This window comes from Acanthopagrus latus, chromosome 16 (genome assembly GCF_904848185.1).
Source record: "Acanthopagrus latus isolate v.2019 chromosome 16, fAcaLat1.1, whole genome shotgun sequence".
NCBI classification, from domain to species: domain Eukaryota; kingdom Metazoa; phylum Chordata; class Actinopteri; order Spariformes; family Sparidae; genus Acanthopagrus; species Acanthopagrus latus.
The window spans coordinates 20,115,190-20,258,492 of record NC_051054.1 but is presented as its reverse complement, the minus strand read 5'-3'; the positions used below and the strand labels follow the sequence as shown (position 1 = coordinate 20,258,492).

Here is a 143,303-nt window from a genome sequence, read left to right as displayed (position 1 = left end):
CTGTTGCTTCTACTCTGCTGGGCAGAATTGAGACCAGTTTAACAGTGATGGAAAAGACTGCAGGGTAGGAGCATTTATGAATGAACGAGCACAGGAACTGTGTTAAAAAGAGAGAGCAGCAGAATGGAAGAACGAAGAGCACGACAGGATTCTGTTGCACTGATGCAATTAGTGCTGTGGACAACAGGTAGACACGGAGCAAGTGTTGAGTTTGGACAGAATGAAAAGGAGCACATCAGGAAGCGTGTGACAAAATATTTTGGTTTAATTACTTTATTTCCAATGTTTAGAAGAGAAACATTAATTCAAAAGATAAATATTCCTGCGCGTGAAAGGAAGGCAGCGAAAAAGCCACCGCTCTAAAAGCACTCAACACTCGCTTCGTGCATGTGATTGCATTAACACTAATGGAATGCATCATCAGTTGTTAGAAGCAGGACTTAAAAATGATGCATGCATAAGAGAGTGGATCAAGAGGGGGGGGGAAAAAGAGGAGAGAGAGAGAAGAGCAGAGGAGAGAGAAGGAGAGGAGATGTCAGGAGGTATAACAAAGACAAAGCAAAGCAGATGAGTGGCTGTGGCCGCAGAAATGTCTCTGAATGTCTTCTTAACTCCTGAGTGCTACACAATCCACAAGTGTGTTCAAGTAGAGGGCACTAAAGAGGAATCGGCCTGTGTGTGTGTGTGTGTGTGTGTGTGTGTGTGTGTGTGTGTGTGTGTGTGTGTGTGTGTGTGTGTGTGTGTGTGTTAAACAGGGAATATAAATGACACAGACAGAACGGAGGGAGTGCTTTCATCTCGGCTAAAGTGGGAGACAGAAGAAGGAGGAAGAGCAGGCACGCTCACACACACACACACACATGCACACACACACACGCACACACACACACACACACACACGTCTAACAGGCTGTAGAATGCATGAAAATGTTTCCTAATAATGTGCAAAGACATTTTTAATCATCTGTAGTGCGTATCGATCGTCTGATCATGCAAACAATGCTAATAATCACATACAGTCACAGCAAAATTTGATTTCAACACCTCAGTGGGTTATGGTTGGTCAAAAATCTCCTCTGCTTTATGTTTCGGTCAACATTTAAAGAAAAGAAAGTAGATTTTGAAAGAGAATAAGTTAGCTGGCGGTGAGGTGGTGAAGAGTTTCCAGAGTCGTCAGAATCCTGCCACCATGAAAAGTCCAGTTCAAGTGACTAATCCATTTCATTAACATGATGGCAGTGTCACTCCTCAGAGAAAACTAATTGTCATCTTGAGTTTTCCTTTTAATTTCCACTTTGGTGGTAACAATGTAGTTTCAAAGAATAGAATATAACCCTTAACCGGTCAATCAAAATCAGACGTTGATTAACAATTACGATACATTTTTCAAGAACAAATCCAATATCCATTTTCCTTCTACAGTTAACTGGTTGAATGTTTCATCCATTCCTACCATGCCCAGTCTTCAATATAAGTGCAGTTTACTCATTTTACTGTGAGAGGAGAGTAAATGACTTTAAGAGATTTATCATAGCGGACTGAAACTGGCAAGTAGTCATGAATGTCCTGATCATGTTCCTGCTCCCGTTTGATTTTAATTTCAGTGACTCCATGGCATGTCCTCTATTTGTGTTTGCAACTTCGGTTTATGGTTCATGGGGATATCGTTGGATTGTGACCCGGGCCCGGATGCATTCAACAGGAGATTATCATTAACATCTTTTTCTTGGCATGTCCGTCTGTCAACTTTGTTTAATGATTCCCTAAAAACAGACACCTCACACCTCATTTACTGTATAAAAAGACACAACATATTGATGTGTTAGTCCCTGCTAAATTCCATCTCGTATTGCCCGCCATGTGTGAGGGGGTGGCACACTGTAGCAGACTGTTGTGTAGTACTTTTGCCAGCTTCAAAATGTTGCATAAGGGAGGTATAAATAAACTCTCTCTCGAGCACAGATGGCTCTGTGGAACCCCTGTGGGTAATGGGACACTTACAAATGCACACTGTCCGGTCTTACACTGGTTATAAACAATAGCATCTTATAGAAAAAACAAATAACTGCATGAGAGCATTTTGCCATAAGAGCATTAGAGAGGTCCAACACTTATGCTGGGAGATACAATTGGCTTGACGTTGTGTAGTTTGTAGACCAGAGCGGAGGATCAGCCACTGATGTTTCAGACTATTGGTGTGAATCAGCAGTACAGCTGCCCGAGCCAGCGAGCTCTGGAGGAATAAACACCAAGAGTAGAGGAGAGCACAGAGTTTGTTTTTTAAACTTTTCTGATGCAAAAGTGGATTTGCTGTATGTTCACTCTCGCTTGTCAGCCTGTCTGCAGAAACAAGTTCTAGAGACACTGAAATCCACTGTGACGTACTGTAATTCTGTCTCACTGGCGGGCTGAATGAAGGAGCTAGCTTTATTTCATGAATGTGCAGAGACATAAATGGAAAAAAAAAAAAAAAAGAAACTGCAGGATAACCTAAAGAATCGTTTCTGGTGAGTGCTGACTTTGGTCAATACTGAACACACACAGTGTTGTTGCTAGCTAGCTTGCAGATAATGCACAGCATGGCATTTTAGCCTAAATCAGCCTGAGCCTGTATTTGAATTCAAAATGCATTGTGCTGTATCTAGCCATGCAGAGTTTCAGCTGCACTCACAGAGTCATATCCAGCTCTAACACCCTGTCTACGGCGGATGCATCTCAGCTGTGTGCTTCAGTCGTCATCTCATGCGTGTCTGATGGAGCTGATACACTTCAGTTTGAATCCATACAGCTGTCACTAACGGCGGCTCACACTTCACTTGGGCTTTGCAAGTGTAACTGCAATCCAAACTCTACCTCTACTCTACAATTGTGTTTTCTTCCATCTCATGCACATACAGTAACTTTGCTCACTGTGTTCATTGCGGCACTGCTGAAGAGAAAACCTTGACTGTTGTTCTTCAAACCCATCCAAGACGTTCATGCTGTGGGGGGGGGGGACATTATAGCCTCATAACATGAAGTTTACCACTTGAATAGCGTGTGGGTGGGTTTATACCTCAGCGTGTGTGACAGGCACAGAACTGATGCCAGCATTGACGGCGGTCCAGGAGCGAGCAGTGAGCACGCAGGCAAACAGCGGATACAGATCTCCAGCACCTAGTCTGCGGCTGTAACGCTCCATCCCGGGCATGTCACCTTTAATTAGAGCCTGCCACAGCCGACAGTAGTCCAACCTGAAGTCTGGCTGCAGGACCTGGAGGGGAAAGAAAACCCATGATTAAAAGTCTTCTTGTTAGGATTTTATCTACTTTAATGTGTGAATGCATGTCACAACCTCCTTGTGAAGATCATTTTATAATTCAGAGATTTAGCAGCACAAAGATAAAGCATAGTTTAAGGTACAGTGGCTCTAAGTGCTGTATGGTAGCCAGCTGGACGTGTTTCAGTTTCTTGAAGACAAGAAGACTCAGCCAAGACACTTCTTCACTTCTAACTAACGTGAGGAGAGTTGCAGGCGTTTAAACTGTTAAACTGTCTTTAGAGCCACTTGTGGATCGTTGACCCAACCGGCCTTCATGTGGATTGCTAAGGCTAGGTGGGTGCAGGTGTGGCTGGTTGTTAAGCTGTCTTAGAGAACAGCAATTTAGAAACATTTGCAATATGTAGTAGCCAACTGGTGTGTGTGTGTGTGTGTGTGTGTGTGTGTGTGTTTGTCCATATGGGGAGTGGATTAATATACGTCTACAAAATGACAGCTGAAATCAGTCATTAAGAATAAACTGGTGCCATTGTGGTCTGTATGTGTGTGTGTCTGTGTGTGTCTTCTTCATGAACACAGGAACACGCATTAAACAAACTCATGTCAGGTCCGTGGATGTCTGCGTCAGCCTGCAAGTGTTTGTTGGGTCAACTGTGTTAACAATCAAAGAGGGTGTGTGTCTGTGTGCGTGTGTGATTGTGTGTGTGTGTAAAACATGAGAGTGCACATATGAACCCATGTGATTTAGGCTGGGATGCACTAATCTAAACCCAGTACTCTGCACTCTGCATCAAATGAGTTGTTTATCAAAAAGCTTTTATCGTGCTGGAGCTCGACTGAAAGAGAGAGAGTGTGTGTGTGTGTGTGTGTGTGTGTGTGTGTGTGTGTGTGTGTGTGTGTGTGTGTGCGCGCGTGCCTGTGGAAGCTTGTGCGTCGTCCATGTTTTGTTTCTATGTGCATCTTGACTGTGTGTTTGCCGCTCTACCTATTTACTCAGGCCTCAGCCAGCAGCATGAAAAATGGACTGCAATATTAGAACAAATGGTATTTTCTTTATGTGTGGGCAGCCTTGAGATCTCCCACCTGATAAAGGCCATGATCGAGGAGGACAATCTCAGTCTTCTTGCTCTGGGGACACTTTGCGACCAGCACGTTGCCTGGATGCGGGTCGCAGTGAACGAAGCCATGGACGAAGATCATTTCGCTGTACATCTTCCCCAGGTTCTCTGAGATCTGTTGAGAACAGGACGAAGAAGGGTTAGTTACATTTACATTTAGGGCATTTAGCACACACTTTTGTCCATAGCGACTACAAATAAGTATATTTTGTCACAAGGAAGAAACCACGACATATCCCCATCGAGAGTAAAAGAGGAAAAACATTTTCAAGTCTTCATCTGAGCATCGTAGCGGCTATTTATCAAGGATACCTGAAGTGCATAAGTGCTATCATATAAGTGCTGAGGGCAAGAGTGCATAAACGTTTTTTTTTTTTTTTTTTTTTTTTTTTTCCTTCTTCTTTTGTTAAATCTCAATAGAATTCATAGAAATTAGGGGAAAAAAAGATGAGAAATACAGAAATTGACAGTAAAAATTTGAGTTAAAGATCTGGGAAGCATAACATAACATATTTTCAGTACTGTATTTCTTTATGAAAAACAGCTCTTTGAGGGATGAATGTTGCTTATGTAGGTCATAGGTCAGACATCAGTATTTAACTGCACACATGGGTGCAACTGAAGAAAAACTCCAGGTATCCAGATCTATTATTGCCTGAATATTACAAGACATAATCCAAATATGATGAGATCCATAATAATACTCTCCAATATCACTACACCGTAAATTCTAAAAGCTGACTGAACAAACAAGAAAGGAAAAATCAGTAAACCGATTACCTCTGACTAACCCAGTAGCATTTACGTTGTACGAGCTGAAAAGTTTCAAACAACTTAAATTGTCAGTCTGCTGTACTTGGTGATTTTGAGGTAACCATTTTTTTTCCAATTTAATGAAATAATGGTAAATAAAGTTCCTGTCAGTTTTTTGTTTTCAGAGCACTAGATAAGAAAACTAATACACGAAATATATGGACACCAAAATTAAGCCCATAACCTATAAACTGTTCTATGAAGTGGTCGTGAGGAAATTGGTCCTCAGAGATAACAATACACACACACACACACACACACACCTATTTGGCAAGAAAGCAGATAGGCAACAAATTATCTCAGGGAAGAATGGGCACACACTAATTGCCATTAATTAGAGCTCCTTAGATTGTCACTGAAGGGAAAGTGAAGTTGACACACACACACACACACACACACACGCACGCACACAAAGAGGGGATGATGATTTTACTGCTGGATTGCAAACAAAGGAATGAGTGAGACGCACTGCTATTAATTTTCCCATTTGGTCGGTAATATCCTGTTTTTGTCTGCTTCACTAAAATGTCTCAGTTTGTCCAAAGCTCACCTTCACTCACACCCTGTGCTGCTGTTTTTCTTTTTATCCAGAACTCAAAATTCATTTTAGCACAGGCTATGCTACACAAACTGACGTAATGCAGTCTGAAAAGCTGTCCTCTACATGTGGGTACAAGGGCAACCTCATTAGCATGTGCGTGTTCATTTACAGCTTACAACAAAAACAAAGGGACTGGGACGTGGTTGCGTTAAACATCACTGAGAATCATTTCACCCAGCTTAACAGAATGTATGACAAATTTGAGTTCATGAATGCAGTCCATTCGGTGCATGCATTCATATCTGAAATCTTACCGATATGGGGGAGAATGCAAAAAAAAAAAAAAATGTGAGCAAAGCATCGGCCCATTCTGGTCACGTTAAGGAGCCGAGCTCAGAAGAAAGTCTATCTGGGCCCCCATCCATCTTGTGATTCCACACGGAGACAGGGTCCAGCATGCACTATTGCCACCTAATAATTCTATCTATCCTGTCGTCCTGTGTTGTGAGTGTGTATGTTTTAATATGTCCTCTATCTCATCAGCTGCTGACTGACTCATCATTACCTCCTAATGCTCATATGGTATGCCCCTGCCCATGTGTGTGTGTGTGTGCGTATGGGTTTATATGAGCATGTGCACATAAAAAGGGCAATAAATTATGTGTTGTGTGTTGTGAATTAGTCATTGTCATCAAATCTGTTCTCCTGTTGTTTGTGTGTGTGTAATAAAATAATAGGAATAACAATAATAATATAATGATAAGAATAAGAACAATAGTTATAACACTTATAATAGCAGTAGTAATAGTTATAATGGTAATAAGAATAATGATAATATTAATAACAACAACAACAACAACAACAATAATAATAATAATAATAATAATAATAATAATAATAATAATAATAATAATAATAATAATAATAATAATAATGTTAAAGTGATAATTACAATAATCATACTAGTAATAACAAATATAATAGTAATAATAATAACAAAGGAATGTCCTTGGACACAGTGATGAGCAGGCTGATACAGTCTGATATATTATAAGATATGAATAAATATGTGTAATTGTTGGCTCAGTCATATGAAACACAACAGACTTATAGCTTCTATAATGTAGTCTATAATGACATGACAAGACAAACATCTCTTCTTTTTATTTTAGTCCACAGAACAAGGACTGCATGGACATCTGTGTGCTCAGAGGATCAGGCTTCATCATCAGGCTCATTTCAATCTCAACACAGAACTTCTAGGCTTGGATACATTAAACACACAGAGCCTGGATTAATATGTTCATGTTGGTGTGATGGGCTCTGAAAGAAACAACAGCTCACTGTGGTCAGTAACATGGATTGTAACATGTTAAATCAGTCTGTTACTGCTAAAAGAAATGTATTACTGTAAGGCGTTGTTTTTGAAACCCATTACCCCCAAACTGCTGTTAATGCACTGTAATATAGACTGTTGACTGGAGCTGGAGGGGAAATGGAGGACAGGGGAAAAGATAACAGACAATTGTAGTCTAGGCTACTGAATTGTCCTCAATTTAAGCGTGCACAGAAGCACACACACAAGCACACACACACGTTAACTTAAGGCTAGTGTACAATGAAGTAAAGTGGCTGTAAGGGCAAATAAACACTGCATGAGTAATTCAAATAAACACAAATGATCCTGCCTTTAAAATAGTTTTACTGTCGATGTATAAACCATTGAACAGCCACCTCCTGCTGATGATGTGATGTGAGTCAGGCACAAATGTTCACAGATGAGTTAATAGTCCAATGTTTTAATCATCTTAAATGTAGTCTCGTTCTCCAACTTTCCTGTCCTGGGAGTAGTGGCAGTGACCTTATGAAAAGCATCGCTAGCTTGGGTCCTCTCATCATCCCTCTAAGTTTGAACATTGTTGAAAACATTTGGGATAATGTAAGTACACAACTGTGGGAATTAAACATTTATTTGAAATTACATTAAAATAGGAAATGTAGAAATCACTGTATAGATTCGGTGGTGACTGTCAGATTATCTGTGACAAAGCTGTGAGGAAGTCAAATGAGAGTCAGCTGACAGTCACCCTCTTAGGCCCTTAAAGGGCCAGTGTTCTGAGGAAGACACGATCAATAGCGGAATATCTGAGTGATTGAGTCAACCTCTTCATCAGGAATGTAACCACTGTTGTGTCACCCAGCAGTATTTAAGTCAGGACAATCTGGAAGACTGCAGAGAACACTATCGGGCTTCTGTCCACGCTACATTTATCAAAGAGTTCTAGTTCATGTCGGTGACTCACGTCTACAACAAACACTCAATTGGACTGAACTGGACGGACTTGTACAGTCTTGGAAAATGGGAGCGGTGCGAGTTCTGCTTCTGTATGAAGCAGCAAAGAGTTGCAGCATGATGTGTTTGAGATGATCGGCCTTGTGTGTCACTGCACAGCCTGTTATGTGGTTAATAGGCAAATGCGTGTCACAGTGTCGCTGCTGAAATGATATATTTCTATGCTTTTAATGTAATCTAAGAGCATGACGCTGTTCGATTCACCAATCATGCACTGTATAGCACAATTTGTGGTTGTTTGGACATCTCGGTTCTTGCAAATTGTGACAGGCTTTGTTTTTTATTTTTCTCATTGTAGAATAAGTAATTTATTAACTGAAGTCATTTGTGGAATGATGATGAGACAAACAGTAGTTCCAGACAAACCAGACAGATACAGCTTTGTCAGGCTAGCTGCAGGCTGTATATCTGCATTTTGCTAATAATACTTTAATAAAATACATTGTTTAGGAAGAGAGCTGCTGGCTCGCCTCAGTGACATTTTGAGGTTCAGAAAGCTACACAGTCTTCATGGATCGTATCAAACCAGCGACCTTCCGATAAGAAGACGCTGGCTCTACCCCTGAGCCACAGCCGCACTTACACATCACACTATGACCCTGACTGATTGCTAATCGATCGATTGGCATTCAGTGGTGTGGTTTGAACTGTTCAATATGTAACTACTACAATCTTGAAATTAATTCATAATCGTAATGTCAGTGATATTTCTCAGCCAAAAGATTAAAAATTACTCAGTTCGTCAATGTAGGTATTTCTCTCCCACCCTCACACTCTGTCTCTCTATACACAAACAAACAAACACGCACACACACATACACACACACCCACACACACATACAGTCACCTGTCTCACGTGGATGTGAATCTCTGCCATTTTAAGCAATACAGCTCCACAGACTGTGACACCATGTGTTTCTATTGGATGTCTGTGTAAATTAGCTATGGATTAAGCTGACTGTGTATTGTGCTCTGAGCACTATCAAACCATGTTTGACCTGCACTCATTACTGTCCCCGAACGCATCCTCTGTAGACAAAGGACTGAAGCTACTGCTGCAGCTAACATACCGTTTTCAGTGTGCAAGCTGTGTTGTCAAGCTGTTAGTGTCTGTGTGTGCACACGTGTGTGTGATAGCACCCACATCATCAGTCAATAAACTATTATCTTGTGTAACCTACACACAGCCGCACAGAGCAGGCCAAGCAGCATGCAGTACCTCGTTGACATTGATGCCGTGTTTCTCCATGTAGTCCCTGTCGTTGACCTGACCCCCCTCCGCAAACTCCATGGTGAGGATCCTCTTTGTGCACAGGTTCCAGTGGATGATGGGAACCTGTGGAAAGAAGAGAGTTTTGTTTGTTTTTTTTTCCACATATAATTTTTATTACAGATTGTGAGTCAACCACTTTTTCACTAGATTGCATTGCTGTGCAGCTGTCCTACAGCTGTGCATTTGATTATAGGTTGGGGTTCAGACAGACAGCTCAATTTAGGATCCACTTCCAGGATTAATCAAAGCTTTTATCTTCTCCCTCTTCTTTAAAAGGTGTAATTTGTGAGAAATGGCCAGAATTCATGGGGCAAAACTATAGAGGGCAGTTTAACTGTTTCCCACTACTCAATATACTGCTGCAGCTATCTTTGGCTGTGGTGAAAAGGTGCTCCTAGCAAGTGTACATAGAAATGGTACAGGTACCCTGTCCAATTGTTTCATTTAGGTGGACTTAAATGATTTGATAGGATTTTTGGAGCCCTTTAGCAGCCACAGTTACATGGTTTTTCCTTTAACATGTTATTTATAAAACATGTTATAATAGCAATTGTATCTATTAGTTGCTGCCAAAAACTATCTATCAGACTTTCAACTTTCGAGGTGCAAAATGTTATCATAAACATGACGGGCTGGGGTTAGCTAGCTAGCATGCTAACTTCAGTGGACATCTTTGCAGCACAATGCATAAACATCTCTGACATAACGTCAACACTGCTGATTAGTCATTTTTAAAATTAAACTAAACTAAAACTTTTTTTTTGTTAAAATACAAGTTTTACATTTTAAAGTAACATTTTGGCCGCATATTTTCTATTTCCACTTTAACAGCAAAGAATGATTAAGAAAACCTTCAGGTAGCCTTTTAGTAGATAGATATATAGCACATATACAGATAGATAGCAGATATGAAATAAACCTTAATATGTTAACATGTATTAAGTATGTGACCATACATTGATTTTACTAGAATGGCACTCAGAGCTCATACCTCCAAAGTCCAACAGCCCCATTTTATTAAATCAAGACTAATCTAATATCAAACTCTGTAGCCCTTTATCACTCTAAATTTTAAAACCACCCACAACTGCTCGATCTGAAAAATGCCTTAATCTCACAATGTTAAAGAAAGTGAGAACAAATTCCTGGATGAGTCCCTTAATGCAGATCCGTACCAAGAGTCTGGGCCGAGACACTTCCTCTGTCCAAGTTTGATTGAAATATGTTCAGTAGTTGTTGCGTGATCCTGCTGACAATCCAACCAACCCACTGACAAACAGACACAGGTGACACGACCTGCTAAGAGGTAAAAAGGGATTGAAAAGGAACTGAATTTGATTAACGGATTGAGTACTAGGTACAGTATTACTTTAGTATAGTTGTACTGAACCCCAACTTAATTTAAAGAAGGAAAGTTACCAAATATACTGAACACATCCAGTTCTTTGAAGTTATATCAATTTAAGAAAAAAAAAAAAAAACATTCACACACAACTACACTGGCTCCATGATAACTTATTGACTGACTATCATTCACCCAGACGTTCTGGCAGTGATTTCTGTGAATAAAGTTGAAATGTCGTGAAGTGCTTTGAATTGATGCGTCTGCAGCCTGTCAGATAACCTGAGTGCTGCCCCTCAGCTCACCTCTGTGGGCTTCAAACAGTCCTCCTCCTCTCTGGGACTCAGATTAGTCTTATCCAAAACTCTCAGATAAGTGTGTATGTATGCATGTGTGTGCGTCTGTGTCTGTGTGTGTGTTAGCACCCGATTATCAAGCATTCAAGATTTTCTTTTGGTATCAAACAAAGGCTTCCATAGTCCAATTTTAGCTCCGTCTTTGTCTTCTTTTATGGTTTGACTGTCACCATTGTTCATTGTGTCTACGTCAGTACAGACATACAGACACAAGCACGACATCTGAATTATTATACACACTGGTTATATCTCCATTAATCACAGCAGCTGTGTAAGTTGGTAGAAGACAGTTGATCTGATTTTTACAAAGCCTGGCAGGCAAACATGATCCTTCAAGATGAACCGGGCCTTTGCAGAATCCATCACTAGAGTTCATCATGCGATGAATACCAGTTGGACAATTGTGTCCAACTAGCTTATGACTTCAAATGAAAGTGTGCTGAAATGTTCTTTTTTGGTTACCTGATCATGGTATCCCAAGCATGTCTGCTGTTTTGGATGGTTAGGTAAGGCATCAGTGTCGTAGCATAGCATTTTTACATTTGTTTTCAATGAATTTTTATTCTACATGAAAAACACAATATGTTATGCTAAATGGATTTGTTTTTTAAAAGTGGTTTTGCCGTACCCAGCTGTTTGAGATGGTGCACACGCTCACTTACGTGCTACTTACACTACCGGGCAAGCACTCAGATTGGTTAGTAACACTGTTAACTGTAACATTTAATACCTAGTTAGCTAGTTAGCCATATTGTTAGTGGTCTTATTAGCTGACTCTCCCCAGGGGCATAGTGTTTATTGGCATTTAGTGAGGTCCCTGAATAAAGATATAAAGCTGGAAATTAGCATAATAGGTCCCTTAAAAAAGAATAAATACCAACAACATCAACAACAGCTAAATATCAAAATAATACTTTGGATTATATTTTGGTCCTTTCAAGTATCCTAAGACATCTGTTTTACAACTTATCTATGATGTCTGATAGCATATTATTATCATCAGGAAAAAGGTTTCTACTCAGTACATCAGCGAGAACTGTGCCACTGTTTTCCGGTACGCATATTTGTCCTTGTGGTCGACTGTTCCTGACAGCCTACGTCACAAGTGAACCAAATGACCTTGCTCCGCATTTGTACAAGATTTTAAAATATTGGATGTCAAATTGTGGGCAATTTTGTATTAGGCCTCCTCTTTTGTCCTCATTGTTCAATGGTCGTACTGTTCACTGTTAACCTTTGCTGATTACCTTCATATATCAAGGGTACCTGAGCGAAAGGTTAAACCCCAAAAGGAGAATGGTAAAAAAAAACAACAACATGTATATGTTCAGGTACAGAGAAGTTATGAGTCTGTCAACATTTTTGAAATGTGACTTTTCAATTATGTTAATTTTAGACTCCACTCTGGCCAACTGGAGTTTTACAGGATGTAATGGAACGCATTAGCACACAATTATCTTTCAGTCTGCCAAGTATTATGTCACTGTCTGTATTACATGCCAACTTATACAATTAAAAAATGCAGAATAAAAAGAAGCATATGACAGAGAAGAATACCAAAGTTTTAGCTCTCTAGGTTGAACATCGAACAAAGAAGGCAGCTTGGAGAATTCTAATTCACATTCACCAGAGCTAATAAAAGTTCTCAAACAGACGAATTAAGAAAAAGGACACCAGGAAATTAAATGATAATGGACATGAAGTCTAACTCTGTCTAGCAAAGGAAATATGATTTGTTCTGCTAATCCTGCTCTGTTGGAATTTAGGAAGAGCCGACAGGCAGCACAGAGGAAGGCTGTCACACACACAGTGGAAACGTCTGACCTCTATTAACTGCACTGAGTACAATTGCAAATGCTTCGGCCTTGAATTGAAGGCGCCCATCTCAAATTTTAGCCAGCTGTTTATTAGTATGAGTACACATATGGAACCAACAGGATCAAAAATAAATCCCATGGTTAGCTCTATAGTCATTTCAAAAGAAAGCCAAGGAGAAAAAAGTAAGATTTTACCTTCAGAAAAGGGAAGTGGGCCAACATTTTGGCCACCTTCTCAGCATTGCGTCCCTCATTGATGAAGTCCAACTCCAGCGGCATGTTCTTCTTTGCCTCCTCCACCAACCACATGAAGGCAAAGTCCGGGAAAAGCAAGTGGACCATCTTCAACAACACCTTCAAATTACAAATTAAAATCAGCCTCAGCATCAAACACAATAAAACAGGCATGCGCATACACAGAGTGGCTGACACGTGTCAGTATGTATTAGGACAAGGACGGCTGATGAGATGTTAAGGTCATTATCGGGTAAGTCACGTCTGAGGCTGTTAAACAGCTCTATATACAGGTGATTAAAACCAGTTATCAGTCATGTTGCATTACTGGTATGTTGCTATCAGTAACATCAAGATGGATGTACTTCATCACATTAGGGGTGCCATGAATCTACTGAACCGTACGATCCATCCATGGTTCAGTGCACACTTGTGGGTCATGAATTTTCAATTTTGCAGTTAAATTTTCTTTTACTACTTTCCCATACATGTATCTCAAATGTGTCCTCGACAAAGAAAGACTGACATTCATCAGTGGTCCTCGGACCTCAAAGTCACCAGGAGCCCAAACAAACTCAGTTGGTTGAAATTTGTCTTTGGAAACAGAAGCTGGCCTGTTGCAGCATGGACAGCCCCATCACTAACATCTCTCCCATTAATTGCCTGTCTCAAGTTCCTATGTTCCTATACAGCATGACTGTAAATAAAGTAAAAAAAAATCCCCTAGGGGATAAATAAAGTAGTTCTTCTTCACTTATTTCAAAACAGTTTACTAGACTCACCTCCATCACCACTATATCCTTGGAGCTCTGTCTCTGGACTTTGGGGTGCTGGACTTTGACAGCCACCGTCCTCCCATCATGCAACACTGCCTTGTGGACCTGGGCTAAGGAGGCTGCACCCTGAGGCTTCTCCTCAAAGGAGACAAATAACTCTGACAGCTGCAGGAGAGAGATACAGATAGAGAGAGAGAGCAGAGGGTAAACGATGGTAAACGAGGGATAGAGAATGATAAAGAAGACGGGAGGGAAAGGGGTGTGGAGTTGAGAGTGGAAGAGAAGTGCAACCATCAATCTGATCCTCTCCATTCAACTGGCTATTATTAGATACTGTACAAATGAAGGAAGCTAAACAAATTACAGACACAGGGGTACATGTAGGTAAAGATGTGATTCATTCTTTCAATTTTTGCTGTTGGAAGTAGATTTATTACATCACGGCAACATCACATGAAACAAGGTTAACTGACAATGATGATGAACCCAGACCAACTGAAACAACCCCAGATCATAACACTGCCCCCACAGGCTTGTACAGTAGGCAATAGGCATGATGGGCACATCACTTCATGCCTCTCTTCTTACCCTGATGTACCCATCACTGTGGAACAGGGTAAATCTGGACTCATCCGACCACAGGACCTTTTCCCATTGCACCAGAGTCCAATCTTTCCGCTCCCTAGCAAATTGAAGCCTTTGTTTTCGACTAGCCTCACTGGTGTTTTTCTTAAGGTTGTGCTGTTGATTCTTTACAATTTGATTTCAAGTGGTTAAGTGATCTCCAATCACAATCGTTCAGGACTTATTCCAACCGCATTTCTTCCTCAGAGATGATAGTTCACCACTATCCTTCCAGGTTTCAATAATAATAATAATAATAATAATAATAATAATAATAATAATAATAATAATAATAATAATAATAATAATAACAATAATAATAATGATAATAATAATAATAGATTGGACAGTTCTAACCCAATTTTAGTAGTTTGAGGAATTTCCTTAGTTGTTTTCATTGCTTGATGGAGGCCATTACTTTGACCCTCCTGAAACAGAGTAACATTTTTTTCACAACCACAGGATGTTGCCAGCTGAAACATATTAATTACTACGTCCATGAGAACAAGAAGACAGGAGGTTGCAGAGGAGAGAGCTGGACATTAGCAACAGACAAAAACAGCATGGAAAGATGATTGTATTCAAGTTTCTCTCTTTTACTGAACAAAATCAGAGGTTCAATATTTCTGTTTAGTAAGAAAACACGCGTAAAAAAAAATATTTTTTGACATTTTGTGAGTTTATTTTGTTACACTATTAAACTATGTAGCAATTAGTTCATTTTTTGAATGTTTTAAAGGGAATTTCTGGCTATATCTTACACACGGTCCCTTTAAGATAATATATTCAAGTTATAATGGAATATTAATTCATGAATAATTTCACCTCCAAATCATGGTAGCTCTTTGAAAGAGGGACAAAGCTTTTACAACGTCTGAAGAAGAATGCACTTTTAAAAACATGGGACCATGTTACGTTCTTACCTACAAGGCCCATCAGGCCATGGGATCATAAGGATGTTGTCATGCACCTAGAAAACCTAAAAGTAGTAGTACTGAGCTGAGGACTGCTCAGAATAACTAACTGCCACAAGACGTGCTCTGAGTGTCTGTCATGGGACATCTTCCTCCACTGGTGCAAAGCTGTAGACTGCAAAGACTGCATTCAGTTTTAGGAGGACAATCAAAAGGGGAAATAATGGGAAATGTTATAACTGGTAGGGGATAGACTAACGTCTCTTAAAAAAGAAAAACTGCCAGTGGGGAGAGATGTTACTTGTTTAGCATATACATCACCCCTTGTTTCTGCTGTTTAGTAGATAACTTAGTAGTAAGTTGTAGAACCACAGGCTCAGGGGTTGGCCGTACTCTCACCGCCTAGAAACATGGTCTTTTCAAACAGGTTGTTTGAGGCTACATTTTCCCCCGTGCTCAGGTGAATTTCCTCTTTGTAATACAATTTCCGGTATTGTGAAAATGACACTTGAAACACGTTGGTTTGTGCTGCCAGCAGGAGAAGGAGAAAGAGCCTGTTTGTTATAAAGAGGTATGATTGGAAGACATAATAATAGTCAAAATAGTGAATGTAATGGGGTTTTTTTGCAGTGTGACGTCTCTGTTGAAGAGTCTGGTTAGGCTGCAGTCAGATACTGCTAAACCAATTTTTGTAACAACGGAGGAGACACGCAAGACAATCTAACAGATCCTTATGCTGAGTTTGAAAAAAAAATTCCTGTGTCCTGTGTTGATGTGTCATTAGCTAAACAACCATCCACCCAAACACTGCTGCAGACATCCCCCCATGGCAACAACACTCTCCAATAGCAGTGGTCCCTCAGCAGGACAATGCACACTGCAACGCTTCTCAGGGTTAGCCCAAGAAGCATTTATGTTGTTGAACTGGCATCCAAATTTCCCAGATATCTTCCTGATCAAGAGCCAGAGGCCTTGCTGCAACAAATCGGATCAATGGATTTCTCACTGTAGATAAGACATGGTTCTGACCCATTTAGGGATAAAAACAGGACCTCTGGGGATGCCCTGTGGTGTCTGACACCAGGGCATGGGTGTGGTGTCCTTGGATCTGATTTCTTCCGGCATGTCCCATTGATGCTTGATTGGATTTGGATATAGGGAATTAGTGAATTAGTCAATGCCTTGATGTCTTTTTCACAGTGTGGCAGAGTCTCCATCGTTGGGGGGGTGTACTTGGTATAAAACAGTGTTGGACAGCAGAATATTGCATTGTACCAAGATGAACAATGGTATTCATTTCACCAGTTAGTCCTTTCAGTGATGTGGCTCATTATGTATACTTGTGTTTGCAGAGTTCAGTCTTCAATAGGAACCATTGTTGGTTTGAGTCAAATCCTTGCCATGCTGGGCTGAAGTGCTGAGTCAAACCAAGCAGAGCCTCACCCGACATATGTAAAGGAGGACATGCAGAGAACTGACGTCTGTGTACTGAATTCATGTATCATGTTACCTGCCAGGAACACTTTAACTGTATTCACTTGCATCAGACTGCATCATATTAAAAGTATCAAGATGATAACAAAGTGGATAATTCTTCCTATAATTTTCTCTCCCACTATTAACTGCACGGATCAGAATACAATCTGCTGATAAGTAACAGTGTGCTTAAGACGGAAGTAATTACAGAAATGATATGCCTTTCCTTTTGTGCTGTATGGGTAATTTCCTTGGACAAAATATCTAAAAAAACAAACAAACAAAAAAAAAAATTAAATTGTATTTAATTGGGGAGTTGGGCAAAAGCAACCCATGTCAGTGTGTATAGGGAGAAGGAAACCCAGTACAGATAAAGGGTTATGTCTGTCTTGGAGCTGCCTGTACAGTCAGAGGCATATCTCTCATAATCTAAACATATGGATACTGACACAGCTCCTGTAAAGATTCCCCCCCACCAACCCCCCACCACAACTCTCTTATCACAGTGCTGAGCGTTTAGCACCCAGTGTGCCCTTTGAGCAGAGGTAGTCCCTCATTAGCTTCCACTCATCTCTGTGGACACACAGAGCACACGCACACATAAATTAGTGTGTGGGTTTGAAGGTTAAATAGGCTTCCCAAGGGACCTGGAGTCATTAGAACAGACGTATTGTATGCTTTGGAACCTCCACGCTGCCCCGAGGCTTCGCTGGCTCACAGATACAAACCTGTTCGTGGAACAAGAAAAAGGCAACATGCTGCGAAAGAACACAGCTTCTATCCCCCCCCCACACACTGCATCACCTTAATGTACTTGAAGTATTTGGTGTCATTTTCAGAACTAATGATGCTGTGATAGGGCTTTCATCAGAGAGACCTTCACAGGGGGGTTGTGTCTTGCTAATTATTAACCACTAATGCACTAGACCTCCAGAGATGCCAGGAGAACATAGGGGGGAATGGAAACAAACCTGCAGTATGTTGTAAGTGTATCAATCTGGAAAATCCACCTTTAAGCACTGCAATAAACCTAAAATTGCCTCTGAAGAGAGGAGCACTCGTGTGCACAACACAACGCCAGAAAGACTCTTAATTACAAAGACAGAAAGTTGTATAGTGTGGCTAAGACACTAATTGACTAACTTCCTGTGCAAACTGTCACTCTGTCCACCATGCTCAAATTATGATAATATCGTCAATAGTAATTCTAATTTCTTGTTCACTACAAACATCTGGCAGTTCAAATCGAAGATTCAGATTCAAAGACCTCAGGGGTAGGATTTTAATTACTAAATCAAAATAAAACTGGGGATCATACTATTCTATACTGCATCAATGTTGCAACCCGGCACAAGGAAGCGCAGAAGAGGAAGACCCCACATGACTTCGTTTAACCCAACAATAATACATTAGATATCAGTGGTGGGTCCTGGACTGTGTCCTCACAAGAAACTGACATGGCACAAGAAGAGCAGAAGGGGAAGGTGAACTCATATGAACTGTGGTTCATATGAGTTGTACTTGTGAAGGTCATCAGCTTCATTTAGTGAAGCACTCTCAAACTAACCATTTCATCATTGGAGGACTTTTTATGTTCCTGTCTGCCACACTGGAAAGGATTTTGTTTTTACTCAGTTGGCAATAAATGGCTTTCAAACATTTGCTCCCATGAAATGACGCAGTTTCAATCTATTCTTCATAATTCAGGCCCCTGTGGAATTGCAATATTCGCATTATTCAAAAGCTTGCTGTTTATGTTAAATATTTTTAATATTTATGCAAAAATAGATATTTTCACTGGTCAATGCTTATATTGCTTAGTCCAGTTATGAGCGTTTTGGACCCAATGACCGCTTTCACTAAAACAACATGACTGAGATGGTGAACATACAATGGCTGCCACAAAAACAAGGCATTGTACTGGTACTGTACTTGTGCATTGACATGTCTGGGTGAAATGACCTTACAAAAACACAGTAATAGTTTGAAGACATATCACAGTACACAATATATAGACAATACATACAACTTGATATTTTGTCATTTCCTAAAAAGCACATCATAAATGCTAGGATTGGACAACAAAATGATATATCACAATAACTTTTGACAAACGACCTCAATACTGATATTACAACAATGTAGGGATTACTATTGGTTCTTCCACAAAATATGAACACAATGATACAATGAGATGTTTGATAAATAATCATCAGTAATGTGGATATAATGGCCAGTTGGGTGAAGGAACATGTTAGAACGAGAGGACCAGTCTGGTGAGTTCAGAAAATGACATCACTTTACTGTAAGACTCACTTACTGTAATGCAGCCTTTAAACCCAGGCAAAGACAACATGTATGCAATATCTTTACATAACAACATCAAAACCTAAGACCATATATAGTCCCATATCAAAACACCTAACGGTATGAAACTGCTATTTTGCCCAGCTGTACTTCACTCTTCTTATTTAGCATGTGCTGCCTGTGTTGGTTTTGGTTTGGAGAGAGACTGGACGTCTCCATTCATATTCATACTTCAAACTGTACCAAGGGGGGAATTCCCCTGTTGTGTGTACCTAGTGAAACATAAAGAGGCTAATTTGAACATGATGTTGGCCCATCAGGTAGAGGCTGAACATGAGCCCTGTAGAAGATGCCATCGGATGATGAATTATGCAAGCAGCACGGGATCCTGTGTGGGAACAGCTGAGCTATTCATTATGCAAATATGCTAAATGGAATGAAATTGTCCGCACCCACTAGTGTCTAGCCAGTACGACGATGAGTATCCACTGGGAACTGACATCCAGAGGGCCTACATGGGTTAAAGGAAACGTGTGATTTCTCAGGTGGGCCTGTCACTTTAAGCAGCACTGAGACATCTGAGAAATTAGATTATTACATTTAGGGCATTCAGCAGGCACTTTTTTCATTTACTTTTATTCATTGTTAGATCATTTTTAGATGGTGTTGGAAAAAAAAGAGGGTCGGGGCTAACAGTCCAACCTCTTCCTCATATTTACAGTGTCCACAGATGTAGCTGAATCATCAGCACTGTAGAATCTGCTTCAACAGTCGTAGCACCCAAACACCGCTAATGTTAATCTCAGCTGTGGAGTTAATAAACATGGTAATGTATGCGCGTGGGCCCCGCTCCCAGAGGGCATACCCGCAGTGACATACGTTCCCTGAAATGAGTTATGGCACAAATAAAATGGCCCCCGAGGCCTCGCAGTTGGATGGCAGCACATCGGCGTCTGTGTCAGCGTGGCAAGGTGGCCATCTTGGCTGCTGGCGGACAGCCACAGCCCCAGCTGGATGGAGACACATAAATCATTACAGCAGAGAGGAGGAAAAAATTAGAGAGATTTCTATAGTGAGAGTCTCCTCCGTGAAAGCTGTGACATCCCTGTCTTAATGTAGGAGGTCCAGGCTCTGGTAATCTGTGCTGCACACTCTCAAACAGTTTCATGTGTTTCTGATTCTTTCTTCCTCACTCCTCACTTGTTTAAAACACAAATGCGGTATTCAGCAGCTAATCATTTCCAATCCCTTCCATTTTGCCATTTTGCAAAATGCTTTTAAACTACCGTCAACAGAACTCGGCACTCTCTGCACAGATGTTACAGATGACGGAATGACAGAATTGTTGCTGTGGAGATGTACATTAAACAGAATACCTTTCCATCACGTTTTTGCACGCTAATGGTTTGTTTGCTTGCTTTTGCCCGGCCTTGATTTGTCAGTGAAGGAACCCTCTCCGCTAACACCTCTGTGACGACACCAGTCCAGCCACTCTACTCTCAGCTCACCTCATGAGACTCATTGCGTATTATGGTGCTGAGTGTGATTGTAGTAGCCGCAGCAGATGCAGAAGAAGTAGTACTAGCAGCAGTACAAGTGTTGATAAGAGTAGTAATAGTTATAGTAACTGTAATAGTAGTAGTGGCAGTAGTAGTGTGCCTCTCCACCCTAGTTTAAAAGCACAGTAAAGGCTGTACTTGCTCTGTGTCACAGTGTGTTTATGGCATATGAATCTGTCTAGATTAATATACAGAAGTGGAGGCCGTGCTGGTTTGAGACTCTTCACTTCAGACGCAGCCACTTAAAACATGCCCCAGAAAAGTGTGTTTAGGGCAAAACAGTTGTTGTCCAACTGGGCGATTAAATGTAATTAATGGAAAAGGCGCAGCGCCTTTATTACATTTCAACTTCTAAAAACTGAGTTAATTCATCTATCCCAAAAATACAAATAAAACCAGACTGGTAATTTAAACAGGATAATACAGTCTAAACCGCGTGTTACAAAACACAACACCATCAGCTGAGCGGTTCCAAGTCATTTTTTTTATGTTTTGGCGAGACAAGTGTGGGTTTGAGAATGTACTGCGTCTTCCTGAATGTTCACAGATGTCCCCTCGATCATGCTCACCCGGCCTTGACAAGACCCCGAGTACCCATGATGCACTTATGTTTCCTTTTGTTATGCCTCAGCACCAACTAAATGCAATATTCGGCCTGGAAACAGATTCTGTTTGGTAAAACGACATATTGCACAAGCTGTCCTTTCAGCAGTTTCACTGTGGAGGGGAAATGACAGCCAGGGCAAAGGCACGGCTCTCCAAATCCATGCACAGTGGGAATGCATATGTCACTACAAATGGTGCTGAAAACAGAACGGCACCACACACTCCTCTCTACTCACTACTTGTGTATGAGATCTGTTCACACACACACACACACACGAGAATGCATACACGTGTTAAAAATAAAGCATGTGTAGTTGAACGGAAATGATGCTGTAGCTGCTCCCCTGACTCCAGAGCAGCCTGGCACTGCTCATCAGTGTCACTTCTTCTCCTGCCACTCCAAAAGGGATGTGGGCTGATTCATTCTGGTGCCGTCTTTGTAGGCAGAGACGCTATATTACCATCTTTTCAGGGATAATGATGTGCCACACACATACAGGAAGAAATCAAACTGAATGCGCACCTTAATTTTTAAAACATGAGTAAGAAAGAAGGGAAAATTCTTTAGTAGTGGCTTTGAATTACAGGGGAGCGACTGGAGTTGACTGTGATTGCAGCTCATATTCATCTTATTAGTGCATCCCACTCATTTATGCTTTCCATCACTTTTCTCTAATAACTTTTGAAGTGTGTCACATTTCTGTATGTTTTTTTTTCTTCTATCCTAACAATGCTCCCCATCAGTTACATTGTTGACAAAGCTTATGTTGACAATACTGTATGCTGCATGTTAGCAAAAGATGTTGCTGTTTTTTTTTTCCCTTCTAAACAAAATAATCTAACCACCCTCTTTTAAAATCACAGCTTAAAAATCACAGCAGATGAAAAAAAAGTTAAAAATAACATTTACAAAAATGTATCAATATTCCAGAGCCCACTTATGAGAGCTTTCAATGTAACTGTTTATGAGTGTCAATCATATCCTTTTTTTTTTTTTTTTTTTACTTCAGTACAGTTGTCCTGTCCTGTAGACCAGTAAATGATGTACTGCACCACATTACTGAGCGCAAAGTCACATCAAATTCTGTTCTGATCTGGAGCCGTTTACTGACGGGAGGAGAGCTCAGAAGGAGAGCTTCTGGGACTTCTGGGATTTTAAAAAGGTGATTTATCTTCACCCCTGTTGATCAGCCTGTATGCAGCAGTGATCCAGAGGTGACCTATAGTGACGGGGATTTCTGTTCTATACTGTTGACTACTGACTGGAGCTGGAGGGGAAATGCACTGTGAGTGCTGAGTCGGGTGAGAGTTTGATCTGAACATGCCTGAGCCAGATAACTTTACTGTACAGTAGCTGTAAGCTGGCAAGCAGTTTGGGAGGAAATGATTGTGCAGTCGAACTCGCTTTGCTGGACACGCCATGAAACAACCACTATAGCTGATGTAAATCTGTCAGATGTGACTGAGGCACAAATATATACAGTAATATTTCAAAGTTTAATTCAGTTACGTTTAGTCTTGTTTACTAACCCTCCTCCTCCTCCTTATCCTCCCAGTCACACTGCTCTTTCAAGGTGGGCCTCTGATCTGCTGGTGGAGGTAGTATCAGAGCCTCAGCAGAGGCGAGACAGTGTCTATGTGTATGGAAAACCAGCAGTGCAGTGCAGGAGTGTGTCAATAGCTAAACAGATCCTTCAATCATCACATACATACAAGATAAATGTCCCACAAAGCAACGTTACATGACCAAACAGTAACGTAGTAACTTAACTGGTGGTGTCTTTGGGAACTTATATGAGGAAAAAAATACTGCAGTTATGTGGAGAAGTGTCTGTCAACATGTCTGTAATCCTGTCTGTCCTTGCATCTGTCCTCCCGTCTGTCATCCTGTCTGTCCTCTTGTCCATCCAATTCAGAACGTATAACTAACTTATGACTCATAACTCTAATTCATCGGTGTCTTGACCAACTTCCACTATTGTGTTGTTGTCCTCACTGTCTTGAAAATAATCATTGCGACTGTCAGCCCTCCCGACCGAGACTTTCCCCCAGAAAACAGCCCCCTTTTCCCGCAAGTGAGTCAGACAGTATACATTTTACTGATGGCGATTATGTTATTATGTCATTTAGAACGAAAAGCGTAACTTTGTCAATGTCCAGGATGTATGGTGGGTCAGGATCACAATCACAACACATTATAACAGCGTGTTTAGATCAAAAGGTGGAAACCTGGTGAAACACGTTTAAAAAAGAAAAAAAAAAGAAAGAACACCCATGTCAACGTCATGACATGTACCATCACACCACACAGGGATCTGCAGTGCCAGTGTGCTGTATGACAAACTGGAGCAGCTTTAAACGACGTTACCTGGTTCAGTGTGAACAAACAAAGGCGCCGTAAAGGTGAGCCTTCACTGCAGCTATAATGCACAGTCTCTGCGTGAAAAGGGCTACAGACACCAAGCCACCAATGGAACGCACCTGACTTGCATAAATGAATACACTTCTCCTGGTTTACACTGAGGGATAATGTATGTCCACATCTCGACATCTTGACATTTTAATGTAGAACTCCTCCATAACATTCTGCATTCTGCATTCTGCGCTCTCATTTACATATTAGTCTTTAAATCATTTTAATGTTCATCATACTATCGCCTGTACGTTGAGAGCAAACTTAACCACAGTCAAATTCCTTGTTTTAGCACACATACTTGGCCAGTTAAGCTGATTCTGATTCTGATGTTTTATGTGTAATTAATTTAGAGCTCAGAAGTACCTCTCCTGCAATTAAAGACAGATGACGCACCTTCTTGTGTTGTCATATAAACATCTAACACTGCTACAGAAGCATATGAGAACATCAAAATCAGTGATTTACAACGCAACCCATGATGGCTAATACACGCAGATATTAAACAAACCGCTACCTTGGTGTAAACTGCATGGAAGAATTGTTGACAGATGCATTTTGCCTCATGGTGTTTATCAGCACAACCACTCGAACACAGTTACATAACAGATTTTGGCACATTTTGACAAATTCAAACATTTATGGATTGGCCGAGGCCGTGTTAGAGTGAAGAGGGCAACGTGTTCACTGCTCCTGCGTTTCCTGATGTAATGTACTCATCTAATTACACCTAAGTCATTTCTTTAACACACACTCAGACACAAGCGCGCACACACACGTGTGTCTTCGAATCCAAAAATATAAATCAATCAATCACATACACACACACACATACGCAGCACTGTGGAGTATGCGGTAGACGTAAAAGACCAATGTTCTGTTTCTGATAATAACGGAACAATTGCCTTGCCTCCAGCAGGCTCTAAAAGGCTGTCATAACAACTAGTTTGAGAGCAAACCCTGCGCTCTGCACTAACAGCAGCATTAACAGCTGCATCAGGAGTATGGCTTGTTTATGAAATTAAATAAGGACAGAATGTCAGGCATATCCACTTCTGCTTCAGTTGCCCTTTTTTCTGCTCTCTGCAGAACACACACAGGAACAAGCAAGTGCTCTTACCTTGAGAGAGCGAGGCAGCAAACTGTGAGCCTGCCATAAAGCACACTCCCCGTTTAACAATCTATCTATAAACCCAAAGAAATGCAGGAAATAATTAATTAAATATGTACAAAATAAAAAAAGAATGAATGTCACTTTACAGGATCTTAGCTATGCATGAACCATCCAGGAGTGCACGGACACTTTTATGTGATCGTTCAACGGATGATTTTCATCTTTCTTTTCAGACCTCCATGAGCGCCTGCAGTGTTCTAGAAAATAAATTTAAGATCATCAACAGTATTTGGTGATGGAGCAGATGTTCCCTGTTTTTTTTTTGTTTTTTTGTTTTTAAATATGAGACTCTTCTAAAGTACGAGATTAATGCCACTGTATCCACTGAGTAAAATGCAATTCAGGCTTAAGCTGTGTCAGATGAGGGCCAGACGTCATTTCAATATTTTATTGTTCTCACTTGGATAATACCAAAATCCAACCTATTTAAATTGAAATGTCTGTTCTGACTCACCTCCTTGCCGAGGTCTTCTCTGATGACCTGCTTGATCTCCTCCATGCTGCTCTGAGGAGCTTGGCTGTGGAGCACCTTCAGCGTGGATGTGTACTCCTCAGGCAGCAGGTAGTCCAGAGCACCGAGGTGCTGACCCACCTTGATGAAAGTACCCCGGTTGGCACAGCACAAGTCTCGAAGACGCTCCGCTGACCGCTGATGCACCTGCAGGTGATGGAACAGAGAAAAAAGAAACAAGGACAGAAAAAGTCAGAAACAGGAAACAGAGTGTAAAGAATTGCTGAGAAAAGCTGAGAGCTCGATCATTGTGGTTTATTATCTTGAAAGCACGGTGTGATGATGATATATGGCAATGATGGTTTTTTTAAACCAGGATTTACATTTTCACTTGCAATGTCTCCGGTGGTCACTGAGGTGGAGGGTACGTCAGAGTCTTTTGCTCTATAAGTATCTGTACACTGGAATAATAATACACATAATAATGCAACCCTCTATGATGGACCCCAGTTGGAGACCCAGGCCTTAAGTGATTTTATCATTTTATGTTGTTTGTGTTTCAGATAAATCAAAAGTATGGTATCTCACTAAATCTATGTTGTCCAGTAGAGCACAGGGGAAGTTGACACAAAATTTTAAAAAAGGTTCGATTTCACCTAAAATATGTTTTTTTGCTAGAGCCTTTTGCAAGGAGCCGGTAAATTATTCAAAAACAAAATAAAATATCCCAGTTAAAATAAACACTAAGTTCAAAATCATTGCTAAGTTAAACAAAGATCAACTACGAAATTTTCTCAAAACAAGGAAATCATGAAAATGAAAATGAGCAATAAGAACAGAGGTACAAAATATAATGACAAAGTGTGTGTGTGTGTGTGTGTGTGTGTGTGTGTGTGTGTGTGTGTGTGTGTGTGTGTGTGTGGGAGGGGTGAAGGGGGGTGGTCCCGTCCCGTCTGTCCCATTTGAACCAGCTGGAAGTGATAATGCTTATAGAGAGCTCCTCTCCTGAGACCAGTGCAAATAAAAAGCCGTGAAATTAGCTCCCCTTAACCTCTGTAACCCCCACCACACACACTATGAATACACACTAGCACGCACACACACACACACACACACACACACACACACACACACACACACACACACACACACACACACACGGCATGCTCCCACAGGACTATTTGACATGAGTGTCATCTGGGCTATAATGACAAAGCAATGACAGAAACAAGTCGAGAGATTACCAGATGAGCTTCTCTGCTTGGAAATGCATTTGGAACAATTGTATATTAAAACTGTCACGACACCATCAGAACCTCCTCCTCAGTTCTGATTTTATGAACAAATCATTTTTTCGGGTTCCTTATTTTTGAATTCTTTATTAAAATATGAAGTGTCAATTTTACAGCCTTAAACAAAAAACAACAAATTACTCTATTTTAAGTCAATCGTGTTATTTGAGGGATGATTAAGAAAAAAATAATGCTGTTTTTGTATTAACGTTAAATGGGGAAAACAATCACAGTAACTGTGATCGTTTCAAATTAGATTGAAGAAATAAATCAGTTAAATCATTGTCATTCATTCCATTTTGACTGGTTTGAGCACTGATGGTCATTTTTTACAAAATCTGTTCATCTATTCATTAAGAAATTCTAGAATAAATACCTAAATGAAAAGAAAAGGCTAAATAATATAACCAATTTCTCATACTGTTTGACTTTGTCTTTTAAATAATTTTTGCGACTCTGTAAGGACATTCCCACACAGAGTTAAGAGCCTGCATCTCCCATCTAGTGAGTTAGAACTGAAGAAACCTCTTGGATGAAAGGTGAAACGTCTTCAACAAAATAAAACAAGTCAAGTTACCTATGACACAGCACTTTGATTCATGTGGGCTGTGCTGAAGAAACCAGTCTGTCAGGAAGCCAACAAATAGTTGAATTTCATCGATTCTGTCAAGAGGAGCAGTTAGAAATGAATCTAGAGGATGACCAGAAGCTTGTGGATGGATATCAGAAGCACCTAACTAAGGTTAAAATGGCCAAGAGACACTGAACCGAATATCAAATTGACGACAGGTAAATTTTTGATCCAGCATATTTGGTCACATTTTCTGAATACTTTTGATAAATTAATTACTGAACCAAACTTCATGAATGTTTTTGCAACAAAGTAGTTTGTATTGCACTCGTTCATCACAGAAACATGAGAGCTGTAGAAATCATTGATCTGAAGACTGACGTGACGAACACGCTCTTTACACGTGGATGGAGACTTTTGACCACGACTGTTAGTCTTTATCATTAACATTACTACAGAAGACCCTACAAACTTAATCAAAGCACTTGTTACAGGCCATGTTGTCAAGTACTTATCAAAATCACAGTATTCATTTTAAAAACATATTGTCAAAGTACTCAGTACAGGAGAGCTAGTAGCCAACAACCAACTCAATCTCTGACCAGTGACAACGTTTGACATTTGATCTGAAACGCCCTTCAGCTAAATGCCTTCACTGAGTAATGGTCGGTGTTGCCGTCACAGCGCGTGATCGGATCATGATGCAATAGTTTGTTGAGCAAATAAATAATTCTGAATTGTACCTTAAACCAACGAAATCAGCTACAGTTATTGTTGTTTATTTAAATAATGTAAAATGCCAATATAACAGTTGATTGCATTGAACATCACGGGGTTTTATACGACTTTGTGTACATTTGCCATCTCAGTCACAAGGAGGTCCAAATAGATGATGCAACAGTGTTATTATATCAGGCAATCCAGACTAAATATGCAAACTCAGATTTTAGAAAACATGTCAAATTCTACCAATGAACAGATGTTTAAAATAAAAAGTGAGGGATTACATGAGATATGTGTGGTAATAATCTAATTAATAGTGGGTAATTATAGGCACAACATGCCAGTGTGAGGGCTGTCAATCAATAGGCAATGATACATCTTTAAATCAATATGTGAAACTCTAATTAGAAAAATGATCATTATTATTACTATTATTATTAACCACTTTTTCTTATCTTTCAGTTTGAAATGGCAGCAATGCTCAGCCTGTTGACTGCTTGTGTTCAGCTGCAGGTGTTGCTGTAGTCTCAGGCCTTGTCCACAGTGTTTCTCTGTCATCATTCCCAAAAAATCTGTTTCTGCCCGTCAAGACAAAAGCTGACAACAAAGTCTCTGAATGTGTTCAGGGAGCATTCTTTTTATGTGTGAACAAAGGAAAAGGGAAGGTGAACATGGGGACAGGCCCTCGGACTCAAGGCTGTTATACTCCTCTGTCATGCAGATGAAAGCTGTGTTAGAGCACTGATTCGTCATGCACACGTTTTCACAATGTATCGCTGAAAAAAGAAAAGCCTTATTAATTAATTGTCTGATCAGTAAATTGTGATCTCAGTGCAGAACAACAGCCTGTGCTTTAAAACAACCAGCTCACCTGAAGTCACGTCAGAGCTATTTCTGTATGAGTGCGTTCGGAAGCCGATTTTGGGAACAGATCAGAATGAAATTCTGGCACCGGTTTGCCCACGGCTCGAAGCCTAATCATCAGATTCATCATCACTCCTCTCTGCGCTCTCTTCCAGTAATCAGCATGGTTTGTCCGACGGAGGCGGGCTCGCAGCTAGAGCATGACATCACCATGGCAATGCTGCTCGCTGACAGCCTGAGGGCTACGCTGCTCTGGGATAGGCTGACGCTGGCCTCCGCCCCCCCATCTCCACACATGCGGCATCCAATCAAATGGACCGTTAGTGAATTAGACACACGGGTTAATTTGTGGGACAACACAGAGACACAGGAGCTCGGTGCAGAAGGCCTCCGGGTATCTCCACACTCATCCTCCTCACACAGTTGGCAAGGACAGTAAATAAAAAGCTGGAGGGGTATGTGTGTGTGTGGGTGTCTGTGTGTGTGTGTGTGTCCGTCTGTATGTCTGTGCATGTCTGTGTGAGTCTGTGCGTGTGTGCACGCGTGTGTGTCTGTGTGTACGCTCTGATGGGTGGTGTGTAATGGATGGCAGAGGGTGAAAGAAGAAGGGAGTGAAGGCTCGTAAGAGAGGAGAAAGTCAAAGACAGAAGAAGGTGGACGTAACTGGATTAACTTTTGACCTGCAGCAGTTCCCCCCAGTTCCCCCAGTGGCACCATTTGATTTAGAATCAATTATGGATATAAAACCCATCTGTGATTAAAAGAATAGAAAAGGAGTGCTCTTTTCTTTAGACTAGTTATGTCTTGTTGTGGATATTGACTGGCAGCAGGTAGGACCACTAACACTGGTTGTTTTAGCAGCACAGCTACCAGTATCTGTCCATAATGAATTGCACCTCTATCAATCACCCTGGTGCTGCAACTAGCCTGCGTTGTTCTCCGAGGCTGCACACAGTGAGAGGACGCCACCGGAACTAGCTACTGCTAACCAGAGGTTGTTGGTTAGCAGTAGCTTGGTCCGGTGGCGTCCTTTTCAAACATCCTTGGCTGCATCATAAAAATTATTATGGCATTTATTGGAACAAAGAATGTGTATCCACCCCACAGTGCACGATGATTCATCTACTTTTTTTGTTTTATAATTTTCCAGCAAATTACAAACTCTACAACTTGAAGAATACCAACAAAATGACATTTTTGCAGTTGTTGGGCCCGACACTGGCATATAGGCGAGATGTAAGGCAAAAAATATGTGATGAAAACGCTTACATATCGATTTTGACTTCATGGGAACTTTTAGCTGTGTTCATATTACTGGACAAATGCTGCAGACATCCTGCGCAGTAACAAAGATGAAAATTTATGAGCGCAGCCACTGGCTGAAGGATAATGGCTTCGCTGCAATTAAAGGTGGAGGACAAATGAGTAAAGTTGGTCTTTGAGCGCATCCATACAGTAGCAAATCATCATCATTGAGACAAGACAAACAAAAAGTTCAGCCGTCTCTTTCAGTTGACAGCCTTTTCTCTTTTTTTCCATTTATGTGCCCATCGTCATAATTAAGGCACAGCAGATAATTTGCCTCATTGGGGTGGCTGTGGTTCAGGGGTCGAGCCAGCATCTTGTTTTTGGAAGGTCGCTGGTTCGATTCCCCTGGTCTGCATTACGAAGTGTCCTTGGGTAAGATGCTGAGCCCCAAACTAACCCCAAACTAATGTGCTGGTCGGCTCCATGTATGGCAGCCGCCACCATCAGTGTATGAATGTATGAATTACTGTAAGTCGGACTTTGGACAAAAGTGTCTGATAAATGCCCTAAACGTAACTGTAAATGTAAATTTGCATCTTACTCCCCCTGAACCCTGGAATGTGCTCTCTACAACCAACTGTCCTATCTTTCCCAAGATGACCTCCTTGACCCTAATCAGTCAGGCTTCAGGACTCAGCTCACTCCACTGAGACGGCCCTTTTCGCAGTGACTCGGTGCTGCCAGAGCCTCGTCCCTCTCATCTGTCCTCATTCTCCTCGACACAGTCAAACCAAATCCTGCTCTCCACTCTGGCTGAACTTTGAATCGCTGACTCTGCTCTAACTTGGTTCACATCATACCTGACAAACCGCACTTTTCAGGTCACATGGAATGACCCCTTGTCCAAACCCTGCTTTCTGGAAACTGGTGTCCCTCAAGACTCAGTATTAGGACTACTTCCGTTTTCACTATACACTAGTTCTCTAGGCTCTGCAATCACATCGCATGGATTCTCTTATCACTGTTATGCAGATGACACTAGATCTGATAATGCTGCCAGTTATTGGCTGTAACGTTACATGTGATTACGGCATGCAGGAAAAATACATATGTGGTTACCAGAGATGTTTTGTGGTTACATCCACAGATGGGGTTCATGTGTATCTGTGCTTTGAAATGTAGTTGTATGATTCGTCAAACCGGTTAAGAAATGCCACCAAAAAAAGCATGGCTTCATTTTAGCATGATTGATGCCAATCGTGTGCGATGCAATATATGCAAAAAGTCATCGTTGCTAAGGCCAACAACGCGACTAATTTGATGAAGCACCTGAACATGCACGGAATCAATTCAAGAGCAGAAAGTTGCTCCATGTTTGAGGGTTAGGGTTAGCAAGAAGAGCAGACTGCAGCCATCCTCCTCTCAGCATTTAAATCCACCTGTGGACGTTAGAGAGCCCGAGTGTCTGATTCAAAATCTCCACCACCAGACTCCAGACCAGATGTGTAACGCTAACTAAATATATTAGTGTGTAGCTTTATTTCATGGCTATGTGGCTAGCTAAATCAAAAGCTAACTAAAGATTGACAGTAACAGATAAAGCTTAGCTTGTAAAGATGTGCTCATCAATCGGTTAAACAGCTCTCCTAACGTTCACTGCTATGTTTATCTTCTCCTCACAGTAGACACCATCAGCCAGAAGCTGGCTTGTCTGTGTCCTGACAAAGCAGATATGTTGATTTTTCTGAATTAAAACTGCTAAGTGAAAAGGTCCTCAGTATGTAGCAGTGAGTATTAGACATTGACTTGTCACTTGTTTGCAAGTGTTCTTTTGAACTGGGAGTTGTTTTTTTGTTTATTTTTTTTCTGTAAGAAAAGTGCTTGGAGTGGAAAAATACCAAAGCTGAAAAGTAAAACTCAAGATTTGTACTGTAATGTGTAAATTGTTCAGGAACCAGTATCGAAGTGAATGTATCAGTATTGGTACCAGTATCGAACATTTGTGATTGACACCAAGCCCTAGACGACACCCAACTGAATCCATCTCGACCCTGCATAGCATAACACCCAAATATCTCAAATATCTAAATTAATATTTGCCTTGACACCAGACTGTGGTGTATTATTTGGCATTGTTTGATACAAACCTCTACTTACCTGTGAGAAGCTTAATCTTGTAAGGAAGCGTACTGTGAATATTTATAAATGTTTTCCTGTATTTACCTTTTGGTTTTGATTTACAGAATCATGACGAAAGAATCTCTTGACCTACCTACCTACCTACCTACCTATGGTGGTAGATAGAGATGGTAATGGTAGGTATCATCCTGTGGGTGGGTTGAGAGATAACATTAACTAGACCAACAAAAACCTGCATCCTCTCAGTTGACACTGATTCGTCAGTGCAGGTCGTCTTTACTTAGATTGTGCTTTAATGCAGCCGATTCAAAATCTGGCCTCTCTCACTTACATTTAGTTTTTTTTTGTTTTTGTTGTCAAAACGGAATGACGAAAAGATAGCCAAGTGATTTAATCACAGCTCAAATGTCATCCAAGCTGCTGTGCTGCAGTGGTAATCAAATCATTATTTTATAATCACAAAGAAATACAGGCTAATGACAACAGCTTCTTGATCTGTTACACTGACATTTAAAATGAGTTATTGCTGATGAAGTTAAAGATGACGGAGGGTGTCTTCACTTCTCTGCCACACAGCACTCGACCTGCTCAGTCTTCTCCTGCTCTCTGTCATCACTGACTCTGTGTTCATACAGCCAGTTTCCTGTACTGTCCATTTATACATTCTTCCGTTTTTTATCAGATGATGGAGGGAATAAATACATTAGTACAATACAAGCTTGGTTTTTCTACATAAGTTTCTATGAAAGCTGTCTAGGCAATGTCTTAGAGATCATATATTTAATGTGCTGTCAGTTTATTTTTTTTTATTTGCCATATTTTCCAAGTAACATTTTGTCTGCTGATATTTTCATCTTCTGGACAGCTACAGGAGATGACATTAACAAGCCGATGTACGCTGCAATCATAACTCATGTGATCAACATCATCTATCCAGAGCCGGCCTCCATGGATCAGAACTCATTCATGCCTCCAACAACATGGTCCCAACCGCTTCTCTAGGGCGAGTGGAGAGTTGTGTGATGATGATTACGTAAATTCAGAATCAATTATTGATTCAAAAATCACCTGCCGCTTTAACTGTTTCAGGACTTCTATTGCCAAGGCTCAGATCTGAATGAAAATCAAGTTTTTTTTTTTCAAAACATTTTGGTCCATTATCAGCAGGTACGATCCAAAAACATCCTACTCCTGTTTTTGAAAAGCCCTGCAGTTTAGATGAGGGCTGTTTCAAAGTGGTGCTTGGCTTCTTGTTCTTTTGGTTTCTTTTTAACTTGGTCTCTCTTTATGTATGTAATTAAAGCTCTGGCCCTCGGGTCAGTTCCCTGCAGTGCAGGTCGCTGGACAGCCTTTCGATGCCATTAGGCACAGATGGCAAATTGTTTTTTCTAGGAATCACTCCACCCTCTTAATTCTCTGATTCTAAGAAAAACAGACAGCTCTACTAAACTGCTACTGAAATACTTTTAAAGTAGACAACTTAATTACAATCTTTTTTTATTTCATTGAAATGTTGTTTAATAATTCTATACAAATCTAATCAATCTACATCATCTACATAGAATCCCAGGGTTGTGCAACAGTTACTTGACAAGATTTAATTCTCAATAAAGCATGATGTCAGCAAATGAAGGACGACAGCAGCCCTAACGTGAAAAAAATGTGTAAAATGTGTTCTTAAACCTTTGATTTATATTCAACAAACACTTATATAAGTGTGATGTAAGTGCAAACACTGTTTTGTAAAAGGCAGCGTTGAGATGATAAAGGAGAGAAGGAAATTGAGATAAAGATCAGTCATAACTTAATAGAATTTAAAAGGTGTAGAGAAATGATGCAGTAAATCAATTCCATCAGATTAAGAGACTCACAAGAGATGGATTACAAAAAGACAGGTCCAACCCTGAGCAGAAAAGGCCCACATATACAAGTGGGTGCTCCTGTATGGCTCAAGTCACAAAAACATCGGAGCCAACAGTTCCCATAATTCAGCAGGAATGGATCTTTCACTGTGTCGCTTTCACTTCATACGGGGTGGATGGTAGGAGCGTGAGAGGTGTTCATGTTAACGACTGTAGTGCTGCAGTAGGAAGAGTCTGAGTCAGGGCGCTGGGTGGAGTCATGCACTGGACTTGAGGCTCACTTCCTGTTTGCCGCCAAGAATCAAGAATGATTTATGTGCAAGTTATGTTATGTAGTTTGTAATGTTATGCAAGTTAGTTTGTGTGCGTAAACAACACAACTAATGTTAACGCAAGTGAAGTGCTTCTGTTGCAGAGGTTACGTGACATGAGTCAGGTCAGTTACACAACTAGGTGACCTAACACAGATATTCATCTGCAGTCTGAATAAAATAAGAGCACAATCATTTGAGCCGGCGTGTTTTTGATTCTCAGATTTCTTCAGTCGGTTGATATTGATACGGAGTTGAAGGTGTGGGTGTGTTTGGGTGCAGCTGGACAGCAGACAGCAGGTCCTATACTGGGAGCTCAGCTGCAGTAATTGATTTCTGCTGCCACACCAGGGCTAAATGACTGGGATTAGTGGACTATGAACAAGGCCTATTTATTATTGGGATGCTCATGATTAGGTCGTTACTCAGCTCACTGAGGCACATCTCGCCGCCTGTCACAGGGGAGAGGGGGAACAGTGTGTTGATGTGTGTGTTTGTGTACAGACTTAGGCCCGCGCACTCAATAGGCCTCGTCTACAATGTATTATAGCAGCGACGCCTGAGGAGTTAGCAAAGCCATTCACGAGAAATCCTCCAGCATTTAATACAACGATACAGAATGTATAGTATCTAAATAGACTGAGGCTCAGCACCGGTCCCTCTGCTGCTCTACGTATTAAAAATGTCATTTATTTTAACACAGCCCAACAGCAATACAACAAGGTGGGAAAAATACAAGCCGTTTGTTATCTTTTTACAGCCAAGAGTAGACGTAAGCCCTCACTGGGCCTTTTCTCTCTCACTGTGATATGAGAGGAATGGAAAAAAAAAATAAATAAATATGGGAGTCAATGTCAAATGAGGGGAAAAAAAGAAAAAAAGCAGAAAGCAGGATGAGAGAAAGAGGTGGTGGTGTTGTGGGGGGGAGCCACAGTTAATTTCATGCTCTGCATTTTATTGTCATGCTTCAGTAATTGTGCCTCAGTGCCACATGAATAGCCGAGACACCATGCCACAAGCCAGTGGATACTCAGGATCAGTCAGGATCAGCAGAGCTACTGTTCACACACACACACACACACACACTCTGTAGTGTAGAGTGTGATTTCTTAACATGCAAATTATTAGAGATGCACACACACCTTTTTTCTCAAAATACAAATTCACATGTCTTAAAGGTGTAATCTGTGAAATTTGGACAGAATCCATATATTGCTGCTGTGTGCTAGCTGTGCTGTCATCATAGCCCATGGCTGGCTGGCTAGGTTAGCTGCAGAGTAGGTGGCAGAGTAGATAGAACGTCAGGAGAGACGTGGAGCGAGAGAGGGGCTGGACTGTGGAGCTAACTTCTTGTGAAACACAATGTGATTACTGAACAGGCCAGGCCAGGGCTAGCTGGCTAGCATGCTAACTTCAGTAGATATCTCTGCAACACAATATGCAGAAGTCGTAGACATGATATCAACATCGTTGTTTCTTTGCACTCTGCGATGATGTTAGTTCATTCATTAAACTCAAGCTCTGACAATGTCTCACAAATCCCCCCTTTAACCTCAGTGCATCTATAGAAGCAGAGTGCTTCTGTGTCCTTTGTGTCTTTCTCACAAATGTATATAAATATAATGCTTCCTCACTGTATGGAAGTCATCACGGGGATCCATATGTTGGATATGCTTCCTCTGTCTAGCTAATGGCGACTTCAGTTAGCAGCAAAAACTGGTGACATTAGCAACAAGTAAACCTCCCTGTTCATCTCAATAGAATATGATCCAGTTTCACTGGGACAGGTGGTGGCATATGACGGAGTGTTGTAAAGGTTGTTCTTCTTCTCTGCGGCACCTCGACTCTCCCAGTTTCACTTGTTGCTTTAAACTTAGATGTTCTCATGTGCCTGGGTATTCTGTAACTGATTACTATTAAAGAAATATATTGATCAGAACACATTACCACCAAATATAAGTACTGGCCCCACAGCTGGAGACGGTCAGGCTTTATTCAGACAAACACTCTTTGCACTTTTCACACAGAGAAACTCTAATGGCAGAGACTTGACACCTGCTGCAGTTTATAATCCATCATATTGGACAGTCCACAGACGGAGCCCATTACAACACGTCAAATCAATTCTGGACTCTACGGCTATCCTCCAGCGCACACCGACTCTTTTGTAATGATTCGGTTTGCACAACTTACACATACCGCACAGTCAAAGGTTCCCAGAGAAACTAAACAAGAAGTGCTTTCTCAATCCAGCCAGTTTCTGTAAAGGTTCTGCAGCAAGGAGGCAGCGCCGGTCCACAACCCAAAGATATATAGCTCACAATGATGTGAGACAGAACAAACGCAAACAGGAAACTGAAAATGTGTGGTAATAAAGTGACTCATACCATTCATCATTAGGTGAACAGTGAGCTATGTTTAGTTACTCAAATTACTATTTCAATTCTTTCTGCACTGCAACAAGTAAGTACTGTATTGGAAACTGCTAAAGAGGTCTCAGACCATCAACACAGTCGGGACTCTTCCTGCTCTTTATTTCACCCTCCCGTAGCAGATAAGTTGGCCTACTTTTTTATTATGGGAGCCTTAACAAATGTGAATCTGGTGATTCCACTAACCTTTGAAATTGAAAAAGCCACCCAGAGGCCTGTTTTGTCACACATTTGGAATGATTATCTTCAAACATTATAATTCTCCACCCAAACACCAGGCCGAGGCTAACTCTTCACTGCCGGCTCGTTTTCTCTCCAATAATATGTGACGTTCGGCCGGCTGCTGCACGCTGTCGGTCTGAGAGGCTGCAGACCGACGCCTGAGCTCCCGTGAGCACGTTAAAGATTTTGTGCAGAGGTGTGCAGTGTTTGCCCGCTGCAGCAGTAACATTCATGTTGGAGCGGACACAGTGTTGGCTTGTTGCTGACGCTGTGAAAAGATTAAAAGGCCATAGTGATTACTGGGCTTAACTTTCAAATGAGTTGTTTAGTTGCACTTGCACTGGAAACCAAAAACTGCCATACTCCATTTCTACAGTTTGGTCTAGCATACATGGAAACTGAAGATCAATGTGTTATTAAAAGTAAGTCTACAAGACTTCAATGTGTGTGTGCACTAACTTACATTTCTGTGTCATTAGTTTTGCATTTAAACTTTAACTTTTTAATTCCAAATCTAAATCCGTTTTAATTTATTGTAAACTAAATGTACACTCTGTAACAGATACTCAACAAATGTTTCTCAATTCATCAGTACATTATCGTGATGTCACTGTGAACACGGAGAACACACAGCTGCCCATATGGATTCATCATAAAACTACAGGAATGTCAAGATGGGGCTCATTCAGTCCAGTGAGGATTGCTCGTCTGGTGCATAAGCCAAAGACGTTTTCTGACTTCCGACCATTGACTTCACAGATTTTGTCTCTTTGGGCTCGAGGAAAATTCAATGGTGGACATGTGTGGGAGTTTGTCAGTGTAGTTCTGCACCGGGAGCAAGACTGAGTGTCGCCCCCCCGTATCGAGATCTAAATGACCATTACCTTCAGAGTACCACAGTGACACTGGAGGCCTGCGTCACCACTCCTACAGAGGAGCACTGCGTAACTTAAAGGGATAGCCGGGGTCTTTTGATGTGGGGTTGTATGAGGCACTTATCCCCAGTCAGTGTATTACCGTCAGCTCTCCCCCCGTGTAGAGAAGCAGCATGCAGCACCGACAGGGAAGCAGAGCATTTCACTGCTAACAGGCACCGGCAGGAGGATGTATTTCAGCCACCTTTAAGATGGCCCTTTGTGGCGCTTTACACTGACGTCAGTCGGCCCTTTGGTTTGGCACTACATTCCCTACAACCATACAAGCACCGCTGTACCTGCTGCGCGCTTCAGCATGCTGACGATCAGCTTTCAGGTCAGACTTTCAGTGGCTGTCTGAGGCAAAGCACCACAAATGTATAATGGCTATCACAATTATCTCTCACAGCGACTGATTTTTTTTAGATTACATCTGGTCTATTCAGCTTCAGCAACACTTCCAGCGTTTTCAGTTGCCAGCTGTTGAGATTTAGGCCAGACTTTGTGTTTGGTCTAAAAAAAAAATTAAAGTATTTTATGTTGAGGCTGAAAATACAAGCAGCTCTGTTTATTTGTATCTATGACACATCGTGTTGGAGTGGCCTCTCTCTGACAAACATAAAACATTCAAATCTAAGGCTTGAAGGCTCGTGCCAGCTGCCGTTTGACTCCTCCGCCCCGGGTGGCACAGAGAGCAGCGGCGATGGGGAATCTGAGTATCCGCGCTGCTGCTGGAGATCAGCTTGTCAGCGATGATCTAACCACAGCAGGCAGCTGGGCAGCAAATGTTAAACGCTGCCTCCTCTCCATATCCCTCAAGGATTTTCCCACCTCAGACTTGTTTGGCTGATAAGCCGCTGTCACGAGCTCGCCAAGGTCAGCAGTTATCTAGCCCCACCCCAGTATTTACATAGTGAGTCCCTCAGAAGAGCCGAGCTGGAGGGGTGGTGGTGGGCACTTATCTATGTTCAGTACCCTCCCTTTCTCCAGTGGGAAAACAGCAGTGCTGCCACACTGAAGGACGCGGTCAGTGCTGACATCTGCTGGTGGGAAACTGAAGTGCACCCAGTCTAATATTTAATCTGTGGAGGGGTGCACATGCGTGTGAAAGCTCATTTCAACACAAATTACGGATTCAATATTGTATCTTAAATTTCAGTTGTAATGTTTCCTCAGGTACACAATGGACATTCACTTACACTTCCTTGTCTTCTTCCATGTTAAACTTATTGATTAAAGCTTAAGTGTATCTTGTGTCCAGACACCCAAGAGACAGAAAACTGAAGAAGGCATGTGGTTGATAAATGTTCAGTGTCCACCGTGTGGGGTTGTTTTGCACTGTAGTATAATGTAGCCTCACCAAAGAGATGATTTTTACCTAAAAGTGTGCAGTTACCAAACTTGTCTAAACTTAAACCACAATTATCTCTTGTGAATCACATGTCCAAATCAAGCTTAACAGTGTTGTGCATTGTTTGAATCTAGCTTGGTACCAGCCCTGGTCTGCCTCTCCACTTAATACCATCAGATGAAGGCTAAAATGCACAATATATATATAACACACAAGTCAATTATGCACGAGGAATAGTTCAAGCATTTAATTATTTTGGGGGACAGTAAAGTGTCAATCAATGTGCCATATAAGTTCATATTGTGGTGTGTGATGAACAGTGCAGCCTCTGAAGCCCATGCTGGTCAATTACTTTCACAGTACTTTCTCTGTACTGCACAGACTGTACTGTACATGCACAGTCTACTCTGAAAGACTTGTACCCACAGAGCATCCATCTTTAGACTCAATCATTTACAGTTTCAGTGAGTTAATATTAAACTGTTCTTTAATTGATCAGTTCATGAAAAACCTCAACTCATACTGTGATAAGTTTCCTCTCCAAGCTTCTGTTTCTCTTGACAAAGCCATCTTAAATGAGGTCTGGGGGAGGAGGAACCACAGGAACTACAGTATAATGTTCAGAAATGTAATAGCTGCCTTCGTGTTGATGTCCAAACTGATGCATCACCAACCCAAACACTGCTGCAGAACCAACCCTCACAGCAAAGTGCCCGCCAGCAGGAAGACACGCCTTGCCACCTGGCAAGACCTGCTCAGGAAAGACCCAAGGAACATGACATAGCACTGAAGGTACCTCCAAATTCTCCACTGGATCAGATTAAGAATCTGTGGGACAACTTGACACTTCATAGAGGCATGGACACCGGACCTCTGCTGGGTTCCTGTGTTGTCTGGCACCAGGGTATTGGTGGCAGATCCTTTGAACCCTGTGAGGTAGGGCCTCCACGGAGGGTGTGGCAATTACTACAATTAAGATTTGATTATCAAAAAGGGGCAGGGAAGCATATTAGAGGCCTTTTTAGGTCCAGGATTTTGGACACGATCTGTAGCAGACCTGTGGAAATTAGCCAAACCAAAATACAGTGCATCCCAAGAGACCCAACAGAGGTAGAAAGCCAACAGTGGCAGATGCTCCACCAATAATTTCTGCAAGTAACTGGCATATTGAACGAAAATGCCTGAGACAAAGCAGAAGAACAGGACATTATCCAGCAACATTGTCATCTATCCATTTTCTGGAAACTACAGTGCCTGAAGCTAGGTGACAGCTGACTAGGCGAGGTAGTCCAGATGTCCCTCTCCCTGGTGGCAGATTTCAGTTCCCTCTAGGGAATCTTGAGGGTTTCCTACAAAAGGGGACTTGCCCAGAAAACCTCCAAAGGGAAGCTCCCTGGAGCCATCCCGATCTGATGCACAAGCAACAAGACGCTCGACTCAACTCCCAACAACAGCCACACTACTACTGACGCTGCAGCCATCCACCTGGCAATCCCATGGCTCCATTTGACCCACACCTGAAGTAACTTGCTCCCAAATATAAAGAAGCTGTACCAAAGTGATCATAAGATCTGATAACTCACTGGACTGCACGTGTTTTTTCCAGTTCTTTATCTGGATGTACTGAAGTTTGATCAAAGTGTTTCTGGACTGTCTCAGAGACGGCACTGAACTCTCCAACCACACACTCCGTGGGTAAGTGAGTCAGCGAAACGATGGATATGCAAGACAGAAGAAGTCATTGTCACAGCAGCTGATGGTGAGAAGCCACGAATCACCATAAGCAGAGCCTTTGATTTCCCTCCCCACGGTGCCTTCACTTCACTCTGACAACCTCAGACACATTCACTGTAACAGGGGTAAGAGACAACGCTTTAACTGTAACCTTGGGGCGGTGCCGAGAGAGAATTTGCGTGATACCATGCAGATGTGTTGAGTGAATCAGTGTTTTGTTCTCCGTTTCATCTTAGCCATGAAAAGCCACCTTCAAAATGGCTGCTTCCCCAAATCAGCTTTATGCTCCCGCCTCTTCCTCATGCAGCTGAGGAGGCAAAAGGGATCGTTAGACATCAGTATCTGTTTGTCCTCGCTGTCACCATTTCATCTTCTCCCCCTCCCTCTCCACCTCATTCTCCTCTTTTCACTCCTTCCCCTAAAATAACCTTGCGACTGGTGGTGTACTCTGAACTCCTCATCAGGCTGCTTTCAACGTCCCTCACAATCGAAGACTAAATCTCTTTTGTCCGCTATCACAGCATCTGCCCAAAACACTGAGGTCACACTGAAGTTAATCAGGGCATCATTTAACAAACAGCGCTGAACTGGGTCTTGTGAACAACTGGGAGGAGGCTGCACAGCATGTAAATGCATGATGGGAACGTTGGCGTGGAGAGGCAACCCACCTCAGGAAAAATGACACATGCCTGATGAAGAGAAGTAGTTATCATAAAATTAATAATTTATGTTTCATATCTGACAATTTACTGAAAGAAAACAACAAACGGCCAAAAAAGTGGAACCCTATAAAATGCTACACTCGCAATCCTCTCTGGTGCAGAGCCCTAACTTCAGGCTATGATTAATAAAGGCGGAAACCAAGACCAAGGTGCAGTCGCAGTGTCTCGACATGTCACCATCCACATATGGATCTGTTCCCTCTGTGCCTCACTTTCACTTTGCTATTTGCTCTGCCACTAGGCTGGAAGCATGTCTGCCATAACCAGGAGAGGCAGTGAGCATGCTGACCATAATAATCCATATAACAAAACTCAGGTTTTGCTAAGAATCTGACACGATGTGTTTACATGCAGTTTAGTAATGCGATAGAGGGGGGGGGGGACTGGTTTGCACGATCCAGTCAATTAGTTGGATTTCTTTTCACGTGCATAACCTATAACTGTTTGACATCCTGTCAGCATGGTGTCACATGTCATGGCGTCTCCACCAGTCAGGGCTGTCTTTATGTGGGATTTGTTAGGTTTGCAAAATAATGCTCCCCTTACTCACGTTATGCATATGAGCTAAAAATTTCTCTGCCCTCAGCCTGGGCCAGCATGCATCATTCATGCGAGTTAAGTTAAGTTAACTACATTAAATTGTTGGTATGACTTGTAATGAGATGCTGATAGTGTAGAAACCTGAAATCCCCGTAGGGAGAGAGAAGGAGGGAGAAAAAAGTCTGAAAGCCAGGAGAGGAGACACGTTTAGGATTCAGCTCAGAGATAAAGACCTATCTCCATAACCCAGCACTCTCTCGTGTTTTTGGTCTCATTTGGGTTGTATTGATGTGCATTTTAATTTCTCTCATTCTTCTGTCTTTTAATCTGGGCCATCAACAGAGGACCAGAAAGGCTGTCTGAGAATACAAAAGCTGAGGAAAACTGAGAGTCTGCCAGAGATGGAAGTGAGCTATGTGGAGAACCAGGCTGCATCATAGTCATGAGTTAGTAGATCCATCTAATAGCAAGTAATACAGGGTAATTATTAGTCCCACAATGAAACTGAATGTCCATTTCACCCTCTGCACCTCTGACTGACTGCTTCACCTGGAGAACGTACCGGCTGCTGCAGTTTTCAACTGAACCCTCCATTGTTGGCTGCATTGTTGACAGTAAGGTAATATTTCATTCACCACACCACTGACACATAATACTAAAGTTCAGTGAAAGAATTATACAAACGCCACTGTTAAAGCAGATAAACCAGGTAGTGGACAGGGCTTGCAGCATCTGGGCATAACATACCCCCCAATACACTCCACCATTCACATTATTCATCCACCCAGCTGTGCGCAGTCATTTCAAAAGGACACGGGCTATTGTGTTTACTTCCAGGCAGAGCTGAGTGACACGGCACATGTAGCGCGCACAGCAACCCCGTCCTTACTTGTTACCTAGTGTCTGCTACACATGTTACACAGGAGTTTAATGTAGTGTGGAGCCACAGCGTCACAGCACAACTTTAACTAGCTTCACAGGACAAAAAGCAGTCCATCTGTTCTCTCATTGCAGGGCATGTTCCTCTCCTCATTTGGCAGACTTGAGAGTGCTCCCGTGCTTGTTCTGTGATACACTCTAATTGGCTGTGAATGGCCCCTCAGTTCACTCAGGGCAGCCTTTGATGAGCCTGGAAGACTGGCTGCTTAAGTGGCTTTTGAGCGAAGCTTTTCATGAGAGGCTGAAAGCTGCTTGGCTGCTCTGCCGAGAGACGAACACGAGATGTTCGCGGAGAGGACGACGGGGAAGATGAGACGCGGAAACAAGAGCTCATTAGCTGCAGTCAAACGTCGCCCCTGTGCAAAGAACACAAAACACACAGATCGAGGTCAGAGGGCGCCAACATGGTGACTCCATCTGACACAAAAGGATGTGAGTATTATGTCATTTTAAAAAGGTGCAACATGTGACATCCATGTGAGAATTTTAGGTTAAAACATTCAAAACGCAACAAAAATGATCAACAGAATGTGAAGAAATACACGTTTTGATGTTGTCAGAGATGTCTACGTATTGTTTTGCAGACAAATCCGCTGAAGCAAGCGCGCCGACCGGCTCGCCCCGACACATCCCGTCAGGTCAGACAACTTCGTAGCGCAAATGGAAGCTCAGTCCTCCTCCCTGCAGTTACAGCTGGGACATATGTGTAACCTGCAACCTCGCAACGTACCACAAGCTCTCTTAACTTCATTAGTCTAATAAATAAACAAAAAGGAAAACATTCTGAACCAATTTTCCTTATTTAACACAAATTGAAGCTAAGATGAGCCGTGCTCACTTGTCTCATTCATGACTTCACATTGAGATAAACCCTGACTTCACTGCTGGTGATGACCACTCCCTCTCTCGCGCTCCTCTGGGTGCTTCACACCCTTCCCAGTCCCCGCCTCCACATCACCTCCTGACTCGTATTACCTGTTGTCAGACTGGCCTCCTCAGAGTCTGTGTGCTTCCCCGATCCAGATTGTGTTGCGCTGCAGGGCCAAGTTCTGTTACCCAGGGCGGTACACCAACAGTCCGCCATTGCCCCAAGCCTGAGGAGAGGGTGGGGCCACTACCTGCACAGCTAACTGCGCTAACTAGCAAAACTAGCAAACAGCAGCTAGCATGTACAGCCATAGATAGCTACAGCAGAGTACAGAGAGCAGTGAGTGGTTATTCTGGTGATATGCTGGCCCCTATTTGTTTGGAGTGACCTTTGACAGGTGGCCAGTTCTTACATAGTGCACCTTTAAAATCTCTTCTTGGTCCTGCTGTGTGAGTCAGTCAGCAGCTAACAGCATCCTGCTGATTCAGTATAATGTAATCCAACCCGACAGTCCTGCAATAAATCCCACCGTCACGAAGATTATCATGTTCAGTTTTGACTCTTATTCAGTAATCATGCCAAATACTCAATTTCAGATTCTATTCCCCATCACACCTCTGCATCACATTACTCAGTGATGTGTTTCTGCTCAACAGGTTCGGCTGACAAGGCTAGCCTGGAAAAACATGCAGTGGTGAGGGAGAGAAAGTACAAATAATATCATAGTCTTATCGTATCATAGCACATTTGGGGTATTGGCAAAGACCGTATCCAAACAACTGATGTAATACCACATCATGATGAAACTGGTGATTTTACACCCTGAGCAAATACAGAACCACACATCAGTACAACAGTTACCATTAACTACTAAGGCCTTGGTTACACATGTAAATTGAATGGCGCAACACATAACTGGTCATTACAGTATCCATCACATGTTTAAAACTGGAAACACTTTCCCGTCAGTGGCAGAAAAATTAAAAACTACAGGAAAAATCAGCAGCATAAAGACACAAGACTATAGAGCCGCGGCGCTGCCGCCGCCGCCGCCTCACCTCTATGACTTCATAATAATTAGGAGACGAGCCTCCTCTCTGTATTAAATCAGCACCATGCATTAATTCTAATCAGCACGTGTAGCCAAGCTTGACCAGCTGGGCCCTAGGGGCTGTACCGACTGTCTGTGTGTGTGTGTGTGTGTGTGTGTGTGTGTGTGTGTGTGTGTGTGTGTGTGTGTGTGTGTGTGTTCATCACATACACAAGGCCAGCCATGCTGAACCGTGCTCTTCAAGGTTCACAGCAGCTCTCTTGCCGCAGCAGAACTCTCTGTGCACCTCTTGTCAGAGCAGGTGGTCTCTGACCTTTCCAACAGCAGCCTCCTGAACGCACCTGGCTGAGCGGCTCCTGGCGAGATCACTCAGTGCATATCAGCTGACATTTACTGTTATTACCTTTATCATGCTAGAGGGATTTCCCCTACAAATATGATCCTGTTTGACTGTGAACATTGGTTCAAACGATGTCCAGGACGTGACCATTCCCTGCTGTCAGACACACAACTTATTTTACTGTTCGCTCACCACTCTTACTTCATACCAGAGCTGCATTTCAGCTGTATTAATCATTTAATTAGAGTATTGCTGCTGCTTCACATTATAAATTAAAGAGTGCTGTACTCAACATATCCAACACTATTTGATAAACAGGAAAGATTGAAACAAGAAGAAATGTCAGCGGTGAGCTGTCAGAATTGCTTTTCTTTAACTCATCATCGACATGAACAACTCTTCAGTCATCCCTGTGGAAAACAAAGTGAATATGTACCTTGGACTTGAGGGCCCAGTACTCCTCTGTGCCGTACTCCACATGTTTGAAAGCAGTCAGATAGTCGCAACTGATGACGGCCGTCTGGAGACAAACAGAGCAGTGATGTTAGAGTTGTTCCAATTCCTTTAAGTTTTTTTTTTTTTTTTTTTAATTTATCTTTTGAAAAATAAATGACTTCCATTTACTGTATTCATTCATGTTTTACAAAGGGTTTAACCTGAGCCAGGCCTTACTACAATGATAATCATATCACAGTCATGCGGGCGTAGTATGATTTTTATTTTTTTTTTATTTTCTATAATACACTGGTATTGGTATCGGTACTCCGTATCGGCCGATACCCACAGCACAACTATCAGAATCGGTATCGGTAGGGAAAAAATGGTTTTGGAACATCTCTAAGCAAAATTAAAAAGAACTGAGGAGTCAGCAGGTAGACTTTTCTTTAGAACTAGAGGACAAACAAGCATAACATGAGAATAAGCAAATATTTAAAAAACTGACATGTGGTTGGTCAGTTCCTGTGGTCAACTCTCTGTGTTTGTTAGAACCACTATCTAAACCCAAAATGAACATCAGCCCACTTTATCTTTAACAATTAAAATGAAATAATACAATTTGATAATACATACAATAAATGATAATTAAATATATATAGATTAATATAAAAATATCAAATTTTGTTCCAGTGAAGACTGATGTCACTGATCAGTAGTTAGCTGTTGACAGGTTTTGATCTGAGGTCATGTTGAGCCTAAAGCCAGAGTTCTTGTGAGCCAAACGAAGCTGCCTAACCCACAAGATCTTCTTTCTAGATACAGGCCCCACAGAGCAAAAAGTTTAAACGTCATACAAAAGCTTCGAAATAAACACAAAGATCCTCTAAAATATCCAGTTGCATCAAATCCACAATCCCCACATCAAGACTGTCAGGGCAGAAGTGTGCAGTAACTCACAGTGAGCGCAGCTCGTCCGAAGCGTATGACGCTCAGGTCATTGAGGTCCAGCTGTCTGTTGTAGAGGTAAAACCCAGAGGAGGCGAACACCGCTGTGGCCAGGGAGGAGACCTTGAGGAGTCGACCAGCCATCAGAGGCACTGTGGGAGGAGGAGGACATGCATGAGCAATACATTCTGGCAGACCATCGGCTCACAAAGTGACAGAGGTCGCGAAGAAGGTGTGATGTGCGGAAATCATCTGTAAGCAAGCAGAGCTCCAACAATTAGTGTAGCGAGATAACTATATTTTATGAGAGATTTATAGTTTTCCATCAATGTTCAAGCAAAACTGTGTTGCTATGTTAATGCCACATGTTATTATTACAGTTTGTACCGACTATTACTCGTCAAGCACCACTTACATTTAACTTTATATTATATGTCTTTCCTGTATTTTAGCTGCTGCACTACAGCATGTCTTCTGTTAGAGTCAGAGGGACTATGAGACTGAAACATTTCCTTGCCACTGACTGCGCCACTTTAATTGTTGTGTGCATGACAATACAAGGACTGCAGCTTAGTGAAATGTGTGGGTGATAAAAACGTAAACTCAAACTGTGCCAGCAGAGGGAGCTCTCTAAGAGCAACAGTTCACTAGTCAAACTGCTGAGAAATGAGGAGCATTCACATAGTCAGCTAGTTGTGTCCTGCTGCCTATCATGAGAAGTCAGACAGACAGACAGACAGACAGACTTACAGAGAGAAGTCCACCCCAGTTTATTGTCTAGCACCACACTCAGGTATTCAGCAGGCCTGTGTGTTGGTGTGGTTCTGGACAATAAACTGTTTTTATCAGTCTGTCGCTGAGAGCACCATCTTCTTGCCTGCGGTGTCCTGGGGTGCGGGCATCAAAGCAAAGGATGCCAACAGACTGATCAAACTAATAATGCAGAGTCTGTTGTTGGCTCTGTGTTTGTCACCCTGGAGGAGGTGATGGAGGACAGGATGCTGGGAACAGCTGGCGATGCTGGACAATGTCCCTCCACAAAACTGTGGACGAGCTTGAGAGCAGCTTCAGCAACAGACTCAGTCAACCTGCTGCCTTAAGGAACGGCACAGAAAAACATTCAGACTTTACAACGCTCACTCAACAACACACATATAATGCTCTCCATCCATCCACTCCAACCGCTTCATCCCTTTTATGGGGTCGTGGGGGGTTTTGCTGGGGCCAATCCCAGCTGTGTCTGGGTGAGAGCAGGGTGCTCCCTGCACAAGTTGCCAGCTCATCACAGTGGCCTCTCACTGATGTCAGAGGCCACCATGCAAGGTGCCAGCCGCACATCAAGAGCAACTTGGGGTCCAGTATCTTTATCAAGGACACTTCGACATGCAGCTCAGCTCAGCTAGGAGCTGGGATTTGAACCAGCGACTTTCCGATCACTAGACTATGACTTTTTCATTATTGTATATTACGTTTTTGTTGTTATTCATTCCTACTTTGTGCCAGTGAAGAAACAAAGAAAAATGTACACCAGCTCCCCTGCTCAGTGAGAACAATGTTTCAGCATTTACACAGTGTTTTAAAATCTGATGGCAGGGCTGTCACACGCCAGCAGCTCAGGAATGTGCCAGCAGACAGTGTATGTAGCACAACAGATAAACGCCGGTGAACAGCACCTTGTGTGCCGACAGGCTGACAACAGTCAACAAGGTCCAGTATCTGCTGATCAGATGTTGGGCCAATTAATCGGCGGACCCTGAGCTACAACTCACTGTGTTCCTGCACCAACAGTGCATCTGCAGCATAAAGTCCCAAGCTCAATACTCTTTCAGCAAAAAGGGAAGACAACTTACTTTTGTTGGACAGCCCTGTGTTGAAAAATGACAAGTAAATGCACCGTGATTAACCTGGAAATATCTCAATGTTTTTCTCAATTTTGGGAACTGAAAGAACTGGGAGACACACGTGACACAGAATAAAAACTGAAACCAAAACAGCACACATCTAAACATGAATGTCTTCAGTCCTGCCTGGTAAGGGCCACTGTGCTCACACTCCACACCTCTCCTGTGATCACACCCGAGCTGGGCTCGTCCTGATCACGTCATCGAAGTTAGTTTGATTCATGACTGCTACGCTGAACTTCATCTGGGGAACTCAGCGTCACCGTGATGCAGTCATAAATCTAGTAAATAAACGCCCACTTGTTTAAACACACGCGCGTGTGTGTGTGTTCTTAAATCACAGACGATACATGTTGGACATCTGGAGAAGCCTCTCTTCAATTCGGCTTTCACCCAAAACAGCCAGTGACAGTTTCTCATGTAAATCTAAAAACCTAAAAGCAAATCCTCCTGTCACAGCACAGAGCCGGATGTGTATTGAAGGATGATGAGTGCTGCCTGGTGCTTTATGGCTGTGTTATAGCTGTGTGTCAGGAGCAGTCACCGCTCCGTACAGCAGCGTGTATGGCGCATGTTACCTAAAGCTCCCTGAAGCGTGTGTGTGCGTGTGTGTGTGTGTGTGTGTGTGTGAGGAGCTGCGGTGTGTAGCAGCAGCGGTCACCACCCTCCTCTGTCACAAACGGCCGTCACACATGAAAACACTCGTTCAATTAGCTTACCAGTGTGTCCACGCGCGTTCTCCCTGTCAATTACCAGTTTTTTGTTTTGACCTCTTCGGCTTCACTTCTACATGTGAGCGCGGTGGATTATGGTTGACGTAGTTCTCGACAGAAAGGCGGCTACAGTTTAACGTGCTCTCCGATCCGAACAGTTCGCTCACACGGAGACATATCCGGTTCTGTGTGTGGCCCGTCCCTCGGGTCCAGGTGTGGGCGTCGGTCCAGCAGGATGTGAGTCCGTTTGTCGCTCCGTGTGATACATTAAAACTACAGCTCCGGCGAACGCGATGACGTGTTTCACACGCGTCACATATGATGCCCAGCTGTTCCTTTCACGTTACACAGGATTGGCCCCGCCCACAACCATGACGTCAAATGTGCTTCATTCAAGACAACTGTGAGCTTCTGGCCAGGTTCCAGTGTACAGAGCCTGTAACTGATGTAGCATGTTGCACAATTGCACAATACTGATGTACAATTTTACACCGAGGAAGGAAAAATTATTTCACTTTCATTTATTTTTAACGATTTGATGCATTTCAAACACCAGGATGACCAATGCTGTTAAGCATTTAACAGGATAAAGTAATATTGTCTCACATTTTAGATCAAGAATGTTCTTTTAAACAAAATAGATAAAAGTCTGGAATTATATCAGACACAGCCTGTTTAAGAGAAATTGACTGTCACACTGTACTGCAACAGAAGGGAATCTGAATTTACGATTAGAGACTTTAAATTGTGTAAACTGTTGCCTGGTGCAGATTATAGTTTAACATATTCTGTAACCAGCTTCTTCATCCTACCACTGACCGGTAAAATGACACGCAGCTCGTGCTTCTGAGCAATTCTTGTTTTGGTAACAGAGTAGCCATCAACTGCCATCAGCTGAACTTAGATCTTGGATCCGAATGACCTCAAAATGTCCTCACATGACTGGTTAGCAGGAAGGAAAGTTTAGCATGGAAAAGAGAGGAGGCACATGGTCCAACTTGAAAATAATAAAACATGTGGAACTTAATCAACAATGCCGCAGTGCATCATTGAAGACAGGGTCGAGGCTGACATTAACTTAAAATGACCTCTGAATTGAAACCAAATCCTAAAGGCAGATAGGAGCACAGGGATGTTGGTAGGAGAAGGTGATGGAACATGACTAAACCTCTGACCTACACCTTATCTAACCAGCTCACTGACGTAAATGGGTGAATTAGAGCAGAAAATTAGATGAGGCACATCTGCCACAAATGACTTGTTCGCTGTTATTTTTTCCTCAGACTTAAACAGGTCAACAGACTTGAAAATGTTTGGGTCTGGTTCAAAATGTTAATGTTTACACTGAGGGGAGCATGATCCAAAATGTCAGTAAAGGCCGTTGCCAGACAAAAGATTAGTGTCAATTACAACCATAAACAGCAAAAATTGCCTGGTTGACCTTGGATTTCTGTGCCTGCTTGGCCCTTTTATGCAAAGGGTAAAGTGCAGAAGTGTATTGCCCCCTGGTGCCCAACACTTTACCTTGCTACTGCAGCTTCATTCTTCTCTTTGGCATGTCCACAGACAACAGTGGAGGATGTAATCAGATTTAGTCCTTCAACATTTACTTATCACTTACATTTACTAAGGCAAGATTAAATACCACATTACAAGTAAAATACTTTATCCAACAACATAACACACAGTGAAATTAAACACTTTATTATTGCCATACACCAGGAATAAGCAAGTGTTTCATGAGCCTTGAATTAGCCTGTTTACTGTTGATGGTGTGTGACACGATGGTTACAGGAAGTAAAACACTATGACAATAAATAGACAATACTACAGATTGTATTACTATAGACAATGACAGTAATGCTCTGGCCCAAATTCACTGATGGTGTGCAAAAGGAGGAATCATCTCCGGTCGTAGGGACTTAAATTTAGACACCAACACTTGTGTGCTGCAGTTTTCTTATGACCCTGAACATAATGGCAGAAATCTCAAATATGAAGTAGCCGAGGCAACAAAAACAGAGTCATAGTGGATCTGGGCCTGAGAAGAAGAATATCACATGTTGGTCTGCCTCATTCACAAAGCGGTACCACAGAACTTCAGTCAATTTCACTGTCTTTGTTCAACTTTTGCACTTCAAATGGGCGTCTGTTCCTCTGAACCTGGAGCTGAAAACACACAACAGGCAAAGCAGGATTAGCATGTGATACATACAGAATATCAACATTTCCAGGTTCTGCCTCATGTCATTTTGAATGTTTGCTACAAATTCCAAATACAATTTCCGTGTACAAAAATCTGGATGGCTATTACAGATGAGAAGTGCAGCCATTAGGCCTGCAGAGTCAGTAGTAATAGCTAATTTCGATGCTCTAAACATTGTTCCGATATTCATTTGGCTTAGATGCTGCACCTAAACCTTATGATGGTAGGGAAAACCCTGTATGTTAACATTCAAATTGAAGAAACTGCATTAATAATAATTATCATCATCATCATCATCATCATCCTGTTTTCACTGTTATGAAAAAGAGTAAAAACGTAAATACAACACATGAAAATAGAATATGGGGACAACTGACTTCATTATGGAAGGAATACAAACATGTTGAGGGCAACAATAGACACCAAACTATATAAATGTGTAAAAGCTCTGTTCCATAAACTTCTCAATTATTCACTCATGAACTGCTGATCTGTGGCTTGAAACTGACATCTGTAAAATGTCAGGTCAGACCTCAGTTATCTGTGCATGGTGTTTAAAAGAAACTCCAGTAACGCAAGCTTTGGTCGTTCCATTAAGAAAGACCTCTATACTCACAAGACCTTGACCAGTGATAGAGACAAGTGTCTTTTTACCTTGGCTCCGTCGATCATGTGCACGTCTTTCTGAAGTGCGTTGTTCAGTCCTTCTTCTGATGAGTATCCAACCCAGCAGAACCCTCTGTGGAAGCCCGTTTCTTTATCCTGGCACAGCACAAAGCACGCCGTCAAACACACAAAACCACGCACAAGCACCTCATGCAAGATCTTCAAGGCTTTGCAAGAATAACAGTCAAACAAGATTTTCACTGAGATGGATTATTCAAGAAGTTTTGAGCATCTGTATACCAGACTGAAAAAAAAGTCAACGTAAAGCTGCCTGACAGATGAACAAACTGAAAAATCTAAAACACTACAGTATGATCTGAATAGAATAGAATGCCCTTAGTAATGAAAAGTACTCTTCATTTGTAGTGTTATTAGGAGCAGGGATAGTACAGAGCTGCTAAAAGACAATTATAATATATCAACCTTTATTCTCACTGCACACAAGAAATATCAGAACTAGAGAGCAGTTTCACATCCAACCTGTGCAAACAGCTGCACACTATATCAATGACTTTGTGTACAGAATTATCAATGTATCATTGGGCTAGTACAGTAAGAAGAGGTGTTATTATGATACATGATTTGAATTACACAGAATGGACAGATCCAACATGCAGTGCACATGGGAATCAGTGGGTCTGATGCTGTGACAACTTACAAACGGGAGGAGACACTTCTTCACAGCGCCAAACTGTCCAAAGTACTCCTTCAGCTCCTCTGAAAGACAGCAGGTACATGTCAGCTTGTCAGTGCATGGTGATGGCTTCATGTCTGAGCTACCACAGGACTGTTCACACATATGATAAGTTTACACGCGTGGCTTCTGCTAATGTAGTTGAACCTCGTCTCACCGAGCAGTCCATGCCTGAACCTCACCCTCACACAGCCACAGTGTTAAAGTGTTGGGTGTTTGAACCTCACAGTGTCTGACTGATCACCTCCTCCTCACATGAGGAGGCTCCGTGTTAGCTAACAGTTGATGGCGAAGCTGCGTTCTTCATGCAGCGACGTGTAAACCGAGGAGAGAGTCTCCAGACACAGAGCTGTCTGTCACCGTGTAACAACAACGACCATTCAAACAGTTTCATTGACTTACTGCCGGCCGCAGTCCAGGGTATTTTAGACACGAACAGCTCGAAAGCCTTCTTCGACGGCGCCGCCATGTTTCGTCCTTGGTATGTCACTCTGACCTATGACGTAGCGTCATGTGACGTACACCGGCGCACACATTAATAACAGTAATTCAAAAATGTACTTTAGGTCATTTCATCTTTCTTACATTATTTACACAATGGACATGTAAAATCCAAGTATGTTGTTTAAACTAAATAAATCGAGACCGAGACAGATCCTGGACAGGCTTGAGGTCACAGGTCAGTGACGTCATGGCCAAGATGGCGGCCTCCATGGTGGAGAGTGGAGAAGATGCATTCAGAAAAATATTCAAGTTTTATAGGAGAAGAAACCCGCCGCCGGATTTCAGCGATGTCATCGACTTCTCCAAAGGTGTTCCGAGTGACAAGGTGAGGGGGACGTCAGGCCCGGACCCATGACGACGGAACAGTTCACCACAATCACGTGGTTCCGTCTGAGTCTGACTGACTGACAGCTTGTTTGACATGAAAACTGAGTATAACTAGCTAAATAATAAAAGGACGCAGAAGTAATCCTGAAAGCACGTGGATGAATACTTTAGATACTAGCTGATCCTGTAGCGGGGGGGAGACACGTGCTCACACACTTTGAAAGAAGGAGTAAAACCATACATGTAAAACTACAGTTAGAGAAGAGAAGAAGAAGAAACCAGACGCTTGACATTAACAAGGTGCAGGGTTGTTATGGAAATAACCAACTTAGAAAATGTCATTGTATCATGACAACTATTATTATCAATATATATTTATTAGTATAATTCACAGATTGTGGTGTGTCTGTGTGATTTGACAGATAGTCCCAGCTGAATTGGACCCTGCTGCAGTGAGTGACGTGGAGGCTGCCAGGGTTGGATTACAGCCTGTCAGAGACTGGAGAGCCCACGGCCTGCACGGCTACCCAGGTAAACACAGGACAGTGAGGACGGTGAGACAGAGAGTTCTTCAACAAAAGCTCAGATACCGAGTCCTGGACACAGCGCTCCAGTGAAAACCACATGTGTGACAATGTGTTAATGTTATCAAGGACATTCTGGTTCTGTGACTCAGTGCTGTACCATCATATGTTGTTTAGGATTCATCTTCATCTCCAACCCGTTCCTGCGGGGCTCCCAACCCCCCTGGGTCAGACAGTGTCTGAAGACCTACCCCCAGAAACCCAACGTCTGCAACCTGGACATGCACATGTCTCCCTCTGACACCCAGGACATCTGGGACAAGAGTGTCCAGGGCCTCAGGTGAGACTAGCTGTTGCTCTTCCCCTCTGATTGGATCTGTCTGTCCCAACCTGGGTCATCTAACTGATTTTAGTTCCTGATCATTTTCCAGGCATCCACAATGTACTTTTCAGGCAAATTGTAGAAATGGCGGTATTTAATGTCCTCTCACATCTGTTTCCAAATATCTGGTTTTGCTGCAGCAATTTTCCTTTTAATAAGCGATCAATGTGAGTCTAACAATGATATAATAGTTCTTTAATATATACAATAATTGGAGGCATACTTCCTCTGACAACGTTGAGTTGACATGCTTTTTGACAGTGTACTGGTCCCAGTTCCCAGCCACCCGCTTCTGTACAGTAAGCGCTCTCTGTGTTTGATCCTCCACACAGGCGTCCCAGCTCTGGAAAGAGAGAACCAAAGACTCTCCTGGAGAGACTGCGCTGGGTCACTCTAGGCTATCATTACAACTGGGATACCAAGGTAAGAGTGCCAATATTCTGATCACAGTATCAGTAGATTTCCATCACCTCTTATTTTTAGCATCATGTGTAAGGCGAAATGCTTGACGTCAAAACCTGAAAGTGGAAAAAAGAACGTTACATTGTAGAAGGAATGAAACAGAATAAATACAGAGTGAATAAATCACTTACAATTAAAATGAAATTTCCAGTTTTTGTGGTTTTACACACATTTTTCAGAGGCATGTCTAAGATATTCCATCAGTAATTCTATGATATAAATGTATGTGATCATTTGAATTTGGCCAGAAATTAATTTTGCTCGTTTCAGTTCTCACTCATTTTGTCTCTTGATCTCTTACATCTCTAATATTAGTTTAAAATGTCCAAACAAAAACTTGTAGGGATTACAATCCTGCTGAAGTTTTTGTGATGATAAACTTCCTCATGGGCCATCAGGAGAGTTCAGACACAATTGTGTACCACCTGTGCCATTATTTCAGTGCATTTACATTTTCTTAAATTATGTCAATATTACGTGTCTCTTCATGTTGACCAAATGTTTCCTTGTTGTTCCTCCAGACTTACTCGGCCAACCATTACACTCCTTTCCCAGCTGATCTCCACTTGCTGTCGCTCCATGTAACAGCCGCCTGTGGGTTCCCAGGGTTCAACGCAGAAGCTGGAATCCTCAACTATTACCGATCCGATTCCTCTCTGGGAATCCACGTGGATGAATCTGAACTAGATCACAGCCGACCACTGCTGTCATTCAGGTGAGACGGGAGAATTAAAGACCGCTGAGAGGAAGTGATTCTTCAGAGATAAATAATATGGGGACATGTCTTAACTTCCCAGCTTACCCACAGATACATATTCTAACCCCCTCACTGTTGTCTTACTTGGTAGTTTTGGCCAATCAGCCATCTTCCTCCTGGGTGGCACCTGCAGACAGGACCCCCCCACCGCTATGTTCATGCACAGTGGGGACATGATGGTGATGTCTGGACAGAGCCGCCTCCTGTACCACGCTGTTCCCCGCATCCTCCCAGCGCCCCAGGGACATCCAGCTTCAGAGATGGAAGGCTGCAGCCTGGGCTCACCCCTGCAGGACAGCACTGTGGTGCAGCCGGTGTCAGAGGAGGACTGGGCGGTGTGCTCCAGGTACATTCAGAGCTCCAGAGTGAATGTGACTGTCAGACAGGTGCTGGGGCCTGGGCAGAGCTTCCCACAAACACTCTCTTCTCACCAAAGGACTGATTCAGGACAGCCAGGAGGGTACCATGATGACCCAGACGGTGGAGAGACAGGGAAAAGGAAGAGGAGTAGCTGTGACTCTCCTGATACCGTGGAGACATGACACAGACCCCCTGCTGTGACACTCGTTGCGAGACATGACGCAGCATCTCAGACCTGAGTCCTCCTTTGCAGTCCTATTGAATTACTTGTCACTTTGCTGAAATGCAGAAGCCACTCGAGTCATATGTGGTGTTAACGCTGGGTCAGTTGTTAACATTTGTAAATACAGTGGTTTACTTACTTAGAACAGGAAGGTCCAACCACCTTCTACTGGCCTGTTTCGGGCAGCAAACAGAACCCACAAGAAGGTAGCAAAACCAAAGTGTAGTCAAGCCCTTAAACTTTATATTAATTTATTATGAAAATACCCAAATTAGCAAAAACAACTTACATTTGGGGAAGTGGGTACAAAATCCAGAATCTATTTCTTCTGTTAAATAAACATCATCATGAAGAAGTGTGTGTGTGTGTGTGTGTGTGTGTGTGTGTGTGTGTGTGTGTGTGTGTGTGTGTGTGTGTGTGTGTGTGTGTGTGTGTGTGTATATAGTCAGGTCTGTAAGTAGTTCAGTGGCATCATGAGATCAGATGTTCTCAAACTACACTCACAGCGTTGACTGCTCTAAGATGCATTTTCAAAAAAGATGGAAAATATTCACACAACATATAAAAATACTTCCTGTAGGTCACAATTTATTTATTTATTTATTTTTTTTAAATCAACCATCATGGGTTCAGCAGATGAGTTAGTCGTTACAGTGTCTGCAGGAGTAACACACATTGTTGCATTTCCAACTCCAGTGCATCACCAGAGGTACATGTTACATCATTATATCCATCCAACAGTAACAGGCTTGGAATGAAATTAGTTACACAACTTTCTCAGTCTCATCAGTCATACTCTGATGTTTCACAGCACAGTGGCATCAAAAGATGAAACAAAAGGCGTGCAAGATGAATTCACACACACACACACACACTGCATGTGTTCATCCAGTCCTCATTCATGGGAATGCATGAATTATAATTGTATATGTGAAAGATGACTTAAAATAAAAAATGGCAAAAAGGCAACATCAAACCAACTTAAATAATCACACGAGCAGATATTAGCATGAGAAGTAAGATTGGTTACTGTTCCCTCTTTTGAGACGGATGTCTGCATGTGTTTTCATAAAATATATGCGTTAGTTCATTTCTTCAGCATGAGTAAAAACACTTAAATTGTAATGTTACATTTTTTTGGCTAATTATAAACCAAAGTATGCCATCATATCAATAGAAATATATATATATATTAAAATTCATATTTTACTTCTCCAGCACTGAGCTTTCATTCTCATTAAAAGCCCATCGCTGTCTGCGCTGTACGCTGAGCGTTCATGTTAGACCGTGAGAGGAGAAGAATGACGTCATGTCCTCAAATCTGCACAGATCCATTCAACCACCATTTTGGCAACGTCTCTTCCTGCGTCCAGAACGAAGGCGTGGCGGAAACTGTTCTCACACAGCCTAAAATCTCCGTGTGGGAAGTCCTTTTTGATGTCATGATAATACTGAACAGGGCACCAGTGGTCTGTAGCTCCGTAATAAAATATAAGCTGAAAATGGGAACACACACACACACACGGTTGAATACACAATAACAGGTTAAAAGATCACATCACATGTAAACCATCCACTCACAATTCAAGGAAACATGTCTTCATGTCCCGTGTGGTTATTCAATATTGACTAGTAGCTGTTGAGTACAGAGAAGTGTACAGGTCGGTCTTTGTTACCTTTTTGAGATTTTCCTGAATGGTTATGTTGTCTCTTTCCAGAACATTCTTCATCTCCTGCCCTCCCATGTACATAGCATTCGCTACAAAGAGAAATGAAATCACACCAATCTAGTCATTGCTTTATCACATCTCCCAGGACTACAGAGGCTGACTGGCGATCCAGTCGATTTGGTATTCTGGCACCATTTTATCACCACGCTCTCACATTTCCATTATAGACTGAACGAATGAATGACATTCCTCTGAGGTGTAACGGGACTGCCGCTACTGAAAACTGAATGTTCTGGACTCCAGGGCTTCAGATTAATCATTTTGATTTGTGAACATCCACGTCTGAAGGGCAGTCTGCAAGCTGAAGTCCATGAAAAGCCTTTAACTCTTCTTTAGAAATCGTTAATACCACAGCTGACAACTACATATTCAGAAAATGACCAAAAGTATAAATGGTGGCATTATATGCCTGGAATACAAGCTGTCAGAAAATATTATGGCCCTCGGACACTGAACGAGACTAGTGCTGCAATCGCATGATTAATTGATTAGCCCTCAAATATAAATAGAATCTGTAACTACTACTAATCGATTCACTGTAGCTTTCTTTCCTCCTCTATGACAGGAAACAGATGGGTTGTGTACAAAACAAGACATTTAAGGACGTCATCTTTGGAAAAAATGGGAACATTCTTTACCATTTTCTGACCAACACATTAATTTATGATTATGACAACAACAACAACAATAATAATAATAATAATAATAATAATAATAGTTGCAGCCCTTCACTAGACTACACAGTTTCAGTATCAACGCAGTGAGGAAGCACAACCAACCTGCACAGTCTCCACTGAGTAAACCAACAGTAGGCTGAACCACAGTGTGGTCCAGAGAGCGGATTCCACCAAACACCAGTTTGATCAGGTTGGCTTTGAGGCTCTCGGGCAGCAGAGAGAGCAGGAAGAGAGGCAGGTAGGCCACATAACGCATGTGACATAGCACCGGGGTCATGACCTTCCCCTGAGGAGTCTGAGCCATGCGCTCAATGGTGGGAAACAGCATGACGGCCTTTAGAATCTGTGGTAAGAAAGGTTGCAAAAGACACTTTTCAGCGTATCCCTTTTGATGATAAAGGGACAGGTTCCCCTGAACATGTGTTTCTCTAAAAAGAGAGACGGTGAGGTGGTGACTAACCTTGAGTTCAGGATCTCTCTTCATCAACTCCAGAATAATGTAGCAGCCAATGGAGTGGCCCACCAGGACCAGGCTGGTTTCTCTGGGAACATGTTTCCTGAGGAAGGCCAGCTTGTGTTCAATCTGCCCGTTGAGACCAAATACATCACCCTCTGCTGCTGAGGAGGCATCTGGATTAAAGACAAGTGAAAAATCAGAACTCGCAGTGTCTATGTCTGGACCTCACCTCCACTCAACACAATCCCCAGAACAAAATGTTGCCATTTTAAGTGTCTGCAAACCACATAACGTTTCATGTGTTACATTACTACACTACCTTTGTCATAATGTTCAAATTAATTATATATGAGCTGACTTCATGTCAGGAAGTGGACAGTGTGGCGTGACAAACAGTTGGGTGGGATGGCTGCCACTGTCTCTGTTTGACATGGCGTTTCAACAGTGTGAAAAGTGTGAAAAATCAGGATGTTTTTAATAAGACGTTGGGTCAATTTTCACCCTGGTTAGTGGCAACAAAACTAGATATTCTTGACTAGATGTGGGGACAATTTGAAGCGCCACAATGCTTCACTGTGGACATCATCATATGCCAATTCCAGAGACATCACCCAACCCTAGATGCAGTTAAATTAACTTAAACATAACAACCCCGAACTTCTAGATATGATGAAAATTCCTCTTTCAGCTGATTATTCATGCACTCTCTTCCAGCGTACTGAGGTCAGAATGGGAACGCCGAAGTGAAGAGAATAATCTGTACCTTCTATCATGTCCATGGAGTCTGGTGGCACACAGTGGCCAGCGTGGCTCACAGCCCACACTGGGTGGCGGTATCCAAACATACTGTGGAGCGTTTGCATGAAGGTTCTGTAGAAGCCCACAACACCTGGGTTACCTGTATGGAGACAGCAGAAGTCACTAAATTCATTTTGATCATATATGGTCTCCACAAAAGACGGCCTGCACCACCCAAAGATATGACAGGCTCGTTCTAAGGTACTGAAAGTACAATGACTCTTACATTCAGGTGATTATGCATTAATGTAAGCTTAATTAGGAATATTATATCAAATGTTAAATATTCTTCATTTCTGACAGTCTCTCTAAATACTACAAACTGAGACTAACTTTTCTGATATTTCTGCTTAAAAAGAAAACAATATAAAAATGACTTAAGAAGGCTTTCGTCTTGTTCATATTGTATTGTGCTGCACATTTCGGAATGCAGGACAGTCATCCAACTCACCTGGAACGATGAGGAAAAGCACCTTGTGTCCAGAGTGTAACTGACAGGGGCCAAACCTGAGCAGCTCTGTGGCGGCTCCACAGCAGTAGATGAAGTCCGTCTGCGGTTCATCCCTCCTGTCGGTCACCGTGGTGTCCATCTCATTAGCTCTGAGTGAAAATGATGGGTTGCTACATTTTCATTTTGTCAAGTCACACTGAATACACTCTGTGTGCATCTTTATCCCGATCAATCACATACAGATAGGTACATACAGATCTCTTGAACAGGTGTAACTGTATTACTGTCATGTAGCACAGCTGGCTCTAATAGCTGATTCAGTTTATCAGCAGGGTCCAAAGGTAATAATACACTTCAACCCCCTCACAGGTCAACGAGCGAGTCCTGCATGTTAGTGCTGCTCCATCAATTCACTACGTCTCCAGCAGCGAAGCTTACACAGCTTTAAAGTGGCAGAATGAACACAGTGAGAACAACCACGTTACTGCCATTTTAATGTATCCGGTACAACTGTAGCTAATTCTGTTGATGCCGAATAAAGGAGCTGTTGCTTAATGTAAAAGTGTTCTCGTGTGAAGAGGTTTTCGTAAAGCACGCACCTCCACCAACACGAAGCCGTGTCAAACTGACACATTTCAGGTTGAGTCTGGTGTGAGTCACAATCACGATACACACACTGATGTTAGCTTCAATCCCAGTGGATACTTGCCAAATATAATGTAAAATACCAAATAATGTTTTACCTCTTGATAACAGTATGAAGATTGAGATGATATGCTCTCCATTGATTGGTGGCTCCTGTCAGCGGTTCCGCGGTGAGAATACTTCCTGCTTTGCACACTGCTGGATTCTGATTGGTCGGTTTTACGGCCGTCCCATAATACCCTTTTTCTTTTGTTTAAAGGGCACAAGCATGGAAATGAGCGATGACGCGTGAGGCAGGAGTAACTTTGGAAAGTTTATGCTCAGTATAACTTTACATAACAAAGTTTTTATACTCTGTATCTATCTGAATAACTATTATTTGCACATGAGCACAGTATGCAACATTTAATCACTTTGACTAAAATATTGATCTCACTGTGTAGGATCAACCTGGATATTCCCTGACTCTTACCTTTCTTCTCTGCTGCAGCTCCATTTTTTTTTGGATTGGATGGTTTGGATGTGATTGAACAACACTGTGGTGTTGCCAGTGATGCAAACAGTCTTCCTACACACATCACAGATCGCAACATGTCGTCCATCCATCTCTGCATGTTGGGTTAAATGACTGGTCAGGGTGTGCACACCACCAGAGTCAGCACAGCAGTGGAGAAGCACAGATTAGAGTACAAACTCCAATTACAATCCAATTGGGTCGTTGTGTAAAACGTATTTAAAAACAGTATACAATGTTTTGCAAATCCTTTTGAACTTGTATTCAATTGCATTCACGACAAAGACAAGAGATGTAGTTCAAGGTGTTGCAGGCATCACAATTCTGTATGAGTGAATATTTAAAAAAAAAAAAAAAAAAGTTTATCTGTTTGATCATTAAATCTGAATTGAAAAGGTTTTGCAAATCATCGTATTCTGTTTTTAGTTATGTTTTACACAACATCTGAGCTTCATTGGAATGTGGGTTTGTATATGTGTTCAATACAGATATACAGATGTGTGGAGAGGACTGAAACTGATCATTGGCGGTATGTTAAAGAGTTGGACTGATATACCGGATTTTTAAGACCGATACCAATACAAATATTTGGTGATTTAAAATCCGATATTCCGATATATCAGCCGGTATATATATATATTTAAAAAATTAATTCAGAAACGCGGAACAAAACATAAACAGATTTCCGTAACAATAGTTATTTGTAGTTATTTGAGTCCTCACTGAAATAATATGATAATGCAGTTTAAAAATAAACTTGTTTATTTTATTGTCACAACAGAACAGAAGAACATCAAATTATATCATAGGGTTTGTGGCGTTCTAAACACGAGTGTTGCCAACAGGGACGTTGTAGAGCAGGACTGCCCACACTGCTTTAGCTTGCAAGCTACTTTCAAAATGACCAGGTCAAAATGATCTACCCACAAAAAAAATATTAAACGTCTATTTATTAATACATACACTAAGTATACTTTATATAATGCAACATAATGCATAACTGATTTTGACAGTAATGAAACCCTTGGTATTGCACATAAAAATTGACAGCAGTAATGCACATAGGTGAAAAACAGCCTTCAGTATTCACAGTTTTACACACCGGGAGCTGCTGGTTTTCTAGACAAAGTTTTTGAATGACTGAAAAATGAACTCTCCCCATGTGCGTTCTTTCATGGGCAGTAATGTTAATAGCTCCTCTTTTGCAGTCGTATGTATCGCTGGTGTCTGTAGACTCGTCAGTGAGAAACGCTCGCAGTCTGCAATGTCTCTCTGAAGCTGCTGTGTCAAATCTTCGGCCATTACTTCACAGCGCTGTGTAACTGTACTTCTTGATAGCTGAAGAACTTTGATTGATGATAATATTTCTAGTTTGTTTTTAAAATCCCAAAACAAGGAGTCAGCTGGCTCAAGGAAGGCCTCTTTTATCATCTTAGCGCTTAACAAAGTGAAACAAACAAAACAAAGCATAAATGGAGCGCCCGTCAGTCCGAACGGAGGGAATAGCACTGTCCATATAAACAAAGAGGCTCCGTGCACACCGTGGGGCGACGCAGGAGACTGAAGTGCCGAATCAGAAGCTGACAAATCGGAGGCTCCCACTCCGACTCCATCTTCACAGCGACGGTCACGGTCAAGTCCCCTGAGGCGGGAGACGCCTTCAGCATCTCAGTGGTGAACAGCAACATTACACTGTGAACCTCTGGCAGTGACAGCAAGTGAGGTCTAAACCACACCTGTGATTACCGCTTATCCCTATAGATGCCGCTAAACACCACGAAACACAGATTCATCCTTTCAAAGCAAAAACCTAAAAGATGTGTCTGTAAACCTGAGTTAGTTGGTTAAATAAAGTACCGACATATTTAGAACTTCATGATCAGTTCCAGAGTGGGAAGAAAAACTGTCTCCTAGCAACCAGTTTGAATGAAAACACATTTTGTAAACATAATGTATAGTTCTTGCACAATTTGATTCAAATAATGGATTATTACATCTTTAATAGTGTGACTCTTTGAGTCGAAAGTTGAAAGTTGAAAGAGAGCTGAAATATGAAACAATATTTCAAATTTCGTTCTGCTACTACTCCAGCATACACTTAGCTAGAGAAACCATTCATGTATCAAAATATTGAGCTTTTCAAGCTCTTTCGGCCTTGTACTTTTTAGCTTTCTTTTCTTTACAGCTTTTTTCAAATATTCAGCTTTTTTCAAAAAATAAATTTACAATGTAAGTGAATAGGAAAATCTTCAAATCCCCTTTAAACCCACCCGACTTGACAGGCCTGAAGAAGTTCCAAGACTTTGAAATATTCAGCATGAATTTAGCTTTTAAAATCTTTTTACGGTTTTGAAATCATCACAGTTTTAGTCCTAGTCTTCAGATTTTATAAGGGTGTGTGTTGCGTGACCTGGAGTGGGTCACATGACCCCTGGAGTGGAGAGCAGCTGGAAAAACTTGAGAAAAAATTATCTTCAGCTTGATTTAGATCCCACATCTTTTACTTCACATAGACAATTTATACAGAGAATCTTGTTGGCTTTCAGCTGATGGTTGGTCCTATTTCAGATGTAGGACTTACAGTTTTGGCTGTAGAAGCCCTAGAGGGACAAGCACTCCAACAACTCCCCCACAAGCCACAATTATAATTTTGAGCCTAAATTTCTGGATATTATGATATCTCATTTATATGAAATTATGTGTCAATCAATGTCTCACCACTAAAGACCACCTTAGCTAGTAATAATGCAGGCATGAAAGATAACCAAAGGCTTCTGGTTAAGTATTTTAATTGGAAAATGTTGAGGCAGTATGACAAACACAAGAAATTACATTCAGTATAGTTTCAACACCAACATCTAACTTAGATGCAAAATATCGGTTGGACACAGTTATATAAATTGTAAGATTCAAAGAAATCTCACGTCAGAATAACTTCTTTCAACTCAAATGAAGTTTTTACAACATTATCAAGTTTTTTTTTGTTTTTGTTTTTTTCATCAAACAGAAAGTAATCTTTTTTCACATAGACAGACAATTTGATCAGCCATAATGAAACCACTTCATCGAGAGTGGCATGATTCAGTGCCAGGAGTGCTTCGGCCATTCGTTAAAAGACTTCCAAGGGAAGGGTAAAGGAATTTCAATGTCCATCTTTCCATTGCTCACTTTAATGTACGGTGCTGTGCTCTCAGAAGTAATTCTCATCAGATCTATGGCATCATTAAGCTTTCCATAGACGTGTGATTGAACAAAACTGAAAAGCTCCTTGGTACCATCATTTACACGTTCCATGTTTAACGAGCTATACGCCACTTGAATCTTCCGTTTTGTGAGGTCTTTATATTCAGCCACAGATATCTTTGCCTTCTCAATGTGTTGTAAAAAGTCTGCATGGATGGTATCAACTTGTGGAGCAATTTCCATGTTCCTATCTTGTAGGTAGGTGATGATCACATCACCTTTTTCAGTAATCACCTTGACGAGGTAGTCAACTGTCATGCGGAGCACGTTGAATAAGCTGAGCACTGAATGTTCTAGCTGATCAGAAACAAATCTCGTAGAGGACTTCAGTTTATCCATGACCTCATTTCCATTAATGGTAATATCAGTTCCAGGAATGGTTAACACCGTTTCCATGATGTCATTAGATTTCTTCCTCATGAGGCTGATAAACCTTTCAGGCGCCCCGTCAGTGGCTACTGATACGGACGAACGAGCTCGGTTGAACATCTCCACGATCGAGAGCCTCTCTTCAAAACCAGGCACTGTAAACTCTCTGTCCATAAAAAACTGTCTGACTGCATCTAACAAGGCATTGATCTTATCTTCGGTGTAGCTCAGGATTAGTCTAGCCTCGTGAGCCAACCTGTCTATAACAGACTGCATTCTCATGGACATCAAGGTGTCAGAAGCCCTCCTGTACATGTCTGGTCCTCGTTCACCAATGTATCTGACTGGATCTGGCAGTGACATAGGAACTTCATGATAGGCCCTCTCTATAAGATTGGAAACACTGTTTTTCAGCTTCATGCCACCACGGTTGAGATCAAAGCCAAAGTGGGCCGTGTGATACTTGTTAATGAACTTGAGCACAGCATCGGTCATAGCAGGAATCCTGTCCTTGGTCCCCTCAGTCACATCATGGAGGAAGTCCCAATTCCATGACGTCTGTAAGATCAACTTCTCAGAGTTTCTGAGTGTGGCTTTGGCAGTGAAAATATCAGTATCCCTTTCAGGAGTTGACTGAAGTTGCGGGAAGACATTTGGAAGAATAGTGGTTAGAACAGCATCAAGTTGCATACATATAGCCTCAATCCAACTGTAGATTTAAGAACAATATGCACATAAAAGAGTCTTACCAGGTAGCGACTGAACAGTTTTCCATACAACTGTGATGCAGACCTCCGCTGAATTTGCAATCCAATGAAACCAGATGACGGGGAAGACATAGATGCAGTGATGCCATCTTTGCGGGAAGCAAAACGGAAGACTACATCGAAAAATGTTGGGCTGGTTATGTCAACATTAAGAGTATGACGCAATCCCCTTTGAAACAGAAAAAGACTGTTGTTAGAGGAGAACCTTTCAAGTATTCAGTAAAGCAGACTTTGGGTGTGAAAACTTACACTGTATCAGTCACGGGGGTTTGGCGCTTCATCCTGAGAAAAAAACAAAACCAAGTATATACTGTGTTACAGGAAGTCCATTATCTTGCTCAACCAAGCATACAGACATCTGCTTGTAACAACACCAAATAGAGCTCCTACTCAAGATTGATTTCTTCCCCAGAGCAGCTCTGAAAGCTTGTTTAACCTGCAAGTCTTGGCCAAGAGTTTTACTTTTTTATAATTACCAATATTTTGGCCTTATTTTTGTGGCTTTATTAGTTAGAACAGCTTAGAGAGATGACAGGAAATGGCATGAGACAGATGGGGTTAACATGCAGCAATGCAGATCTGATATGAAACCTGAGCAGTTGTGGTGAGGAGGCAGCTTCTGTAAATGGGACACCTGCTCTACTTCTACTAGCTTCCATAGCTATATTCATAGGAACATCATTGGAGGCAACACACAGCTTACTGATAAAATGGCACTCAGGAGGAGGATGTAGCTTTTGTCTTGTAGAGACAGATGGTTTTACACATTACAATAGAACACATCTGATTCCATCTAAAATGCTTATTGGATGCATTGACTCTTAGCGTTCATGAGTTTGGATAGCTGTCCAATTTGACCTAGTTAGTGAGTCAGCTAATTAAGTCAAATTGATTAGATAGAATTATGATATTTAAAAATATCTGACAAACAGAGTTATTGGATAAAAAATGTCTCATTACATTGGCTATGTAAGTATTTTTAATATCACAACATCTCATTTTTTATTTTGTATTACAGAAAGTTTCTACCATATTGATATCAAAATAATAGAATAGGAAAATGAATCAATTAAATAAAGACAAAACATTCTCTTCACACTTACCTCAGGTTTTGTGCCAAAGCATGTTGCCAGTTGACAGTTACATCATTATGAATTAAGTTGCACTTCCCATTTAAACTGATTAATCCATCATCAAATTCAAACGTTGCACTGGCTGAGGGAACATAAGCAAAATACATATTAAATAACTTGCAATGTGCTAGATCTAGTCATTTACAAAATATTTTTGTATCAAATAAAGTTGAGTGTGTGCCAGTCTTACCAGAAAGGTCATATTCCAAGAATATTATGGTAGAGGTACAGATAGAATTCAGGGAAGTTATGAGGGCCGAGTCCTTTTTCTCCAGGTCAGCAGTTGTTGACACATTATAAATAGGGGAGGAAACTTTCAGGGTGGCACTCAGGGCTCCAAAAGCTGGGATGAACACACTTGAAGGCAGATGTAGAGCAATTTCAGGGATCTCAATTTTTTGCTCAGGAATGACAATGGTTGGAAGTTCAAAGTTTGAAAGCTGACTTGTGATGTCATCAAGACTGACTCTGTGCTTGCCAATGGTAAAGGACTTTGGTAATGTGAAAGATGATACTGCAATTTCATACTGGGGCATCTTGAATGAAAGGAAGGACATTTTCCCTTGCAGATACTCTGTTTCAATATTGTAACTGGGCACTGACATTATTGGCATGCCAGGCAGCATGATTTCAAAGGCTGTGGTGGTGATCACCTTGGGAATGTGAAGATTCTTAGGATCAATTGTAAAGGTTTCTACATGCAAGTTTGTAAACGGCACATTGAAGGCTGGAACTGAGATTACGGGAGGAAGAGTGATATGATCAGGGATATCAGCGTTTTCAAACCGCTTGTCTATGTTCCTGATGGAATCTGGAATTTCTTTCACCCAAGAAGGCAATGCAATGCTAATCTCAGGGATGCTAAAAGTGGCACCAGAATCAAAAAGTTTGGATGGTATTGTATAAACTTGGCCATCCATGGTCTTTGTATATACAATGCTGGAGGAGATGTTAAGGAATTGTAAGTCGTCCATACTTGTGGCCTGATCAAACTTCAGCACATCCCAGAGGGTCCTCTGATAAACAGGAAGCTTAACTGACTTCAAGAAAGCTAGGTGGCCTTCAACTGACTCAGTCAAGTCCATGCGTACTTCGGATTCATCATTCGATACGAGTAAATCACAAGCATGGAGGAAAGATGCCAACTGTTCCTTGCCACTCCAGGTGAAAGACTGCTTTGCTGAGCCGATGGAAAGGCTGATGCTTTGAATGAGTCCAGCATGACCCAAACTACTTGGCTGACTTGCATCAATGTTCAAAGTAGTCGTGAAGGTTGTTAAAGGAACAAAATCTAATTCTCCTTTAACTACTTGTTTACCATTTGTATTGAAAGATGCAACAGCAATATTGTTACTGCTTGTGTAATCTACTGATGCAAACAAACGTCGCAAGGAGACCTCAAGAGCCAAGTTTTTATTCAGGTCAAAATGGATGATGTTGTTTGAGCTTCGTTTCTGTTTCTCCTGTTTGTCAATGTTTGAGTTTAGGGCGGTTCTGACAGTCGAACGCAGGCCATTAGCATTTAGATAGAATGTCACCACGTTTTCTAGATCACCAGCAAAGTTACAGCTGTCCATTATCGTTATGTCTGACTTTCCTTGAGTATTGGTCTCCAGGGACACGTACGAGGAAAGTGCTTCCAGTGCCCAGTTCATATCCAGGTGTCCTTTGCCAACAGACTCAATCAGAGGAATGTTGAACATGTATTTCAGTGTTTTCTTGGAGACAACATTTGGCTTGGTCTTGGTATTTCCAGTAAGTTCCTGATTTAATTCTAGATTGAGGAAGGGTAGGTTGATTTTTGCCATGTTGGCTACAGACGCTTCCATACTCCTTTTGGTAAGACTAACAGCACATTCATGGTTTGCTTCCACATTGTAATGTTCCAGGGACACTGTGGTGGCCAGTTTTATTCCTCTCTTCCTTGTCAAACTGGTTGTGCCATCGATTTTTCCATTCAAAATGTCAAACACAGATGTTGAAGAAGCGCCAAACCGAGCAACGATGTCAGATTGGTTGTACAGGCCAGCGTTAGCATTTAAGGTGATCACATTGGATTTAAATGAGAAGTCATAAGTTATGTTACCCATGGCTGGAATCACAACGTTGTTCTGAATGGCTGGTAGTGTGAACATAGGCAACTGTATTTCACTTAATGTTTCTGGAACATGGATGACAGGTAATGTCAATGATGGTAGCACAAGGGTATAGGACGGTACAGAGAAACCTAATGCTGGAACTTTAAAGCTCGGTGTGCTGACCTCCTTGGGAACAAAGTAGCTGAATGCCGGCATCTCAGCCCTGAAAGCAGAAACCTCAATGTTTAACATTGGTATGTTGTATCCAGGGACAGTGAAGATTCGAGGTGGCAGGCTAGAAGTGTCAATTTTGTGTTTGATATACTGTGACTTTGCTTCGTTGTACGAATTCTTCAGAAGTGCCACTACTTTGTCTCTACATTGTTCAAATTGAGCCTGGATGATGATGGCATTGTCACTGATTGCATTGTAGACTGGCTCAAGGTGCAAATCAAAGCTGTGTACATCAGGATTCTTGTAGTAATGAAGCCTCAGGTTCATGTCAAATGACTGTTGAGGAGATATAAGAACGGTTTTAAGTCCAGCATGTTCCCATAAAGAAAGGTCTCTGACCTCAGGTAATGTAATTTCAAGGTATGGTATGGTTATTGCTGGGATAGAGAGAGGAACAGTCAAAAAATCTAGATTGGCCTCTCCATTAGCTGATGAGTGAAAGAAGATCTCCATTCCATTGTTTTCTGCTGCAAAGTCATGATTGTACTTGTACTGGTTGAATCTTGCCAAAGCAGTGCAATAAGCACTCTGCTTGTCAGAATTAAGTATGACACCATAATCATGCTGGAGATCCACCTTACCAGTGAGTTTCAGGGGCAACAAAACCCTTGAGTTTACTTTATTCTTAACATTGAGCACAATTTCAAATGGGTGGACCTTGAATTCCAATGAGTTGGCCATGGATCCAATTAGATTTCCAGTGAACTCAGCATCATGAGAAGCTGTCAGTTCAACTTTCAAGTCCCCAACATGAGCCTCTCCTTGTAAAACCATAACACTCTTCTTGTAAGACGGAATTTCAGTTTCACATCTTCCTTCGACAGTGATATGGCTTAAGATCACTGATTCGGCAGTCAGTGTTTGCTTTGAGATCAAGGCCTTACACTCTGTTTCTCCTGCAAAACTTAACCGGGCAGTTCCAAAGTTGATGCTGAATTCTGCGTTGCTTATGTGCGTACCCTCATCAGAATAGTCTTGAATTGACCACTTTCCATTACCAGTAGTTTCCCCTGTCACAGTAATTCTGCCAGGTTCCACTGTGACTGCTACATTCTGTTTCATTGATGCCTGACTTGATGTTTCAATTGATGGGATCTCCAAGTTGTGGTCATAGGTTGTGTCTATGGCTGCAGATATTCCACTATTCATTGTAAGGGCCATATTGTTGATCAAGTCTGCCGTGTACATTTGGGTTTTGGCCTTGATAGTGGTCTTAGCAGAAGCCTCAGCAGAATTGCCAGTGAGTGTCAAGGATCCTTCGTGATCAGCGGAAAAAGCCGTATGCGTCAGTTTTGCCATTTCTGTGAATAGCAACTTCTTCATTCTTGGAGCTTCCAATTGAGTAGTGGCTTCAAAGGTGTATTCAAGGGGCTCAAAGGGTGATCTGGCATTAGAAGTAATAGTTGCTGTAAACTGTGGGTTTTTTGGTGTGGATGTTGAGTTCTCAATCTTCCATGTAGTTACAAGAGTATACTGTGGGGAGTTCAGTCTAAATTCTCCATGGAGTTTGCCAAAAACTGGGATGCAAATGTCCGTGGGAACTTCAGGCAATTTGATCTCTGGGATTGGAAGCATCGTTATTTCAAAATCCTCTAGATTTAATGTGGGGATGGTGATGGCGGTAAATGTTATTTCTGAAAGCGTTATCTCTGGGAAGGTGAGATCTGGTAGTTCAGATAGGTAGAGAACTTTTAAGTCACCAAAGATCTCCTCAGGGTCAGGTGTTTGGATCTCAAATTCTTTGATGTCCTGTATGACTGCAACTATTTTTGCTTTGATCTCATCAAAATCTACAGTAAAGGCAGGAATCCTGTAGGTGTTGAGGATGGTGATCTCAGGGACTGAAAATTGAGCTGGGATGCTGATCTCCTGCAGTTTGTTCAGGTTGAGTGTAAAAGCTGGAATGACAAGGTCAGTAAGCGGTATGGTAAAAGTGGGAACTTTGATCTCAGCTTTTTTCATTGCTTCCAGAACTCCATCCACAGCTTGCTTCATCTCACTGATGATCTCGCTGTCCTTGGCAACTTTTTTGATCTTCTCTATCAGTTGGTTGAACTGCACAGAAATGTAGGCTACTATATTGCTGTAGGAATCACTTGCTCTTTGTAGGTAGATGTAAATTTCATCTCTGATATCCATGTCAAGGATTCTTTGTCTCATGTCCTCTAGGATATCCTTCATTTTCATCTTGATGTCATTGTAAAATGTAGTGTCAATCACTTTTTTCAGTTTCTTTAGAGCGTCAGCCACCTTTGTGTTTTTTAGTTCCTCCAGGTATGTGAAGATGGAATTCTGGATCTCTCTGAAAAATTCCCTGACTGCTTCAATTTTTTGCACAATCTCATATGTTTTAATCTGTTCATTGATATAGTTTGTAATTTCCGCAATCTTCTTGTTGGTTTCATCAACAAATGCTCGGTAGTCAAATTCCTTCATTGACTTAAGCATTGAAGAAATTTGTTGATTAAGGTAATCAATGCTTTTCTTAAAGTCAAATGTGCTGAGTTTACTTTTCAAATCACCCAGAAACTGCATAATTTTATCATAAGCAAACTCAAAGTTGATAGATTTTAGAGCGTCAACCACTGACTGTACAGTCTCAACAATTTTGAATTCATCAACGAGAATGACAACCTGATCCATTAATTCTTTGAATTTGTCGTAAAGATTGTATTTTAAAAGTAGGTCCCTTATGTAGAAATATACTGTATTGAATTTGTTGGGGATTTCATATTCGTCAATCCAGTTTACAATAACCTCTCTCATGGATTCAATCACTTTCTTTATCTCTGAAGAAGGGATTTTATATGATAGCTGCTCAACATACATAGCCAAATCAATTGAGAGAAGGTAATCCTTTACATCATGGCAAAACATGCTGATGTCAAAGTTCTCAATTAACTGTTTAATTTCAGAGAGTTTGTCTTTGATTTTTTCCAAGATTAAATATTCAGAATCAAGCTCTTGCAGCCATGCAGCACCGCTTTCTGTGAGCTTCTGGAAATCAACTTGTCTGATGATGTCCTCAATGACATTAAGTGCTTTGATGAGTGACTGCTTGATTCCATACTTCTTATCAAAGGCCAGAAGCTGACTTTCAACTTGTGAAAGTACATTTGTTATCCTGTCAGCAAGGTGTCCGTCCTTGACATAGTCGCTGACTGTCAGGATGAGGTCTCTAATTTTGGTGGCAACGTCTATCACTGTATTTTCAAAGTTGTCCATCAAGTTCTTCATTGCATCCTCTAAGTCTTCCATTGTTACAGCAAACTCGCCAATCAAATAATCAAGTTTTGCTTTTGCTTGATTCATTTTGTTCTCCAAGTCAATTTCTCGCATTAAATCACTCACTTGAATAGGTAGCTGGTCTAACTTAGCTCTAAGGTCAGTGATTAACTGATTAATATCTAAATTGTTGATGAACTGTTGAAGTGATTCCAGTGCTTGTACAAGTGTGTTCTTGAGCTGCTCAAAAGCAGCAGGAAAGCTCTCAATCAATGGGATCTCAATGATATGGCAGTCACTGTTCTTATCATACTTGAGGACACCAGCCATACTGTATTCTTGTATTTCTGGTTGGGATCTCTTGTTTCTGCCAAATTTGCCTAAAATGTCTGTTAACATACCTCCTGAAAACTCAAATCCAATACTCTCAGGATGATTGTACATACTGATGTCCTGGTTGTAAGCATGGTCATTAAGTTTAGATTTTACTTTCCAGGTCAGAGCTTGGTCACTTGGTGTCAGGAGACTTTCAAATTTGTTGTCTAAATTAGTGGAAGACTCCGCACTTGAAATCATATGCGTGGTTGATAGCCTGCTGTCATGTGAGCAAGCAAGAGCTAGGGGCTCAACTTTAACCAACAATTTGCTGTACAGCTGTCCGGTGTGCCTCCCTTTTAGATTCATTTCTCCTTCGCTGTTGACAAGGGCATCAACAGTGAGGCTGAAAGGCAGAGCCATGGTGCGAACGGTGCTGTCAAATCGCAGGGGCTCGGAATTTATCCGTGTTTCACAGTTTGACTTGGAGGAAAGTCCAGCAAACTCAAGTTCACAGTTGTGACTTAGCTGGGCATCCATTAAATTCCCAGATGTGCCGTATTTCATCGTACCAGCCATATCCTCATAGGTGAGTTCAAAGGTATTTTTCATGTTGTTTTCTTCTCCATAAGCTCCCATCATACTTCCACTGAGATCCACCTTAATAGGCTTCAGCTTCATGTGACCTTCACTGTTCAAACTGACATCATAAAACCTTAAGGCATTTGTCATATCAAATGACATGACAAATGGCTTTATATCAATCTTGGTGTCTTGCTTGTAATACATATCATCGCAGATGAAGTTGTTGGTCTTGGAGCGTAGGGCTAGGGTCCACAGAGTAAGGGTCAGAGTGTGGCTATTTTCTGTATTCATCTGATTCATTTTTCCCACTGCATTGCCAGAAAAGGTCAGAGCCCTTCGGTTCAGTACAACATTCATGTTGTTTCTTGTGGTTGCATCATATGCATGGCCCTTGAGGTCACCATACAAAGAAGCTTCAGCAGCCGTGATTTTACTCTCGATGTTCAGCTCTCCTCTGCTCTCCTCAGCCATTGCTTTGGTGCTAGAGGACAGGGTTGCTCCGTTGATGTCTATGGCGCCATTGAATATATTCTCCACTGTTACAGGGCTGCACTGAATGCTGTTAATTCCACTTGTGGTAAGACCATTTCTGCCAACCATCACAGAAGCTTTGTGCATTCCACGACTACCTGTGTCTAAGGTGACAGAAGCTTCAGAGTTTACCTCAAGCCCATTTGAATCCAGGGATCCTGTTATAAGGGAGTATACCATATTTGTGTCATCATCTGCCTTGGTCTCAATTCTCAGGAGGCCCATATGGCTTGACACACCAAGCTCAATTTGGTTGTTTAGAGATTTCCCCATGGCTGTGGCAACAGCAGTGCATTTCAGGATCAGTTGTGCATCTTTATACCTGAGCTCTGCGACGTGCCTAAGGATGTCGTTTTGGGCATTGGTTTTGGACACAATGTTCAACTCAGAGTTTGCATAGACTCCGTCGATCATGTTGTGAACTTGGATGAATGGCGAGTTGAAGTTAAAAGTCGACTCTCCTCTTCCCTCTCTATCTAGTGGCCGCAGGTTGTAGCTGTGAGTGTAGGAGGTGTTGGTGTAGAATGAACCTATATTAAGCAATCCATCTACGGTGCCATCTCCTGAGACTTCATCCGAATCTAGAGTGGAAGTTGACTGAGCAGAGTAGTAGAGAGAGGCTTGCAGGCCCAGTGGGCTGGAGGCATCAATCTTATAGTTGGCTTCCGCATGTAATTTGTTTGTAACTCTTAACATTTCTGAGACACTGAAGCTGGCTTCAAGGAGGCCATGGCTGAAAGTACTCTCCAGTTGATACTTGAGATTATCATCAGCTCTTCCTGACATCATCCCGGTTCCTTGAAACAGATGTAAAGAAATGATACCATTATTAGTATAACAACAGCACCGGCAAATACGTAGAATAAGCTCTGATGAACATATGCTTTACTGCTCCATTATGCGCCATTAGGATCTCTTTTTATAATCAAAAGTCATATTTCAACATGCCTGTTTTCTGTAAAAATGAATGTTTTGACCAAGTATCAGTAATATACAAAAAAACAACATGCATTCTTTGAGTGAGATTTGTAATGACTCACTCTTTGTTGGACCCAAAAGCAGACAATGAGAACAAGGAGAGAGTTTAAACAATTTTATCATAATACTCAAAGGTGCACGAGAGCGGCTGGCAGGCACAGGCAGAGGAGGAGGGGGGGGTTTCATGAACAGGTGGAGGCTTGATTGTATGAGTGTGGAGTGTAGTGTGGGACTGTGTGGTGGAACGTGGTGGGTGAGTCAGTGGCAGTCAGAGGTATAGTGCTGGTGAGTTGCTAGGACCAGTCAGAGGCTGCTGAGACTGGTGGCAGAGGTGCCCGTTGGTATTTGGCAGGTGATAGAAGAACTGGATGGTCAAAAAACTCACTGACAAACATGGAATAAGTTGCTAGAATTTCAGATCTACGCTACAGTCCCCCACTGAGCTGCTTTACCACTCAAAAGATTAATAACATATGCTAACTGTGACAAATATGAGAGACACCTGAAGCAGGAAATGACCACAGGCACCCAGATCACTGGAGTAATGTGCCAATTCCCAGCACCCTCCTCTGTGTGAAAGCCTCAGAAGCGGCAAGGGGCGAAAGTCTGCTTTGGCGCTGATACACCTCCGGAGGTAGTATCAGAGGTGCAGCACTGGCGAGCCGAAACAGTGTGAAGGGACAAGCCAGCAGCATGGAGCAGGGGCGTGTCGATTGGACGGTCTGATAACTACACAGGTCCCTCACTCAACAAAAATAAAGAGAAATGCACCAACACACATGATGTTTTCGATAAGAATCTGGCAGCAAGTGAAGACCCAACCGGGGTGTTTGAGCTGAGGCTAATGATGAGACTCGCTGCAGGTGTGTGTGAGACTGGAGCTCCAGGCCTCTGTGAGAGAGACAAGCCCAGCCTCGGAAACACACATCTGAAAAATCACACGGGCAAAGCGAGGCACCAAGCACAGGAGAGAAGCTATACAGTGACCACAAGTCATGACAAGATTATTCATTAAAGATCCAATTTGTAAGATTGTTTATTGTTGGGTGTCATTCCAAAGCCACCAAATACTTTTGCTTTGGTGGCTGGCCCGACCTACCAACCCAAAGTGTTAGTATTTGATGAGTTGAGAATGACACTCAATAATCAACTAAATCACAAATTGAAGCTTAAAGAAATGTAGTTTTCAAAAGATGATTACCTTCAAGCTTGTATGATAGCAGGTTGAAAGGTGACTGGGCCATGGTCTTGTACTGTGCAATGTAGCTTGGGACATCAACAGTGTTGTTGCCCCCTGAAATGGAGCCTTCCCAGCTGTAGAAGTTGCTGTTGAGCTTGGTGGATGCTTCAGTGAGACCAAGAAGGGGGACAGTGAAATCCAATGAAAGCGGCACAGTGAATGATGGAAGTCGATAGTTGTTGGCGGGGATATAAAGGCCTATCTGTGGTAAATCTATAACAGGAACAGACAGAGTGGTTGGGAAGTTCAGTTCTTCTGACTTTTTGCCTCCAAGTGGAAGAGGAAGGGAGATTGCCATTTTTTCCTTGTTGAACTGGTATCGGAACAGGCTGTCACTGTTGAGGTAAGTAAAAAAAAAATGCAAATCAACAGTAAATGAGAGGAAGGTACAACGTGTATAGCTAAACTACTTAGATACAGTTTATGCCCAATAATATTTGAAAGGAAGTGATGTCCTTAACCACTGTATCAAGCACTTACGACTGTAAAAATAGTTTCTCAGGCAGGGCTGGCAAAGTGAGATCTGAGATGCTCCTCTTACTTCTCAGGTTTGCAAGATAGGGGATGCGTGCTGTCAGTTTGTCCAGCCATATATTCCCTGCCTTCAGGATTACATGAAGATAAAATACATTTCACTTAAAACAAAAATTGTAAAGCTTGAAAGCACTCAGAGTTACCAACACAGTGACCAACACACCTCAATTCCTTTGGTTACAATGTGACGGTATTTCATATCTGTCATGGCCACTTGCTGGTCCAGGATATTATCAATGAGCTGTTGCAGCTCCCTGTGATGATCCTCTACATTTGGAATCAGTTTCTGAATCTCTGAAGTCAGATCCGATTTCAGTTCCAGTTCAAACTTGTCATCATCTGTTAAGAGAGAAATCCAAATACACCTGTAAATATACAAATAAATGAATGCTCTACATCTGTCTTCTGTGCTGAAGATGTGACTGATGGCTGACAGTTACCGTATTTGAGGGCAGCTTTCTGTTGGTAGGATGTTTCTGGGAGGCTGATAACTGTCTCTAGGTCCATGAGCATATCCTCATCCTTCCTCAAGGTGGCAGTGACAGAGGCATCCATTTTCAGAGAAGGAATGATCATCTGAAGTTGCAGCATAGCATCCTTCATCATGTCAAGTCTACACAAAACAAGGACATGCAGGTTGGTAAGAAACTATGTTTAAAGATCCCAGAGATTTTGTGTCTGTTTCAATGATGTGTAGCAGGTCTAGTTGCATGACCAGTTGCTGTGAAAAGTATAAAAATGCTCAATCCAAAGAAAAACGCACTGCCCATTCAGAATTCGGCCACTGTTGCTTTAAATGAGTCATTAGGACTTCTATAAGGTTGTTAAAGTAAAGCTATACAGTCATCATTTGCAGCCACACCCCCAGAAGGGCAGTGGTTGCAAAAACACCTGGTGGAGGATGCTTAGTCAGCTAGATGAGAGTTGACCAATCAGAGCAGACTAGGCTTCTCAGGGCGGACACTATTTTTTGAACAATAAAGTGTTTCAATATTTTCTTGTAGACATTCAAAATAAAAAATATTAACCTTAAAATCATCAAAATATTGGACCTTTAATTATTTGCATTTCCCAGGATGTTTCTCATCCACTCATTCCCTGCTAGTAAGAAATGATCTCAAGAAACCAGGCGGCACAGTTGAAACTTGAGTGTTGTCTGTCATCAGCAATCTAAAGATGTGTGTATAGAACTACACACCTTGTCCGTCCAACGAGAGTCAACTGTGGGATGTTCTTGTTACTGACATCAATGGTGATACCACGCATCTTCTTCCCTTTGTTATCACTGTCAGTTACAGCCAGCTTGATTCCTGCTTCCACATCATAGTCAGGTATGATGACCTCAGAGGTGAGTATGTTCTTGTTGCGGTTGTATTTTAGAGCTGCAGAGACTTCTGATGAATCGTCACCTAGTAACAGCAGAAATTCAACTTGTCAGTGTTTACCTCTGGGCAATGGCAACTGGTGGCTTCAAGATACATTTAAAAAGGTGATCTTATCATTGTCAAAAGTGATCTAGTGTTTGCACTTAATATATGGATATAAATAATATTGGCCCAAACAGGTGGCAAACACTTTCAATTATTCCTTTATTTGTTTTTTAAAATTCTTTTAACTTGCTTTATCTAATATCTGGATATGGCTGCAATGTAATTGTTAAGGTGGTGGAAAGATGGTGGTTATGGCAAATAAATTATGTTTGAGGTGTGATTACTGTTAGGCAACTAAAACCCTTAAGATAAGATAAGACAAGGAGAAACTGTAGCTGTTGTTAATTAAAAAGTAAACATAATCTCTTGCATGAATGTTAAATATCAACCACCCCCGACCTCCACAACACTGTTAAAGAACACATTACTTCCATTGGTTCTCAACACTGGCAATGATTGTAAATTGTCAGTTGTCTGATATGGATGTAGAGGGGCTGCCCTATACATTTGTATATGCACACAAACATACATACACACACATTATCCTATAACAGTACCTTCTGCCTTCAGAGTTAGCTTCAGGGTCTCAACTTTATGACGACCCTTTTTACCCTCCCTGAGTGTTTCATCAGTGATGGTAGCAGTATACTCTGAAACTTCTCCCGTGGGCTGGATTTCAACCGCAAACCTGAGAAAACAACAGAGATTTCATTTAATCTGACTCTAAGGTTAAATCTGTTAACTATCTGGTAAATTAAAACAATGGCGTGCTGGATTAGGATAATTCAAACATCAACCATACATGCGTTAAAAATTGTGGTAGCTAGCAAGTGTCTTAATGACACTAAAGAGGTTGTCAGGGACTTTAAACATCATCACACCAGACATGTAGACTTATCTAATCACTGTTTCAAATTAACCAGCCAACTTCAGTTGCAAACTATTCAACCTCTACGCTAACTGTCCAACTTGTCGACTGATCAATTTACAGTATAAGTGTGTAAGTATCTATTGATACTGTAGCCGTAGAAATGACCTAAATCAAAATACTCAAATCAATAGGACTTGATCGTTGGATTTCAAGTTTGATTTGCTACCTGGTTTCTCCAGTCAGGGAGTAATATGGAGCCCCGTCCATGTAACGCGCTATTGTGCATAATTTCAGACCACTGATTAGGGGCTGGCAGTCAGCTGAGTCAGTCCGGTCATCCACCAGGGATGGAACTACTTTGGTTTGACCAAAGGAGACAGACAGTAGCTGGTGGCTGAATTTCAAAAAGAGAGAGGAGAGTCAAAAAGTGGTGTGTGGGATCTGCATGACACTCACAAACCACTGAGTTGAGAAGTGTTTTGTGTCATGTAACATATGCGCCATTTACCTAAAGCTGAGCAACTGAGTGTTTGACTTAGGGGCAGGCATGGACAGTCGTATCTGGTTCTTGCTCACGGTGACCTTAGCATTGAGGGAGCTCTCGTGGTACACATTAGTGTGCATCTCAAGCCCAGCCTCCACAAAGTCTGGAATGTGCACACCCAGTTGGGTGATGAATTCCAGCCCAACTGAAGGCATAAAGGACAACTCAGTCTGCAAGAGGAAGAAAACAACAACATAGCTGTGAACAGAAATTCAGAGGAGACATGCCATTATAATCTCATTTTACATGAAAACTCAAATGAAGTAAAGCTAACTTACACTAGCACGTGAGTAAGTCAGGCCTCCTTTGGCACCAGGTGCAACCACACCAGCCAGCGAGAACTTCAGAGGGAAGCCAGAGGCAGTGGGTAGAGAAAAGGTATTCTCCATGAAGATGTAGTGGGCGAAGACTTCATTTTCAGTGCTAGAAGTCAATGCCAAAAAGGCCTGTTGGAGAGAAAATAACCGGGATGAATGAGCTGAGCTGAGCTAACAGTGGCTACCAAGGCTAACGAGGCTGCCTGCTAACAGCAGCTAGCCACGACAGCCAAAGATGGCTGCAGCAGAAAGTGTAGTCAGCTGCAGGAAGTAGTTATACTGCCCTCATAGTTATTGTGGCTACCTTCAACTTGTGGTTGTCTGTTGCAAATTACATTTTCATCTGTTTGATTAATAGCTGAGGAAGAAATGTTTCTCATGAGTCAGTCCTTCTGTCCAACAGGAAGACTAGCTCACTGGTTGGATTGGCTGAAACTGACCACACAAACATCTGCAGCTAACTTTTGTAGCTTTTTACCAAGTTTTAATTTTTTTTCCTCTTACACAGTTCATGTCAAGAAACTATAGATCTGACCTGGGCAGGCAGAATCCTGAAGTAAAAATGGAAGTACATGGAGAGAGTCTCAACCATATGCCGTATGTCCCCGAGCTTCATGTATCCTATCTCATTTCCCAGAAGTCGAAGAAAGGCAGTGGCTTCAGGGGCATGAGAGCGACGCACATCATCCATGAGCTTCCTCACATTGTCTGCAACATCTTGCAGAAGATCCTCTGGGACCTGGAAAAGATAACACAATTAGAAGTATGTATGATCCTGACCAAGCATGTGCAATGAACCTTTTACAGCAAGTAAAATGTAGTTTCCCTACTTGGTGAGGCAGAGTTTATTAATTGCATAAACAAGCACATTATGTTTCCAAAAATGATTTCACCTGTCTCCTCATTCTGTCTGAGTCGGGGGCCATTCTGTCCAAAACCTCTCTGACCATCTGGGCTTGGTCACCCGCCCAGTACAAAGCTTTGGAGATGGAGTCTGGGAAGAAGCCTCTTTCTCCAAAGAGAGCATCGATTGTTGGTTGAAATCCTGTTCCCTCAACTCCGACCTTGAAGGTGGAGATTGAATGTTTAAAAACATTTTACGAAGCGGATTTGTCTTTTTTGATCTGACATAAAAAGAATGCTATTAAAGACGCACCTCAAAGATGTCATAGTTGTAGTCAAAAACCTTCAGTGTTGTTTCCAGCATCACTTCCTTAGGTAATGTGTCCAAGCCATCGAAGATGATGTTGCTCTGTGCTGTGCCCAGGGGAGTCTCTATTCTGTAGTTCTGTGACATGCCATTTGTGGGTGGTAGATCTTCAGTCAAGGCCAAGTCAACATACTCTCTGACCCTTGAGGAGAGAAAATAACAAATGTTTCAGTTTGATGACACAGCACCGGAACAATTATATCTACGTCCTCAAGTCAAAAAGCAGCTGTGTGATAAAGATTTCCATTCTTTCATTTTCCATGACCCATGAGCAGTTTTCTTTGCTTGGTGAGACAGTTGGAAGTTGTAAGAACAACCGTTATTGGCCTGTTACTCACCTACTGATCTGTGGGTCCTGTGAGGAGTGGATGTTGTTCAGGTGGGAGACCACAAAGCTCTTGAGCTGCTCGTCCTCCATGTTCGCCAACCTGTCTACGATGTCTTTAACCAGGGCATGGTCTGGGTTCTTCATCAGAATCAGGTAGGCTGCTATGCGTTTTTCAACATGGTCTTGAGCATCCAGGTATACTTCCCTGAGAACCCTTCTGATCTGTATTCAACCAACATGTTACATACTGCGTTACTTCAACCATGAAAGAAGTGCAGCAGATTCCACAATGCAAATATAACAAAGGGCACAGTAACAGCTGTGTACATGAAGTAATTGTACCTCATCAGTGATATCCATCAACCGAAATGCCTGTATGGCTGCCTTTTGGTTTGATAATGGAATGTGTTTTGCCTGAGCACACGACAGAATGGTGTCGGTCAGTCTGGGGCTGACGGCTTGCATGGCTTGACCCATGACACCAACGACCTGGAGGGTAAAGAAATAGTATTTATTATAGCCAGATTCCCTTCCAAGAGCTTACTCTTTACAGAATGCTTGAAAGGTCATCGGTACCCTCAGTACACGGAAGGCCATCTCTTCATTCTCCACAGGATAATCAGACTCGGGATCAGGTGATGCTCCTAAGCCACCATCTAAGAGTGTCAGCATGAACTCCGACACCTCTGTGACCACTGGAGTAACCTCTCCTTTATGGAACCTATGAACCACAAACACAGAAGATATATTGAGATACTCTTTCCCTGTAGTGGTCACCTGGAGCAGTTACCCAGTTAACCCAACTGGAATATAGAGGTTGTTTTATGCGTTACATATATTGATATTTTACTCACTTCTTGACTGTGTTGGCTAGCGCATACATGATTGACTTGCTAGGTTTACGCTGAGCCATGCTGAGCATGTCTCGTACACGTGCAGCGTCGGGGTTGGCCTGTAGACTCAGCCCGTAGACTAGAGCGTCCACCTCTATAGACACCCCATCAATGGTCCGGACAGCCTGGAGGACGGCACTGGTGCACTCCGGGGTGCCGCACTGGAGCAAAGACTGCCAGGTGAGCCAGACTGACGTATCCAACATCTCAGTGACCGCCTGGCTCAGTGTTTCGTTCCTCAGGGCGCGCAAGCTGGACACCAGCTTATGGAAAAGGCCAGTTCTCTTCTGACCCTGGTCCGATCCTGCCAAAGCCAGGAGGTCCCGCATGGTTCTCAGAGCGGCGTCCTTCGTCTGGACTGGAGCTTTATCATCAGGGTCTTCAAAGTGGAGAGGCCTGCTCTGGCTGCAGTCCACGTCTGTATACACACATATTGAGCTTGGATTTAGAGTTTCCCAGTCTGAGATTAGAACTAAAACTACTGACTACACCACGCACATACTTGAAATGATCACTCACCAAATACTCTGTTGGTGGTCCTTTTAGAGCTCTGAAAACTGAGCTCCTGAGTCACCACAGACGGAGGCCCAGAGATCCTGCAAGGTAGGTTAGAAGCTGATGCAAAAGACATAGCAGTGCACTATATACATACACATAATACTCAAATGGCGACTTACGCATGGGACAAGGGCACAAAGTAGTGTTCTTCTCTGCACTTGGCTGTTGTGATGTGCTTTCCCTTGTTATCCAAATGGTAGTTGCAGTCTTGAGTGCTTTTGATCAGCTGAGATAGGGGGTGATGCTGGAAACAGGAATCCACAAAGTCAATACAAGATAATGTAATGCCTTTATTTATTTTCATGTCCAATAACTGACAGTCTGATAAGGGCTTCCTCTGTGTTTTCATGTGGTTCCCAGGTTATTTCCAACCTTCCATATCCTCAAACTATTATCATGTACCAGGGTCTAATGACATCTGGCAATGAGGGCATTTCCTTCAGAAGCTAAGCTGGCAATGTCTCACCAGCTTTTGCAGCAGGGCCAGGGGGCTGCTGGCTTGTTCCCTGCCATAGAACTGGTCACACTGGGACATATCCCTGGACAGTGTCACATCCGTGGCGATGTCTTTCCTGGCGTTCTCGTAGTAGGCTGTTAAACACTGGCCGTGGACCGTGCTCTGAAAAGGAACAAACGGCAAATGAGACTTTTGGCTCATGAAAAGTTTTGAATACCCGAGACACAATCGCCTTTATGCCAGAATTCGATCTCTATTTTATTTTCTCCTGTGAATCGGATCCCCTGTCACTTCTTTTATTATCTTCCATGCACTATATCTGTTTCGTCTATGTGTGCAGGGTGTGTTCATTTGCCGCCGCAGCATCCCAGTTGACCCACAGGGGATCGCATGTACATCTTACTAATGCATCTTTATCTATCTAAGTGTTTGTGATTTGTTTGTGTCCTGAGTGATTCCTGCATTCGTACAGTGTTGTCACTTTGCTGTGTCCTCTCTGTTTTGCTGACATCATGTTTCCTGCTAACTGGAGGATGCACTGAAGCATCTTAATTGCTCCATCGACTAGTTACAATACTGTTTAAAGTGATCGGGCAGAGATGTTGCAGCTGGAGCAGGCTGTGGAGGATGTTGCAGTGCTCAAGGCTCATAGATTGTCATTTAATAGGGTGACTAAAACAGTGAACTGACAGATGTGGAAACCTTCTTTCCAGACGACGAAATCGTTTTCTTTGTTTTAGAGGAGATACTAACCATGAGGCTGCGCTGTTCATCCTCCATGACAGGCAGCAGGAGTGCTGAAATGATTCCCCTCTTGATGTTGAGGATGTTGACCGGCTCGTCCGTCTCGGGGTAAAGCTGGACGCTGGTGACGTCCTCCACGGTGAACTTCAGAGGGTTCCTGGTTGAAGAGAAGACAGACTGCCAGGTCATATCTTGCACGAAACATGAAATGACAGGCTCACACTGTGGAAGGATTTATTTTAAGAGAGGATACCAGAGTGGAAGAATGAAGAAAAACATGAGGAGGAAAAGAAGATGTCAAATGAACTGAAACAGTGGGAGAAAAAAAGGGATGAAATGATGCTGTAGCATATTTAAATCTTTAAATTGCACTGCCACCATTACATTGTATGATACAGCAGGGCACTTTATAATGGTGTGAGGAATTCATGAAATAGCAAAAAGAAAAAGTCACTGTTGGTGTTTAACTGTGTCACATTGATTAAGATATTTCATTAATATTTGTGGTCATTTATTTTCTATTGGAAATATTAGGAGTTATGTATTTTTTAAGGCAAAAACACACAAAGCTTCTATGAATTAGTCACTGAATCCATTGACATACTTTTAGTTTTTTATTATCTTTAAATATGTCACCTAGGGGACTTCCTGTGGATAAAATTGTAAAATACAGTCCCCCCCCCATAATTTTTCTCAAACTACCATAGCCAGATAAGAAATGTCAAACCGCCTGTTCAAATGCAGCAGAATACATGAAATGACATTTTCAAGAGAATCCCAAAAGCCTCCATTAAAATTGTCACAGCCACATTTGAAATGCTTTCTGCTCCCATGTGTACAATCCCACTGAATGGTAACAGCAGGTCTCACAGCTGAAGACAGTCTGATGCATTTTGCACAACATTAAAAAGCATGACGCAGTTGCTTAAAAATGCATCCTTGAGACACAAAATATACATTTTTCATCATTCATCAGTACATTAAACAAAGATGAGTATTAAATAGGGATTTAAAGAAAGTCGGTCCGCTTTTCTCTTCTTTTGCATGTTTGCTTTGTCACTTCTCTACATGGACACCAAAATAATCCAACTATTTTTTTGCCTTAACTCACAAAAAAGACTTTATGTTATTGCACGTGTCTCAGATCATGTGAGGAATGTTTTGCACTAACTGTTCCATTGCGGCCTTGAAGGCCTCAGAGCCGGGGGCCTGCGTGTCGACCGGTCCGTTCTGGGGATCATTGACCGACACCTCGCTGAGAGCACAGTCCCTGGTGTGCATGATGAATCTGCACATCTGAGGGACTTCGATCTCCACCTAAAGACATGTGGCAGCAGACACAGCGTCAGGGAGGGGGCTCCGATTAGGACATGTTAGCAAGTGAACTGAGAAAGTGAGACATGTAAACAGTTGCCCACCTGACAAGAGACTTTCGGGCCGATGCTCTGGTTGGCAATGCTCACCACAGCATTACTGCTCTCTGTGGTGTACTGGTACAAATATTTCCTATGGGCCTTGAATCTGGATACCACTGCAACAAGATAATGGTATCACATTGTTAGATGCCGTCTCTTTAATCTCACAAGATGAGTGTTCCTACACACGGGTGGATCTAGGATCTTTTTTTTTTTTTTTTTTTTAATAAATCAGGGGCCGCAAACATGGTATTTTGGTTTTCCCCCAAGAAAATTTTGACTCTTATTTACTTTATTTCCTCTGGTGATGTTTTATGCATACAAACAACCATAAAACCATAAACTCAAAACATTACCAAGTCTATTTTTCAAATTAGTTGTTTAATATGTCTCATTACGACTTATTCAAATACACAGTCACCAAGAAATCAGCAGCCAGGAACACCTTGTACTCATTGTTTGTTGTATTTTATATCATATATGTTCTCTCAAAATTCAGCCAGTTAGGCACTCTGAAGAATCTGCATTAAACTTATATGATTATTTCTCCTGTATGTTAAGTTCACAGTCAAGGCTCCACATCATCACTTGGCAGCAGGCCTTTGGACGTGGAAGTAGCAGAATGTTCCTCCAGTGAACTACAGCTATTGTTAGTGAATCACAAGAGAGCACGGAGCAAGAGTCCATCAGCTCCTGCTGCTATCTCAAGAAAACAGGTCATGTGTTTATTAGTTCAGCAGAGCCGCCATCGATCTGTTAGCAGGTCAATGTGTCTGTTTGCAACGATGCACCCCTCGCCCCCCTCTGCTCGCCCTGTGTAAAGACTAACTCCGCTCTTTCCACGTACACACACAGTCAAGCCCCTCAGAGGAACTGACAAAGTCCACACTCTGTGAGATTTCATCAGTCCGGGGCCTGACCAACCCTTCAAATAGTGTAATTTGCATCATTCTTTGATTTACTTATGCAAAATAAGCCACCTACAACTGAGAAAATGATTTTAAAGGTTGTGTTGTGTTGTGTTGTGTTGTGTCATCTTGTGTTGTGTTGTGTTGTGTAACTGATGCGTAGACAGCAACTTACACAGACAAGTTGAAGTTTGATCATTATTGTCACTGTCTCCCTCTGGAAAACAAAGACAGTGAAGAATCATGCACAATGTCTTCAAAATATGAACTTGATAAGAATTCATTCATAGTCATTCATTAGAATTTCAAATTATCCAGGTGATGAAACAAGAACAGAACATAATGTGCAAGAGGAAAACACACTGAGCAACATAACATTCATGTTGATCTTCAAGTTCAGGAGCCAGCATTGATGTTGCAGCTTACAACAGACTATTTAATGAATTATGTACAGTATTCAGTCAGCTGCACACACAGTATATTACAAACATCCATTAAAAAAACAAGCACCCTTGTTATGGGACTTGAATATGACTTAAAATTAGAAGATGATCCCAAACTTCTGCCTTTGAAGGCCAAGATGAAAACCAAATAGTGGCCAAAAGAAAACACCTGTTATATCGTTCAGATGTAAACGGGTACAGTGTGAAAGCTCTGAGAGGTCAGAGGTCAGAAAAGATTCTGGCGATCTATTTTTTTTTCTTTTTTTTTGGAAGTAATCTTCTCTCTCTCTTAATAATTAGTGATCCCACATAGTTAAAGAGGATTTTTACCTCACAATAAATAAAGTATCGTAAATAGCAATTCATACATTTCTACCTTATGACATTTTTTTTTAAAAAAAGGAATGTTTTTCTTTTTTTTCTTTTTTTTTGCCAAATCAAAGGGTCGACTCCAGGCAGCCCTGATCTTTGTTGCCTTTTCTCCCTGTTTATCGTACTGATTGAATATTAGAGGACACAGTTGAGACACACCCACTGAATCTGAGGAACGGCCGGAGCTGTTTAACAAAAACACGTTTCAACAAATATCTGTACATGTTAACACGCCATGTATGTTCTTTAACCAAACCTTGTGTGTAGGCCTGTAGTAACAGTAGATACTGGGATTAAAGACACGCTAATTAAACCAACTAGAATTAAACCTTTTTCTCTGACACATTTTGGCTCATGATAGCTGGAAAAGCAGCAGCACCCTGGAACCATCACACCTCTGTAGGCGTTTTTCACAGAAGACACTTTGACTCAGGTGTAAATGACGGAACGAATTATGCTGAATTCCATTTTCAGTGTCGGGGTTAACACCTCCACTTGTTATACAAAAAAGACAAAATGTCTACTGAGAAAAAAAGGCATTCATACAGTTTCCACCTCTCAAATATAGTTTGTCAAAAATGCTTTTAAAGTTCTGGACAGATCCCGTCAGTGAGAATGAGCACGGGTTTCTACTCACGAGCCAACGTGTAGCTGCTCAGCAGCAGTAACAGATACAGCGTGCAGTAACCCATCATGGGTTAAAGAAAATGGTTTCCTCTGTGCTCCTCTTGTTCCTCTTAGTCTTGACTAATAAAGCAAGACCTCCACCATCTTTTATAAAGTCCCTCTCCTCTGTCCATCAATAAGCCAGCCCTGCTGAGTACCAGAGGAATACACACTGAGCAAAGTCCCAAAGTTCAAACAGTGACTGGAGGTTTCTGCTGAGTAAATATCGGTTTGTGAATGAGGATTTTATAGCCTGTCTCAGGACCGCAGACACTGGAGATATTGTTGCCATCTGTACCATCATCCATACTTAAGCGTGAATTATTCATATTATTCAGACAGTGGTACTGTAACAACCAGCTCTGTGTTTGGGCATTAACGGAATCACTTTGGTTATACAGAGACTGGAGACGAGTGAAACAAATCTCATTCTGCTTTGATTCTCCGTATCAAACTACATGAGCAGTGGTGATGGTTCACTGGTCACCACTGAGCACACAGACGTAGCTCGAGCCTGCGCCGCTCTCTTATGTTCCCATTTCATCTTCTCAGTAATGATTCCTGAAGCACCTAAGAACAAAACCAACTTAACGGTCTTTAAAAAAACGCAAACCGCAAACCCAATTACAGATTCAGACAATGATATTATTTAAAGTCAAACACTAAAAAAACCTCAAACACTTACCAGGTGTAATCATCCTAATTCCTAGTTTCTAATTGTATATACGACACAATCGCCTTGAAATGAGCGTCACAGTGAAATGATTAGACACAACTGTCTTGCAGCTTCAGTCCAAACCCAGCAGTAGCTGTGTTAATATCAAAGCAACGTCCAGGTGTGAAAATTGGCTCAGCGATGTGTGTGCCGGTCTTTACAATAAACCAAATCTCTACCCAGCCAGGCTCACACTCACAGTGCCATGAAGACTGCCTGCTAATTGGGGCTTGTGAGGCTGATCACATTTGCAGCAGTCGTACCGACTCCCTCATAGCGTTTTGTTTATCTGAACATGGAGCTCTCACATGTGTTTGCCAGGCCCAGTCCACCACGACTCACTACCTCTACTTGGCTTTTAATTCACAAGCCGGGTCATGTTGACTCTGTTTTCTCTTTTTCCCGCTTCAGATTTCAAACCGATGGTTTGTTCAGGCTTCTCCCTGCCAGACGCACCAAGTTAGATTCCTGGAATCCTGTAGCCACAGTGGATGAAGGTCAGCAGCCTGTAGCAGCACACAGAATCTGTGTCAGAGAGAGCTGTGGTCAGAGCTAAAGAAACCCGGGTTTGTTAAAGGTCTTCTGTCCCAGGTTCTTATCTCATATTATTATTACCACACCGTAAAGAATCATTTAAAAAGCCATTTTGCATTTTTTTTTGTATAGCCATCTTCAAGCGTACATGTCATAAGTAGGGTATCTACGATCACGTGCTTCACAAACCGACACACTGGACTCATCCTATGTACTTTGGTTGTACATTAAAGGAACTGGCTGATTAAAATGTAAACAAAGGGCAAATCGAACACTACAGTGGAAATTGATTATATTGATCTAAATCTTGCACATGTGTGCTGCCTCAATAAATATTCCAGTTCATGTGTTGTACTTGTTTTTAAATTAAAGGTTAAATTAAACACCGGGTGGCATATCCAAATAAAGAGTTTCAGTCGTATCATCTGAGGGTATCTATGATCTATTTACATTTCATTGTGTTTTTATGCAGACAGTAGGCTTTCAGAGGCTGCTGGCAGTGGCTGGGCATGAGGTTGTTAAGGGCTGCTGGAAGATGCCACATAATTCCTACAGTATGCTTTTAATCTCTTTAATCTCAATCTCATTGGGATGTTGGAACACAGATGGAATGGAAGCATATCGTGGATTGAAATGTTTACATGTGTCAGGGAATGGTATGTTTGGCAGTGTCACTGAGTTGAATGTTGGAGTGTGTCGTAGAATGAAAAGTTTGGCATTTTCATGGGACGGAATCTTGGGTTGTGTCAAAGACTGGCTTGATCAGAGGTCTCATGGAATGGAATGTTGGACCTGTCATATCATGGAATGTTTTGTATGTGTTGGTAAGCATCATAGAATGAAATGTAGGTAAGTGTCATTGAATGGAACGTTCAGTGGTGTCAGTGAATGGACTGTTCAGCAGCAAATAGCATGTCAGTATGTCAGTCACATAGTGGAGTGTTGGGTAGTGTTACAGAATGGAATGTTTGCAAGTATCATGGAATAGAATATTTGGAACTGTCGTGAGGTGGACTTTTGGAACGTTGGTGGAATGTTTGATGGTCTCATTTACAGGACATACATTGGAATAGATTGTTGATAAGTGTCATACAATCTAGTATTTGGATTTTTTATTGCATGTAATGTTGGTGTCATGGAATATTGGAAAGTGTCCTGGAATTAAATATTTTCATGTGTCATCAGATGGAATGTTTGCAGGTGTGATGGTGGATGATCAGGAATGTAAGGAAGTGTCAGTGTCATGGAATGAAACGTCTGAAGGTCTCATGGAATGGAATGTTGGGAAGCGGGCATACATTTGAAGGCAGTCATCTGCTGGCAGAGAGGGGAAACATCAGCAGGCTGATTATAGTGAACACCTGATACAGTAACAACTGTACACCCAATAATATGTTAGGTTACATCGTATTATGAACTGTGCTGCACCAAAAATGCACTCATCTTTTTTTATTTGATTTTTTATAGTGATGTTTTACATTTTATATATTTAGATAATATTAAGAAATGCAAAACAAAGAGAAATTGTGCAAAACTTTGTACATTAAAATGTGTAAACAAGTAGAGATGCCACAGGTTGCCACTGCGGTCCAGACCTAAAGGCCTGCCTTCAATTAACCAGTTAGCCAAATTACAAACTGTGTCTCAGGGCTGAGGCAGTGGAGATTTAATGTAGTTTAGGATGAAACAACAATGCCACCTAGCGGCTGTTCTGTAGTAAACACAGCAAATACAAGAAAGCGCTTCCACATGAGTGGAATTGTGTCTGTTGTCATCAGCCTGGTTTGTCTTTTTGGTCTACTATTTGATGTTCCGACCGGTATCAATGTCAAATCTGCTTCGACCTCAGAATAATCTTGTTGCATTTACGTTGGCTTTTAAGAAGAGGAGTGCTGCCCATACCCCTTTCTTGATAAATTGGGATAACACAACAAAACCACAGTTAAACTTACCGCCATAGTACAACTTTGTATGTAATTTGCAAGATGTCATATTTTTTTGCTGAGTATATGAATTGGAGCAATTTTGTTGTTTGTGAAATGTGTAGCCTGGTCAGCACGTACTTTTGCATTTCAAGATGTCGCAATAATAACGCAACAATAAACAACTTTAACACAGTGTCTTATGTTTTCGTGAACTTTACACTCTCCAGTGCAGTGCTGCTCTTACAGCAGTGCTATTCTGCTGAGGACTCATGACGTTCGTATGGAGCTGTATTCTTCAGCCAGACATACATCTGACAATGTGTGCTAGCCTTTGGTAATTCCAGATGTGTTCAAAATGATGTGTAAATGTTTTTGCTTCGCAACACCATTCCTGGGTGTGAAGTGGAGTAGGTAGAAAATAATCGAGGCCCCAGCGAGGATCGAACTCGCGACCCCTGGTTTACAAGACCAGTGCTCTAACCACTGAGCTATGGAGCCAATTGCGGCACCCACGATCTCATGTTGACAATTTAAAGACATAATAAATAGTGACGTGCATATTCTACCTGGATCAGAATTCTTACGTCAATATGACAGAGCTCCATCATACAACTTCGTTACACAACACGCGGGGACTGTGGTCACCCCAGCCGCCGCGTTGGATTAAAGGACGTTAGATTAAAATTGCGGCACGTACGTAGGTATTACGGTAAGAGAGGGTCGGAACTAACTTCAAAATAAAAGCGATCTTCCTGTGACCGGGTTTCACATTCATTGATTCAGTCAGTCTGTCGATTATGATTGATTAGACTAATTAACAAACAAACAAGCAGGAACCAATATACATCAAAATGAAACAACATTTATAAACATACAAAATTAAATTAATGGAATCTGTATTTCAAATGAAATAGTGATTGATTAAATAGTGAATGATTAATATCAATCAAACTTAAGTAGTTTATTCTAATTATTCACACAACTGAAAAGACAACAATTTCTCTCAATTTTATTTTGAAATCAGCTGTCACACACTCTTACCATAATGCCCAATATATACATGTACCACCAAACAACGTAGGCTGGCTGCGGTGGTTGGCAGGGTTACCTTAGAAATGTACATAATCCATTTATCACAATATTAAAGTAATGCAACTTGATTACTTTCCATTCTAAACATATGCAATTCAAGAAGATATATGTTTACTTTTGTTTAATCTTAATGAGTGTGTATTCTGTAAGATGTCATGTCTGTGCATGTGTGTGGTTGCAGCCTAATAGGCCAAACATTTATTATTTTGAATTGTTATGTTTGTGATCCCCTTTTTTACAGATTGTATCTGCAATCTAATTTTAGTTCTGTGACTTTACTAGAATGCAGTTACCTTTTTTGTATCCTAAATATGTAATCCTATTACATGTATTCTGTTAGCCTGGAGACAGCAACTAAGCTTCGCCAACACATGCTGATGTTTCAGCAAAATCATTCTGCAAGTAGAGACCAGCTTGCCGTGTGCGCTCCAGCCGCCACACCCCTCAGTATATTCACACTCTGACCCCTGACTGAGACGCTCAGAATCATTATCACACACACACACACACACACACACACACACACACACACACACACACACACACACACACACACACACACACACACACACATTTCCATAACACAATCACCTGGAAAAGCACCCAACTCAAAATTGTGGTAACTTTAGTTCCTGCTACACAGGAGCATGATGCCATGCCGGATGAGGCTACGATGGTCACACACACACACACACACACACACACACACACACACACACACACACACACACACACACACACACACACACACACACACACAGACACTTGGGTGGTTTGACCAAAAAACCTTTACAAGGCAGCAGATATTGAAGGTGTGGTAGAGTACACTCACACCATGAACCAGTGGCAAAAGATAACCAGCCTCAGATGTTGCAGATGGTAATTATTAAAGGCATTATGTGAAAATATCCAAAGCATTCTGTTACCTTGTGGTCTTTTCAATTCATTGTATGCTATCCTTTCAAGATGCAGCGCTCTCAACTGTCAAGATATATCAGACTTAACGTAGCTGGCTGCTGTGAGTGTGGGAGGAAACCAGCAGAAGCTAGAAAGCTTTTATTAAAACATTTCTTGATACAACCATACATTCAGTGCACATTGGACATTCAACACAGAAGAAATTTGACATTCAGAGAAACTCCAATTGTTATGCAACAGATCACTGAGAAGGCAGACTCAACGGTGCCAAACTTACATTCAAATTAAACATTCAGTCTGTAATGAAAAACAAAACATAAACTCTTATATTATCATTTACATTTAAGGAAAAAAAAATGCAGCTACTGGAAAAAAGGAACCTTTAGTAGAGGAGGCTCCCACCCTTAGATTGTGTTACAGTGTCAGACATCATCATGCATCCGAGATGTATGTATGTGGTTATCTCATACATTACTTCTGGAAAGCTTTGATGAAGGACTGTCTGTTGGTGCATCACCTCCTGCTCTGTATTATGATTTCCTTAACTTTTTGCTTGAACCTGTGGATTCTATGAAAAGCGTTTGTGCCGTGCCCATATTTGAAAATGCAGTGCGTTGTGGCTGCACTGTGTTTCTGCATGGTTTCTCCCTTTCCTTTTTTATTGTGATGGACTGAATACAAAACGCAAGAAGAAGAATTACACCATTGTGCCTGCTGGAAATATCGTGGTACAGAACGACATGGTCTATATTTGGTGTGCCCATTCATGGGACTGATCAAAAGAAAAAAAAAAGAATCTTCCAGTGAGAGAATACAATGTTACTGTATATTTAGGGTGGATTAAGTTAATGAATGTTAGCTCTGACGTCAGAGCCTTCAAACATTTAGACTCCTGCATCTGAGTTGCCACAGATCACCCCGGCATCCTCGTAATGGGCACAGTTATGTAACCCCACACCAGCATGTTTGCAGTCCAGCAGGGTGGACTCTGTCCCTTTGCACTGAACATCATCCAAAAGAATGCGCAGATCCCTCCCCTCCCCAAACTCAGAGTTCCTCGCTGCCTTCAGAGCGTACTGGAAACCTAGTTGCTGGCAAACCACGGCAGCGTTCTTGATAGTCCATAGGTCATCGCACACAGTGCCCCACTCTCCATTAATGTAGATCTCCACCCGTCCTTGGTTGCTGCGGCCCTGTTCGTCCCCGACCAGCCTAACCCCACCGTTCTGAGGCTCAGGCGCACTCTGTGCCCTGGATCTGCTCTTCTTGCGTCTGCCTTTCCGACCTGAACGTTTGGGCGGTCTGGTGGTAGTCGTGGTCGGCAAAGGGGTGGTCGGCTCTGGTCCTAATTCACCTAGACTGTCAATAAGCTCCTGGAGCCAGTCATAGGACTCTGTGGGTTCTGGCTCAGGCTCGTTTCTAGTGCCTATAAACGCTAATGGAAGAATGATGAGAATCAAACGTGAATACAAACAAATGAATGACAGATTTCGTCAGTGTTGCAACTAGTCAGCAGTGAAGTCAAAGTGTGGTGGAAGTGGACTCACTTTCCTGGGGAACGAACTTGATGAGTTTACTCTTCACTCTGACAGGAAGAGGGTCATAGTGACACTGTCCTGGTGGGGCGCGTCTGAATGACAAGACACAACACGAGAGAATTAAATATCGTTGCATGTAAGAACACAGAGTACAAGCAGGAAGTTAGAAAAAACAGTAACAGAGCTGACTTGACACCTGTTGTAAAGCGTGGGACACACACTGTTACACGGAACACCAGCATGTTATCTAAGATCACACTGGGGCGACATTATGGCGGCATTGTTCGGCCTCAGTGTTATAAAGCACAGCCAGTGTACTGGCAAGTCTTTGCTGAAGCCATATTGTGGGACCTCTGTGTAGAAAAGGGCTGATGTCAGAGAAGGGAGATTTAGGATGGCGGGCCTTTCACACTGCTGCCAACACTGCTAAATCTCCCTTCTTCACCAAAACAGAGAGAGGCTGAGAAAAGAGTGACTGAGAGGAGCGAGATGCCTCTGTCTTGTAATTACAAACAGATGTGTGTCTTTCAAGAAACAAAAAGCAGAACAGGACAGACTCTCTGCACAGAAAGCTTTTACTCTACGCAGAAAACGACTCCAGTTTGCTTTGCCAGAAAGAAGCAATGATTACATAACTCACCGTGAGGGATCCACCACTTTGTAAATGACCCCTGAGGGCGACGTAGCACTCGGTATTCCGGTCGACATGAAGTACAGCTCGCCTAATACATAAAGAAGAGATCACATGAAGACGGCATTGAGAGATTGTGCCTGATGAGGTGTCCATTAAATGATACAGCAGTGATTGACAGCTGCCTCAAAGCCCTACAGTGTGATTTGTAATCAGCTGGTGGTTGTGCCACTTAGGTTTATTCATTTGGAGAAGGTTTATTGGTATCAAAAAATGGATACCGCCTGACAATATGGCATCGTACACAAGAAAACATATTTCCAAGTTACAGCTGAGTTTGTGTTGTGGATATGTTCACTCAATACCAGCTTCATCCACTGCAAAGGAGATGATGTACTGGTGGTAGTTGTCTATGACTCCAGGAAAGGAGCACGTCAGGCCCGTCCCCATACAGATGTCACTGTACGTCCACTGTCCTGTTCTGAAGTCCTCCCGAAGACTCATCAAGCGCCTGGAAGAGAATCAGATCTACAATCTCCAATGTGAAGCACGCTGTTATTTTTTTATCTTGAGCCTTGCGTGAACTTTGATACCTTACTTTACCTTACGTGCTGTCTGCTTCTAGTTCAGTTCATCCTGTCCTGCATTCCAAAAGTACTTTTAAAAAGCCTTAGAGAACATGCATGCAGTTGGGATCGTGTATCACTGCGGTGAGATATTATTCCGATTTTAAGATCATTTGAGCACAAGTATCCATATTACACAGTGATATAAATGGCCCCGCACCACTATCAGCAAAATGCATTTACAGCATCATAAAGTGCTCATACACCGACTGGCCCCTATCTGAGTGTTTTGATAACGCACTGGATAATTATCATCTATGCAGCATTTGAATGTCAGCTGTTCAAGGTGCAGCTGATTTTAACCACCATCACAATATAACAGAACAGCTGATTTTGGTATGTCGCAAGCAGATGATTCAGATCATCACAGGCGGAGTGCCCGAACACGTGTGTGGCCACGCCGCCAGATGAGCTGAACACACTGTACACTTCCCTTTGCTCTCCTCGACAAAGACTCGGCTGTGAAGTCTTACCCGCTCATGAAGTCTCCAAATATGTACATGCCGTTCAGGTTGGGGTATTCACAGCCTCGATACACATATCCACCCGTCACTGACTTTCCCATCTTGTGAGGGTACGCGTAAATAGGCAGGACGTCATCTGTGAAAAACACCAAAAAGTTGGTGTTACTGTGACTTGTATTGTATGGTTTGAGGGAGCTATATTATTTATATTTTAGACTAGTTCATGATTGTGTGGGTTAATTCCTACTTCTTTTTATACTGCAATATACACTGTGGAAAAGAAAAATATCACAATGTCACTTTGTTCCAATATCACGCAGCTGAAAGAAGGTAACCCTGGGTCAGTGCCTACCTAGCGAGCTGTTGGCACACAGCTTCTTATCGTAGCAGGAAAATCCCTCTTTGGCTCTCCAGCCATAGTTCCGACCTTTCTCGATGATGTCAATCTCTTCGAACTTGTTCTGGCCCACATCGCCGCAGAAGATGCGTCCTTTGCCCTCTTTGGTCAGAGGGTCGCCCGGGTCCACAGAACACCTCCACATATTGCGGACACCGTAAGCATAAACCTCAGGTCTTGCCCCTCGCTCGTGTATGAAGGGGTTATCTGGAGGAATTCTGTACAATGGGCCTCTCTCGTTGTCATCCACATCAATGCGGAGAACTTTACCCAGCAGAGCCGACCTAAGGTAGGTGAGGCAAAATGTCATATTTTATCCAAACACATAGAAACTCGGAATTACTCTTCATAAACTGAAACTTTAGTGTCTTTTATTTCGGTAATTTTTAGTGGACGCCTCACTTGTTCTGGGCATTCCCAAATTTCCCAAATGGGTCTCCTGCCATTCCACCATCTCCTGTGAAAATGTACAAGTAGCCATCATCTGCAAATAGCAGTTGCCCTCCATTGTGGTTTGATGCTGGCTCGTCAATCTCCAGAATAACCCTGGGAGAGAAAAGTGGATGTGACAAAAAGACAAGAGAAGGACACGGTGTGAGTTTGTCTGTGCATGGAGTTTGTTATGTGATCATGAAAAAAAAAAAAACATTGCTGTCTGCTGACCTGGATGTCCACTCCATACCTACCGCTCAGAGGTGTGATCCACCACATTCATGTCGTTGGCTGACACATGAAACTCACTGATCCTGATCCTCTCATCCAAACCCACCTCCACTGAGTAATACACGTACAGCTTCCTGTTGTACTTGTGCATGGGGTGAAAGGTAAGTCCCAGAAAGCCTCTCTCGTCACCTTCCCATGACGATGTTAACACTGCCTTGGTAATGTTCAAAAATGGTCTCTCCAGTCTGGACCGGTCAGGAAGGTAGGTCCACACCACGCCCACCTGTTCTGCCACAAAGAACCGATGCGTGCCGTCATTGGCGTGCACCATGGCTAGCGGGTTCCGCAGCCCGTTCGCAACCTCTTCCAGGCACAACTGCAGACAGCCGTCCGAGTCGGACTGAACCCGGCCCAGATTCCTTGTCAGCTTCTGGTTGCTGAGGAGGTGTGGGTAGCAGTAGTCCATGTCCTCTAGCTGCAGGTACTGGCAGAAACGTGTCTGGTCATCTTTGACTTTGGCTATGTTTGGGTGGTCGGACAGATGAGGGATGATGGAACTGCACTTCAACCAAAGCTGGGAGCAGTAGTCTGGACAGAGGCCAGGGATGGTCCTGACCGGGGTGCTCAGGTCCTCTGCATCAAAGAGGTGAGCTGCATAGGGAGAGCACTCCTGGAGAGATGAACAAGAGTGAAGATGATGGGAGAAAGACAATTCTAAGGAAGACTGACTGTGATACGTAGATGTAGACATTTCCTATAATACAATATACAATATACCAACACTGACAAATGATCACCTTTTAACATGATATTAGGAATGTAGTAGCAAACAATTCATGTTCTGTACAGCTCCAGTAAATACAGAACACTGTTTGCATATATTTGAGGTCATGTGTCTGTACAATCTTGTTTCTCATTTGGTCTTGATCAACAAGATTGTGTTAGAGGCTTAGCTGTCTGGTTTAACTTAGATTTGACTGAAAGGACTACTGTATAGTCGACAGCAATATGTCCTCAACAAAGGTTGAACAAAGGCTCAACAATGGCCTATCCTCTGTTATTTTCTATTTATATGCTGCCCCTTGCTATCATTTGCAAGTTGAACTGTTATATGGACCACACTCAACTATATCTACCAATTTTGCCAAATGACCAGTCTCCAAGATTGAACTAGAAGAGTGTGAGCTGATTGCTTCTCCGGCCTCACATCACTCTCCAACTAAACACTTGTTCACGCAACAATCAGCCCTGTTAGTCCACTGGACAGGAGGGAGGGGGGTCAGTGGGAAACCCATGGCTGACAGCCTGCTTGGCTGTCCTCCTGTGTCCACATCGCCCCCCCGGCTGACCTGGCAGTCCGATGTACAACCAGAGAGGGAGGGAGACTTTACAGTTCAATCAGACTGCAGAAGAGACAAGAATGATTTATCTAACCTGCTGTTTCCTGGCTGTATGTGCAGTGTGGTGTTCATGTGTTGATGCTGTGTTTCATGAAAACTGAGTGTGATCATTTAGTTAATTTACTTTTAATTACAATATAACTGATGGGAAATAAATACAATTTAATTTTCAAACTGAAACTCATTAATTGAATGTTTTTCATGTTAAAATAAAGTCACTAAGAATTGAAAAAGTTATTAAAACTAATCTAAGTTAGTCAATAAGTTTTGGAGAAAAGTTGATCATTGTTCATCCTTAAACATTAATGTAATACATCGTAGGTTTAGGGAGATATTAGACTCTCATCCGGTGAAATGGCTGATTTAATGGGGGGATCGTATGTCAGTGGAACTTGTACATAGATAATTGTTAGATAAAGATTCTTGTTACATATGTTTTTATGAAAAATCTTAGCCTTTTCTAAGAAATTACAAAACTGGATTACATTCGGTAGCCTCATAATTCCATGTCAAGAGCGGATGTGGGCTGCTTCCTGGGGGCTGAGCCCCCCCCCCCTCAAAGGTTAGATCCTAGAATCGCCCCTGCTTCCTACACCCATGGGTGAGGAGCTGACCTTTCCCTTAATTCTGCTCATCAGTATGTTTAACAGCAGTCCTGTATAATGAGCCATTCTGCTGTGAGACACTGTTGGTGAATGCATTTAGTATCCATACAGGCTCATCTCACACATGACAGCTCGCCTGAGCCTGTCGGGTCTCAGGGTTTGCTCTGTGCTCGGGCTGCTGGGGGGGACGACTCGGACTTTATGGACTCAGCCGAGCGACCTTTGAGCATGCATGCCTACCTGGCAGAGCAGATCCGAGACGAATCCAGCACAGCTTTCATAACCATAATCATCAAAGTGTTCCATAATCTGGTAGAACTTCCTCATCAGCTCCTGGTCCTTCTGAAAGTCACAGCAGCCAAACTCTCTGTACATTACGCAGAAGTCCAGCTCCCGCTCCGGGCGGAAGGGCGGCTTGAAGTCCAAACACTGCGGGTGTAGCGTCACAGGTGCGACCCATACCGCCGCAAAGTACCACACGTTCAGCGGCAAGAGCCACAGCCGACCCGGGACTTTGCCGTAACACCACCGCATCATGGCGTGCGCTGGAGCTCTGGAGGAGAAAGTTGTGCCGGAGCGGCTTCCTGTCTGCACTTTGCTCTCTGTCGCCGTCTGACGTGCGTGACCCGCCGTGTCCTCTGTCGGCCGGGCTTGTCTGGAGCCGAGCTCAGCTGCGGAGCTCGGCCCGAACCCGTCCGCCGTCCCGGAACATCTGCGCACAAAATGGTAGGAACCCGACCAGCGTGCAGACCAGCCCCGGAGCACGGTCCTGTCTGCCGGCGGGATCCTGATGATGACACCATCACACCGACAGCAGCACGACTGCTCAAGTCACAATAAGAGGTTACCATTAACTCCGCCCCCTCTTTAAATCCCAGTGTCCATGTCCTGTAGTACTGGAGGATTTACTTCAGTGTTCGAGGAGTCCAGGCAGGCCAGAGAACGCGTTATAACACCTGCAAAAGTAACAGAAGGGAGGAAGGAACCAGGAATATTTCCGGTATTATTGGGGAGTCCAATCGCAGACGTGGCTCCTAATGATAAAAACAACTGTAGTGCTCAGTGTAGTCCAGAGACATACAGGATGCTCTGAGAGCACGCTGACTTACCTTCACATACACCCGGAACACATCTGGTGGTCTGAAGATTCAAAGCTCCGCAGGGGGCCGCGGGACTCTGACATGTTCTACAGAGCACAGAGGGGCAGACCAACAGAGCCAGCACCGATCAGTAGTCCACATCTGCAATACTGATACAGACTAACCCCAGAAAAATAATAATAATAAAGTAATACCAAAAAATAAAGAAAGAATGCAAGACTCCAATCAGTCCTTAGCGACCAAAGAACATCAAGGACTCCTGTCGTGGACTGTCCATGGACTGAGAGGGCAAAAAAGCCTACTGTACATATAATTACACATCTTTAGAGACCATTGTAATAACAAACTGTGGATTAATATTGCAGAATGTAACGGATCACATTCACAGGGAAATGATGTAAAGAATACAATTTTAGCAACGCACTTTTATTTTTAGGTTTATTACATTCTTACAGTAAAAAAAGTAAACATCCAAAGCGCTTCGAGGGTGCCAGCTTTGGTCGGCACCAAACTATTTTAAGATCCTGACAGGAAAAAAAAAACAAAAAAAACAATCGAACAACAACACTGTGATAAACCTGTTCAATAACACTGGACTCCATCATTCTCAAACGCAAAGTGCTTTACGGAGACAGAACATAACGGACGGGACGCAGTGAAGATGCTGCCTTTTACAGTGCTGAGTCCTCTTTAAAAGGCCATTAAAAAGAAAACAGTGTGCAGCTCCACATGTGCATTAAACACTAAAATATCTCATCATCAGTGGAATGACAGCAGAAGGTTGGATGCCATGTGGGACATTAAATAGGACACGAGTCAGTAATAAATACAACAGATGAGAATATGGCTCACCTTAAAATATGTCAACAGTCATTTAACAAACTGTCAGGTGAACTTTTCATTTTTATAAAAGCACAGCTTTGCAGAACGGGAACAAGTCATGAAATTGGCTCAAATTAGCATAACTTACTTTCCTATCTGCTCCATGATCATCAGCTAATAAAGCTCTGAAGAACTGTGAGCACTGGAAGTTTTCCTGCATCTTCAAATGTGAAACTGTTCAGATCGTTAAAGTTACCTGTTGTGCACATTTTATTTTTTATTTTTTTTAACTTTTCTGAACCTTTTGCTCTTTTAATGGTTTCTCATCTCATCCACGTACCCCGACTCAGCCCGCTTACCGGGGGTATCCCGGGGGGCAGCGGAGGCGGTAGCTGATTGTGTCCAGCAGCAGACTGTGGCGGGTACCCCCCACTCAAACCAGGTGCCAGCCCCATGACTGAGGGGGGCGGAGGTGCGAGCAGGTAGCTATAGGCCGAGAGTGGGAGAGTGTGGTAGGAAGTCGGGCCTGTGGGGTAGTGGTGGTAGCCCAGTGGTGGGACACCGGCCTGGTGCACAGCGGTGTAACAGGAGCCCTCTGTCTTTATCATTGATTGGAGCTTCTGGTAGCCTTCACTGGACACCAAGGAGCTAGCAGGGGGTAGGTCCATGGGTAGAGGAGGTGGGGGTGGTGGGCAATGAGGTAAAGGTGGAGGCGGGGGTTTAGAGGACAGTTCTGGGGTTGGTGGGTAGGAGGAGGGGGGTACGGGTTCTGTGGGAGAAAAGAAAGAGTGATGATCCTCAGAGACTTGTACACAAAGTGACATTATTGTGGCTAATACTGCGCTCTCTCTCTCTCTCTCTCTCTCTCTCACACACACACACACACACACACACACACACACACACACACACACACACACACAGACGCCTGGCTTATATGCGATCAGTAGTCCACTGGTGCAGAGGCTTTATGTTGACTTAGCAGCACTGATCTGGCATTCTGAACATGGCTGGCACTCACTTATTATCTGACCCCTAATGTCCACCGGATACGGCTGCATCATGTTCCAGCTCTGCAGCCACAGACGACCCTCTGCCAGTCTAACCCGTGTGCAGCTGTGCTTCTCACTGATGCCACAGTGTCACATCCAGAGAGATTTAGGATTGAGAGCATGTTTGAATAAAATTGCAATGATTTATTTATTTTTTTCTGGTCCATTATTCCTGCAGACAGCAGAGAGCTGCTAAAGTGAACCAAAACAGGATAGCTGTACCCGGACAGCTAAACATTGGGCCTCCTCAGGCATTTTCCATCGATTGGAGAGATGCCACCAAAAAAAAAAAAAAAATAGTAAGAAGAAGAACGTCTGCAGCCATTCGTCTGTCTGATCCAACTGATCTGTGTCATCTCTAATAACGCTCTCTGTGTAAGTACAATCTTCTCTTACCACAGAGAACAAAACAAGCACAAATCGTGGATCCAAAGAAAAATAAGAGAAAATGTGCTCGTATATCTTCTTGCATGACGTCAAACAAGCTTAACCTCACTAAAAAGTTCCGTAGAGCTGCGGCAATCTGCAGATTCAGCTGATAATCTCTTTTTTGCCGTCTGCCCCTATGATCCTACAGCACCCTGTGTAGAATTACTTTTCTATGACTCACTATCGCTGCGTTGTGTTTTCCCTGTCTGAACTTGTGAGTTGACTAACAGTCTGTTCTTTCTTTTTTAGGTTTTCTATCTTTTAAGCAAAACCGAACATTACAGCTCTTTGGCCCGGTTCTCTCTGGTCGTACAGCACCAATTTCAAGAATATTTTGCTCTGCACAGACAGCCCAGTTTTATGAAAGACTTCCAGAGATCTTTCAAGCTGTGAAATATGACTTTAAAAGGCAGAAGACACTGACCGGGGTTTATGGAGACTGGTGGGGGAGGGGGAGGAGGAGGAGGAGGTGGAGGAGGTTCTAGACTGTTGAGCTCTGGAAAAAAAGGACACAAGAGTAAAAAGTCACTGATCAAAAGAAGTAATCTAAAGACATGATGACATAGACTGAGTTTAAACACAACTGTGAGTCCTTCAGTGTGTTTGGCATCTGTAAGATAGGCACGATTTTACTTACTAGTGGCCTTGTTGTCATCTTTGGGAGAAGGCTGGAAAAAAACCACAACTGGTATCAAATAAAGTCATAAAATAGAATCAAAGATAAGTTAATAGAGGTTGACATGTAGGCAGTCCGCTCACCTGGGCTGGTCTGGGTGGTCTGGGGCTGGTCTGAGGGGAAGCCCTCTTTCCCAGTGGTGGTGCTGAGAGGGACAGGATGGAAGGTGGGGGGAGGGTCTCCCCGATCCCTATACCCCCTTCAGGCATCGGCTGCTTAGCCTGAGAATACAAGTCCAGGATTTGGTGGCAGATATCTTTGTGATGGAGGAGAGCAGGAGAGTAGAGGATGAGCGAACACAACAGTAGAAACAGCATACGGGTTACAACAGCTTCTGCACCTTATTAAACTATAAATGTTGTGGTGGCGCTGCCGTTACCTTCCAGCACCTCCACAGGAACGTCGTGAACAAACTGCTCCCACCAGCGCCGGGATGACTGCTTGGAGGTCCAGTCCTGGATGTCAAACTTGCAGAGCCGTCCAGCCAGATACATGACAGCCACCGCTATGATCTGTGGCTCCCACTGCAGGGCCACCATGGTGCAGAGGCTTGGGAGGACCACAATTGATAGTATTATTCTTACACCCCTAGTACACATCAGTCAATCTGCAAACATCTGATGATAAATACCATGGTAGTGTTGATGAAATAGATGAAAAGTAGATACACTGAATATCTGTACTAAATGTTATTGCGAGGGTTCTGAGCTCACCTGTCGTTAACAAAGGTCCAGGCCATCTGAACCAGCTTCTGCACCTTGCTCTTGTCACCTGAAACACAGCAGTAGTTTCTGCATAGCTCCACTTTGATCAGAAGGAACATTACCGTAAATGTGAACTGAGTTTTAACTTCATTGTTTAAATACTAAGAGCAGTGGTAATGATTTAGGCAAAGCAATTCATCCGGGCAGATCAGGTTGTTGCGTATATTTATTTACTCACTCTACTTTTTTTTATTGTCGATACTTAACTTGCCTCAGAAACAGACCAAGACAAACACAGATACCTTTGAGCTGCTTGGCATAGCGCAGCAGGAACTGGTAGGGATGATCGACCTGCAGGTCAAACTTGATGGTCTGCAGCAGGATTCGTTCCAACACCATCACCTCCTCCTGTGAGGACAGAGCCAGCAATACACAGACAAACACAGTTACAGTCTGCTGGTTGTCTGTCTGCAGTGGGACAGCGCACACTTCCCCAAAGCGCTGAAGCTAAGAAGGTGTTCTTAAATATCCTCAGAGGGGCCGCGTGTTTCCACATAGCCCCAAGACAATCGCGAGTGTACATTTGTATTGTACATATTGTACATACACCATTTGTTTGTTGATTTAGGAGCACTTTACACCCAGGGATTTTTGAATGTCTGATTGTATTTAAAATTGATTATCGGTTGAGTGAATAGAAATCCTAACCCACTGATGTCCTGCCAAGTGTCTTCCTTGTGATACAGAAGCAGACAAACAACTTCACATTCTGATTTAATGCTGAATTTACAAGAAGGCTTGAGTGACGTAGAATTTCTTATAACACACTTTGGACATGTTTGTTTTCATGTCCTGTGTGCTTCCATGTCTGAAGTGCATTGTCTCTCCCAACAGCTGTTTGAACACAGTTTCATCTGATTTCACCATTTACACATGATTTATGAAAGAAGAGGACATTTTATTGATGCTAAACAGTAACAGTGACTAACAAAAGCTACTTCTGTGGAGAAAGTCCTCGGACTCATCTTTAAAAAAAGCTAAATTTTGAGAGTAATTGCATCTGGAGAATCATTCAAAAACGCCATCTACAGCAGAGTCTTAACTTGGGCCATCTTGTTGAAACATTATACGTGAAGATATTTCTTTCTTTATGTATAAAATGTTCCATCGATCGACCTCTGAAAGTTGTCCCGAGTGCTCAAATCTCAAATGCGTCCTCACTGCATCTTGGGGGGATTCACACCTGTGTGACTGGATCTTAATACCAGCCTCTCAGGGGTGGTTTGAAATGAGATTCCATCTGTACAGTGCAAGCTGGAAGGAACATGCGTAACAATACCAGGCATTCAAAAGACACGCCATGATCACACATAGTTACTGATGCCTGCATCGTTACCACAGCAACCCATGCAAATAGGTTGGTGATGTCTGGACAGACATATCATCTTATCACTTGCAAACAACAGTGCAGACAGTCCGTCTTAAAGATCTGACTTTCAGAAAACAGATCTGGTTGCCTGAACAAAGATGCAGATATGTGCCTGAACACTATGAACCTTAATTGTTAAAGAGAAACAGAGTAAATGGTGCTTTACTGTTTTCTGCATTTGTCTCTGAATTCTTTTCTTAATGTGTGATTATTCTGTTCCTGTCCTGATGAAAGAGTCTCTTCCTACATACCTTGGGATCGTCTCCAAACTGTGCAAACTGGACGTCATTGAGCAGGCTGCGAGCCGTCTTGATGATGTCTTTGCACTTCTTTGGAGTTTCCTCCACTTTGCCAGCGAGGAAAAGGCAGCATCCTCCTGTCACCTGCACACAGAAAACAACACACATTCCTTCAGATTTTACAGTTCTGCTTTCAGGGACATACAGTGTGCAATGGTGTCTTTCTCAAAGATAAAAGCTTGCTGATCTGTAAAATATCCTGCCACAGTTACAACTGTTTGTCACAAGTGCCTGATGGTGTTCGGTGTCAGTCGGTGCCGTGACTCCACTTACATATCTTGGAAACTGCTTGAAGGAGTGGAACATGTAGAAGCGGTGGAAGTATACGATGCCAGTAGCCAGTGTGTCATAGTGCCTGCAGCCGCAGAGGTTAAGAGGCCTGACACAGGGATTTCAACACTGTAGTCAGTAGCTACTCATTAATAAATCACATACACATATATACACTGAAAATGTATATTTGGGACAAGTATTGTTCTGTACAGTTTTGATGTACTTTACTTTTGCTACTTTATTCTTCCTCTCTACTACATTTATTAGATACTTTCAGTTACTAGTTACTTTGTGACATGTAACCAATCAGACAGTGTTGTAGGCGGGAGGTCGTGAGGATGCTGCATCAGAGCCAGAGCAGAAGATTTCTAAGTGACTTAATTGGCAATCTGACAGAACAATCACAGATGCCGATTAATCGGAAACATGCCGATTCTCAGAATATGATAATAATCAGTCGAGCCCTGGTTTGGACCTCCGTGACTCAAAAGGTTTAAATGTTTGGTATTTAACAAAAGGAGCGGAGGACAGAGAGCCTCCCTGTGTGTGATCACTGTGCTCGCCACAGAAGGATACAGGCCGAGCCGTGTGCCCACATCAAAGATGAAGCGAGCCCCCTCCCTGCGGTACCGGGCCTCAGTGGCAGGGTCCAGTCCCTCCGACTGGGATGGAGTGTGGGCCAAGTCCTTTTTGTCCCAGTACCAGCATGGTTTAACGTGGTCCAGGGTGGCCGGGTCCTTCCTGTCCCAGAACAAGAGGGGTCTGATGAATTCCAGGGTGGAAAGGACCGTTTTGTCCCGCTCGCGGCAGAACCTGGAGGCTGGAGTCGATGTTTTTCCTGTGTGACCTGGAGCCGACTTGACGGAGGCAGGCAGGACGGAGGAGATGAGAGATGCTGCAGCTGGTCCAAATGTCACCCACCGTCCAGAGGAGGTTAGTGTTGCTGCAGACCGCGACACAGTGTGTTCATGCTGCCCCGCAGGTGGTGCTCCCACGCACTGACGGAGGTCACTGACACCTGGACGGCACCGACCAGAAGAATCCCGCTGATGTAAAGAAAGTTAAATGTTCCCCGTGTGCTGCAACAGAAGGCATGTACTCCAGCTGCACGGGGGCTGCTCCATCCAAACAAAGACCCTCTGCGCCGGGGCCACATCCGCGACTGACATGCCTTTAAACCAATCGTTGTAGCTCAAACGTTTCCATTTGTGGTCGTTTTAAGCCTGCTAAAAATAAACGTCCAATCGCAGAGCTCGGTGGGCGAGCGACCGTTAAACGTACACACGGCCCCGCTCTCAGCCAGTCGCTGCCATGTTCCGCGAGCGTGCCGCGCAACGACCAATCAGCGCCCCGGAATAAAGCGTTCTATTTTGTGGGCGTATTTCACGACTACTCCAATCACACGCGCGAGACAGTCAAGGTTGGTTTCGGCGAAGGAACAGAGGAACTGCTGCTGTCACTTAAAAAAAGGTATGAATCGAAAAAAAAATGCTCATGTTTGGTTTGGTAAAGTTTGGACCTGGGGTTCGGGGTTGTTCTGTTCGAATGCGTGTGTGTGCTGTGGAGGCAGCTGTGTTTCAGCAGGCTGGGCGAGGTACCCGGCCAAGTCAGTAGATTAGCCCCCTCTAAAACTCAGGCTGATCCATTAGTACTTGACAGCTTAGCAGCTAGCAGCTAGCATGGTAACGTGAAGTCAGGCAGCCAGTGTGCATGAATGAGCGCTGCACCGCTCCAGTTACGGCTCTGCTCGGATGGGCGTGATTCCGTGCTAGTGAGCTAGCTGCTGGCCCAGCGGGAAGGCTACACATAACGAAGGGGGCTAGCCACTGGTGGGGTGTGAACTTGTAGTTTGTTGGAAGGTACAAAACGACATATCTCGCCTGCGCCATGTTTTAAATGGAGCCCCCGGTATTACCCTACAGCTACAGCAGTGTTCACAGTTCAAAGTGTCACGTAGCTAATGTTACACGGAAGGCTCAGCAGAGAGGGGCAGGGACTGGCACGGGATGGACATGCGTTCAGACCACGCTTCTAACCGTGCCAGTGGCCCAGAGGCAGGTGAGGGGCTCTGTTTCCTGAAGGGTTAGCTGACTCAGTTAGATTTGGACAGGAACTCAAGCTTTTTTTCTACTTGACTTACGAGATATGTGCATTTTCAAGAAATGACGTTTCTACCATGTACATTTCTCTCTTGATTTTGAAGGTTTCAGAAACAGTAGAGTTGGTTCTAGTGTTTACTTGGAAGTCATGTTTCCATCACTGATCAATAATGATGTTTTCATCTGTGTTATATCACATATCTGGATACAGGGTCACATGGAAAGTTGCTCAATGCTGCTCAAAGCCAAAAAACAAGAGTCTAGATTTCTTGGGTAAACTGCCTGCATCTGTGCTGGCATTGGTCTGTATTAAAGTTACAGAGCTGGATTGGTTCCTGCCTCTGATCTGCCAGCAGAGGTAGTAACTGAGCCACAACAGAGGCGAGACAGCGTCTGTGTGTCAGGACAGGCTGGCAGCGCAGGACAGGACAGGACAGGACAGGAGTGAGATGTTCTGATGACCTTCAGTCCGACAACTAAACATACTCTCACTCATCACATAAAAGACAAATGTCCCACACTTCAACCCACAAGGCAGTGTTACAGGACCAAACAAGTGATGTGGTCGCAGGGAGTGTCCCTTGGCATCTGACATGAGGAAAGAAATACCAAATATATTCATAGAAAAGAGTCTGTCTGTCCTATGGAAACTCTGTCACACTTCCACACGAAAAACAGCGAGTGTCCCCAGCATACAGTCTCCTTTTTTAATATTCTTTTATTTGTTTTACAATTCCAAAAATGTAATTGTTATGATCTGTTGTATTCATTGACAAAAAAGCTCAGGACCAAACAGCATCAGACTCAGTTTCATCTGGTGGACCTGAACATGTTCACATCTAGATGAATTCTAATGTTGCTTTGCGTTTTCTAGGTGGCTTTAAATAATTGTTTATTAGAGAGTGGTTTGCGAAAACACTGACAACTGCTCCTGAATGTCGCTGAGCAGATGTGTGAGTGCTGGTTAGAGGGGAATTGAGACACAGCCACACTTTGCTTTGGTAAACTGTCTGGATTGTGAAATTGTGTGCGTCTGTGTTTGTGTAAGTAAGTGAGAGCAAGTGGGGTGAGCAGCTGCAGGGGAGTGGAATCCATATTAGTAGTGCTAAGGCCTGTTGGAAATTGAATTGGTCCATGTAAACTGGACATTGACACTTGGTCTATTTAGAGGTGTCATTTTGCTGGCATGAAAGCCGTAGGCCCATCACTGCAACTTACTCTATTGAAGCTAGCATGCCAACTAGTTAGCCCCGGCCCATCCTGATGGTGATAATCCAGCAGCCCCCATAGTTTCAACTGGCAAATATATACCAGCTGTTAGTATAATAAATGTGCAAAAGAAACTCACAATATGTCGAGAAATGAATTCTTTTACTTCTAATTTCCTTCCTAAACAGAAAAATACAACCATAAAACTTCTGTGTTCAAGTTTCTTTTGTATCTTAAATACACTTAATTTTAAGGCTGTAACCAACAACTATTTTTTTATAATTGATTAATTTTGCTGATTATTGTTGCGATTAATCAGATTTAAAAAATACATATATTTAACTTTTTTTTTTACTTACCTAGAATTTTATTCAAAAATAGAATATTGCTCCTAATTGAATATCTTTAAATAATAATTTTATGAAGTGCACACACAGGTCTTTACATGTGTTCTCAAAACAAAAACCTGTTCCAGTCTTAGGTTGAAATCAAATGACCAGCAACGGTTAAATAATAATAAAGAAAAACATAAAGCACAAACATAGTCTTGAACAGGCTTTGTTATACCTATAATTGGCTTCAACATCAGGCCCTGGGGGTAGAATAGGACTACCACTACTGAGGTAAACGCATGCACTCAGTCACCAAAAATGTAAGCATTATCCACACGCTCCGGGCTAAGGCTGGCTCTCTTCTTGGAAGCTATGTTACCTGCTGTAGAAAAGAGGCACTCAGATGGTGGTTATCTATTCTCATTAACCCTCCACCAGTGTAAAGGATTTTTTCTCTTGGCATCGAGCTTTTCTCCAAAGTATGTGAGGACTTTGTTCCTCTCTTGGTTGTTTGGATCCTCAGCTTCTCAAACTCTGTTTTTTTTTTTTTTTGTCACTGCTGGATTCAGAATCGGGGAGCGAGTCAAGTAGGGGAACGAGTTGTCGGTCCGCCGTCTGTAGTTATGGTGGAGGTAACATTGGCACTGGAACTGTTTTGGTCACACACACTGTCATGCTGCTGAGTATCCACCTCCCTCCTTACTCCAAGTTCCTGTGCTGGCAATTTGCCTTGCATGTTAAACTTGACTTGCTCGTGTGTCAGAAACTTCTGTTTTCTGAATCTCGGGCCCAGGCCAGAGGAGAGGATCACTGTGTTCATTGCCATGTCTGAAAAAGTAATCGCCTTCCATCGCTGTTGAAGCTGCTCCATAGCAGTGACTTGGAATGCCTGCACTGGGTGCACTTCCATAGTCCCTTCACAAGTGGAGATACTGCAGAGATGGTGATATATTTCTCCCCACTCAGAAATACAGTGGCTCTTTCAATTGGTCGGGCTGTGGAAAGCTCTTCAAGCAGGCAAGCAGTCAAGGTAGTGTTTGCCCTTCTGTGTGATGCTTGAATCAGACAGCGTTATGGTGACATGCCACCTATGCGAAAGCAGTGTGGTTATCATGTAGAACTTGCTGTTCCGTCTTGTGCTTACGTTCTGCACAAACTTGTGCTATGGTTTCTCTCAGCTTGATGCATGCTAGCTCACTTAAGAAAAAAAAATGTTCCACAGGCCAGGGACATCTTGCATCCCCACTTGCTTGTTGCAAGGTGTAGCCAGTGCAGCGGAAAGAATCCCACCCATGCTTCTCCTATAGTATGTTTGCTGCAGCCACGATATTGGCATCATTGTCATGCACATTGGCTATAATTTTGCTTGGAGAATTTTCAAATCTGGCTGCAACCTCCTCCAACCCCTCTGCAGTGTTGGATTTTGAATGTTTGTCTTCTAGTGGTGCAGTTCCAAATGTCTCCAATGTAGTGGCATGTAATGCCAAGGTAGGTTTCAGATGCCACACTTGTCCATACATCAGTAATGAGAGCAGTTTAGCTGTTGTTGGCTTTTATGGCACTCTTCACTCTCTGGAATGTAATCTGGTACATCCTCTCCATCAGTTTGGTGAAATGGGTTCTAGCGGGAAGACTGTAACCAGTCGGTGAGTCATTTTCCTGAGTCCTTCATCTTCCATTATTGATCGAGGCCTCATGTCAGTGCCAGCATAACGTTGGATACCATCAGTCAGAACAGCTGCTTGCTGTGAAGTAGCATAGTAGCACAATTTTGAGGAAACTCACTGAACTTAATGCAAGCCGTGTTGTTCCTAAGTTCAGCTAATTACCCAACCGGGGGAACATTGTCATATAACTGTCTTATATGTTTGTTTTAAATTTTATTGTGTGTTTGCAGGAACAATGGGTTTAATAATGGATGGTAAAGTATATCATTTGGAAAAGTTCATCGTCTCCAAACTTTCGCTAGTTGGCCTGTATAGTACTACATGTCATTGAAAAGTAATTGTAAATAAATAGCTGACTAAACAGACAGAGACTTCAACCAATCACATCTACATTAATGTAGACAGGTTAGAATACAGTAGCCTCATCCACGGCTTGGACACGCTTTCTCCTCAGGTGCTCGCGCAGTGACTTTGTGCTGCCATTTCATGCAAGATCAGCTTTTCACATCCTGCAGTCTGCAGTTTTCTCTTCTGTAACTTTTTGTTTCTGTAACCCCTCGAATCCACCAGATACGTGTCTAGTCGGGCTCCGTTCCTCCACGGCATGGTTGGTTGGATGGTTTTCTCTCTAGTCTGTCTTTTTAAACTTCCATCAGGTCCGCTGCGCGACTGGAGTAGATACGCAGAACTAATTCTACTGGATGCCGGAACACAACATAACATACGGTTAAATTTCATAATAAAACACCCCTCTTGACGCCAGCATAAAAATCTCAAAAAAGACACAAATACAAGATCTTCCACTAATCCTTCAGTTGGGAACACTTCATGTTGTTGTGTTTATGACACATACCTGTAAATGCAGTTGTGCGTGATTATGTAATTATCCCAGGAACTCCTCTGTCTTGTAACTCTAGCTGTCCGGCAGTGCTGCACCGTGTCGGACTAAAAAACACAGCCGGTTGGTGTTGCCGGAAGATGGGTGGCAGAGCAAAGACTCTTAATTATTCATGGGCGTGTTTTCGGTGTAACATAAATGAAACCAATCAGTGTCATCTACCATTCCCCTTAAGAACCAAGCATGCCAGCACTGCAGTTTGTAGATCAGACAGGACGAGTCATAAAAACTCAAACTCATGAGACTTGGCACAAATATAAAAAGTCATGAAAGTTGAAGTATTTTATAGGTTTCGACTAGGGTTGGGCAATATGTTAAAATTTTTCCAACTGGCCATGTGAATTGCCGATATATTCACACAGGTGCCAGCTCTGCACACATTTTCCGCAAATGCAATTATGGAGGAGTTGGTTGCAAAAAATGAAGACGACATCACCAGTTTGCAAATTTTTGGTTTTAAACCACAACTGGCAAGCCAAAGAACCTAACTGAAGCGATTTGCCCTGTCTGCAAATGTGCAGATGCATATTGTATTAGGTTTTGCACCATTAATTTGGTAGTCGATTTTTCTATCCTTCATTTGGTATACATTATGTATTGCTTAGTGATGACAAGTCCTGCTATGAAATGCTAACCGTAACAATGCTTTGTCTCCTCAGCCCAATTGTCCAACCACCACCATGGGAAAGAAGAGTCGAGTGAAGACTCAGAAGTCAGGCTCTGGAGCCACTGCTGTGGTGTCCTCCAAGGAAATGATGAACTACATCTCTGAACTGCTGCAGAGTATGTTTACCTTCAACTTGTACACCCAGTCCACCTTCACAGTTTTAGCATGGCGAGAAATAGCAACAGAATTGTGTGAATGACAACTACTGTGAATAAGGGCATACGCAGTATTTGTTTTCAAAGGCACGTTGGCATACAACATTTGGACCATATATGGGATGTGAAGTCCTATTGCATTTAGCTGAGGAACCAAAAATTATAACAAAACATAAAGTGTGCAGATGGGCTTAGTTTTCAGTATGATAGGTAGTTACTGAAAGGATGCGTGTTGTTTGCTGTCACAGAAGAGAATATGAAATCAGTGTTCTTGCTGACAATCATGCTAACCAAACCGAAAATGTACCCTCCTAATTTGTGGCAATAGCAAGAATTTAAAAGCATTATACTGTAAGTTATGCAGCTTTAATGCAGTGCTTGGCATTGAACTTGTCTGTGCTCTGTGTTGATTGAATTGAATGTGTTACATTAACTAGCTACAAACAGGTTCATCAGTCCTGTTGACTAGGATTTCATCAGAGGTGCTACAAATGTTGTTTAGCTGTATTTCAGATAAACATTCTGTGGTTCAGGTAGTTTGATTGAAAGTGATGGTGGAGAGGTGTTTATAGTCAACATGTTTTCCCAGAATGCAGCAGTGCAGCACCCTCTGCTGGTAAAGAATGGGAAGAGTACATCCAGATCAGAGGCTTGGTGGAGAAGATCCGCAAGAAACAGAAGGGTAAGTGCATGTGCAAACACACAATATATGTATATTTTCTCTTATTGATATCACAGTCGTAAATAATGTTTAAGTAATAAGCAAGATTTCATTTCATGTAATTAAAAGTAAGGGATCATGGTTAAATTATTATTATCATTAGCTGTCATGATGTATCACACGGTTTCAGAATGTCATCTTTGGCGTTCAAGTAGTTCTTTGAGGTGTGTTCATCCTGCTGCAGTGAAACGTCCGGTCGAATCATGGTTGGACTAAAGGTTTCTGAGGGGGCTATGCAGGGACCTCTAAAGCCTTTTTCAGAAATCGGATCACTTGAATCCAAAGAATGACCAAACCATCAATACATTAAGCTTAGTTCCCTGAAGAATTCTAAAGACATTTAATCACAGACAGGCCTGAGTGACATAATTATTGATAGTTTGCCCTGTCCTTTTTTATTATATTTAAAGATTAGGCAAAAATTATTTTGACCTTAAGCATTTCATCAAGGTGTGATGGTAACTGTGTGACAGAACAGTTTTGCAGGCAGAGTGGGGCTGGTCTTTTGAGAACTGCAGTGGGATCTATAATAACACCTCCCTCCATGCTCCTCTGTTGTTGTTGGTCACATGGTGATCACAGTGCACCTGTGATTGGCTTTTTGTGTGTCACTGATAACATTAAGGAAAATGGCGGGCTGTTAATGAGCCGGGGCGTGTCATTTATACGCTTTCCACTGGTTTGCATTTAATGCATTCACATGAAACTACTAAATATTTTATCAAAATATTTTCTTATTACGGTTGATGAGTTGTCTACTGCTACACGTCACATATTGCAATAATTTTATCACCCAGAACTCTTACAGATACAAAATTTGCTCAACTATTGCAGTCCCTGTTCAAAATATGCCTGTTCAGTTGCTTGGCCCCTGGTATTGCTGATAGCAGCTTTTTTAATGAACTGCTTATCACTCTACACTGATTACTGATTAGAAATAAACAAAAACTAATAATTAGCAAACGCCTTGTTAGATGTAATTGGTGCTGACTTGTCTCTGGGTGTAAAGTAATCTAGGGCTGCACCTAATGATTATTTTCCTATCTATTCATGTAATTAATCTCTTTCAATCAGCGGATTAATCTAGTGATTAATTCATCAAGGACGATAGAGATTATGTTTGAATCACTTAATTGATATAACAATTAATTTACCAAAACACAAATGTCAAAAACTCTTCATATTGATATTTAAATATTTAATTGAATCATCTTATCGGCATCTCATCTAATTTCCATGTGACTGCCTGTGTCCTCACTGTGGTTCCTGAGCCACATTAATTAATTAAATCACTGTATGTCAGAGAAACCCTTTGCCTGAACTGGAGAACTTGTTTTGCCAGTTCTCAGTCATAAATGTAATTTTTGAATAAACAGACAATACAAAAACAGTAGAATAACCATGTCTGTCCGGGTAACCACAACCACAAGTTGCCTGGCAACATCTACCTTTAAGAAAATGCTCATTATCTGACCACAGACTGAGCTCTTAAATCATGTTGCATCGAAACAGTTTTTATGCCCCTATAGCAGAAGCTCTCTGATGTGAGGTCCCTGCAAGGAATAAAAGCTGGCCTGTGTAACTATAGTGGGCAAACATCACAGAAGTAGTGAACACATTGAACTAGATGTGGCTGAACTGCTTCAGTCATAACTTGCATCTGGCAGTGACAAACGCAGCGTCGAGCACTAAGGATCACACAGCCAGAGCAGTAGGCCTGTGCCACAGGCATTGTGTCGGTGCAGTCTCTCAGAGCTGTTTGAAGAGAAGAGATCTGGCAAAAGCACAAACACAGCACTACAACCCACAGCATGGCCTCATAATGGTCAGCTGTTAAAGTTTTATCAATGATCAAATTGCATAGCGTTCACACTCCATAAAATAACTGTGCCACATGTTCTCAGTGGGGTTCAAGTCAGGGCTTTTCTCTCAGTTAGATCAGTATTTACTATGATTTTCGCCATCCAGACTCTCTTTAGTCTGCTTGTGAGGAAGTCCAATATCCAATGTAGTACATTTAAATAAAATAAAAGACACATGATTGATTGTTGTTTGTGTGTGTCTGTGTTCAGGTCTGTCGATAGTGTTCGAGGGCAGCAGAGAGGACTACTTTACAGACCTGATGTCGTGGGCTGAGGAAAACAATGCGTCCTGTGATGGCTTCATGGTGACCAACTTTGGAACAGAGGGCTACGGCCTGCGGGCCACCAGAGACATCAAGGTGAGCTCAGCCCACTGGAGGTCACTTTTATTTTTGACTTGCAAGAATATCAACGTTTCCCCAGTACTTAAATCACTTAGTAACCCCCCAGTCCAGTCCAGAATCAGCCTCAAATTTGTGCTTAAAGTCAATGGACAGTGGATAGCAGGCTTAGAGGCTGAGCAAGAAGCTACATTAAGCATTATATTTGAGAAACAAAAATATTCATATAACAGAATAAAAATTCAGATATGTCAGAATAAACAATCAGGTGAAACACTTGAATATCCCAAAATAATATTGAGTAGTGTATGCGTATTGATACTTACACTGTGTGTGTATTTTGTGGTGAAACCATGGGTTAAGGTTGGGATGATTACTGAAGTTTTACTGGGCCCGCTTCCACGGTTGCTATATCGCTGTGGCAGACTGCAGCTATTCTAGACAATACTCGCTTTTCCACCGGCCGCTCCATGGCACGTTCAGCTCTGTCCCAGAAGTGACTCTCCACTCTGCTCTTCAGAGAATACGCGACAGGTCTATTTTTCACAGAGTAGATCGAGCCAGACGGGCAAATTATAACATCTGCTGCTGACTCGGGCTCTACAGCACAACAAAGTTGGAAACATTAACAACAAAACAAACCATTTAACTACGTAGCCTATTCAGCCACAACAAAAGCACAGAAATCAAGGAGAAATAATGAAATGAATACAGTCTGAGCAAGTCAACAACATCAGACAGGCGTGATGCCGTGCTTCTGAAACGATCCCATTGGGAGGTGAGGTGAAGGAAAACAAAACGGCAGCGCACACACCAGGAAACAAAGATGTGCCCAGTGGAGTCAGGGGGTTAGGGTTAGGGTAAGGCTCAAGAAAATGAGTGCAAGTCTATGTAATGTCCTCACAAGAGATAAAACAAGAATGTGTGTGTGCGTGTGTGCGTGTGTGCAGGCAGAGGAACTATTCCTGTGGATTCCCAGGAAGATGCTGATGACTGTGGAGTCGGCCCAGAACTCTGTACTAGGTAAGGCCTTTAAATGATAAGGATATTAATTTACATCAGGAGGAGCAAATAGGAATCATTAAAAGATTATTATTATTGTTGTTGTTGTTGTTGTTGTTGTTCGATAATGGATATGTAAATGTGAAAATGAGACATATAATTTGCAAATTGCTACATCTTTGCTTGGGGAACTGTTGCATGTTGAATCTCTTTGACCACAGTTGTTCTGTAACATTATCAGAACATTTCTTGCCTTTCACTGTGTGTAAATTACAACCGGTACCACAGCAGTAACACAAGATGTCCACTCTGCATAAAGTAGCATTTTAATACCTGCAACTGACTGTAACCTCTGTGTCTTAGGTCCTCTATACAGCCAGGACAGGATTTTACAGGCTATGGGCAACGTGACACTGGCCTTTCACCTGCTGTGTGAACGGGCTGATCCTGTTTCATTCTGGCAGCCATACATCCGCAGTCTTCCTCAGGAGTACGACACACCACTGTACTACAAGCAGGAAGAGGTGGAGCTGCTGCTGGGCACACAGGCGGTGCAGGACATTCTGAACCAGTATAAAAACACTGCAAGGCAATATGCTTACTTCTACAAACTGATACAGGTAAGCATAGACACTGAACACACCCACATACTTCAGATATACAGTCCAGTCTATGTTTTCTCCCACCCCTGCTCCTTATGTGTATGAGTAGTTCCCTGAATGGCCACCTGAGGCCTGCTCTAAAAGCGAGCCTACTCCCAGAAGACCCCGTGTTAGTATGCCCAACCTAACAGCAGAGATAAACATGTTTACACTTTTGGCCTCTTCACCTAATTTTCCTTGATGATAACTGTACAGGGGTGAATTTTTATTCAACCCATTCATTCAAGTCAAAAAATTACACATAATTAGGGGCACAGGCAAAGGGCTGAGCGCTTTGAGTCACATAAGCTGGTTCCAGAACAAAAAACACAAAGGTTGACTCACCAACATCAACAGCTTGCACTGCTGAAATGTAGTTGTGGTCCACAGCTCTCATGTTTCTGTGATGAACGATTGGAGCACAAACTACTTTGTCCCAAAAAATATTCATGAAGTTTGGTTCAATAATGAATTTATTATTGGTCTTCTGAAAATGAGACCAAAGCTGCTGGATCACAAATACACATCCAATGAAAACAGGCCTGTTTTTACCAAAACAACCAGTGTTTGGTATACTCCTTAGATGTAACTATTCAGTGTTCTCAGCAGACCAGATGGCATGTAGCAGATGACAGAATGCTCATTACAACCATAAAAGACTTGAGACTTGACCTGGACCTGCAAAAAATGACTTGTGAGCATCTCTGGGTAGTAGATGTTACACAGAAGAACATTTATAATGTTTCACTGTTGTTACTTTGTGACTCTTCTTGGAGTAGATTTTAAAATGGACTATATATTTCAAGTTGTTGCATTTTCTTCTTTTGATGGAGTAAAGAAAAAAATGTGGTGGATTTAATTACAGAACCAAGACTGTGACTGTTTTCCTCTTTTAATGTATTGAATGCAGACCACCAGGATTTCAGAGCTTTCTTTAGTTTCTCTGCTGTTAAAGAGATTTGAGCAAAAAAGTAAAGTTATATTCATGTAACTTCAATTTGACAATCTTTGCAGTCTCCCACATTGCTGTGGCAAGCAGCTGTGGTAGAGATCAAGTCAGCTGTGTGCCTGACGTGCTCCACCATGACCAGGAGGGGGAGGCAATGGGCCAGAATACCTAAAATGGGATGTTGAAGTCATAGTTGAACTAAGAATCATGATGACTGATATTTTCTTCCTCTGGATTTTGGTTGGCAAATACATTTCTTTTAATGTGATTGATTAGAGTGTTTTCTATAATTAGAGCAACAGCACTATTTTGCTTTTAACTTTTAAAATGATCGCACAAAGGCTCTCTGTCCAGTGTAATGTAACAAAAAAGAGATACAGAGAGAGTTATTATGGTATATGGTGAACAGGCGCAGAAAACGGATAGGATGGTAATCTCAAAATATGCTAATGTGCCATTATTAATCTGAAACATTGATCCGACAGCTCAGCTTTGATCAGAACTCACCACAGTCCTCTGTGGAATTAGACTGTTCTAATATCAAAGAAGCACAGAAATAAATAGTTTTCAAAGAATTTGTTCTGTCTGTCAGCAGCAGTTTATTTTAATTAGATGACATACAGGCAGATGAATGAAGGTATTGCATTTTAAGATAACATGCATGAGATCTTCATTTTGTTTTTCTGTCAGACACAAATTTAATCTACTATCTGAGGTGGTGCTTTGGTCTGTTTGTTGCCTTTCCTGTTAGTTTTAGAAAAATGTACGTCTTTTAGAAAGTACATATAAGTGTTTAAAATTCTTCTAAAATCAAAGGGGAACATAAGAGAAATGCTTTGGTCGGTCCTTGATTTAAAATCACTTTACAGTGCAGTTACAGTGGACTCCACTGAGTGGGAGTGTTGCAATGTAAATGACTTACTGTCAGTAAACTTGAAGAAGAATCCCACTGAGGAGGAGTTTATCTACTGTATCTGGCATGGACTCTCATCACACATGGGCTGAATGCTTGTAATCTCAGTGTTGTGTTCTTCGAAAGGTAGTGATGTTCCATGCTGTCCCATAATACAAATCTAAACTTTTTAATATCTCATCTTCAATCTGATAGAAATTTAGTGTGAATGTTTTACTAACATGTTCACCTGTGATCATGCGTGTGTCGTTATGGATGGATACATGTGGACTAAATGTAAAATCTAACCAAAGTTATGAAAAATTTATATATCATCTGTTGATGGATTTTCATTACAGATTATCACATTAACCTAACAATACAGGTGAAGAGTTAAATCTTTGAAGAATAAAATCATAGTTATCTCAAAACTCTTGACAACACATCAGTATACATCAGTACCAGCTGGTTTTTTTTTTGTGCTTACTCTCAGACAACAAGTTGACTCGTGCACCACTGTAGTGCCCACATAGCCGCACCTCCTCCATAAGTATTTTAGCTTTGATGCTGTTGTGTTTCACACACAGTACACAAACCTCATTATAATTACCTTTAGGAAAAATCTGGAATTTTTTGCCCTCAGTGTTGTGTGAATTTGTCGCTGTGGTATCAAATATTGATATTTTCGAGGTGTTGTATTGAAGTTAGTATTTAGTATCGTGACATCACTAACTGTTTATACATTTTAGAATATCTGTATTTGGGGTTTTTTGTTTCTTTAGGTGTCACAAATATATAAAACCTTGAAGTCAATACAGTACAAATATTAGCTGTAAAATAAAACCACTGAATGTGGTTTCACTAGCTGCTGAATAGCAGCTAGTGAAAAGTATGAATGATTAGCTTTTTTTTTTTTTAAAGTATCAATGATGAAAGAGTAATATAACATCTTTGAATTTTTCATATATATTCATTGAATATTAACACTTCCTCATAAAAAAAACTTTAAGGAAAATTAAAATCATTCTTCTCGGGAAAATTTACTGTCCATATGTTTTAAAAAGAGAGTTTTTAAGCTTTATACCATTTTTATAGTCGTGGCAAGCAAGTATGGCAAGGACATAAACACTGAACACAATATTTTGAAATCTGCAGTCTAATCAAGTTAACCTAGCACTGCACTCATCATGTTTGCTGCCGTCCATAGGCAGTAATGTTAACTTTCAAGTGGCTCACCTATCTAGTGCTTTCAGTCTGTATGATTGTGATTGATCTGGCATCTATTTAGCGGTCACGGTATGCCCGTACAGTGTGCTGGTGAGTAATGAGTCTGGTGAGTCAATGTTTGCATGGAGCGTAATCACTTGTAACAGGACACCACTGTGGCTAACAGATTGTGACAGTATCAAAACAGGATTTACAGTCGTCACAGTAAGTGTTGGACTGTGAGGTTTGGATGATTGAGTGCTGTATGTAATAATGATCCTGCTGTTTGACTCTCTCTCTCTCTCTCACAACCACATGCACACACACACTCACACACACACTGTGTTGTGCTTGGCCTGAGATGGAGACTGAGTAAGGAGGGAGAGTGTGTCCTTTCCCCTCATCTTTAATACATCTCCTTTCTTTGTCTCACACACACACACACACTAAGACAAAGACAGACACCCACGGAGTCTTCACTCGTCGTGTAGCCGCTCGCTCTGTCCCCACCTCCTCCCTCCTCAGATGACCGGGCTGGAAAATTAGCTTGTCACATTGGCTTTGAATTGAATTGACCTGAATGTACCTTCCTCAACCGGCCTGCACCCCCCTCTCTTACTCTAACTCACTCACTCTAACTCACCTCCTCTGTCTGTCCGTTATGTTAAATGTATGATCAGACACACAGATATATGAGATATGCTGGTGTATACAGACAGGCCTAATAAATATCCACATTCTCCCAAACACACATGTGCTGGTGTATGTAGAGGTACATCTCTGTAGGTTGGTCATCTCAACCTACAGTTAAAGGCGCTCTGATGAGTTGGCACCGATTGCTATCCACCGACATGTGTTGTAAAAAGCTTGATCGTAGGTCTAAAATGCCACACGCTTCAGGACTCTGCTGCTTGCCAGCTGCAGCTCACTTCCTCACCTCCTGCCAACATCAATACAGATATTCGGCACCCTCTTGGTTTAACCAGCACAGATTATTAGCAAGGTCCTGCCAGCCAGCTGATTGTGACTGAGGGGACAGATGGACCAGTACCAAGGAACCTTTTGAATTGTTTGTAGCAGCTGTTGTCGAGCCAGAAATGGGCAGCGATCATGGCCACTTGGTGTAGCAGCCTAAAGTAATTTTCCTGTATGTTTCCCACCGAACACCACAGCATGTATTCTTGAGTTTTGACAAATGTGTTGCTTGCTTTTTCCTTCTCCATAAAACATTTTCAAAGCCACATTTTCCATTTCCTTCATTAATGTTTCTATATATTTTTTTAAATGTGTTTTTTTTTTTTTTTTTTACATCCATGTTAGCTAGCTAGCAGCTGCCTAGTGCTTGGCTTGTTGTGGTGTCATTGCCACAATGTGTTTGTCACTTTAACAGTGTGGGTCTTTGTGCATGTGCCAATAACAAATAAAACAGGACCTGAAAACACTCCATAGCACAGCTATAGTGGTCAAAATAACTCAACAGAGTACCCTAAGGGCTTGTCTTAATTTCATATTCAACTACATCAGCCCAGAAATCATCTCCCTTATGTTTTGTTTCTAATCTTGGCTCTGATTGGTCACACACCGACATTCTTCACTGATGGAAAATACCCTTGAGCTTTTGCTCTAAGGTTTCTTGTCCATTCATTGATTTAGAAGATTTTTACCATATTGTGGTGCATGTCTGTTCTCCAACACATACACTCTCTCCACAGTGGCGCATGATAGATGACCCTTGTCTTTGGATGGTAATGCATTAAGAGCTCAGTGTTTGTGTGTGTGCACATATGTGTGTGTGTGTGTGTGAGCGGGGGATCTGCGAGACCAGTGTGAGTTTGTGTTCGTGCGTGAACAGACATAATCCATTCAGCAGTTTTTTTGTTGTTGTTGTTTTTTTTAACACCCATGTGTCTATCGGCTGCAGGCCTGTCAGTTGGACTGTAACTGAAGTGTGTCTGCTAGTCAGGGCTTTTGTCTCCTCCCTTGCCAAGGCCACTTTAATGTTCTACCTTTTAAAATAAATAAATAAAGAATTAAACTCTCACACATCACAATTGATAGTCAGTTTAATTTAGTGTTCATTAGAAGTTTATGTGTCATGTTTCTCATATTTATATGTCTTCAAACTAGGTTGACTTACAATGGAGTTGAAAATGGGCATGGAAAGTAATTTTCTGTATCAGTATCCATATCAAAATGATATGAATGATAAAATTAATTAATGCTCTTAAAAGTTAAGAAGATAAGATTAACATGATCAATGTTATTCACATCACCTGTCAATGATTTTAATGTTGTGGGTTGTGCATATGTGGGATAAAAAAAAAAAAAAAACCTCTTATAAAACCTATATAAAACCTTTATTGTGCCAGAGGAGGATGCAGGAAAAAAAACTGTTAAAGTGCCTCCAGTGATGTGAAGAAGGCGATGTCTCTGGTTCTGCAGTATTGATTTTGATCATACTTTTCTAATGTCTATTGCAAACATGAATCTTACTTTACTTTCTGGATTATTGGTTCAGCTTTGACTTATTGTACCATTCCTACTCAAACTTGATGCTGTTGGTGAGCCCATTAGCTCAGTTGGTAGAGTGGGCATCCCATGTACAGAGGCTTTGTCCTTGATGACTCAAACCTAGATCAGTTTGAGTCCTGGTCTGGGACTGTCCCAGCTTTTGCTTCCATTAACCACACAATTCTCCACTTCCATCTGGAATTCTCCCTCAAAATCACTGGCACTGTCCTCTCCTGGCTAAGGTCCTTTCTCACAAACAGACAGTTCATCAGTATCAACAACTGCGGCTCCTTGGTCCTCTCCTCTTCATCCTTTAATGAGTCCAACAGTGTTCTAGGAGTGCAACTCTCAGCTTTTCAAACACAGATGCCTACATTACCTACATTACCCACAATGCAACATACACACTGCATTTTAATTTAATCACTTAAGTTGCAGCTTCCTCTGGAGCCAAAAAAACGTATTTGAATGTATAATATTGTTGGAGTTACCCTTTTAAAGCTGACTTGGAGCTTGCTGGATCTTGTTACTTCTCATTGTCTGCTGTTTTTTTACTCTGCCTTCCTATCTTTTATTTTTAGTTTTCTCTGTCTTGACTCAGTTCTCACTCCTTTCCCCCTCCATCCATATCATTTCCCTCTATCTCATCCCTCTTTTCATTATTTCCCATTTAACTTCCTCTCTTCTGCTTAAGCTAAGGGCTGTTTGCAAATGGCTCTGGTAGGTGGTGGCTGTGGCTTTAAATGGAGATTGTGGCATTAATGGACACACTCTCCAACACACCACGCACACGCACACGCACACGCACACACACACACACCTGTTTCAGGCTCAAATTGATGAGGCAGATTTATGACGGCTGCTGGCCACAACAAATTAAGTTGACAGTGATGTATGTGGGGGGCCCGAGTGTCACAGTGCACCACCGACCACAGGCACTCACACACATACAGGAGCGCCCCAGTGGTGGCCCCCTACTCCCAGTCCTTCTTGTTAGGTGTCCCTGTCAGGCAACCCCCTTCCAGCATACCTGCATAATGAAATTCCTCATTCTGATTTGTGTTTTTCCATCTCTCTCCTTTTCCTCTCATCTGCTTTCTTCCCTGTATCCCTAGACTCATCCTGCAGCCAGCAAACTGCCCCTCAAGGACAGCTTCACATTTGATGACTACAGGTTAGTGTCTGTGTGTGTCTAAGTGTATACGCAGAATAGGCATGTATTTGGATTGTTCATGTCATCGTGTACATGATCATGTGAGTTGTATCTATAAACTGGAGCAAATGCAAAAGGATATGTCTGGATTATGGCAACTTGAGTTTATTTATGTAGTAGCAACAATAATAGTAATAGAAAATATAGTAATAGTAATAATATTAATAAAAGTAATATGGTGATGATAACAGCACTAATGTTAATAATATCAATAATGGCTAATATAATACTAATAACAGCAATAACCTCAATAATAGTAATGTAGTGATAACATTAATGATATTAATGGTAATAGTAATTATACTAATAACGGAAATGGTAATAATAAGTCATAATCACAATAGCAGTTATAGTAGTAATAATAATAATGTTGTTGTTATTAGCAGACAGAAAAAAGTAATAATAGTAAAAGGTAATAATGGTGGTAATAATAATGATGATAATAATAGTAACAATAATAGTAATTGTAACAGTGTACTCCTCAAAGTAATTGCTGACATCAGGGAAGATGAGACGTTTAAACAGGTTTTGAACAATTGTGTGGTCCACATGAAACCAACCAACAAAAAATGCCTCGGGTGAAAACACATACAATCAGACACCATTAATGCAGAAAACAGTAAAAATTATAACCCCAGTTGTCTGAAACAAATACGAATCTTACTTTATTTTCTGGATTATTGGTTAAACTTTGGCCTACTGTCAGATAACCTGACCGATCATCTGACTGCTTGTGTTCTTTGGTCCATCCAACGTCATTAAAGCAGTGACTGTGTTTTCAGATTTCACCAACTAACTTGATGATCACAATGTTAACAAATCTGATGGAGATAACTGCCAAAATACAAAACACAACAACCAAGTGGTAATAAACCATGTTTCTTCATTAGGCTAAGTTATTGCATGTTAAAGGCGTAAAGAAAGTGGGCCAGTGATTAATTATTCCTTCAGTCTCTCCTTGCTGCCATTCTCTCTCCATTAGCCCTCCACTTTTCTTCTCATCTACCCTCCCCCCATCTTCCTTCCCTCTCTCTCCATCCTCATCTGATGCAAGCCTTCTCTCTCTTTGGCAACATTGGTGTTAAGTTGAACTTCCTTCTTCTTCATGAAGCTGTTATTGTGCAGGATGTCAGTGTAGTAAACAAACTTGACTGTAACAGTTGTGGATTGGTTGATTGTTTGACAGGTGGGCGGTGTCCTCTGTGATGACCCGTCAGAACCAGATCCCTACTGAGGACGGCAGCCGGGTCACTCTGGCCCTTATCCCCCTCTGGGACATGTGTAACCACACAAATGGACTGGTAAGGCCTTTATCTCACTCTCACACACTTGCATACATTATAAACTGATGAAGGATTTTACTGACAAGTTTTACAAGGAATTTTGACTTGACTGGTCATAATTTACACACAAGGCTAACAAAGGTAAGTTCAAAATGTTACACCGTTTTGGTCCTTTCCAGTCGGGGAATGTTATTCTGATTTGGTGGCTCAATCAGTGCAGTTCCGGATGTGTTGTATTCCATGGTGAACGACCGGCTATCTAGCTGTATTGGAGCTTTCAGAGAACACACCATTGCAAGTTGTGCATATCATTCTAGATTACATGCTTTGTGGGCTGTTCTTGAACCTCCAAAATGAGATGGTAGATTGAGATGAGAGATAAATCAATATTTGGTGATCCAGCATACTCTTAGGGGTGAGAGGCTATTTCGTGTAATTTCTTCATACCAGATGTACTAACCTCTGCTGATAGTGTGGATAACTAATGTATTTTAAGTAAAAAAAAATCTGAGTAGACCCAATTGATGCATTTATTTGTTGAAATGAATCTAATTTTATCCAAGGGACACACGTGCAGACCCACCGTGTTGTAACGTTTCACTCAACTTGCTTACATCCTCACAATAAGTGCAATAACTCAGCTGTACTTGGCTGCTATAACAGTGGAAATGTTAATTTAGTGAACAGTATCTTGCATGCTGCCTTGGCTGATGTGTTCAGCATGTTGTTTTTTTGCACTTCCCTTACAAATCAAAATAATTAAGAAATGAAGTGGGGAGTCATAAAGATATCTTTATTGAGCATTTTTTAAGTTGAATTAGTGAAAGTTGGTTTTGTTCTGCAGATCACCACTGGCTACAACCTGGAGGATGATCGCTGTGAATGTGTGGCGCTGCAGGACTACAAGGAGAACGAACAGGTAAAGAGACAATGACTCACTACCCTAACCCACTGCAACTTAGTCCTTGGACTTTGTCATCTGTCTTGCTTCTCTCTAACACTAACCCAGTAATCACACCCGTAGTTCTTAGACTCAGTCAGTTCAAGGTTGCTTTCAACAGTCAGAGAATTATGGAAATCCAGGTGGAATAGACCATTCACAATGAAAGACAGATGCCAAATCGATATTAAATTGTTTTTATTTTTTTATTATCTACATTCTTTGGAGTGGTTGTTTATGCTATTGGCATTGAACCAAATTCGCAGTGGAGCCAGGGCCACAGCCACAATTCAAGCCATGACTCAAAGTCCTTACCCCCTAAAAGAGAATACCCTAAAATAATTTGTATTTTTCATATGTAACAAGTAAATGTAAATGCTCAGTAATTAATTTCAGCTGGGCTCTCTCAATCAAAATCACAAGATTAGACAGAGTGTGTTGACTTTTTGTAATATCGTGGGATCATCATGGGAGTTGTTGCATTCATTGTTAAACAACTACAGTTGCTTGTTTTGAATGAACAATATAAACTGTACCAGGGTTGCTAAAACTCCGAAGAGGAGGACGTGACCTCAGTGTAAAGGTGAAGACTGACTACAGAGGACACACTACAGCCCTGCACTCTCCTCCATCCAAACACAAAGAGAGATTTGTGTTATGATAAGAACACTTATGTGATGCCTAAATGACATCACTTGAGGACATTTTACAGTGAGGCCTGAAGATTACAAGTTTTTAAATTTGCAAAGAAAATGCCTCATATTCACAGGCTCGCTTTGAGCATGCCATCAAGACGGGTGATAATGGCGGTGTTGATGCTGATGATTTATTCTTCTTGTAGATCTACATCTTCTACGGCACAAGATCCAATGCCGAGTTTGTCATCCACAATGGGTTCTTCTTTCAAGACAACGCTCACGACCGAGTGAAGATCAAGCTGGGCGTCAGTAAGAGCGAACGCCTCTATGCCATGAAGGCTGAAGTGCTGGCACGAGCCGGTATCCCAGCGTATGTCTGACTCTTCTTACTGTTGATAAGCTTTTTGTTTTCCAGTCAGCAGACAACAATTCCTCCTCTTCCCTTTCTAAGTCTCTACAAACACAGTTGGGGCTTTTCCACTGCTTCCACTTCTTCCATTCTGATACTTGTACCAGTTATGGTCTCCCTTTGGCGTCAGTGAAACACATAATATTAATGTTGCAGCAGGTTTCTTTGTTTTCTTCCAGCCCCCCAAGTATCAAGTTACCGTCCTCCGCAACACTTTGATCATCAAGAAGCTTAATCGTTTTATCATTTGCCCCTTAATTTTATGCAGCATTCTCTCCTCTGCATTTTTAAACAGACACCTTTTAATCTCTTATTGATGACAGTCTAAATCTCAACAGTGGAAATTAAATGAAACAATCCCTGTTGTTGCCATTGTGCTCTATTAAACTGACAGATGTGCTTGTAGATCATTTTCAAAGGATACAGCATCATTGAGTTGTTGAGTAGCTGCTACCATCAGAGTCTTTATACAATGTAGAAATCACTCATTTTGCTTTTCCCTTCTCCATTATCAGTCTGATAAATTAAATTATAACCACTTTTCCACAAATATTAGCAGGTCTGCACAGGGGTATACTCACTAAGAATCACCTTATGACCACATTCCCGATTGCCTCAGGCAAGGCAGCCCGTCTGTGATTTTCATCTGAAGCGTTGTGTTGTATGTCACTGACCTCTCATTCACGTCATGGATGCACCAGACACGGCTGTAACAGAAGAAAAAACACCAATAGACCCATTGTGAAAGAAGCATCTGTAAAATGGTGGATACACTCTTTAAAGCGTCACAACCACAGCAAAATGAATTGTTTAACTATGATGATTTGAGCCATTTGGTCTAATAACTTTTGGAAAGTCTAGAAATGCTGCACGATTATCTTATCCCCATTCAAGTTAGCCAGGCGCTAAACCAGAAGTTAGCCGGCTCAGTTGGTGATCCAGGTATTTTCATACCTGGGAGGTCAAGTAACCACATCCCAAAGTCCTTATTCATGCTCCACCACCAGATGTTGATGAAGCGCCATCACCTCATACGGTGGAGTTGAGCCATGTAGGTCCTGTGTCTAGATCAGAGCCAAGCCAAGGTCATAAGAATTTAAGTCTACTGTCAGTTGACCTGGGTGTAAATGCAGAGTGTAGACATTCACATTTCACACAAAAGCCTGATCTCAGCAGGTCTGGGATATTTACATGTTTGTTATAAGTTTGTCCGTCTAAGCCTACAAAACCATGGAACACACTGCATTGGAGTTCAGCATTTCCAACAAAGAGTTAACTTCCCTGAGCTGGATGCTCTGGAGCAGTGGACAGAGGAATAATTTAATAGAAGGAGCGGGGAGGTGGCTGTAATGTGTTTGTGTGGTGTAATATTGTCGACCCTGTGCTATGGATCGCCACATCGATCATTTTGCTGAAATGGGGGGAAAATACTGTCCTCTTCCAAATTACCTCAGCGTGTAATGTTATGATGCTGAATGGTTTCTGCTGAGTCCTGGATTACACTTGTTTCATATATTTTCTGTCAGGCCGCTAACCTGAGAAATACTCCGAACAGCAACATTAATATTATGTTGAAATAGAATAATTCCCTGTGATAGAATGGCATGGTGTGCAGACAGAGGTGGAGTCCACAGTTTACACTTCTTTTACTTTTCTGGCTGTAAAACATTCTGATTTTTAATTTTGTCTTTGCTTGTTAAAGTGGTATTGTAGGTTATTTAGTAAATGTAATGTGATTCATTTTCACATTGAACAACAGACATCTCAACAGCATTTATTTGTTCAAAAAACAACCTGGAGTGAACCTACTGACTGGTGTCACAGCACAGAAGTAGCTTTCATGCAGCAACAACAGAACCAGCTGAGCTTGTGTTGCAGTTTTAAGTTCAACAATGAACAACGTAAAAAAAAAAAAAAAAATCAGTTTTCCACATCTAACCTCTGACGCTTTGAGCTTGAGCTTCAAAGCGCATCCATAGTTTTTTTTGTTGCTGGCTCTCAATGAGAAAGGGTGATGTGTTTGTACCATCCTCATGTGATACTGAAGGTGTGACCTTTGGGTAGCAAGGAGAACAGTAGTTACTGGATCCAACTGGAGACTTTGTGAAATAAATCCATAATGATAATTCCAACACAGATCGACTCCCGAGATAATTTATCAATTTCTGAGTGTTGACGGCAGCTATTGTTGTTGTGTGGGTCCCGTTGTGCTGCCCTTCTTAATACTAACACGTTGGTCTGTGTGTCGTGTTTTCAGGTCCTGTATCTTTGCCCTCCACTGTAACGAACCCCCTATTTCAGCCCAGCTTCTAGCCTTCCTCAGAGTCTTCTGCATGACAGAGGGTAAGAGACACTGCCACACACACCAACACACACACACACACTTATACACTGTGAAATACCAGCAGCAAGACATTCCCCAAAGACCCTCAAAGCCAAAACACTGAGACCATTGTTGCTACCATTTACTCCACATATCAGTGGAGGTGGAGGTAGAATTAGAGAGGAAGAGTAAGGCCTGTCCATTCCGGAGCTCCTTAATTGAGGCAGTGCAGCAGATGTGTGGAAGGAGCAATCCACCGGGGATGTTTGAAATATTCATCGGCATGTATGCAGAAATGGCATCCGTGTCATAAATCCCCAGGCACACACGGCCACTTACACCTCTGTCAGAGGACTTGTCCTCAGGACCCAAAGTGATATATTATTCAGATTTTTTGCTGCATGTTAATTTTTAAAACAGCCCTAACACCATTAGATGTGTGTGTCTCTGTGTGTAGGACATAATAGAATAATGTACACACAACCTGGGCGCTGCAGTGTAACCAAGCCATGTTTAGGTCCTCGGATCAAAGACAGCAGGACAAAGCATTCAGAAGAGAGGGAAAGGCCGTCTGTCTTTATTTTTTGAACATTATGAAATTTAAATGTTGGTCTTGACCCAAATTATCTTCAGGCAGTGTTGGAAGGTCAAGTCTGGCTGGTTTAGCAAAAGGTTTTACACAAAAGGATTAATGAGGAAACTTTGATTGCATATTAATAGTCCTAGACTTTGATTTTTTTTGCAGCGGTGTTAATTGAGTGGATTATTAATGATAACACAGATAGCATCTCAATCCTGTTTCGAATCAGCTCGTTTCAAATCCATTAACAAATCTATAGAGATTTAGCTTTTCACAATTTCTGTTTTTTCACTCGTCCGTTCTTTTGGTTAGTTGGTTATCTTATACATCTACGACATAGAGCATCTCAAGTATCTTTAATACAACAAAATCCTGATAGCTTTCTCTATTATCTCAAGTCGCAAATTACACTAAGCTAAGCCGACATGTCCCAGACCTGTCTGTCAGAATCAGATAAGATGATGAGATCATATTCATGAGAGACTGAGTAAGAAATCACCAGGGCTCTACTTGATTCCTAGAAACCAAGATGGGGCCTCCATATCTGTTGCTTTGAGTCAAACATCTCATGTTTCTATGTGTAACATACAGGGTGATCCAGGCAAGCCTTAGGACAGCTCTGATGACTTTGTCCATCATAATGATTACAGGAGTAAAATATGGGAAACATTGCTCTTGCCATTGTTATCGTTGTGTCTCAAAGCTTTGGATCTACTGGGCTGGACTTCTGTCTTGTCTATCTCAGACAGGTTTAGACGGTCCTCAGGATCTTCATCATGTTTGTGTGCTTGGTTAAAATGTATTTCAGTCTTGGGATCACATTTAAAACTTTGGACCCATCAAGATGATTTTGTCCGTCTGTTTTGATTTTGTTGTTTAATGGGAAGAAGAAACGAGCTGCCTTCCTGTAGGTGGACATGTCTTACAAACCCCTGTATGTTTGACTTCCACTTCACTACTATAATACTAATGGTCCTCTTGCAGCCGTTTATTGGTTTCTGTAAAAGAGCTGCTAACACTCAGTTTGATTTCAGAGGAACTGAAGGACTACCTGCTTGGAGACCGTGCCATCAATAAGATCTTCACACTGGGCAACAGCGAGTTCCCTGTCAGCTGGGAGAATGAGATCAAGCTGTGGACATTCCTCGAGACCCGAGCTGCTCTGCTTCTCAAGACCTACAAGACCACAGCAGAGGTTAGTCAGCTTGAATTTCAGTCATGTTGAAAGTTGTAATTTGGGGCTTCTGATTGCAGAAGGTGTCAAGGGTTCACTGTGGTTCAAATGGTTAAGCTTGTAGGAAGGGTCGAAAAAACAAAATCCTCAGCCAAATGTGAACGGTGACAATTAAAGGCATGACTGTTAAACCTGGAACAATACTAAAATGTGGGAAACAGCCCCCCAAAATTCAAAAGTCGGAAATATGGAGATTGAGCTTTACAGCACTGTGAGAAGCACTTGGGAATTGAAATATGTTCAGTCTCCTTCTTTCTCCCTTTTTCTTGACCTCTTAACTCCCGGCCTGGTCTCTTGTAGGAGGACCAGTCCCTGCTGGAGAAACCTGATCTGTCTCTCCATTCTCGCGTGGTGATCCAGCTCCGCCAGGCTGAGAAGCAGATCCTGGAGAAGGCATCAGCCAGTGGACGGGCCAAACGCCTGCACTTCGAGAAGAAATTAGAAGAGGGCGCTCCGTTGCCTCGCTATGAGGAAAGCGATATCGCTTTGCTGGAGAATACAGGGGCAGATGCAAAGCTACCTATTATCCTGCGCAAGCTGGAGGAGGTAGAGGAAGGCCAGGAGATCCAAGTGGAGGAACACAGTCACCTTCTGAATGGGGATAAGGTTCTTTATGAGATGGATATGGAGGCTAACAGACAGCCAGTGCAGGAGAAGGTCAGGAAAGATGTTAATTCAGCTTTGGACTCATTTGGAAGTTCAACCGAGAAGGGCCAAAGGGAAATGGCCGATCTAAGTGCCATTCGGACTGAGGACAATCCCAAAGAGAACAGTGAATAAGTGTCATCCACCTACTGCCACAGCCCATGCTATTTATTTTATTTCTTTGGTGTGTGTGTGTGTCTCTTAAGCGACTCAGAAGTATAGAAGCTGAAAAATGTCATTCAAAGTTGCAGAACTTTTCCTTTTGTGTGTGTTCATCCAGTGGGCTTTTCTGAGTTGCTCACAGCTGAACTTGTTTAAAATGCTGCCAGTGTGCCCCTCAGCCTTCTGTGCACAACTTTTTGATTAAAATCAGCTTTTGTTCTAAGTTTGAAACAAAGATTTACATCGAAACATTTTCGAGGCATACAGCACAGGAAGACGGCAAGCTGGATCCACAAACTGGGTCCAGTTAATATCATTAGGTGGAGAGAAAAGAATAAAATGGAGTTGGGTGAATGTTATTTCCACAAAGCCAAAATTCCTCTGATCTTGTGAATTGGATGGTTTATTACTGCAGTTTGTCTCCATATATGTCCACTATGTTTTGAGTTGACAATCGTATCCTCTAGTGCATTTTGTATTGTGCTGCTGAGTTCAGACCATCACTGCCCTCGATTCCCTTTTTCTTAGGTTAAGATCATTTCAAGCAACTTAACTGAAGAAAACCGAAAATGTTCTCATTAACTGATGAGAGCAGTAGTTTTAAACTGATGGTACCTGTTGTGGATCAGTACAGATCAAGGTGGAAGATGTTTTCTCCTTCCTCAGTGAGTCAGAGTTTTACCCTCAGATTGTTCATTTTCTCTCATTAGATAGCCGTAGTCCTCATTTACAAAGACATTTTGATTTATTTGTGTTTTTAAAAGGTATTTTTATGAATGTACTCAGTTTACATGCAGTGATTATCTGCTGATGTCACCAAAAGGGAGTGATGAGTGACCGAGTGATCACTGTTATTGCCCGTGAGAAAGCCATAAACAACACTGAGGACTCAGCGAGACAGATGATGATGACATCTCATGTACGATCACGGTTGGAAGCTTTTGTTCAGCTGCCTTTTTAAAATGAGGCAATTTCAACATGACAATTTTTGTACAGGAAAAACACAGGAGCAGTTTGCTCACTGTGGGGCCCCGATAACTGTCATGTGCACTGACACAAAGAGCCGACAGTCTACGCGGTGTGGATGAAAAAATGTGCACTTTGGTTATAATTCCTATCAATGACAACATTTTACCCCATTGTTTAAAATATGGCAATGTGTACTTCCAGTCTAACGTTTTCTCTCACCTCATTATTCACCCTTTGTGTTTAGTGGTGGTGAGATAATGAGGTTTCGTCTCCACCACACTGATGTAGGGACGCAGTTTTGTTAATGATGTGATTGTATGCGGCTCGCTTTTACATGAACAGCACTTCAACAATATAGTTTGACGAAATAATACGTAAGTCTAGTCCACTAATGTTTCTGAGCTTACCTCCTCATTTCATTGTCCATCAGAACATATAGTTCTTCAACTGATTCATGCGAGTCCTATAGTCCAGAATGATGTGTGCAAATTCCTAGTTGGAACTTGGTGCAGTGAACTGTTTGGGTCCCCTGAGCGTCCTCTAGATATGATGACATCCAAAAAAATGTCTCATGGTGACCATTTTACATTCAGCCATAAACAACCTATGTATTTTGCGTCTCCCCACCTGAACCAAACATGATGAGAGGATATGCGTCATCACACACTGTAGAAAGTATCTCACAGTATCTGAGAACCTGTTTGGGGGCCCCAAACTGTTCCGCTGTACCAAGTTTGATGCCTGAATGTACAATGAACGTGGTTCTGGTTGTAGATGGACAGAGGTGACCACCTCCACACACAACCACTGTACCATGTGATTGACAGTGTGGGGCAAGTTACTCTGGAACTGTAATAAGTTACTCTACTTATTACTCCATTACATAGTAATGATGATACCTCTTACTTGTTATCAAAAGTACTGAGTAATGTTAATCGTTATATCACTATATTACTGTTACAAAGGTAACGTCTCTTACCTGGCAACAAATCTTTTCTGGATCTTGTCCACGACCGTGTCCTGCTCTGAAATCCAGGTTCAGTAGTTTAACTTGCCCTGACCTGTCACGTGCACACGTCATCGTAAGAAAAAAAATCTGGTAACGCTGTGTTACTTACAATAATAACTGTAATATTGTTAATTTTAAAATTGTAATCCCTTACACGACGTGGGGAAAAGAATATTACGGTAATATATTACTGAGTAATGCGTTACTGCCAGTTTAGGTATTTAGTTAATTAGTTAACTAGCTCATTCAGTGAATTATTCTGACAAACTGGTGTTCCCAAAATAAGGAATGGACTTTCACACACTCTCAACTGACGACTGCTCATGTTGCTCTGACAGTCTGGTGGTTTTGAGATCAGAGTCTGGTGTCTCGTGTACCCTTTAAAACACAGAGTGAACCGCGGGTAAGTGCTGTCCGTGAAGAGAATCACTTTCAGTGGAAGGACTCATTGTCATTGTATTGTTTGAAGAAGGTGCAATGAATAAAGACACATTTGAAATCTCTTTAAATCTAGACTACTGTCGTAACATTTAAGTCATCATAGTCTCAATCCATACACAAATACCAATATAAGGTATACCTGCTACCATCTAAGCTGTAGACGTCGGCAGCAAATCATATTTTAGCCAGAGAGAAGGTCCACCTATATAATGTCTATATGAGTTTAAGTGTTTGCTATGTTTTGTATATTTTCCACCCTGTACCTTACTATCTGACAGCCTTTTCCTTTGCCTCTATATTTTCCCAACTCTATGCAACATTCCACTCACATGATGTCCACACTGGCCACAGATAAGTCAGATAGGCCCAGAAGACCACTGCTGTACCCAAACGTCATGTAAGATAGCACGAAATACCAGTAAATAATAGATTCCACAGAAGTTCCCCCTCACTCCAAAAGTTCTTCCTCTGCATCCTTTTTGTCGGCGGTCCTCCTCTAGGTGACTTAGGTAGATTTTGGTGCCTGGTGTCCACATCAGTACATTGCTTAGCTTCTGACCCCGGGCTGTTCTTAGTCTTGATCCACTTCTGTTGAACATCTTGGACTTCTAGCCCAGGGACTCTACAAGACTCTTTTCTATACATGTTACACAGAAAGTAAAGGTTAACGTAGAACGTCTTATTCAAAGGCACAGATGTTGTTGTGAGACACCACTGCAGTAATGGCAACGTGTCCACTTCCACTGCTTCCCTGGATGTGTGTAGAGCATGACCTGTTGGAGGTTGTACAAAAAAAAAAAAGACGGTTGGAATTCCTCGTCAAATGTGATGCTTGCTCTCAGAAACACAGGGTTACTGAGATCTGAACCAACATACTGCAGCTGCTCATAAACCGATACAGATACATTTCAGTGAATCTTGGTTCTCCTGTCAGTGTAAGTTGATAAGGAATCGTCCTGAAGCTGTCGGAAAGTGAACTTCATCTCGCTTCTCATCTCTTATGCGCACCGTTGTTCTTCTACCTTTGGATCAAGCCTCCTCCAGAGACCGGAGGCCGTTCCTCTCTCCTCTCCTGTTATTGAGAGAAAAAGGTTTATTTCATGTATTTTCCTCTTCTCTGCCCCATGGCCCTTTTAAGAATTTATGAAACATTATCTTAAATCATTTAATTCAGGGGCAATTAAATTTTGAATTGCCCCACTTATAATTCATGGGTAAAGCCCCTTTAATCCTTGAATATATTATTATAACGGCCATCAGGGTGGGCAGTGGGGAGCGAGGCATGTCCGGTATTGTTAGCACTTGCTGTGTCAGCAGGCCTGGGACCTGCACTCCAAGCAGCCCAAGTAATCCTGCCCCATGAATTATCAACTGCATTCCGTATTAATATACAATAGCAGCAGCCCCACCCAGAGCACCACTGTAACGCAAGTGTTCACTGGTGTCACGCTGGTTTGGGGGGGTGGGGGGTGTCAGGTTTAGGTTAAAGCTAAGAGGTGAAGACGTCTGCTCAGTTCACTGCAGCATGACTGATGCTCATTTGATATGGTGTGATTTCAACACAACATATTGCCTCAGCTACCTATTCTGATAGTTTGCGTGATACATATATGTAATGGTGAACAAGTTGAGTGATGCTGGGTAGGTGTTGCAGCTCACACAGCAGCTTGACATCCACACACAGACCATCATCAAATCAATCTTTATTTATATGGCGCTTTTCATACAGAAAAAAGTACCTCAAAGTGCCTCACAGAAATAAACAAACAACAGCAGAAAAATAGAAACAGCAAAATAAAAAAAAAGGAGAAGATAGTTAAAAGAACCCAAACCCTCCCACCCCTTCAGACATGGACAGAGACATACACAGTCATACACACACTCACACATATGCACGCAGACACACACACTAATACACACCCATACAGTAGCTGTCACTAAAGAGACATGGCTGGGCAGCGAGACCTGGTGCATGGAGGAAGCTACCTTTCAGGAGCCAGCCACACCGGGAGAGATGTCGGGCCAAGGCCGCAGGGAGCACCACCACAGAGACCACCCCAACCTGGACAGACAGGAGGCCCCACACCAAGGTGCAGAGCCCTCTGGTCACCCGGGCCGGAGCCGTCCATGGGACAGCACCCCCCGCGGCCAGACCAGAGACCACCCCCAGCCCGGCAGGCCCCCAGGAGGAAACACTGGAGATTAAGAACTGACAGACTAAAACAGTAAAATAAAGCAAAAAGCATAGAAGCTGAAAACACGAGGGACTAAAACATAAAAGTATAAAGGCTAAAAGCACAAGGGACTAAAGGGTAAAATATGAGAGATTAAAACAGTAAAAGAAAAAATAAATAAATAGATAAAAAAAATCAAATCAAATCAAATAAAATAAAAAGGATTTAAATGAATAAATAAATAAAAGAATGAATAAGTAAATAAATAAATAAAAGTGCTCTGATTAGCACGGCATAAAGGAATTAAGAAGAATTTAAATTTCAATTAAAAGCCTGGTTAAAAAGGTGGGTCTTGAGCCTCTTTTTAAAAACCTCTACAGTCTCTGCGACCCTGAGGCTCTCTGGCAGGCTGTTCCACAGATCAAATCAAACATCCATGTTGCTCAGGGAAACCTTGCCACTGCACAAGACTTTCCACATACACTGAGCTCCCTGAATGGAGTTCAGAGCGATCAGCTATGCTGTGCTGAGACATATTTTCATGACTTACCAGGTAGTCCGACTTCTTTGCTTCTTTTTCTCCATGCGAGCTCCTTTTTGGTCCTTTCTCAGTATGAGTTGATGTGTTATCGTAGCTCTGGGTGTCACACACAGTCACAATTAGTGATTATTATCCTCTCCTCCATCGCCGTTCATCAGTGTCTTGACAGCAGAGATTCAGTTGCCATTAGAGGACTGAGGTGGAACTATGGCTGTATATTTTTACTATTGAGTTAATAATACAAAAATAATACAAACTTAGAAATATTAATTGTCCCCCCCCCCCCAAAAAAAAAATGAATTAACAAGCTGTTCTCAGAGGAAAACAAGCTCCCAGAACACTGTTTGAAGCTAGAAAGGTGGCAGGGTCCGCCACATATAAACAAAGTAAAACAGTATAAACTGTGTTGTCCTATAAGGTCAATATTTCAGGCTTCTTTCATCAGGGATCCGCTCTGGAGTTTGAGTGAAATCTGTGACTGGTGTATTTAATCTATTCTCCAAATGATAAGAGTGAATTATTTGTTTACATATTGTTGGGAGTCTTATGGATGCCGCGTCTTGGATGTGCCTGGAACCAAATGTTGCTGCAGTTCATTTTAAACTACACTGTGGTTCTGTGTTTGGCCCGGCTGGACCATAAAAAAGCAGAGCCCATGGACCAGAACGTGAGTCTCTTTAAAAGTTAACAAGTCACAAAACCACTCGGGAAGGCGTTTATGGCAGCAGGTGAACTACATTGCGCATGCGGAGCTTATCTTGAACTCGATCACACCCGTCTGTACTGCTGAAAAGACACCTGCAGTAACCACACATCCTGCCCTGTAGACACGCAGCAGGCCATGTCCTCAGATAACTGTGGTTTGGCACACAGCTGTCCACAAATAGGAAGTGTTAACAGACAAATTTACATACTTGCCTATGTGGTCAAAACCTCAGCTGATGGCCAGATCTATCAAAGAACCGCACAGACTAGACTGAAACTATAGCCGCTGCATATAGAACAGACATATATATTTAGTTTGTCTATGTCTATAGCACGAGGCTACAGTGAGCCATATAGTTCGGCTCATGTTTTGTCTTTCACTCAACAGCTGTTTGACCTTTACACAGACTTCAAAATCCACTTGTGGCCGAAAGCTTTCAGTAACAGGTGTCTCCACTGTGATCATGTTAGGTTGACTCAACTGTGCACAAAGCTTTCTTAAAACAACCTTAGAAACCAGCAGAAATTGTTCCAGTGGCACCACCTAGAAGTCCTCCTCTCCCCTCCCAGAGCATGACTGACTATGATGCAATGCTCCTCGCAGGTCATGATGGAAGCATCCATAGGAGAGGGATGGGGAAGTCTCCAGCCTGGTGAGAGAGGTGTCCATCATGGAGGAAATGAGGATAAAGGGACGAAAGAGGAGTGGCATGTCAGTCTGTAGTTATACTTTTTTTTTTTTTCAGCAGCATCTTGGTGTACTGCATATAAATCATGTAAATAAAATACTTTTTGAAGTAAGCTGCAACATTTAGCTGTCCCTGCTGCATTCATAAATAAATAAATAACATTAACATCCAGAACCCGAACTGTCCTTTTTTCACTTGACCTCATTAAAGTAGGAGATAAAATGTACAATAGAATGAATAACAGAATAACATATTGTATGACGTAAACTGCTACATTAAGATGTTCCTGCTGATCAAGGTAGAGCTGCAACAATAAGTTTGATCGAGAGCGTGAAGATATGTGCATGTGTGCTGCTCCAGTGTCTCCAGGCTCAGGTGGAGCAGACAGGCCAGATGTTGGCACAGCGGCACCACCCAGCCTGTCAGCTATGATTGTGGGACTACTGCCTCATGACGTGCTGCATCAGCTCTGCTGCTGGCAGGTTGTCTTTACAAACCAGCCACGAGAAAACTCAAGCACAGCCCATTCATGGTTAATCAATAAACATCATAAAAACAAAAGTGTTCACAGCATGCAGCCTATTCAAATACTAATGCTAAAATACTACCAAATACTAATGCTAACCTACACCTTTCGATGGACGGTGTCATCCGTTTTGAGGAGCTCTGATAGCAAAATAGGGACAAATGTAAATCATTTGCAGGAGAACACAGCGTGCTTACATGACTGGTAAAGCAGACAGCTATCTTCCAGGTTTTCCAGGATAATGGTTTCCGTCTCTGTGCACAGGGAGCGTAGCAGCTGAGGGGCGGGACGGGGTCAGCAGGTGAGCTCAGCGGACATCTTCGAAAGGAATTATTGTTTTAGCAAAAAAAATGTTTTCAGTGTCATATGTTCTTTCTGCAGCTGGCTGTTGGTTTCGGGTGCACGACACATAGATAGATAGATAGATAGATAGATAGATACACTTTATTAATCCCAAGCTGGGAAATTTTGGCGTAGCAGCAGCATTTACATACATAAAAGATATAAGCAACACACTGAAATAAAAAGAAGAAATAACATATTAATTACAGTATAAAATGCAATGTACAAATATACACAGTGTAGATAATGTATAAATAAGAGGTAGTTATTATAGTGCAAAAAATAAAATAAAATATAAGGTGCAGTGAAACAGATAAATAATCAGCAGTGGACCGGTGGGCATAAGAAAAACATAAAGTGTGCATGTCCTGTATTAGATGACCAGATTATATAACTATTATTGTACAGTTTGATGGCATGTAGCAGGAAAGAAGAACAGAAAAAACAGATAAAGTGCGTATAGACTGTATGGAAAGACCAGATTATTTAACTATTGTTATAAAGTCTGATGGCATGCGGCAGGAAAGATTTCCTGTATCTGTCCTTTCGACAGCGGAGCTGGAGCAGCCTGTGAGAGAAGGTGCTCCGCTGTCTGTCCACTGTGTGATGGAGAGGGTGCTGATCATTGTCCATGATGGAAAGTAACACATTCAGCATTCTCCTTTCCACCACGGTCTCAAAAGTGTCCAGCCTGAGACCGAGCACAGGCTGGACACTTTTGAGACCGTGGTGGACATATACTGTCTATATACAGTCTGTTAAGTGTCTCCACCTGAATACTGATCATTAGAGGGACTCTCATTTCGATCACATTCTGAAGCAGAATCAAGAAGATCGAGGGACACATGTGCTCAGCTGAACACTAATGCAAACAGCCTTCTGATAAGGTGAGTGTTTATGTGTGTGTGCATCCATGTACTAGTCTATATATTTGTGTGTCTCTTCCCTCCTCTCCTCTCCTTGTCTCCTTCCCTTGTTCTCTTTCTTCTTCTCATCTGACCTAGAAACACAGACTAGATGGAGAACAAAGAGAAGAGGTCAAAAGAAATTACTAGAGAAAGGAGAATGACCACACTCTTTTCTTTCTTTCTTTCTTTCTTTCTTTCTTTCTTTCTTTCTTTCTTTCTTTCTTTCTTTCTTTCTGTCTTTCTTTCTGTCTTTTCTTTCTTTCTTTCTTTCTTTCTTTCTTTCTTTCTTTCTTTCTTTCCTGCTTGCTTGCTTGCCAGGCAGAGGGAACATCACTCTCCATTCTCCAGGTCAGAGAGGGAACAATTAAGTGTGGAGGGTGCTGGGAGTCGCAGACAGGTGATGAATGGCCGGGCCGGCATTATCTGACAATATGCAGACAAACCAGATCATTTGCAAATGGATGCGGGGAGATGGAGGATGGAGACGGAGGGTGGAGGATGGGGGTGCTGGAGTGAGGTGAGCGAAGTCAGGGGCAGTCAAAGAGGAAGAGGATGGCAGACGAGGGAGAAGGAGGAGAGGGAAAATAGGACAGAGGGGGGGTTAACCCTTTCCAGGATCATTTCTCACCAAGGAGATGGAGGGAGCGGAGGAGATGCAGCCACCTGCCCAGCAGAGGCTCATTTGTTAAAGCTGATGGAGGCTCCGAGACAGCACACCGCCCTGGGGAATATACTGCAGCCCGGTTAGCATCATCACATCACTGTGTTGACCAAGAGCCTTCCACACAATTCACTGTGACACTCCAGTCCCCATGCCCACACTGTTTCACCTTATCTTACTATAACACGGTTCTGCTCAGCAGCAGGTTCTAAGTCCACGAGGTCTAAAATATATGACACAGCTTTCGTCTGTGTTTTGTTTTTATTCAGACTAATCCTGCAAGTTATCTTTCTCTAAGTCATCACTCTCCTGGACCTCCCAAAAATTCCTTTCAGCGGTCAAAAGACAAAGGCCGCAGGCTTCATTCAGCCCGGTCAGTCGCTGGCTGAACATCTTAGACCTTAAAACCTTGAACCCAAATCTGTATTTTAAGAGCCTGAGCAACAACAGATGCAAAGGTCCTATCGTAAAGCCACACATTATTATTATTTCATCAAATTAACAGCATTTTTGCTTGACTTTTTTTTTTTTTTTTTTTTTTTTTAATTCATTTTTTTCTTTTAAATGTGCTGAAAATGTTTCAGCTTCAACAGTTTCAGCTCCATTTACCAAACTGGTGCCATGACCAGAACCCAGCGGGAAGTTTTTGTCATTTACAGTGTTTGTTCTTTAAACTATTTCTAGAAAATGAACCAGACTGACTTCAGATCTGGTCAATGGAGTTTTACATGCCATGGTCGAGCGGTGAATTCGATGTTCTGCCACCAAACAGGAAGTTGTTGTAGTTGTAAATATACTTTGTCCAATCTGCCCTAAACTTCATCTCTCGGATCCGAGTCCCACACTATAGATGTCTACATGCCAGTATCTGGTAGAGTTTTAACTGCTAGGAACAGGAAATTTAATTCTTTGATGTAGTTGTTCTTGGAGGTCAGCCGGATCAACTTTACTGATACCCACGATTCATATGAAACAGGAAGTGAGCATTAGAAACAGAGGCTGCCTTTTTCTCCAGGGTTTCCACACAACTGGTGACTATTTTACCCAGATGTCCTGCAAAATGATGTCACACACACATGCACAAACACACACACATGCACAAACACACATGCACGCGCACATCTATTAATTGACCTGAACTGTGGACAGAGGAACCACTTAGTCACCTGACAGGTA

The 143,303-nt window shown here is 42.1% G+C and overlaps 8 protein-coding genes, 1 long non-coding RNA gene and 1 other non-coding gene across 18 annotated transcripts in view; 3 read left to right on the top strand and 7 right to left on the bottom strand.

Annotated features, from left to right (window-relative positions):
* The window catches only part of adck1 (aarF domain containing kinase 1), a 57,816-nt gene extending 8,022 nt beyond the window's left edge, over positions 1-49,794 (bottom strand). The window contains exons 1-9 of one of the 2 annotated variants that reach the window (XM_037072157.1): positions 49,533-49,794; positions 46,925-47,064; positions 45,966-46,049; positions 25,410-25,613; positions 13,889-14,047; positions 13,068-13,226; positions 9,304-9,420; positions 4,343-4,492; positions 3,056-3,253 (exon numbers count right to left, since the gene is read on the bottom strand). In XM_037072157.1, coding sequence (XP_036928052.1) covers positions 3,056-3,253; positions 4,343-4,492; positions 9,304-9,420; positions 13,068-13,226; positions 13,889-14,047; positions 25,410-25,613; positions 45,966-46,049; positions 46,925-47,056 — 1,203 coding nt within the window. In that variant the 5' untranslated portion in view covers positions 47,057-47,064; positions 49,533-49,794. Of the gene's footprint in view, positions 1-3,055; positions 3,254-4,342; positions 4,493-9,303; positions 9,421-13,067; positions 13,227-13,888; positions 14,048-25,409; positions 25,614-45,965; positions 46,050-46,924; positions 47,065-48,762; positions 48,975-49,532 lie in introns of those variants that run through there. The other variant, XM_037072156.1, reaches the window with a different exon arrangement.
* A 1,415-nt stretch (positions 49,795-51,209) lies between these two features.
* On the bottom strand, positions 51,210-53,635 carry LOC119004837 (SRA stem-loop interacting RNA binding protein). The gene is made up of 4 exons (XM_037072107.1): positions 53,495-53,635; positions 53,057-53,115; positions 52,387-52,494; positions 51,210-51,695 (listed from the first exon to the last, which is right to left on the bottom strand). Exons 1-4 carry the CDS (start codon positions 53,559-53,561, stop codon positions 51,627-51,629), a joined length of 303 nt encoding a protein of 100 aa, XP_036928002.1. The 5' UTR covers positions 53,562-53,635; the 3' UTR covers positions 51,210-51,626.
* A 12-nt stretch (positions 53,636-53,647) lies between these two features.
* Positions 53,648-56,986, top strand: alkbh1 (alkB homolog 1, histone H2A dioxygenase). Of its 2 annotated transcripts, XM_037072105.1 has the most exons (7): positions 53,648-53,921; positions 54,346-54,454; positions 54,625-54,787; positions 55,162-55,252; positions 55,813-56,006; positions 56,140-56,394; positions 56,485-56,986. In XM_037072105.1, exons 1-7 carry the CDS (start codon positions 53,784-53,786, stop codon positions 56,588-56,590), a joined length of 1,056 nt encoding a protein of 351 aa, XP_036928000.1. In that variant the 5' UTR covers positions 53,648-53,783; the 3' UTR covers positions 56,591-56,986. The 2 variants fall into 2 exon arrangements, with proteins under 2 accessions (XP_036928000.1, XP_036927999.1); XM_037072104.1 differs by having other exon boundaries at positions 53,657-53,921; positions 56,140-56,986.
* A 226-nt stretch (positions 56,987-57,212) lies between these two features.
* Positions 57,213-62,018, bottom strand: ldah (lipid droplet associated hydrolase). Of its 2 annotated transcripts, XM_037072102.1 has the most exons (8): positions 61,862-62,018; positions 61,488-61,635; positions 60,745-60,893; positions 60,259-60,393; positions 59,499-59,668; positions 59,141-59,381; positions 58,308-58,390; positions 57,213-58,127 (listed from the first exon to the last, which is right to left on the bottom strand). In XM_037072102.1, the coding sequence occupies exons 1-8, from the start codon at positions 62,001-62,003 to the stop codon at positions 57,939-57,941; spliced, it is 1,257 nt and encodes a 418-aa protein (XP_036927997.1). In that variant the 5' UTR covers positions 62,004-62,018; the 3' UTR covers positions 57,213-57,938. The 2 variants fall into 2 exon arrangements, with proteins under 2 accessions (XP_036927997.1, XP_036927998.1); XM_037072103.1 differs by lacking the exons at positions 61,488-61,635; positions 61,862-62,018 and adding an exon at positions 61,344-61,481.
* Positions 62,019-64,675: 2,657 nt separating this feature from the next.
* apoba (apolipoprotein Ba) lies at positions 64,676-88,458 on the bottom strand. 2 transcript variants are annotated; one of them, XM_037072130.1, is made up of 30 exons: positions 88,263-88,458; positions 86,986-87,027; positions 85,906-86,018; positions 85,659-85,804; positions 84,497-84,644; positions 83,753-83,905; positions 83,406-83,530; positions 83,248-83,324; positions 82,690-83,146; positions 82,412-82,556; positions 82,178-82,324; positions 81,846-82,057; positions 81,454-81,649; positions 81,191-81,361; positions 80,833-81,036; positions 80,259-80,426; positions 79,945-80,150; positions 79,663-79,830; positions 79,123-79,253; positions 78,334-78,544; positions 77,576-77,748; positions 77,299-77,474; positions 77,082-77,203; positions 76,563-76,936; positions 70,385-75,180; positions 67,606-70,003; positions 67,386-67,497; positions 66,532-66,564; positions 66,265-66,451; positions 64,676-66,148 (listed from the first exon to the last, which is right to left on the bottom strand). In XM_037072130.1, the coding sequence occupies exons 1-30, from the start codon at positions 88,318-88,320 to the stop codon at positions 64,985-64,987; spliced, it is 12,813 nt and encodes a 4,270-aa protein (XP_036928025.1). In that variant the 5' UTR covers positions 88,321-88,458; the 3' UTR covers positions 64,676-64,984. The 2 variants fall into 2 exon arrangements, with proteins under 2 accessions (XP_036928025.1, XP_036928024.1); XM_037072129.1 differs by having other exon boundaries at positions 67,606-75,180.
* LOC119004854 lies at positions 71,530-89,950 on the top strand. 5 transcript variants are annotated; one of them, XR_005070329.1, is made up of 12 exons: positions 71,530-71,638; positions 73,631-73,856; positions 74,398-74,492; positions 76,824-76,944; positions 77,668-77,771; positions 78,302-78,387; positions 78,516-78,624; positions 79,731-79,866; positions 80,935-81,060; positions 81,783-81,988; positions 82,450-82,651; positions 82,775-82,900. It is a non-coding gene; the product is annotated as an uncharacterized LOC119004854 (long non-coding RNA). The 5 variants fall into 5 exon arrangements; XR_005070331.1 differs by adding an exon at positions 80,806-80,865 and having other exon boundaries at positions 78,302-78,624; XR_005070328.1 differs by having other exon boundaries at positions 78,302-78,624.
* A 1,940-nt stretch (positions 89,951-91,890) lies between these two features.
* trnat-ugu lies at positions 91,891-91,963 on the bottom strand. Its single transcript has one exon. It is a non-coding gene; the product is annotated as a tRNA-Thr (tRNA).
* A 1,634-nt stretch (positions 91,964-93,597) lies between these two features.
* hhipl1 (HHIP-like 1) lies at positions 93,598-100,644 on the bottom strand. Its single transcript, XM_037125486.1, has 9 exons — positions 100,040-100,644; positions 97,818-98,464; positions 97,534-97,677; positions 97,087-97,415; positions 96,744-96,870; positions 96,010-96,155; positions 95,654-95,735; positions 95,023-95,105; positions 93,598-94,910 (listed from the first exon to the last, which is right to left on the bottom strand). Exons 1-9 carry the CDS (start codon positions 100,334-100,336, stop codon positions 94,360-94,362), a joined length of 2,406 nt encoding a protein of 801 aa, XP_036981381.1. The 5' UTR covers positions 100,337-100,644; the 3' UTR covers positions 93,598-94,359.
* Positions 100,645-101,306: 662 nt separating this feature from the next.
* Positions 101,307-107,641, bottom strand: LOC119004937 (cyclin-K-like; the record flags this gene model as incomplete). Its single annotated transcript, XM_037072271.1, has 10 exons — positions 101,307-102,490; positions 103,627-103,698; positions 103,840-103,870; positions 103,962-104,134; positions 104,258-104,427; positions 104,592-104,649; positions 104,885-104,990; positions 106,263-106,394; positions 106,584-106,665; positions 107,160-107,641. Coding segments are annotated over 10 exons (1,752 nt in total), but the record flags the coding sequence as incomplete, so codon positions are not given.
* setd3 (SET domain containing 3, actin histidine methyltransferase) lies at positions 107,622-135,649 on the top strand. Its single transcript, XM_037125488.1, has 13 exons — positions 107,622-108,053; positions 113,448-113,571; positions 114,200-114,292; positions 116,404-116,552; positions 117,485-117,557; positions 117,900-118,156; positions 124,851-124,909; positions 126,135-126,249; positions 127,076-127,150; positions 128,013-128,179; positions 130,476-130,561; positions 132,156-132,316; positions 132,656-135,649. The coding sequence occupies exons 2-13, from the start codon at positions 113,469-113,471 to the stop codon at positions 133,133-133,135; spliced, it is 1,818 nt and encodes a 605-aa protein (XP_036981383.1). The 5' UTR covers positions 107,622-108,053; positions 113,448-113,468; the 3' UTR covers positions 133,136-135,649.
* Positions 135,650-143,303: the final 7,654 nt, after the last annotated feature.

Bases quoted from the DNA above. Each gene is read 5' to 3' on its own strand.
- LOC119004837 (XM_037072107.1), bottom strand. From the start codon at position 53,561: ATGGCGGCGCCGTCGAAGAAGGCTTTCGAGCTGTTCGTGTCTAAAATA. The intron at 53,116-53,494 runs GTAAGTCAATGA...GCTGTCTTTCAG, and splicing joins ACCCTGGACTGCGGCCGGCA to AGGAGCTGAAGGAGTACTTT. The intron at 51,696-52,386 runs GTAAAAAGACAC...GTGTGTTTTCAG, and splicing joins ACATGATCGACGGAGCCAAG to CTCCAGGTTCAGAGGAACAG.
- alkbh1 (XM_037072104.1), top strand. From the start codon at position 53,784: ATGGCCAAGATGGCGGCCTCCATGGTGGAGAGTGGAGAAGATGCATTC. The intron at 54,788-55,161 runs GTGAGACTAGCT...TCCTCCACACAG, and splicing joins AAGAGTGTCCAGGGCCTCAG to GCGTCCCAGCTCTGGAAAGA. The intron at 55,253-55,812 runs GTAAGAGTGCCA...TTGTTCCTCCAG, and splicing joins ATTACAACTGGGATACCAAG to ACTTACTCGGCCAACCATTA.
- ldah (XM_037072102.1), bottom strand. From the start codon at position 62,003: ATGCAGAGATGGATGGACGACATGTTGCGATCTGTGATGTGTGTAGGA. The intron at 60,894-61,487 runs GTAAAACATTAT...ATTTTCACTCAG, and splicing joins CTTCATACTGTTATCAAGAG to AGCTAATGAGATGGACACCA. The intron at 59,669-60,258 runs GTACAGATTATT...TCTTTAATCCAG, and splicing joins CTCCATGGACATGATAGAAG to ATGCCTCCTCAGCAGCAGAG.
- apoba (XM_037072129.1), bottom strand. From the start codon at position 88,320: ATGATGGGTTACTGCACGCTGTATCTGTTACTGCTGCTGAGCAGCTAC. The intron at 82,325-82,411 runs GTACCGATGACC...TTTACCCTCCAG, and splicing joins TGGCCTTCCGTGTACTGAGG to GTCGTTGGTGTCATGGGTCA. The intron at 66,565-67,385 runs GTAAGTGTGAAG...TTTTTTTCTCAG, and splicing joins GCTTTGGCACAAAACCTGAG to GATGAAGCGCCAAACCCCCG.
- hhipl1 (XM_037125486.1), bottom strand. From the start codon at position 100,336: ATGATGCGGTGGTGTTACGGCAAAGTCCCGGGTCGGCTGTGGCTCTTG. The intron at 96,156-96,743 runs GTAAGACTTCAC...ATTCTCTTCCAG, and splicing joins TTTGGAGACTTCATGAGCGG to GCGCTTGATGAGTCTTCGGG. The intron at 95,106-95,653 runs GTGAGTTATGTA...CTTGTCATTCAG, and splicing joins AAAGTGGTGGATCCCTCACG to ACGCGCCCCACCAGGACAGT.
- setd3 (XM_037125488.1), top strand. From the start codon at position 113,469: ATGGGAAAGAAGAGTCGAGTGAAGACTCAGAAGTCAGGCTCTGGAGCC. The intron at 118,157-124,850 runs GTAAGCATAGAC...CTGTATCCCTAG, and splicing joins ACTTCTACAAACTGATACAG to ACTCATCCTGCAGCCAGCAA. The intron at 130,562-132,155 runs GTAAGAGACACT...GTTTGATTTCAG, and splicing joins AGTCTTCTGCATGACAGAGG to AGGAACTGAAGGACTACCTG.